The sequence below is a fragment of the Castor canadensis genome, chromosome 11, assembly GCF_047511655.1.
Source record: "Castor canadensis chromosome 11, mCasCan1.hap1v2, whole genome shotgun sequence".
Taxonomy (NCBI): Eukaryota; Metazoa; Chordata; class Mammalia; order Rodentia; family Castoridae; genus Castor; species Castor canadensis.
Window position 1 is genome coordinate 57,079,540 of NC_133396.1, and position 144,179 is coordinate 57,223,718.

General features: G+C 39.9%; 1 protein-coding gene and 1 pseudogene across 1 annotated transcript; one reads left to right on the forward strand and one right to left on the reverse strand.

Annotated features, from left to right (window-relative positions):
- Window positions 1-16,062: 16,062 nt before the first annotated feature.
- Hs3st3a1 (heparan sulfate-glucosamine 3-sulfotransferase 3A1) lies at window positions 16,063-116,592 on the reverse strand. Its single transcript, XM_020155304.2, has 2 exons — window positions 115,216-116,592; window positions 16,063-19,528 (listed from the first exon to the last, which is right to left on the reverse strand). The coding sequence occupies exons 1-2, from the start codon at window positions 115,815-115,817 to the stop codon at window positions 18,907-18,909; spliced, it is 1,224 nt and encodes a 407-aa protein (XP_020010893.1). The 5' UTR covers window positions 115,818-116,592; the 3' UTR covers window positions 16,063-18,906.
- Window positions 115,853-120,855, forward strand: LOC141413631 (uncharacterized; annotated as a pseudogene).
- Window positions 120,856-144,179: the final 23,324 nt, after the last annotated feature.

Here is a 144,179-nt window from a genome sequence, read left to right on the forward strand (position 1 = left end):
ACTACTCTCCTGTGTGCTCCTCTTGTGGGATGTCATTGCTGGAAGGCAACCAGCAGGCCCTCCCCAGAGGTCAGACAGATGAGGCTATTGATCTTGGACTTTCAAACTCTAAAACTGTGAGCTAAGCAAACCTCTTTTCTTTAGAAAGTATCCAGCCTTGGGTATTTTGTTAAAGCAACTGAAAAGAGACAAAGATAATCCTTCCATAGAGAACTAACACAACAAATTAATTCATTAATTTATGTATTTGAAGAAGTTTCTCTGTGGCAGCACAGCGATATCTTCTGCCCTCACATCACCAGTCATAATCAGAACCATTTATCCTGTGAAGCTACAATCCTGTACTACTACACTGGGGTCATCATTGTAAGGCTGGAGACTCAGAAATGGAACACTGTCGGAATTGCTGTCCTCAAATTTCAGTGTAACACTGAAGTAGCTCTGTATTGCTCTATTCCAGGTGTTAACGTGTTTTCTTCTCACCAATAAGCCAAGAGGTGGAATGGGAGGGAGGAGTGAGGTATAGAGAAGATGAAGAAGGAGAGAGAAGGATCCCAGCAGGCAGGCATTGCTATGGCAACTCAACTCAGGCATTAGGGAAACTAGAACCATGGAGGGAGAGGAGATCTATGAGTGGAGAGGCTACCCCTGTGCCTGGACAGTGACCAAATGGCAGCCCAGCAGGAAATTTGGGTGAGATTTAAGTTCTGAGTTCTTCTGTCTTAGGGCACATCATCCTTTAACTATAAAGGGGATAGTGCAGGAAGGGAAGCCTATGTCTACATTATTGGGACAGGATAAAAAAGGGGACACACCAACACGGGGATGGGAAATGGCAAAGAAAAGGATCAGACCCTTCAGTGCGTGCATGTATGCGTGTGTGCACACCCACACACACATATGCATGTGTTATTTTGTTGTTTTCATTTGATGGATCTAATTGTGACAGGGCTGAGAATGGCTGTAGGGTGAGCAGGCTGGAGAAGACAGAAGAAAGAGGAATAAAAGAAAAGGGGGTGAAGTAAGCAAGAGAGTCACATGGTGTGACAGAGATGGGTATGAAATAAAGCCTTCCAAACAAGAGTAAGGTAAAGTTTGGGTCTGATCAATGCAGCACAGCAGAAATAAAATAAAGTAAAAATGTAGGTAACCTCCTTTAGAAAATGGTAAATTAAAAAGTCATAGTTCTACAATTCATCTTTTCAGAAGCAAAGAATTGGGTGATAACTTTAAATCAGCAAAGAATGTATTCTTATTCTTTAACAGGGCACAGAAAACAATGTACTAAGAGAAACCAGATGTGGTGCATTAGAAATTCAAGTTATTCCATTCAGTTGAAGAAAAGCAAAGGCCTTATTTTATGGATGAATTAACAGTCACCTTGCTTTGGTTAAAGAAACTAGTCTGTAAACACTGACCAATCTTAGCAAAGGCATCTGATAATCTAGGGGTTTTATTGCTAAAAACATGAATAAAGCTACTAACGGTCTCTGTGCTTGCATGTCAGAAGAGGAGCATGATGAGGGGTTAACAGAAACTTCAGGAGGAGGGTTTCCTTGGACACATAAATGTCAGTGCTGAAGAGAGTGTAGACACTCTGATCTACCTGAGTTACACCAGTGCCTCCTCCAGTCTCTCATTCCTCAAGTGGAAAAAGGTGTGCGGCAGACTGTGGTGGAAGGCTCTCCCTGATCCCCACCTCCTGCTTACACGCCTCTGTGTGATCCTCTCCCTTTGAGTGTTGGCAAGACCTCTTTCTAGCCAGTGGAATATAGTGATCATATTAATTAATGACCATGAGTTCATTACACGATGTAAGACTCGGTCTTTCTGGCAGACTCACGCTAAAGACTGTGCTTGCTGACTTGAGCTTGAGGAACTGTAGGCATCCTTTAAGAATTGCAGGTAGCCTCTAGTTACTGAACTTCTCAAAGCTGAGATGGACTCCACCTAGCAATCATCAAGAACTGGGTCTTGAGGTGTAATACCTCAAGATGATGAATTCTTCCAAGAACGTGAATGGGAGTATAACCCAATGAGGCCCAGGTCCAAAGACCCAGCAGTTCCGGGACTCCTAAAATTGTGAGATAATAAATGTGAGGGAATTTGTTCTGCAGTAATAAAACAAACATGAAACTCACTATCAGTGGTCAATTCAGTGTAACTTAGTAAATATATATTTCAAGCCAACTGGTACTGCTGTGGATTGAATTGTATTCTCTATGAAGATATGTTGAAATCCAAATTCCAGGCACAAGTAAATGTGAGCTTATTTGGAAACAGGATCTTTGCAGATGAAAAGCAAGTAAAGATGAGGTCATATGCGATTAGGGTGGGCCATAAATCCAGTGACTGAGGTCTTTATAAGGAGAAGGAGACTTGGAGATAGAGAAGACATAGACACACAGACAGAAGACAGTCATCTAAAGACAGAGCAGAAACTGGAGTCATAGAGTTATAAGCCAAGTCATGCCGAGGATTCTGGCAACCAGCAGATGCTACCAGGAAGACATGAACAGAAGCTCCCTCAGAGCTTCCAGAAGGAGTTACTACCATTCCTACACCAGTTTCTGATTTCTGGTCACTATGATAGGATAGGTCTCTATGTTTAAATTCAACCTGTTTGTAGCAATTTGTTAGAAGAACTCTAAGAAATAATATAGATAATAATAATAATATACATGTCTTAGAAAGTAGGCTTAGTGACTCAGTCCTCAAGATTGTTAAATCTGTGTTCTTTACAGTAATAAAATTCCAACACAGAGTTAGAGATGTGCAGGGAGAAGTAAGAACAGTGGAAAAATAAAGGGTGTATGCATGTACACATGTTAATCCACTATGTCAGATCAGTCTTAATAATGAGCAGGTGTAAGAGGGTTTCCTACTAGATATTAAGAAACAGTTTAGTTTTTGTCATGAAACAGGAGCTAAGCATTGGGTCAATCTTACTTTTCTTGGAATTTCCCACATTAGTGAACAAGAGCAAAACTCATTACCCTTCAAAGACCCACTTCCATGAGTCACCAAAGGTGATATAATGGACTCAACTCAATTGATACAAAGTAAGGAAAAAATGGAGAAAGGAGGCAACAAAGAACAGATGGGTCCAATAGAAAACGAAAATCAAGATGAAAAATTGAATCCTAACTGTGTCAATAATCATATTAAATGTAAATGGTCTAAAAGCCTCAATTAAGATGCAGAGATTGCTGGAATGTGTTTAAAAACCCAAGACCTGCTAGGTGCCGGTAGCTCACACCTAAAATCCTAACTACTTGGGAAGCTGAGATCAAGAGAATCACAGTTCCTGGCCAGTCCAGGCAAAAAAAAAAAAAAAAATTTGTGAGACCCTATCTTAGTGGGAAAAAAGTGTGGTCATGTGCATCTGCCATTCCAGTGATGGTGGGAGGGGTAAAATAGGAGAATTATAGTGCAGGTAGGCCTGGGCTAAAAGCAAGACTAAAAATAACCAGAGTAAAAAGGGCTGAGATGTGGGTCAAGTGGTAGAGTGCCTGCCTAGCAAGCGAGAAGCCCTGAGTAAAAATGCCAGTACCCTTAAAAAAAGAAAAAGAAAAGACCCAATTATATGGTGCCTATAAGAAAAAATATTTTGATATAAAAACACAAGCTGGTTAAAAGTAAGCAGACAAATGAAATTATTTGCCCTGCTAACACTAATCAAGATAAGGCTTGGATGTATATATTTAATACCAGATAAAACAAGACTTTGAGCAAATATTATCTTTGGTAACAAAGATCATTTCATTACCTATCCTAACTGTACCCAATAGTGGAAATTTGAAATACAGTAAACAAAAGATGATAGAAATATAAGAAAAATAGGCATGCTTTTGATGTGTTGGAAATTGGCACTGTCTTGATTATGGTGACACTTCATGGGTATTTATTAAGCTAAAACCTTATCAAACCATAGGCTTTAAATACGAACTGTTTAGAATGTTTAATTGTATGTCAACAGAGCTGTTAAAAGTATATTGGGAATCTGAAACAGTAAAATAAGCAAACTATTTAATAAAGAATATTAATTTTTGCTTTATCAGAAAACAAAAAAGTTCTCCAGTTCTTACTTTTGGATTAGAAGTTAGTCATGGTTGATTTTCAAAAAAGAAAGGATGATATATGTTATAATTTACATAATTATATGTAACTGTGATAATATATAATGTGATATAATTATATGTTATAATATAGAACTAATATAAATATTAGTTTTGATAATTTTCATTTTAAAGAACACAAGGCTAACTTTAATATTGAAATAATGTGCACTTCATTTGGAATATTGAGCTCTTCAAGCATTATGTTCCATAAATAAGCATTAATGAATTATAATTACTATGCCATATTATATATGAAAAGGGTACTTTTAGTAAATAAAATATAAAACACAAGGACAATTAATTTTTGAATACAAGTAACACTGAAGGGAAAATGTGCAACAGAAATATTATGTGAAGACAAATATTTCATATTTTTATCACAGAAAATATACATATTTTATATTACATAGAAAGAGATAGAAAACTCAGCATAATGATCAATTTAATAAATTTACTTTAAAGGGGGTTTAAATTTTGAGCTTAAACTTTTAATTTGTTATTATTGTCTATAATTTTCCTGGTCATTTGATTATAGTAAATTTAAATTTGATACATTAGACAGTTCTAAGTTAGATTAATAGGGTAAAAAACCCCACAGAATTGAGAAAATTCTCAGGGAAATATTTTGACTGAAAGATCACTTGGTACTTGTAAGAATTATTCAAGAATTGTAGACATGAAACAGAAGAGGAAATCACACTTCTGCCGAGAAAGAAACTGAGGACTTTTCTCAATTGGGGAAAAATTTAGAGCTAAAAATATTTTAGAAACTTGAAACACATAAAAGTACTTTTTTGATGACTTAGGCATAGAAAAATATTTTAGAGGAACTCTAAAAGGCACTTTTTAAAATATTAATGATCACCAAATAGAGCCCCAACTTCAAATAGAGGGTCTCCTTAATATAGCATATATAAAAATATAGTGTCTACTTCAATAAGCATGAGAAAGCAAATTGCATCAAATTAACAACCATGACCACAAATGGTCTTTCATTTCCATTTCTGCTAGAGTGGGAAGAAAATATGCAAAAATGGATTAAATGCACCAAACCATCAAGGGAAGCTATTAATTTGCTTATTTATTATGAACCTTAATATATTTACAAAAAGCCTGAGGAAGCCAAGATTCACCTTTGAAAAACTGCCACTTTTAATTTTAAAAAGCAGGAAGCTTTTTTTTTCCATGTAACCAATTTGATTGATATATAAAATGCTAATAGTCCTGGCTTTATAAAGCCAGGAGCCTTGTAAAGTTTTATTAAACATTATATAAGTCCTATTTAATGGTCAATATCTTCATCTTGTTGTCCTGCTGTAAGACTGATTTCTTCATGCATTAATTCCACAATCTCAAAACATTCTAATAAACAGAGCATCCCACTTCACTTAACCTAGTATTTACAGCTGTTTATGGTTGAACAGCACTCATGCTAGTACATGAATTAGCTCTTCTAGGCTTTTATCCCTAATGATTATCAATTGAAAAATCAAGCTATTTTCAATTGCCATGTCACACTCACCTTCCTCCTCTAACAAAAATATAAAGTGTGAATTAAATTATTTCCACACTAGAAGATTGCAGACGTGAGATGTTGCACAATCTCTAAGCCCATAATAGTAATTGTTTAAAATGAGAGCTGGTTGTGGTGGTGCATCCTTTAATCCCAGCTATAGCAAAAGATGGGAGGGTCACAGACCAAGGCCCACCTGGGCAAAAGAGTGAGACACTATCTGAAAAGTAAAGGAAAGCAAAAATGGGTGGGGGCATGGCTCAAGTGGTAGAGTGCTTGCTTTAAAGCATGACACCCTGAGTTCAATCCCCAGCACCACCAAAAAAATTACATAATAATAACAAAAATAATAAAGAAAATATCCAGTAATGATGTTACAAAAGTATTATTGAGGGAATGTCATTGAAGTTAGGTACAATTAAGAGTGTTAGTGATAATAATGGAAGTAGCCACCTTTAGGAGCTGGTATGTACCATGGAAGACCTGTGTAAACCCTAAAGTGTTCTGCAATTGAAATGTGTCAGGATTCACCAGGTTATTGGCTGGATGAACTTTGTACTTGGGAGTTACAAGGGAAATCATTTCATCTAACCCCAATGAGCACACTGATAATCTGAAAAGCCCCAGGAATTTCTGTAACATCTCAAGGGAAGCCCAGGTCCTGAGGGTATCAGGAGCTGTTCTTTGTGAATTCTCCCAGCACTGCAAGGGGAGACCAGGCTTTTGGCTGAATAATGTGCAATGGGAAACCTCAGTGGTCTCCTTTTCATATCTTGTTTCTGCAAAATGTGGGAACATAAACCATGAAATGACAAAACCAGACACCATCAATGAATATTCAAAGCTGAGTATTTGTGTCCAGAATCCCAAACCCATATGTCAAGAGCTAGTCCCCAAGGTGACCAAATTTAGAGGAAGGCCTTTCTGAGGTGATGAGGTCATGAAGAGAAAGCCCTCATGAATGAGGTTAGTGCCTTGAAAAGAGAGCTCACAGAGCTTCCCTGCTTATTCTGCCATGTATAGACACAGCGAGAAGATGGCTCTCTATGAAAGCATCCCACTTCCTGTGGGACCTTGCCAGACAAGAAATCTGTCAGGGTCTTGACCTTGGATTTCCAGCCTCCAAAACAATGAGAAATACCCAGTCTATGGCTTTCTGCTATACAATCCAAATGAATTAAGACAATGGGTTTAAATTACTTCTTTCCCTTCCATTTTCTATTTAGCTGTTTGAGAGCTTTAGGATTTGGAAACTTCCTGAATATATTTGAGCAGTTTTCTAATTTCAAGGTAAAATATCTTAAATTCAAGCAATTACCCAAATTGCATAATCTCTGTGCAAAGAAGTCTGGAAGTGCATAAGAAAATAGAAATGTATGTGCACACAAACATTCATTTTCTAGAACCAAGAAACTGAGCTAATTTAAAGGTCTTAAGTAATAGTTAATATAAAAGCTAATATGCGTCCTGTGTACTATGTGCCAAGCATTGATATGAGCACTTCACACATAATTTAATCCCCCTAACAAACTTACATTGTGAGTGCAATTATCATCTGCTCTGTACAGGTTAGAAACTGAGGCACAGAGGGATTTAGGTATTATTCCCAACATCACACAAGAGATGGATAAATCCAGAATCCAAAGTGAAAGCCCACACTCTTAACCAATAATCTACACTGACCATCAGCAATTAAACTTTATGACAAATGTAGGGCTGGAATGGCCTCAGAAGGGTGTGGGGTGATTTGTGAGTTTTATTAATATATGTAGCTTCCCCGGTCACCAGGGGTCTAGGCCCGTGATGATCAGTTTTATCTGGTGACTCCAGCTAAGATTAAATGTATCATTACCATTCTTCTTCACTGGAGCAGACAGAGCGGTGTCCCACCGCAATGGCACATCACTCATTTCTTGCCCTGATCCATGTCTTCTGTCAGGTTACAGTGACCAGCCAGGTGGAAATGAAAAGAATGGGGCAGAGGAACTAGAGAACAGGATTGAGGAGTTAGGAGAAGTGGGTTTTGGAGTTACTTATCAAGAAGGAAGTGGAAAAGGGGAATCGCATCCTGCTGGTGTGGCAAATGTATCTTCTCCAAGACTCAAATGAGCAGATGTGCATGAAACTTCATGGAGCCTGGAGTTCACAAAGGGTTAGGACTTTCTTTAAGAAAAGAAGACAAGGGTTTGTGGAGTGGCTCAAGCAGTTGAGTGCCTACCTTGCAAGTGTGACACCCTGAGTTCAAATCCCATTGTCACCAAAAAAAAAAAAACAAGAAAAGAAGACAAGAGTTCAACTGTAGCATGGGAAAGGGCCTTAGAAGGAACCTGTGCAGGGAAGGCTGTGACACTGAGCTGTGTTCTCTCCATGGTGAGGGACGTGTACATGACACAGTCAGGAGACAGGAGGACCGGGCAGGACATTGAGCACTTCCACAGTGCTACTCAGAATGACATGCAGTTTATAACTTACAAATTGTTCATTTCCTCAGTGTTCCATTTAGTATTTTTAGGCTGTGGTCAACAGATAACGGAAACCTCAGAAACCAAAAGCTGTGAATAAGGAGGGCATGAGAGTGCCCTATGTAGACTGGAGACTTCAAGAGAACCCACCCGAAGGGGAGCAAGTGCACCCAGGGACTGCCATTTAGGTTGGAAAGGACCAAAGATGTGAACACTGTTGTTGAAATTCCTACAAGTGGTGTGTTTTCATTAGAAGAAGAAAGGCTGTCTTCATATGAAGGTACATGAAGGAAATATGGGCCATATGAATTGGATCAATTTCCTTATAACTAAGCTGTCCTTGCCTTTAGAATAGACCAGAGAGGAGCTCGCTAAGACAATAAAACCAGCAGAGAGGGCCTCAGGGACAGTTCAGGGGCTTGGATGAATAGAAATAGAAGATGACTGTCCAATTTGCTGACCTGCCTTGATAGATAAGAGCAAGGGGGGTGGGGGTCTGGCAGAAGATGTCAGGGATGTGATGGAAGAGATGGGCTTAGTCAAGCCTCTGATCCTGGAGTAATGGGGAGAAGAGGGTGGAAAGGCCAAACTCGACTGCACAGACATAATTGCAAGATTGGGAGCTTGGTTACAGAAAAATAAAAGGTGATAATTACACTGTTTTCTTCTCCTTGTCTGTGTGTGGTGTTTTCTTCCTGAGGTTGTAGTGAGCTATTAACCACAGCCCAAAACATTACATGGAAAATCCTGAGTAGAGTCATGATATCTCCCACTTTCCCACTCTGTTCTGCCAAGGATGGTCCTCTCTTTGTCCAGCATATCCACGCTGTGTATGTTACCTGTCCATTTAGTCTCTTAATAGCCATCTGTGTTATCAGATCTACTGTCACATTATCGAATAGTCCTTATTTTACTTAATGGTGGCCCAAAGCATACGAAGAGCAATACTGATAATTTGGGCATGCCAAAGAGAAGCTCTCAGGTGCTTCCTTGAAGTGAAAAGATGAAAGTAGAATAAGATATTCTGAGAGAGAAAATTCACATAACTTTTACTATTGTGTATTGCCGTAATTGTTCCAGTTTATGATTTTGATGTTCATGTCTTACAGCATCTAATTTATGTGTATGTATGTGTAGGAAAGATACAATATAAGTAGGGTTTGGTGCTATCCACGGTTTCAGGTATCCACGGGGGGTCTTGGAGTATATTCCCCATGGCTGGGGAAGATGACACTGCTTAAGAATTTATGTCAAATGTTAAGGCTGTTGGGACCTCAGTGGCAGTAGCTGCCCATTTAAAGTTTAGACCTCTTTGTCCTTATCAGGGCAGATGAGTTTCTGACTGTTGAGGTAGTCCTAAATTTGCTCCTGGTAGCATCTGTCTGACCTTTACAGCAGCAAGAATTCAGGGAGATCCTTTTGTTCATGGTGATACTTTATTTTATGAAGTGAAAACAATGACCCACAGCTGGATTTGTTTTTGTTCACAGTGATCTTTCTAAGGAGGCTTGAGTTCAATGCTGCTTATCTCTTCAGGGTAAGGAAGAATTAGGACATGGTAAAGAGACAGTGGGGTTTGTTTATACTTGTGGTAGGTTGGAGTTGGTTTGATGACATTCTATGTGAAAGGGGGATGTGGCTTGAAGGAAATGACATGTTTATGGAAGTTGGCTGCTAGGCAAAGACCTAGAACATACTTTCCAGGTTTGGGTAGGTCAGGGGTCACCTGAGCAAAGCATACTATCAAACTTATGAGCAGTGCCTCAAGTCGAGACAAGACTGAACATGGTCTCTCTGAGAGGTTGGGTGTGAGTGTGCATGGCGACTGGTGAGTGTGGGTGCCTGGGACAGACGCTCTCTGTGATGAAAACAGAAAACACACAACGCTGTTAGCTTCAGGAGCTCCTAATGCAAAGGCCAAATTGGGAAAATCCATTTCCATCCAGGTGAGGATGCTATGAAGCTTTCAGAGCAGGTGAAAGTTTGAAAGAAGGCTGGGGAAGCAGCCAAAGGAGGGAGAGGAGTAACAGGCTTCTTGTTGTCAAAAGGAAAGGAGTGACTGACCTCATCTGAGGAACAGAGAGGGTGAGGGAGAACAGGAAAGGGTGAGAAGAGTGAGAAGCAAGCTCTTTATTGTTTTCTTTTTTTTTTTTTTTAGGAAGCCCAAAGATAGTAACTTGAAGAAAGGGAGAAGCAGGAATGACAACTTCAAGTTAAAAGCTACCTCTCACAACCCATTAGACTAACTGTTAGAAAAACAAAACAAGAAACAAAAATCAGAAAATAAGATCTGTTGGCAGTGATATAAAGAAATTGGACTCCTTGTATGTTGTGAGAGGAATGTCAAATGGCAAGGTCACTGGAAAATGTGTCCACTGCTTAAAGAGAGAGGCACAGAATTACCATATATTACAGCAAACTCCACTCCTAGGTGTAGGCCCAGAAGAACTGAAAGCAGAGACTGGGGAGGTAACTGTCTACACATGTTCATAGCAATATTATTCTCCATAGCAGAAAAGCAGTAACAACCTAAGTGTGCACTGAATGTTAAATGAATGGCTAAACAAAATGTGGTCTACATATATAATGGAATATTATTCAGCCATAAAAAGTAGGGAAATTTTAGTATATACTACAACGTGGACAAATCTTAGGAACATTATGCTCTGTTAAATGAAACAGTTACTACAGGACAAAAACCTATTATTCCACTTATATGAGGTTCCTACAAGAGTCGAATTCATAGAGACTTAAATTAGGATGGTGGCTACCAGGGGCTGGGGGAAGGAGAGAATGGGAAGTTAGTGTTTAATGAGTCTAATTTCTGTTTGAGATGATAAATTCATACTGGAAATGGATAGAGGTGATTATTCTAGAGCATTTTCAACACACTAGATTCACAGAATTATACACTCAACAGCTAAAATGGTAAATTTGATGGTTATATTAAAATAATAAAGGATTTTTTTAAAAGAGGGTTCAGGAGACACTCCTAAATCCAAGTAAATGACCACAAATCAAAGTCAACTGGGTTTAATGTAAGAACCACAGAGACTAGGTCACAAAGCAGCAGATACTGCCTTTTCTAGTCACTCAAAATAGTCATCAGACAACCCAAGCTCACAGACATTTGTGTGGTTCATCAAGAGGCAGGAAGCACTGTCCCCATTTCTTAATGATCGTAAGTAGTGAGATCCCCATAGATAGCATGCAAAAGATAAGGTTCTAACTCTTCTTTTCAATAGCAGGGAATGGTGCAGGAGGCAGAAAAGTCAATGCATATAAATTCACAGAAAATAGCATAAGTCAAAGGGAAACAGAGTCCATCTGGACCAGATCAAAGTGACGAGAGATGTGATGGGTAACAGGAGTGAATGAATTCCTTTAATGCGACGTTTTACGATTCAATGTGGGAGATAGTCTGTAAATTAAAGACCATAAATGCATGGATTAAAATAACTCCAAAATAGAAACTATTATTAGGGACTTTAAAGAAATACCAACACAGAACTATTTCAGAAGCCAGAAAAGAGAGAATTCGGTGACATCAGGACTTCAGGGAAAGAAGGAAAAGACCACACATAGACAAATGTGATCACATTGTAGAGGAAAGAAATGTTTGGTGGCTAGCTAGTGCTGATAATCTTTTGGTTTTGTTTCTGGATTTGAGGGGGAGTGGTCTTATTTTGAGTCAGGGTCTCACTGTGCAGTCCTGGCTGGCCTCGAAGTCCCTATCCTCCTGCCTTAGCGTTCTGATTGCTGAAATTATAGGTGTATACCACCACACCCACTATTCACCACTGATATTTGCTAAAAGCAAACTTTGGTCAGTTTCCAATAACTTATGGGAGATAAAGTGACTTAATGATAACCATTTTTAAGAGACAGAAAGAAAATGATTATAACTGACAGCCACATTCATAAATGTTTCCAGATTTGTCACAGTTGATTGGAAAGAGCCTGACAGTGCAGTTGATTCTCTTCATTGTTTTCATTTTTAATAAATGAGAAAATTGAGCCTCAATGGTATTGAACAATTCATGCAAGACTTTACCTTTTGTGGCTGCATCAAAGCTACCCATAAGATTATCCACGAGGCATAGGGTCTCATCATTAGGGCACAAAAAAAGCTGACAAATCTAAAACACATTATTAAGAAAAGAAGAGGTCCATGGTGATGAGATAACCCTTGCTTTCCTCTTTCAAGGTAGATAAGAACGTGAAATGTTGTGGAAGTCTGATAAATACTATAGCCATGTTATCCAGTGCTATGACTATGTCCCTGGGCTCAAACAGCAAGTGGAGAAAAATGGAGGACTGCTATGAAGGTAACAGAATGATGGGAACAGACAGACTCAGCAAAGTTTTGGATACCTAGGATTAACATCATAGAGGAAGCAGTGTAAATAAGGAACACATCATAAAAATGATGAGGATCGGGTTGGCGAAACTGGAACCAGCATCAAGTCATAAGAACATCCCAGGAATGGCTGGATAAAACAAGCCAAGACCAGACTGGTGGGATACAGAGGGGCAAACACTGAAGGAATGATGCTGGGAACAGACAATGGGCACTGTGACGATGTGGGAGATTTGGAACCTAAGTTAAAAGACAGGATGAAGCTGGTCAAAACAGATCTGTTTTCAATTTTTCTGTGTTTTTCTTATATATGGTTTGAGCTAGTAGAATTTATCATCCCATGGAAACTGAACATTTTATGAATGGCCTCATCAAATAGCAGGGGCCAAAGAGTCTGAAAAAGAGATCATTCTTTATGTGGAGGTGGAAGAAGAGCCAGATTCACTCAGTGTGGCATCTGGACAGCCGGAAGCCAATGCTGTTTGAGATTTTTGCATTTCAGTGTGGTAGGGGGGATCAGAAAGCTGTGTCCACAGGAAAGTTTCAAATACTGTATGGTTGAAGGTCAAGGGGGAGGGGATTTTCTCTAAAATGTATTTTGCCTGACATGCTGATATCAGGCACGTGCTAAGAAAGGTGAAGAAGATCAAATAGGGTATGGTTTTGGAGTGAAATTGTTTTACAAAAAAGAAAAAAATCATAACTAAGGATCTTGTTGAAAATAAAGGAGGAAAACAAAAAGCCAAACATGGCAGATAACTTTTGATACAAAGATTTTGATAGAAGGAAATATCCAAGAAGAAAAAGAATAGGTGGAAAGAAAGACGCCCCCAAAAAACTTTTGTAAGTAATTTAGCTGGAGGACATTTAGGGCTTATTGGAAATAGGAATGAGCTATAATATGAATTTATTTTTGGAAATAAAAGAATAAGAAAAAATATTTAAGTCTAAAGTAGGATGTAAACATGCTTTGAATCATCCCATGGAAAGGTCAGGTTTTACTCTCATAGAGTTTTTAGTTGGACTTTTTTTTACTTTGTTATAAAAAAAAAGTCCAACTGATCTGGGATTTAGGGGTAAGATCAAGTAGTCTGAAGTAAGAATTAGGTTTGACTATAAAGGTCATTGATGGTACCCAATCAAGAACCCTTGTTCCTTGTAAAAAGCCACAATGAAATGATGACAGTTTCCTTGCTTCCTACCGTTCTCTGGTTGACCAGCTGTTATAAGCTTGAAATAAAGAAATCTGAGCTTAGATAATGTTTTCTGGCAAAACAGGTGGAAGACAGATTAGACTGCCATCCCAGAAGCAGACAACCTTGCAGAAGTAGAATGCCAAGTTGCCTCCCTGTTACCTCCGGTGAAAGTAGGGCACTGGAGGACAGTAAGTGTTCTCCCAGCAGAATCCCCACATCCTATCTGGAGCATACCTCATACTTTCATATTCTGTTCATCCATCTTCCATTGGGACTTTTGTCCCTAATGAAAAAGGTTACATCTATTGGGGAAATTTATATTTTCCCAAGTGTCGACACCAGATTTTCCAACTGCTTGTCCTAGAGTTGATACTGAGACTTGCCCAAGGCACGCTTCAAGGATTGCCTCCAGGAGTTGGAATGGGAAGTGAGCACCAATGAGTATGGTGCATTTGAAGAGAGGGAAGAACTTCAGGTAGTAGAGTCTGGCACACCAAGAATCACTCTATACCAGCAGCAAGTGGTGGGAAAAGCACCAGAAGGCAAGGGAAGGGTGGAGATAGGAGGTAGGAGGCCAAAGGATGAGTCACTCCATTTGCAATGAAGGCCAGATCACAGGGGTGGCAAACACTCTAGGTTTACTACAAAGAGACTTTGAGAGAGACCAAGCACATGAGCCAAAGTTTACCAATGTGTGGACTGCAGGAAAATCAAAGTTAGCTCTAAGCTAGAAATCTGGTCTAGTCATGTACATCCCAGCAGAACTAATGAGGGACCCCATCTCATCCTATCTGATCCTACAAATATACCCAAAATATCATACCCAGGCAGTGGGGATGGAGGACTCACAATAGATTTTGTGCTCCCTATTTAGTATCATCTTTTATTTTGACAGTAAAACTAGAGGAGAGTAAGCTGTCGGGAATAGAACTATTAAAAGAATACCACCAGTTGGAAATTGAACTAAAAAAAATCAGGTTATAGCCTGAAACATTCTAACATTTCCTAATATCCCACAATGGATCCATATATTAGAAGCAATTTCTGTTTCCCATTTTATTTCCTCCTGGCATAACTAAACTCCATTATTTTATTAGTTTGTGTGTAATGTTTCATTGCCTTACAATTTCCCCAAATTCATCCTTTTTTCAAGCTTAAAGAAAAGACCCATAATTCCATCATTCCATTTTGTCACAAACAGGTTTATAACTTCCCTACTCATGTTCTTCTTCCATATAATTGAGACTGAATTCAAATCCATTTGCATGTTGATGAAGATATTTCAAGGGCTACAAATTCTATGATAACACTAATGCTTTTCCAACTGGCCTGAGGTTTGGGATTTTAAAGTCCCACTCTTCTGCAATGGCTACAGGACTCAATTTTATTGTCACATAGAGGTTTGCATTGAGCTGAAGTTCGCCAACACTCTCCCCATGTTTGGGAACCATAACCTCCTCTCTTCCCTGATTCCGTAAAAATTATGCACAAAGTTCTGTGTTCCTAGGATATGAGACAATTGGAATTTGCTTTCCTTTGCTGTTACTTAGCAACCTAAGGCCATTGATAATCCTGGCATACCCATCTAAATTTAGTCACTTAACAGAAACGGAGATATTTACTTCTGTCTCAGCACTCTGGTTTTATCAGGTGACAAGAAATATTGTCATGGTTCTGTGGTGGAAGCAAATTGAAACTGCAAGACTTGAACTTGAAAGAACCTTCAGGAATGTTTGATCGGAATGTTATTTTTTACCTGAAGCTGACTGATCCCACTTCACAGAAATGCAATTGTAGGTTTGTTACAAGCTACTCCTGTATCACCATTGTCAAATTTTAGTTCAGTTGCCTTAATATTCCACATGGCAAAGTGCAACATTAAATGTTGATCTCCTTACTATAATTTCTGAGAGAAAAACTAGCATGGCAGCTGAAAGAATACCAGGCAAGCAGTGATTAGAATCTGGCTTTCCCACACCAGCTATGTGACTGATTTACTTCATTTTAAGCCAGGGAACTGCAGTAAGGCTGACATTTTGATTGAGGTAATGCTTGGTTTTGGGGGTTCATGTGTGCATTATAGGATGTTTAGCATTTTTCCTGACCTCTCCCTGTAAGATGCTAGTAGCACCCTACATTCAGTCCTTGAGGCAAAAGAATGTCTCCCTGTATTGTCCTGAGGCAAAACTACCTTTCGTTAAGAACCAATCTTCAACCATGGTTTCCTCCTCTATAAAAGGATGCTAGTGAGAGCGGACTGCCACTGTTTGTTTAAGGTGAAATGATGCTTTTGGAAGAATTATCCACTATGTGAATATAAAGTTACATTATTTTGTAGACACATTTATTCACACATTGCATTTAGATATCTTCATAGGACTTGGTAGATCTCAGCTGGCATAACACCGTGTGGATATTTAGGAGAAATTTATTCTGCATTCCAACCACAAATTCAGGAGTTAAGAACTTAGAGACACATCTATATTTTTAAACACTGAACTTAAGTGTTGAATGCAAATTTGATCCAAAGTACCGTTGAGGTTTACTGGAGCTTTGAAGATCCTGTGAAAATAAGGATAGTAGATTGTGATCAATCCTTCTAGAATAATAAATATCAATTCTCTAGAAGCTTATTAACTTACCCAATTATTAGAATAAAATCAATTTGCCTCAAAAGTGTTTCAGTTGTCTGGAGAAAGTATACTCTACAGATGTGGTCAGAAGTGACACTCAGCATGAAGCTGTAGGTCCTTTCTGGATATTCCCCTGAAAGACAATGTCTGCCTCTAAGAAAAGGGAAGGTGCTTGGTAAGATGGTTTTGGAGAAGACAGTTTAGAGGAAAGATGGCTAGGGTGTTCTGTTCAATATGGAAACCTATTATTTGGGACAGCCAAGTGGACAAAGTAAATGTGAGGCCAACTCAATGCACAGCAGGAGTAAGTAAGAACCACACTGAAGACAGAAATGCAATATTCCTGTCCCGGGTAAAACTTAAATACTGAAAGTAGGTCCTTACACATTTTGCTGAGACGCATAACTTCAAACATTGTCAGTGAATCTTATAAGTTTGAGGGTTTTCCTGGAGGGTTCTGTAGTCACTCATTTTCAAAACAATACAAGCAAAAATATCTACTGGTAAGAGACCCTTTGCAGTCACTTTTGTTCTTTTATTATTTCTTCCACACAAAAAGAGGAAGGTTACTGAATGCGACTGTTAGATGCAATCGTTTCTTTGTGCCAGCCACTTTTGCACAATGCCAAGCAAACAGACACATACAAAATATTCAAAAGCACAAACAAAATGAGTGACAAGAGGCAAAGAGTTAACGAGTATCATGGTGCTGCTGGTGACGATTCATATAGGGCAAACAGACTACGGCTTTAGAAAATCGAGGGCACAGAAGCAAAGGACAATTGGAAAAGGTGACTTGGCTTTGGGGTTTACTTAACTCCCATAAGCAGGGTGCTAATAAGAAACCCAAAGATTTGGGGCAATGACAAAATATCTAGAAACTTAAAAGATTTTTTTCCTGCATTTCAATCCTGTGTTAGTCTTCCCAAGAAATACTTACATCCTCTATGTAGCATGTATGATAAATGTACAGTTGTACTGAATATTTTAAAATAACATTAGTTTCCTTTGATTGCTAGCATTGGAGAAGAAGCAGAATATTATTTTAGTATACTAAAGTGTCTGGTCCTTTAAATTTTGGCAGGTAACGTAAACCTCCATGGAATACGAAACATTTTCCTCTTGGGTTTAAACCAGTAATAAAATGTTGCTGACAGACTAATTATAAATGTTTTATATATTTTGTGCATATGTGCTTCTCTCTAAACCAATTTAATTCCCATTAATGCTAATCTTGTTAATACCCACTGCAAGAGCAAAGGAATACTCTTAATAAACTATTGATTTATTTCAACCATTTAAGTGGGGGATGGGCAGGAACAGGCAGAAAAAGAGAAACGCCACCATTTTATCCACAACTGTATTTCTTCGAGTATTCTCCAAATATTAATGAGTACTGGCAATTGGTATGAATAGGAAGTGGAAGGGGGGGAATAAAGTGACAAAGTGACAGTCCTCCACCCCTGCAAACTAAGGGCATTTTACATGGGTTGTTAATTGATAATTTTTTAGTACTAGCTCCAAGGTTAGAAGTGAGCTAGTACAAAGAAGGTAGATTTTCTTTCCTCAAAAAGAGATAAAGAAAAATGAGACTCATGCTTATAAGCTCTAGTTGAAATGGGTTTGGGCTCTTTAAGAGACAACACAGTCAAATCAACAGATAGGTGAGTGACACTCCTGCTACACTCCTACTATGACTGTCCGTCTTGTTTTTAATAGAATTAACCAATAATCTCTCTATCGATCTGCCAGATTTCCCTCTCTCAGGGGACTTTAATCAGCTAATAGCCAAGATAGGCTCTTAAGAGAGGTCATGTCCAAGTCTTAGCGGTTTCCTTGAACACAACTATGTAATGAAACTAGCAGGGAACTTAGAAAAGCAACAACGAATCCTTTCTGTCTTTCTCAAATCATCTCAAAAGTAGCTTCCACAGGTCCAGATGTCTTATTCCCCATTCTTCCTTGGAAAAAAGTGGCATGAAATAGGCAAAAAAGGAAAATGGGATTTTTTTTTCCCTTGATTCCACCATCTGGCCTTAAGATGAGTCACTTCACCTCCCTGAGACTCAGTTTTCCTTATCTGTAAAATGGTGATTGAAAATCCACATGTACTATATCCCCCTTACAGTACATAGTAGTATAAGGATCAAAATACACCTGAAAGCACTATGAAGGCTGTGGTGTGCCAAAGTATAGTATTACTAACTAGAAAATGGTTTCTGGCAAAGTGACACAGGAAGATGGAGAAAAACGTAAGGGTAGACATCAATTTTGTCAAGGTCGTATATTGTAAAAGATAGAGGAAGGTCTACCTTCAGTTTCTCTTTACAAAGTTAGTGGCAACTGCTGCTTATACTTTAGGATGGGATACACAGAACATCCAATAAAAACTGCAAATTTAAAGTGATTAAATGAGTGAAGTTTTCCTTTTCTGTTTATCCAGATGGTTGGGGTTGATTATGCATGAAGATGGGGGCGGAGGCACAAACAATCATTCATTGAAAAAAAAATACTGAAACAAGTATTTTCAGCACAAATATTAAACTGCTTTTTTTTTGATACCGATTGGTAAAAAAATATATTATATTTTGATATTTTTTTTCTTTTTTAAATTATATTTGCTATCCATCCCAGCCAAAGTCGTGGCCGGTCATCTGGTAGAACTTGAGGTTGAAAGGCCGGTAGAAGTCGCGCAGCCTCTGCAGCACCTCGCGGTCGATCTCGGGGTGCACCCTGCCTTTGGTTTTGCCCAGGCAGTGCGGCTTGCTGCTGCCCTCGGCCTTCTTGAGGCAGGGGAAGCCCTTGGTCTTGTTGAAGTAGAAGTGCTTGTCGGTGATGATGCGCTTGAGGCCCAGAAAGTCCTGCACGCGGCCCAGCTCGCCGGCCGGGTCGCGGATGAGGCGCTCGCCGCTCACGAAGAGCATCTGGCCGAGCGGGAAGTGGCGCAGCCAATGCTCCAGGTGCTTGGCGTAGATGCCGATCTGGATGGCGCTCCACGACGTGTCGATGAGGCCCGTGCTCCTGTTCTTGAACGTCAGGCTCTCGAAGGTGGGGATGTCGGGCCGCTTGGACAGCGTCTGCGTGTAGTCCGAGATGGCCCTGGTCACCGGGTCGCGCACCACCACGATGAGCTTGGTGTCTTTGGACATGGCCGAGATGCGCGCGGGCGCCTCCCGCGTCACGAAGTAGCTGGGCGTCTTCTCCATGGTGATCTGCCCGTCCAGGGTCCTCGGCATCAGGTCCCTGGGAAAAGCAGAGAGACATGTGAGGGACTGAAGAGTGAGCGAGTTGCCCTGATTCATACAGAGAGCTGTGCACTGCCCAATCTGGAGCCAGGCCTCCTGGTGGCAATTCCAGCTCTCCTGACTTACTAGATGTCTGCCTTAGAGCAGTCACGAGACTGTGCATTTCAGGTTCCTCCTGCACGGATGGAGAACAAAGATACTGCCTTTCTCATTTGGTTGCCAGTTAGTTAATACACCTCAACAGTTCAGAAACGTGCCTGGTGCCCAATAAATGCTATGTAAGCTTTAATTTTTAAAAATTATTCTTATCAGTCTACAATGCTGTGAGAAAATAACCTTGGTCGAATTCTTTAGGTGAATCAGAACAGTCATAAACACCACATTGCTGTGAGATGGTGTTAAAAGAGATGGAGCACTTCCTGGCTACATCTTATCCTATTCCTAGTGTGACTATCCATCTTGTGCTCAAAGAAGAATCGAATAATTTCTCTCAAAGAGGGTTGTCTTATAAACAAAGTAATTATGGTCAACATAACATCCTAATGTACAGTAGTCCTCCTTTATCCATATACTTTGGCTTTCCCTGGTTTCAGTTACCTGACTTCAACCATTCTTCAAAAATATTCAATGGAACATTTCAGAAATAAACAATTTGTAGGTTTTAAGTTGTGCGGCCACACTGAGAAGCATGAGAAAATCTCACGCCGTCCCACCCTGTCTTGCCCAGGTTGTGAATGATTCCTTTGGCCATGCTGTATGCAGCACCTACCTGTTAGTCACACAGTGACCCACCCTCCTAATTCCTGAGGGATTTGTGTGTAAGTGCCTGTGTGTGTGTGTGACAAACAAGACATTAAGTAATCCATCTTTTAATCTAATGGTTTGAAATGCCCTCATTTTCAAATATTTAAAGATTTTAGTTCCTTTCTACATTGGCTCAACTGTCGTGTTACAGTATTTTTATGTATGCTAAAGTAAATTCTGAGTCGTTATTGCGCCACATGTTCTTGATGGTTTTCTTCTGTTTATTCTTTCTGATGAATGGTAGAATCACCTTGTCACGTGCCCTGATGGAGCAGGCGCTGTTCTACCCAAGCACACTTTTGTACTGAGAACTGGGGCCTTGGGGCCAGTCAAAAGTGAGAATAGGGCGATAAAACTTACTTTCTCTTCCAGTTTCAATATATTTCCACGAATGCACTCACTACTTCCTTGAAATAGATGTACTAATATTAAAGCATTGTCTTTGTAATTCAAAGTTTTTTAAGCAATAGATGTTGTTTTACTTGGTATTAGGTTGAATAAATTTTTGGAATTTATTCCCACGACTAAATGTATTTTGTTCTTCGATCTATTGATAAGAAAAATCAGTCTTACAAATAACCTTATATTGGATTTACTTTTATTCCTGGAATGAACTCTAATTCATGATGATATATTGTTCTTTTAATACAGTTTTAGACTTGATTGATCATTAATGCTAATATATAAGAAGGATAATAGGCTCTTTAAATATTTTTTTCACTTTCTTATGTGGGTCTTTTAGAATATTTTGTAATACTTTGTCTTGTCTTTTGTTGATATTTGGCAATTGTTATTTTTCCATAAACCATTCATTGAGTAATTACAGTTACATTCTTATTTTCAAACACAAGTTTTTGCTTTCTTCCTTTTTGGATATATTGTCTCTTCTCATTCACTGACTTGCATTGTAGCTTTTTAATGCCTGTATTTTTTTGTTATGCTTTGTTGCTCCCCTTAAAATTTGTTTAAATGTATGTTGCCTTCATTTATATCCAATCTCTCGTCTCAACTATAAAAGCATTTTGTGGTGATTACTTTCCTTCTAAGTGCAGACTTGGTCAAATTCCGTAAGTACTGACATATTCTCATCATTACTGTAACCTTGGCAATATTTAGTAGCTACATTTTATAGTTCTGATTTCCCTTATGGTCCAGGCACTATGACTAGCTTTATTTTTAATTCTAATGATTTATTTAAATATTCTTATAGTTAGTTTTTGTTTTGCATTTGTAATGAAATGCAAATTGTTTTGCATTTGTACTTCATCTGTGTGAGGTTACCTTTGTTGGTGCCTAAAAAGTTTGTCCCATCTACACTGTTTGTTTCTGTACATTGTAGAAAACATCAAACATAATAGAAAAGAAAAATTGTAAAATGAATCCCATGTATCTTATATCACCTTCAAAAATTTATAACTGACAACCAATTTCATTTATAAATTATCTCATGCCTGCACTCCCACCATGTCAACTGGATAAGGTTAATGTTAATGGCAAACATCAACTAGCTTGTAAGTACGCCACCTCCCATCTGGATTACATCTGGCACAAATTCCACAACCTTTGTGGCACTCTGCTAGTACTGATGTGTCCTTAGTTTTAATGATGGAGATCTTTGTCCTATTTTTGTTTTCTTTGGTAGTTTCAATCAGGTTACTTTTACTTTTCTGGTGGGGGGGGGTGGGAAGAATGATAATTATACATTTGATTTCTGTTGGTGAACTGTTTTAATTTGAAAAGAAATTTGTCATTTCTTTTATAAAATAACTTTTACTATACCTCATGTACTACCCCTTGACTATACCTCAAGTTCTGGGTATGAGCAAGCAAAGACAAGAGGGCTCGATGTGACACAATGAAGACACATGGTATGACTCTCTTCCTAGAACAGAGATATCAGCCAAACCAACCTCCTTTGGAAGCTTAGGCTATCCTTTTATGAGATAAGCACAGAGATCTATCCAGGGATGGTTCGAATTTCTCAGTGAAAGAAATTTGATCAAATGTGTGGAAAAGTTTTGGGCTGTAAGAGCAAACATCAAATGCATTGTGATGATAAGAAGGAGCAATTTGATTTTAAAACAAAAAGCCAGCATTCCTGTTTCCTTTCCTACTGTCTTTGACTTTTAAGTACTTCAAATTTTGCCCAAAATCTAAAATACAGATAGCATACTTCATTTAGGAACTCCTGGTTGGCTTGTCATTAGGGGAAGGAAAACCCCCAAGATTCTTTGTTAGATCAAGAGTATAGATTGTGCCTGGCCAGAGGAAATGCTAGGAAGACCTCTGAAACAGAAACCTTATCTTAGTAGACTGGGGGAAAAAAACTATCTTAAATTAGGAGTTTGAAAAGAAAAAAACTCAAATAAGATTTCAAAAGAAAAACACATTAATTATGTACTGTCATCAGCAGGATGAGGAAAATTGACTGCTTAGCATGGGGTAGGGAAGGGACTTGGGCTTAACTGTAAGCTGCCTGCAAGCTAGATTTTGCAAAAAAGGAAGAAGTGATAGACAAAATAAACCTTAAATGAAGCTTAGATTATAAAGAATAGTTTCTTTATGTGTGTGTATATATATATATATATATATATATACACACAAATAATATACATGTATATATACATACTCCTTATAGTAAGGAGTTCATTATATTTGCACACATGTGCACAATGTACCAAGATCAAATTCACCCCTCTGTACCTTCCTCGCACCCATTCTTCCCCTCTTCTTAATTTTATGAGATTTAATATTCTACTTTCGCACATGAATGTAAAACACTTTGACCCTATTCACCCCTCCCTTCACTACCCACCTCCAAATAGAACCTGTTTTACATTCTTAAGAAAGATTGTTTTGTAAAAAGACTCACAGCAGGACTCTAACTTACAATATCCTTTTACATTTTTTAATTAATTTTGCTATTGCAGTTTCACTTTAATGTTCAAAAATGTGCCCATTTCTCATGTAAAACAAAATACACATATGAAGTGAAATACTGCATTTCCCTTGAAAAGTTCAGGAGGACTTGGAAATTGTCCTTCCTTACCTGAGTAACACATATGCTGTGACTATTCTGTGTAACCTCATAGGCCTGGATGGGCAGCGAACAATATTAACCTTTCTAGTGTCATGAAAGATTTGAAGAAATAGCAGACAGGCTTTGAGAGCAGGAGTGGGAGTGAGGCATTCAGTTGCATGGTAGAAGGAGGAGGTCCTAGGCAGATATCATTTCCAGGCTAAGTACTATAAACTATTCCAATTTCACCTCTAAATTGTGAATGAGATTTGGAAACTTTTATAGTCAGTATGGGGATGGAGAATGGGGTAGAGGCCAAAACTATAAGGAGAAATTAGAGAGACTTAGTTAATTGTCTTAAAGAATAAGAAAGCATTTCCCATGCAAATTCAGGATTATTACAAAGTATGTTATGCACATTTTGTTTTTCCTGTCCAAAGAACTCATTGGGAATTCACAATAGTCAAAAGGTGGAAGCAAACCAAATGTTTACCAGTGAATGAGTATCTATCCATACAATGAAATATTATTCAACCATGAAAGGGAAGGAAATTCTGTCAACATGCTACAACATGAATGAACCTTGCGGACGTTATGCTAAGTGAAATAAGTCAGTCACAAAAAGCAAATGCTACCTGATTCCACTTATGTGAGGTATCTAGAGCAGTCAAATCATGGAGACAGAAGTAGACTGGGTGCCAGTGCCTAGGGGGAAGATGAATGGGGAGCTGCTGTATGATACGTGTAGAGTTTTAGTTTTCTGAGATTTAGATCCAGCAATGTCATACATACTTAACACTCCTGAACCTATTGAGAGTTAAAGAGGTAAATTTTACGTTGTGTCTACTTTACTAAAATTTCATTTAAAAAGAAGAACTCAGGAGAGAACATGGCTTTGATGGCATGGTTAGAATTTAGTTAAACAAAGGAGCAAGATATTGAAAGAGCTGTGGTTTTGCTTTCCTCTTGCTAGACCAAAGGGGAATAAAATAATTTATGACATTTTGTGGAGCTGATCTGCAATCACAAAGTGAGATTTGTGGCCTTCCTCTTCCCACTGCTGGCTGGTTAACCATGAGCTTGCAATTTAATGTCTCAAAGATCAGTGTATTCACCTCACCAGAAAAATCAAGCCCAACAGTCAGGAAATCTGGACCACAATGCAGTGTCAACATAACTTGCTACAGAGACCACACCAAGCATTGTTCTTGTTTATTTGTTTGTTTTCTGGCAGTACTGGGGTTGCAATTCAGGACTTGCACTTGGTGGGCAGGTAATCTACCACTTGAGCCACACCTCTAGCCCTTTATGCCTTAGCTATTTTTTAGATAAGGTCTCACACTTCGAATGGATTAAGAAAATGTGGTATCTATACACAATGGAATTTTATGCAGCCATGAAGAAGAACGAAATGTTATCATTCGCTGGTAAATGGATGGAATTGGAGAACATCATTCTGAGTGAGGTTAGCCTGGCCCAAAAGACCAAAAATCATATGTTCTTTCTCCCTCATATGAGGACATTAGATCAAAGGCAAACACAACAAGGGGATTGGACTATGAGCACATGATAAAAGCGAGAGCACACAAGGAAGGGGTGAGGATAGGTAAGACACCTAAAAAACTAGCTAGCATTTGTTGCCCTTAACGCAGAGAAACTAAAGCAGATACCTTAAAAGCAACTGAGGCCAATAGGAAAAGGGGACCAGGAACTAGAGAAAAGGTTAGATCAAAAAGAATTAACCTAGAAGGTAACACCCACGCACAGGAAATCAATGTGAGTCAACTCCCTGTATAGCTATCCTTATCTCAACCAGCAAAAACCCTTGTTCCTTCCTATTATTGCTTATACTCTCTCTACAACAAAATTAGAAATAAGGACAAAATAGTTTCTGCTGGGTATTGAGGGGGGGAGAGGGAGGGGGCGGAGTGGGTGGTAAGGGAGGGGGTGGGGGCAGGGGGGAGAAATGAACCAAGCCTTGTATGCACATATGAATAATAAAAGAAAAAGGAAAATAAAATAAAATAATAATAAAAAAAATTTAAAAAAAAAAAAGGTCTCACTTTTTTTTCTGGGCTAGCCTCTGACCATGGGTTCTCCTAATTATACCTCCAGGATAGCTGGAATTACAGATGTGCACCACTACATCTCACCACCAAGCATTGTTCTTAAGGAAGTGAAGCGCAGTGTTGTGATTTTCCAACTGCCAGGAGAACCCTGTTGAGTCCAGATAGGAGAAATCTAGAGGAGACCAGCAATATACCTCTCCATGATCCTAGGACATCAAAACATCTATCTGTTTGGTGTTGAGACAATGAAAATGCCTGGCTTAAAAACTATGAGCCAGCCACTGTCTCTGGAAGGACAGAGACTGGCATGTCATGGTGTAAGAGGTGTTATTAGTGAATAAGTGATTCTATCTCCTTCCATAGCATTTGGGGCAGTCAGGCCAAGAAGGAATTGCTAGGCAACTTTTCCATCAAATTCAGATATTGGGCCACCCTGCAGTGCTGGAGATGTCAATTTTGATCTGATCAGTAACACTGGGTAATCTCTACTGACCTAGAGTTGTCTCAGCAGCTGTCCTCTATGGTGGGAAATGTTATAGACAAGCAGGAACCATGACAGACTTGCTAAATAGACTGTTGTTTTCTACTCAAGTCCAAGACCAAGTGAGCAGTTTATGGCGGGGATGCTAAAATGACCCAGAGGGTTCCCCTCTGTCACAGCGCTGATGAGACTGACCTGCCTCACTGACAGTCCAAGAAGTAGGGCCTCCCTTTTGATAAAATGGTCGGTGCTCTAGCACTGGTTCCACCATGACCACATTTGTTATCAGAGTACTACCCAGAAAAGCCTTCAATGGCACTTAAAAATGCACATTCACTGGGCATCTAATATGCAAAAAGTAAAAAAGGAAACCACTTGTGTGCTTTACCTTTCTTGTCCATTTGGGCCATTTCTACTGAATTCCCATTGCTCTATATCCTCTTGTCTTCTTGTCTTCCCTTCAGAGTTGCTATTGGCTCTCTCTGGAAGTAGCTCCTTTTAAATAAATATGTAAATGCACCTCCCCACTATTTGTAGTTTTAACAAATAGTGTTTGGTCAATTGGTTATTCATAAGGAAAAATAAGCCCTGACCCTTGTTTTTTACTATAAGTAAAACAAGTTCCAGGTTGTTTACAAAAAAAAACTAAAAGAGCCTTCTAATGATTTTGAAAGATGCAAAGTTTTTTAAATCTTTTAAATGAATAATGATAACAAACAATGAATTTGATTCTATTAAGAAATAAGGACTTTTTCTCATCAAATGATACCATGGTGAGTAAAAAGGCAAAAGTTCAAGTGAAAGGAAAATATTTAAAATATATCTGATACAAAGAGTCTTATCTGTCCTATGTAAAAGCTCCTATAATTCAATAAGCTAAAGAAAAACTTAACAGCATAAAAGAAAACTGAGCAACACACTTGTAATCACTTTATACAAAAGATCACATTTAAATGTTCAATAAATTCATAAAAAGCATCAGAATTCATTAGTCATCAGGGAAGCACAAATTAAAACCTATTATCAATACACATTCAGTTGTGTTTCCCTGATGACTAGTGAATGCTCATGACTTTTCATGAGTTTATAGAACAGCTAGAATAAAGATGACTGAGAATTCTGAGTGTGGGCAAGGCAGTGGAGTAACTGGCACTGTGATGGCTGGACAGTAAACTGGCACAATGGCTCCTGGCTCCTGTCTACCAAAGCTGAGCATGTGTACACATTAGGCCCCAGCCATTTCTCTCTCAGGACTATCTCAGGAGATATCGTACATCTGTTCACCAAAAGGTATGTTCACCAGTGTTCACAGGCAACCAAACTAGTCCCAAATTCAAGGCTCCCAAATGCCTATCAAATGCACAGACACACACACGGAAATAGCACACAACAATCAGAATGAATGATTTCAAACTGTTGTTCTCACCTATTAGTGTAGGTGAGCCTCACAATCAATGTTAACAAGCATAATCATTCACAGAAACATATACACTATCTGATTTCCTTTATAAAAGGTTCAAAGACAGGTAAAACTTACCTAACCCACTCAATGTCAAAACATTGACGTTAGGGGAAGTGAGTGCCTGGGAAGGGGCACAAGGGTTCTTAGAGTGATGAAAACATTCCAGTTTGGGAGGCTTGTTATACAAGTGTATCCACTTTGTGAAAATTCAATGAGCTGTGTCCTGGGGTATGTGCCTTTTTGTATTTAAGTTATACTTGAATAAATATTTTATGATGTTTATAAAAATAAATGGCCAATTTTCCATAAGGCTCCAAGAAAAACATGTATTTTGTAAAACCAGAACAAAGTTAAGAAATATAAAAAAGGCATTTGTTAAACCAATTATATCTCTAATTTATAGAAATGTTAATCAGAAAGGAAAAGGAGTGTTGTTCCCATACCAGAAATCATGACCACTGTCCTCTCTCCCCAGGCAAATTATAAGAACAGGAGCCACTTAATCTCTGTCCCACACTTGGGCTACTCATGGTTCTGCACAGTGTAAGCATCACATCATGGAGGCCCAAGTAGGGAGGTGATCTGGAAAATAAGCTGTTTGCAGAACAACAATTTTAGCAATGACTTTCTCATTTAATCTTTATACCACTGTAGGAGAAATAAGGTAGGTACAGGTATTATGATCCCCCAAGTTTTCTGATGAGGAAGCTAACATTCAGAAAAGCTAAACAGCATGCTGAAGTTCTCAGAACTTGGGAGGTTAGGCACCCTTCTTCAAATGCCCAGTGCAAGGTTACTTCCATTGCATCAGATAAGACGTCAGCAGTCAAAAGGGCTTAGAAAAAGATTATGCAGACACCAGCTTGGATGCAGAAATTCAACAGAGAGCCTGCAAGAGTTATCCAGAAGGTACCTGGGAAGATCCTGCAAGACCTGGACTCTGAATTGAACACAGATGAGATGAAGGAATTGGTCTGCTTAAATTGGGGATTCCTGGGGAATTAGATTAAAGAGATGATGGTGTGATTAATGTCAAGGATATATGAAATCTGATCCAGTGTGCAGGGTAGAACAAAGTAGGAACAGCATACAGGTAGTCAAACACTTTGGAAGTCCCTTCTAACACAATCCAAATTTGAGGAGCAAAGCCCTGGATTGGGTACCAATAATAGGGAAGACAAGGGTGGGTGAGAATAAGAAATGTATTTAAGGGAGAACTGAGGTTGCCAGAGAGCTGTTTCATGAGGGAACAGCACAGATGCTTTCAAAGATCTCAAAATTGTAAAGGTGAAAAATGGTAGAGATTTTACTTGAAGAAGAAAGGAGCCCTTTCTTTACCCCAACATAAAAATAGTGTCTAATTTTCTTTTTTAGTAGAGTTGAAACTACTTTTAAAAAGTATTTCTGCCTAAGGATTGATGGAGATAAGGCATTATTTGTTTTATTCTAAAATATGGGTCAGATGATCACATAGCCCCATGAAGATAGTGTGGCTTTATAGAAAGCTCAGAACAAGGAAAAGGAGTATGGATTTCAGTTTTTTTCTGCTATTAGTAAGTTGTATGCTTAAAGAGAAATCACTTTAGTTTTCTGAGCCTCAGTTTCTTCATAAGCAAAACAAGGCTGTCTTCAGTGTCTCTAGGACCTTTCACATCTACAATTCCATGTATGGCTTGGGACTTCAACTCATTATTAATTTGTCAAATGTAAGGCTTTGCCCAGCTTCATACTACTTGGTTCTGAAGTATGGCTCCACCAATCAAATCAAAAGATTTGTATAAATAATTAGGTAGGGTAATTCTGCATCAACAGAATTGATTTCAAAATCAATGAAGTTTAAATGAATATAGTTCAAGTAATTGATGCCCAGAGAAAGTGCTGAGGTTAGTCTACATGAAGACTAGCTTGGCATTTCCCTGGTGCTTGGGGGCAGCAGAAAGACCGGGAACTCCAGAAGCCAAGTGGTTTCATTGCATTTGATAAGGCAAGTTTGTGACAAAGGAGACCTGTATCTGTTCCTTGCTTTCTCAGTGCCTAAACATCAAAATAAAATGTCTCAGCTAAAAGATGAAATTCATGGATTAGATTAAAATAATATCCAGGACAGCCAGGATTTCCAGTTCTGGTGGCTTAGCAAGAACATAATAAAAACAGAAGCAAATGATCACTTATAAGAATTTACCATTGACCAAGGTCTAGTACGTTATTCCTTGAGTCTCACAACAACAAGGAAAATCTATAATTATTATCCTAATCTCATGGATGAGGACATAGGCTTCAAGAGATCCCATGGTTCGTCCAAAGAGAGACAGTTATGAATAAAGAGACAGAATGAAATTCCATGTCTATCCAGTTTGAAAGTTCGCGTTCTTTTTTCCCTCCCAACACCCAGGCAACACCAGTGTGTCTCCTTCCTCTTTGACCTTATTATAAAATGTTTGAGTATAAAATGCATTCCTTCCCTATTTACCTCAGAGTGCAACTCAAACCTTATCTAAAGGGAGTTTCGATACACTGAATCTTGCAAATAAGTAATACGTATAACATGTTTTTCAAAAGGTGCCTTCTTTAAGGGAAGAATATGCCTCAAGGGGAAATCTTGAGTTGTAATGCAAAGGCCATTTGCCTTGAGGAATAAATAAATCTGGCCCACAGACATATGCATCTTTTTTTAGTCTGCACAATCAAACAGAACCTTGTGTCTGTTTTTGGAAGCCCCCCAGCAGCAGAAACGCTAGAGACAGCATGCTCTTTTCATGGCCACAGCCTGAGGATAGTTCCTTTAGGTCCCCGATGGCGTGTGCCGGGGAGCAGAGAAAACTGCTGTAAACTCAGGGCTGTCAGCGTGTGATCCCTTGGGCCAAGCTCCACTCCCATTAATATTTCTTTTCCTGCTGTTAGGATGTGAGACCCCACTCAAAACATGACTCGTAAGGCTGGAAAGGAAACTCCCTTTAGATAATGTTTGAGTTAGCTTCTGGGGGAGAGGAAGACTTATGTTTCTGCACTGCCTCCCCCCACTAACCAAATCTGGATGTGCAATTCTAAGAATCAAACTATCACAAGACAAGTTCAACATCAGGCTTAGAGACTGGGATACTGTACTTTTTCGTACTGTGGAGAGTAGAATCCTTCCAAAACTGAACAAAAACATTCTGAGTCTCACCAGGATTTATGATACAATATGCACCAAAACATTTCAGGAAAGTGATACAATGGTACTAGGACTCCTGGGGAGGACAGAGAAGTCAAGAATTTTTTGATTGTTAATTTGAGAAAACTTCCCTGAAATGACAGAGAGTACATTCGAGGTCAGGTCAGATGAAAGAGCCACCCTGAAAGGGAAGATGCAAATTATGTTGGATCACAAATGCAAGTTATGACTGTATTGGTCCTTCAAATTTTCCCAAGCAATGCCACTCATGAGATACACTAAAAATAAACCAGGATCTTCCAAGGCTTATTGCTTCCCCTCCCAATCCTGTCTAAGTTTAACATACTGGGAAAGTCATGTATTCATACAATTTAAAATAGCATTTTAATCTCGTATACATCGTCCCAAACTCTGTTCCAGAGTGATATGTGACTCATGGGCACGGATGTATTTCTCTCAGTGTGTAAGACAATCGGAGTCTAGGAACAACGTGGAAGGGTGGGAACAGGTCCCCATGTCTCTGCACAGCAGAGCTCTCTTTCTGAAGTACAAAGTAATAATGATTCTTCTTCCTACTTGACCACTCTGGGACAAAGTAACTTCTTACATTTTTATCCTAGGTAAGGTGCTACCCTTGCCCCACTCTAGTTCCACCTCGAGCAGGGATCCACACTGAAAAATACTAACAAATATTTTAGAGTTTGACAATAACGAATTTCACAGGCATTCATACCGAAAGGAAAACAAAGACTACACAGCCAGGTTATTGACAATTGAAGGTGGAGGGGGTGTAGCCTTAGGCCTCAGCACAAGTGTCCACAGGTAACAAATGTTTAAACGATAAAGGACCTTTATACTTAGCAAAGTTTTATTTTATTTGAAATGATATTTTCTGATATGCAATGATCAAAAAACTTAACACCTGTGTAAACTTTGGAAATAAAAAACAAACTTGTGCATTCATTTTAGTTGAGCAACAGGAAAAGCAAAGCAAAAGCTCCAGAATGAAGAAGTCTGTGTATTAAAAAAAAGTGGCATCTCAAATCAGTTAGGACAGAAATAAGTCAGGCTCTGAATCTAAATCTAAAGCCTGAAAGTCACAAGCCCTTAGAAGTGGTGTGTGTGTGTGTGTGTGTGTGCGCGCGTGTGTGAGAGAGAAAAATGAGGGGGTGGCAGAGACAGAGGCGGATAGGCAGAGAGACGGAGAGGAATTGAGAGATTACAGGTAGACAGAGAAGAGATGGAGAAAGCCCGATTAAGAAAGGAAGAGTCAGCCAGAGACAGGAAAAGTGCTCTGCTGAATGTTAGAACTGGAAGGAATCTTAGCAATCCTGTAAGCCAGTGGGTGCCTTCATCGCACAGATGTGGAAAGGTTCGAGAGGTCACTGCTCCTAGCTTCTGCCGCTAAGGGGACATGAAGCTGGTCTTAGATTCTGTGTCTCCTTACCCTTGGCCCACTATTCTTTCTACATCATATCCTTCTGCCTTAATCCTAGATATATGAAGTGTCTAGGGCCTGACCACCTTGAAGTTTCAAGTCTGTGAAAAATAAAATTCACCTGTGGGGCTTCTGAGTGCATAAAATTCTATTAAACATGAGTTCTCATTAATTAAAGGGAGAATTGAGTTTTTTCAGCCTATCTGGTACTTTCAACCATCCTAGAGTCACCAACTTTGAAGAGGAAGATGGAATATGGATAGATGTGCAGAGACCACAGACCAAGGGGAGGTGCTGGCTGGGTCCTTGGCAGCTCCCACAGCGACCCCCTCACCACCCCCATCCAGGCTCATCTTGGCTCCTGACAGGAGTTTTATAAATGATGAGTTCAAGAGCTGCGCTATCGGCTTTTGTGCTCCTGCGGACAGCTGCTTCCGAACGAGCGGTCTCATCAGCCTGGAATTATCAAGCCTTTGCATATGTGCGGTGGGAGGGAGATAAGAGAAACGTGCTTTCCTTGCTTGGAAATCAACCATCTGAGGACAAGGACGGCAGGGAAGCTAGGAGACGAGCATGATGAGGACTTAAGGAGGATAAATCAGAAATTCCAGAAAGGCTCTTTGTTGCACATTGGCAGTGGCGGGCTTTGGTTTGCTTATGTCCCCTCCCTATTACCCCCCCCCCGCCCATTTTTATTCTGTGTGTCTTATTCTATTAGGCTCTGGACACAGAGTATGTACTAAATAAATAGGTGTTTTAAGTTTGAAACTGTGATTTTGACAGTAATCTGTGGCTGCTTTGGTGTTCTTTGTAAAATTTGCCATTGACAACCTGGGTGACTATTTTGCTTCCTTGGATTTGAATAATGGAAAATGATACACATTTTGTTTCACTATATTAAAATTGAAACAGAACTCCCAGGATAACCTAACTCTTATGAAATAAAGGACACTCCAAAAAATGCCATCCTGATGAAATGAGGCCTGCAGACAAAACACATTTCGGGAAGGCAATCGATGAAGTTCCAGTTTACATTGTGCATCAGCCTGGCTGCACCACATGTCACCATGAAGAAGCAACATCACCTGGTCAAAGGACACAAATGAGAAGTGCTCTGGGTTTGAACAATGCTCAAATGCTCACACAAGCACATTGAGTACAGAAATGGCCACACAGGCATTAGCACAGTGTAACTTGTAGCCCACAGTGCAACAGCTACTCTTCTGACTGGCATCACCCTGGGCAATGCTTCCCCAAACTCTTGCCCTGTGTCTGCAAAAAAACATTCTGCTTGCTGAGAACATGCAGAAATTTTGTGGCGGCCGTCACTGAAGAAGGCTTGAATCAGGGAAGAGCTTAGCTGAGAGAAGAAACAAATTAACTTAGTAAGCACTTGTATCAGATAGCATGGAAATGTTTCTTGATATGACAGTATCATTGGTGGTACCAGAGAGTACAAGTCTTTGTGGCTCTTCCTATTCAGCTCATCTTGAGGAACTCACATATTGCCGTGGTCCTCACATTTGCACAGGGAGGCAGAAGTTCAGACATTTTGTATAATGAATCAAATGCTGCTACTCTGAGACTTGTAACCAGGTAGGCCTAGGTGAGAGCAGGATATTGATTCTTTCTATGGACAACTAAACGGCTGTTGGAAGCTGGAATTGAGAACAGTCTCATTCCACTAAAATGCTGATGATTTAATTGTAATTTTTTAAATTAATAAAACATCAATTTAAAGTAAATTTTCAAAGTTTTATATAGATTAATGATAATTTGTAGTTTGTCTTTGGATTTTGACTACTTTAGAAGAAAAATAAATTTTATAGCTGAATGTGGTACACATGCCTATAATCCCAGCAAAGGCCAAGGCAGGAAAATTGTGAGTTCAAGGCCAACCTGAGTTACACAGTGAGTTGAAGGCCAGCACACAAAACAAACAAAAAGAATTAAGATAACTTTTAAGGAATATGAAAATAACTTTAATTTCTTAAATATAGCATTTACTTTAATTTATATTTTTGGTCAGAATATATTCCAATTTATACATCTGTATTTCAAAAGTCTTTTCTATCTGGGGTCACCAAGCTATGATCTACCAGCCAAATTTAGGTATTGTTCTTTTCTTGTATGATTCCTTTTATATGAAACATTCAGAATGAGCAAACCCACAGTGACAGGAAGCAAGTTAGCTGCAGCCAGGGCTAAGGAGAAGAGGGAAGGGAGAGTAACTGCTTAATAGGTGTGGGGCTTCCTGTTGAGGTGATGAAAATGTTCTAGAATTAGGTGGTGCTGATGATCCTTTCATTGTTTTTATAAGTAAAGTTTTATTGAAACAAAGCCATCCCCATTTGCTTACTTAGAGGTTATACATCTTTTGAACAGCACTGGCAGGACTGAGTAGTTGTGACAGAGAACATACAGCCTTCAGAGTCTAAAACATTTATTGTCTGATCTTTTACAGAGCACATTTCTCAACCCCTGATGTAGACCAGAACTGCCAATAGATTAAAATTAATATAAAAATCTTGCTTGTAACATACTTAGTATTTTGTTGAAAGAAGGAATGAAAAATAAATTGTACTATGTAAGTCTATCTTAAATAGTGATTTGTGTATGTCTTTATTTTACTACTCATCCAAACATTGCTGGTCCATCAGAGGAATACCCAAATGAGCAATAATAATTACATTGAGTCATCTTTGGTATTTTGCCAACTTTCAGACATATAAAAACAATAGGTTTAAACCCATTTTTCAGTTTCATTATTACGAAAGAGTGTTTGTCAAAATAGGAGAATAGGACACACTTCATTTAATAGTTTATGAGCTTGATTTATAACTTTTTAAATGTTTGAACATATGGTGCATGAGCCTTCTTTTGTGCTCCTGTCCAGGGACTTGGAAATGTTGAGGGTAGGCCTGAAGAAAAGGCACCAGGACTCAGAGGCATCATTATAAAGAAAAGCAAGGAAGACAGTCAGGACCCTTGAAGCCAAAAAACCCTGAGGGCCATGAGGAAATATACTTTCCAGGGAAGCAGTTCCCATGAGCTACATGGTTCTCCTACCATGGAGACGTCACAGACACCTCACATCTGTGTGCTGTGTGGTTAAACAGGGCTCTCCCTCCATTCAGGACAGGAAAACCAAATACTGTAGGTTTTTGGGGTGAGACTATGGAACACAGAGCTGCTTTCCAATTGGGAATTTTTTTAAATTAAAAAATTGCAGAAGTAAAAAAGTCCATTACAGAAACTTAGAGAATTCAGAGAAGTGCTGAGTGCAGTGGCTCATGCCTGTAATCCTAGCTACTTGCGAGGCTGAGATCAGGCGGATTAAAGTTTGAGGTCTGTCTGAACAAAAAATTCTTGAGACCTCATCTCAACCGAAAAAAAAAGGTGGGTGTGGTGGTGAATTTCTGTCATCTCAGTTACGGCAGGAAGTGCAAAATAGGAGGATCGTAGTCTCCAGCTGGCCTGGGCAAAAAGCAAGAGCCGATCTCCAAAATAAACAGAGCAAAATGGGTTGGAGGCGTGGCTCAGGTGGAGGAGCACTTGCCTAGCAAGCGCAAGGCTGTAAATCAAACCCCAGCACTGCCCAAAATATCAACAAATAAATATTCTACCTCAGTACATTAAAATTAATGTTTTCTCTTGCATTCATTAATTCAGTCTGCTATGACATTGTACAATGGCTATCAACAAACATGGGGAAACAATCTTCAGTATTTTAATACTTATGCTTTTAACTAGTGAGCTTTTTCTTTGGCATTGATTAAGAATATAATTTTTAAAAAGATACTTCCTGGTTACATATTTTTGCCTATTATTTTTTACTGGGATGGTGTTTTTCCTGGATTTTAAATATTTTATGTTAGTGATATTTTTCCTTGTCTTTTCACAAATATCATTTCTCATTTTTTTTGTTTATGGTGTTTTTATCTTAATGTTTTTGTTATGATGTTTTCTCTGTAAGATTTTACTTATCTTAACAGTAAATAAGTAAATATCTATATTTGATTCAATTTTATTCATTTGGAATTCACTTTCCAGAGTGGCTTTTTTCACTCAGCATAACACCTTCAAGGTCCACTCAAGTGTGTATCAATAGTCATCCTTTTCATGGCTGAGTAGCACTCTATTGTATAGATGCACGGCCACTGATCTATTCTTTCACCTTTGGGCTGTGTCTACAGTTTTGAGTACAACGATTATAGATAAGAAAATTTTGGTAGCAGTTTTATGTGAATACAAATTGTTCTCTAGGCTAAATAGTGAGGAGGACGATTTCTGAATCATTTGATAACAATATGCTTAACTTTATAAGAGATTGCCAAGTTGTTTTCAGAGAGGTTGTACCGTCTTTCACTCCCCAAGGCAATGAACAAGGATTGCATTTGCCTCCCCTCTTCCTTGTCAGCACTTAGTAATGCCAGGGACTTCTTTTTTTTTTTTTTTTATCAGGGGAGAGCGCGAACGCAGTTGCCAGGGACTTCTTATTTCAAAATTTTAACTATTGTAATAGTTATATAATAGTCTCACATAGTGGTTCTAATTTAGATTTTTCTTAATGACTACTGAAGTTGAACTTTTTTGTGTGTGTTTAATTGTCTCTGTTGAAATGTTATTAAAATCTTTTGTCCATTTTTATATTCAGTTGTTGAGGGGTTGGGGCTACAACTCAGTGGTAGAGTGTGTGCCTAGCATGTGCAAGATCCTGGATTTGATCTCCAGCACAATAAATATATAAATAAATAAACAAACAAATGAAAAAAATAAAATTAGGATGTTCATTTTCTTATTGTTGAATTTTAAATGTTTATATATATGAGTGTGTTTGTGTATACATACGCATACATCTGTCCTTAAACAGAAGAATTTCACTAGATGTTGGATTGTGAAATGTTTTTGTTTCCACTTTGTTACAGTTACAATTATAGTTAAGTAATGGCAAATGAGACAGGAGATACCTTTGTGGTAGGCATTTCCATTTATTTTATTATCAGTAGCAAGAGAATAACATGATTCTCAAAAATATTTTAGGGTTAGGTAAGAGATTTAAAGTGTAATTGAAGATACAGATATGACACAATTTATGTTCTGGACACTTGCACACCTGTCACAAGGTAAGAATGAGAGACTATAATGGGTGTGTCATGACAGATGATCTAACTTCAAGATCTCCCAAATCAGTCTTTAGGATAGTTTGTCTAATTTTGGGTCATTCTCTTATCAAGTTAAGGTAAAAATTCTTAATTTGAGTTCGAGAATGAGTATCAGGAAGCAGTGAACTTATAATAAGTGTAAAAAATGTGAAAATAAGCATATATGCATTTTGCTGAGGAAAAGACTAAAATTTCATCCAAAAATCCAAAAAAGAACACCCCATCTCAGGGAGGCACATTTATGCTGTCTCTACCCCTCTTTTCAAATACAAATGATCTTTGACTTATAACAGGATTATATCCTAATAAGCCCATCATAAGTTGAAAATATCACAAGTTGAAAATGCATGTACTACACTTATCCTGCCAACCATCATAGCCTAGCAACACAGCACACTGTAGAGTATTGGTTGTGTACCATCTTGATCCTGTGACCATGTGACCTACTGCCCATGCCCAATATCACTGGACAGTATTGTACTGTATATCCCCAGACTGGGAAAAAAGATCAAAACTGAAAATCTGAAGTACAGTTTCTACAAAATTAGTACTGCTTTCACACCATTGGAAAGTTGACAACTCAAAAGCAGAACCATTGTAAGTTGGGGATTAACTGTACTTGTAATTCACTGCACATATCCAATAAGTATTTTAAATGAATGAGTAAATAGATGCTTATTGAATTATTATAATTACTATTATAGCTAAGTTTGTGCTTGAGTTCAAGATTTTGATTTAGCAAACATTTGTCAAGTTTCTACTTCGGCCAAGCATCTTAGAAAATGGAGCTATCTGGATAAAAAGACAATGTCCCTACCTCCAAAGAGCTTAGCCATCTAGTGGGAAAACAGAAATAATGACAAATGTATTTTGTGGGACCATTACTGTTATGAGAGTGTGTATTATATTCATACAAGTAACAGTGCATTGGCCTAAAGGATTTAGAGAAGGCTTCCCAAATAAAGCAGTGTTTGGAGCAGCACTAGAGTCAAAATGAGAGGAGTGTTTAGATTCCCTTCTTCTGGTGGGAGACAATGCAGTCTGAGTCTGTGAACTGGAGACAGTGCAGAGGGAGTCAGGCGTGGAGGATGGGAGCCAGTCACCAATTATGTTATATACAATTCTTTTTATCATGAGTTTTCCTTATAATTTGTCAGGGTCAACTAGGAGAAGGAGGATTTTAGAAAAAACAGTGTTTGAAAACATGGAACCGGAAGAGGTTGTAGCATTTTCAGGGAAGTGGCCCACTCTTGATGGAGGATGAATAATATACAGAAATACAAGTATCAATAATAAAAATTCATGCAAAAGGCTGCCCATTTTAGTACTACTAATAAACTGCCTGACACAGGAGGCATCTTAATCATTATTAACATACTCTATTATTAGGGCATTGTTTTTTAAAAGACACTTCTGGTATATGCATTTTATAGTGTTAAAAAGATTGAGCTACATCTGTTTGCAATGACTTTGGAAGATCTGCAAAATAATATTAGGTGACAAAATGAACCATACAATGATGGGATACTACTTCACATTTGCAAAAAGAACCAATGAACCATCAATGTGGGTTAGACATGTTTCAGTGAGTGTTAGGCTTAGTGTGTTAATAGCCCCAATTCTTCATCTTTCCCTTTATCCTAGCCCTTTGCCATGGATTTGACAGCTTTTCAACAGGAGGACTTTTTCAATGTTCTATTTCTTGATACCTAGTTCATCTGTGTGACTCGCTTCGGCCAATGAAACATTGGCTATGTGATATAAGAAGAGACTTAGAAAACCCCTTGTATAGTCGTTCTCAGGCCTTGCCATCACTGTGGGGACATTTCTGAACTAGCACTTAGGAGGGTGAAAGACAAGTAAAGCTTCCAGGAAAAACCTCCTTCGATATGCCTTCAGCAGCAGATTCCCCAGACATTCAGGCAGGCCCAGCCAAGATCACCACAGCCATCTGGTTGACCCACAGATAACCACATGAGAAAGACCAGCAGAGTTCCCAAGACAGCCTTTATACTTATAAAGGACTGTTGCATGTCTCTGAGGTTTTATAATAATGTTACAAAGCATTATTTTAGCCATAAATAACTGATATGCTGTTTGCATACAACGCAAGCTTACCAAAATATGGACAGTTGCATATCATATAGTTGCATATCATACTATTAACAATGGTTGCTTCTAGAGAATGGAATTGTCGGCCCAACATTGTTCTTCAAGGCAAAGAAAGTATTGATGTAATCTAAGAAACAGAACTAAATCTTGTTTGATACATTTTCTTTCTTTAACTTATTCTTAAAATGCCAAAAATATATTAGCTAAAACAAGAAAATAGGTCTGAATGCTGGTAGCTGCCTAAGGCCTGAAGATTGTTTGAATGGATATGGCACTAACATTATCAAATGTTTTAGAATAATCAGCTTTGGTTGTTGTCTTCAACACTGATAGACTGAGTATTAGTGAATGAGCCCAATAATCTACATGTGAACCCATTTTTCCTTTGTAAAGATGTAAGTGGCTCCTGTCGGGAGTTGTGTCACTGAGTTCATGATTGTGTCTAGTATGATTAGGAAAAGTCAGAGTAAGAAACTGTAAAAAGTATGTGAAATGCTGTGCAAATGTATCATAAACTGAAAGTGCTTAGGACAGTGATGGCAATGGTGATGGCAATGGTGGTGGTGATGGGGGCGATGGTGATGGCAATGACGACGAAGGTGATGAAATCCACAGTCACAACAGATTGCCACAGGATCTGTTATACTCTTTCCTGTTGATCTAGTTTGGCCTTTCAGATGATTAAGATAGCTAAGTTATCTTACCAATAACTGGATACCAGTGTGTATAGTTATTTTATTCATTCACGCCAACTATCTGGGGGAAGATATGTTTATTGTTTAAACTTTACCAAGCCTAGGAAAAAAAGGAATTACAAAGTATTATTGATTTGATTGGGCTGTTCACTCTATATTAAATTTCAACAAATACTTTAAACTGCCTGAAAGGCATTTAAAATAATGGTAGACATCTAAAATATCAGAGGATCAACTCCTGGTGGGAAGCACAGAAGCCATTAGTGAGAGAAGGATGGGGAAACGGCATGAAAATAGGTCAGGATGAAATAGGAGGTGGGCAGGGAGTTAGGAATCCTGATGACTGAGAACCCTGACTTGGATGTTGATAAGGAATCACATCTTAAACTATTAACGTTAACAAAACGACTTATGATATACATCAGTTTCTTGCTGATCCATAGCCCCTGAAGCCCACACACACAAAAAATAACAGCCTCAACCTGACCATCCAAGGCCAAAACCTCTCTACACCCAAAATGTGGGAGGAGTGGATGGCCCATAGCCCAGTTTTCCGAAGCTAATGACACATTCCCCAGTTTTCCAGGTCTGACCACCCCATGTCTGCAGATCCTAATAAAAGCTTGAAGGTTTGGAACCTCTAATGCAGCACCCTCTCGCGAGGGTGCCCATTCTCCCATTTGGAGGGTGTACTCTTGCTTTGCTTTCACTAATAAACCTGTTCCTGATCGTGTCTCCTCTGTGTCTGCCCTTAAAATTCTTCCTCTAGCAAAGATCAAAGTATTTCTGGCCACAGGCAACAGTGATCCAAATCTGGTGACATATGTTGGCAAGTCAAACCAGGAAACACAAAGAGAGTCCTCAATTTGAGCAGGTGTTTTTATTTTTCTTGATTCTGTTACGCCTGACTGATTCCCTATCAATATGGAGAGACCACACCTTTTAAGTTTTGCTCTCTCATTCCAGACTACTATCTTCAAAACATGCACAAAAGTAGAGATTTACTCCTTCTCTCCCCTGTGTCTAAAACAGCCAAATAATTACCCTCAATATGAGTTAGAGTTTATCCTAAACTCTAATGATAGGGTTAACATGTGAAGATTTTTTTGTTTCCTTGTGTATTTATTTTCTCTCCCTCTGTCTTCTTCTGGCTTGTACTAAAATGGTTTTGCTGTCAACCTCATTTGGAAGGTTTTTTTTTTTTAATCTTAGCCAGTCCTAGAATATAACATTCTATAACTCTTAGACTTATGTAAGAGCAAAGGGAAAAATGTTTGAAAGAACCTTTTAAAAAATTCAAGCAGTAGTAAAGTTTACATAATATCTGTAGCTATGTGTGGAGTGGTGACGAGGTTAAAAGGAAGCAATACGTAGATGAGAAGATGTAAGAAGGTTATAAAGAAGGAGAGAATTGTTTGGATAAGAAATGATTTTGAATGTAAATAAGTTTTGTCCTAAAAGCAAAGGATTGTTCCAAAATGGAAACAGGCAGATAAGGGAAAAACCAGAAGGTTAAAAGGATGCCACAGGTTTGTGGTAGGATTCATAATGAGATGTAATTGATGGAATATGGTAGACCATGAAGAGATGTTAAAAAAAAGTTGTAAGTAAGAAGACACTCTCTGAGTAAAAAGGTTTTACACAGTAAAATAAGGTTTTGTATAAAAGCAAAGGATTGTCCCAAAATAGAAACAGGCACATAAGGGTAAAACAAGAAGGCTAAAGGCAGGTCACAGAAGGATTGTGGTAGGGTTTCTATTGAGATATAATTGATAAAGGACCTAATGCTGTCTTGATAAATTTATGAAAAACTCTCTAGAAACTTCCCCTAAGTCCCAATAGGGCTGGGGTGGAAAGAAGTGGCCATTAATCTCCTCTCTGACAAGACCTGCTGTCCTCTACACAAAATGCATGCTTACTATTCTTAAAACGCTGCTGTTCCTTTCATTACATTTCACCTCCAGCTTGACGTCTTCTCCATAGAAATGCAAGGATGGAGGACCCCAATAGAAACTCCTGGTAACAAGGTTTGAGGACAAGGAATATTTGGTTTCATCTCTTAATAACTGTATGACCCATAGGGTTTAATTTCTCTGTGTGTCACTCTCAGCTGTTTAATAGAAAGAGTGAAGATACCTTTGCTATAAAAATCAAATTCAGTCACTTACCACTTCCTGCCTACTCTGCCCATAAATTAGTAAATAGTCTGCAAAGGAGCAAAGGACATTTGGTACGTGATTGTTACTGACATTTCAAAAGTTTTGTCTCGCAGTGAACTTCCTTTTCCCCAGGACTCTTATTTCCTAATGTCTGCTGGAGTGATGATATGGAACAAGATCTGACACACTTCATTTTGGACAATTCCATTGTCAGCAAATCCTCTTAAATCTGTAATATGTTTGAGGGGAAACAAATCTTTAGCAATTATATCAGTCCTACCAACACATATTTATATATCAGAAAACCCTGGTCAGGAGACAGAAGATAACTTGCTCACTATTATATCAACCAAATATGAACAAAAATCTAGGACTCTACTCTCCAGACCAGAGTAAAATTTTTCCAATCACTATACATCTGTAGTACCAAGCCATGGTGATTTTAGCTGTCAATGCAGGGGAATATGCACATATTTCCCTTTAAAATTTAAAAAATAAAGCATTACTGGAACAGCAGCACCCCCTCACCCCCACCATCAGTCAGGTTTGATTAGCACTTGCTGTGATCACCTCAAACCTTCCAACCAAAAGCAACTACACCTGCATTGTTTCTAATTCTTCATCCTTTGTGAGAGTTCAATTGGACTTTCCCAGCCCCCCTGTCACCCCTTCTTTCCACATGGCAGCAGATGTCTGAGGTGGCCTGTCTCCCAAACTCCTGCTTCTCTGTTGTAGTCACAACTTGCCTCTTGGCCAGCCTGGCCTGAAAGGCCACATTAGAAGTCCTTCCACTGTGTTCTGCTTTCAGATTCTCTGCTAACAGCCAATTTCCTTTGAGGGGCACAAAAACTGCCTGAGCTTCCCCACCCCAGTAAGCAGGATGTTCTCTGCTTTCAGATGTCACAGCCCTTCCCAATATAGTCTTGATCTTGGGAAAAGGAGTAATTAGACTGATGGGGAATAAATGGCCATTTCAGCAATTTTCTCACCACTGGGTTTTGAAACAGTGGAGGCCCAGGAGGTCAGAAAGAAGTTGAGTGCTCTCAAGTCTCAATGCCCCACTAAACTCAAATACCAACTACTGGCACTTAAAGCTCATTAGCTCGAACCCAGCACAGCTAATCACCCGGAGTGATGAATCCGCTTTCAGGGACACTTGGAGAGGCAGTCAGTGATGTTTTAACCTGCAAGTGCCCTGCATGGCCTGGAAGACCTACATCTCACAAGTTGACATAAACTTAAAGAAAGAGTACATGAAGCACTGTAGTAAGAAAGAATGTGTTTACTTGATGAGGGCCTCATAGAGACAAAACTTGTCCTTATTTTTCCTCATGGAAGAACCTTGACATATCATTATAGGCAATGTCCTCCTCTTCTCGGTAACTCTAGCACTGAGGAAAGTGTTTTGAGATCTATGCACACCACCATTTAGATCTAGGTTTCTCATCTTCAATACTATTAGCATTATAAGATGGCTAACTCTCTGTTGTGGGCCTGCCTATGCATTGTAGAATTTCAGCATCCCTGGATTTACCCCATAGATGCCAGTAGTGCCTCCCATCCCCTAATTTCCCCTCCAGGTTGGAACAAAAACCACCAGAAATGTCTTCAGACATGATTAAATGTATCTTGAGGGGCAAAATTGCCCCTTGCTTGAAAAGCACTGCTTTGGAAAGTTGCAGCCAGCATTTAAAAAAATAGAATTAAATAGGATAAGATAGAAATTATCAGACAAGATAGTATATGATTAAAAAACTATTGTCTTATAAACATGTATTTCATATTTGTTTATTTATATATACTTTCATGTAAACAGTGCAGATCATAGTAGAGAAAAGGTCAAAATACTAATAAAAGTATCTTGAATCTCAAGCCAATCATTTATCTGTGTTATTTCTAAGAGATGGATTTTTATCTCCCACTTAGAATTTCTCTTTGCCCTCAGTAATGTATGCTATATTTATTTGTAGGTTGTTTTTAATTTAACATAGTTTTCTTTTAAAGTCTCCACCAAATTGAAACTTTGCTTTTTGTCTTAAGATAAGTTTTGAATTTAATTCTACCTAATTAGATAATAAAAAACTATCAAAACAGGACATCATGGGTCATTCATAAGATTAGTGAGGGAAAGATCAAAAATGCATTTAGTCACCAACCCTACGTTCTCAGACCTCAGTGTCTGTTTCAGGAGACAATCTGTTACACAAGTCTCACTTTATGGATAGCTGCTACAGGTTCATTGATAAATATCAAGTCTAATCACATGAGAAATCATATCTGTTGTCAGTTGGGAATATGTGACAGGAATACACAAAAACTCAAATATGTAACTGCAAAAAAGTGTGTGAGTCAGGTTTTTGTAACCGTGACAAAATACCTGAGATAATCAACTTATAAGGAAGAAAGATTTATCTGGCTCACAGTTTCAGAGGTTTCTATACACAGTCCCAGGTCCCATTGTTTTTGGGCCTGTGGAATGGCAGAACATCAAGGTGGGAACATTGTGAAACAAAGCCATTCACCTCACGGTGGTCAAGCAGTAAAAGAGAAAGAGAGGAAAGCCCTGGGGCCCAAATATCCCCTTCAAGTGCACGCCCCCCTCCACCCTGTGACCTAACTTCCTCCTACCAAGCCTCACTACCACTTCCAAATAACACCACAGGCTAGTGATCCAACCTTTAATATACTGGTTTGGAAGGGATGCTCATCCAAGTCATAGCATAATGCTTAAAAATAGCAAAGCTAGTTCTGATCAAGCTTCATAAACAAACAAATAAAAAGAAGCAAGTAAAGAAGAAGATGCATCTCTGAATTTGGGTCATCAGTTTGCTGCATTGTTTGTGGTAACCACCACAGAAAGGTAGTTTTATAGGCAGTGATGGAGCAGGTACTAAAGCTAAAGTAGTGATAATGAGTTAGAAATGCTGACTACTTGGAAATAAAACAGAAATGGATCAAGATAAGAATCAGAAGCAGGAGGTATAGTAAAAGTGAGAAGTCATATAACCTAGAATACTCACAAAAGAGAGAGAAGAAACGAGCTTAAGAGTCCAGCATCTTACAATTCAAGAATCCATCAAAAGAGTAAATGAAGTTGTGTTCATTTTTTTTACCTATTTCCTTTCTAGAATTAAAGTGATTTGAGGTTTTCACCATGTTGTTGTGAGGACATGGGTATAAAATAATAAAGAAGACAGAATATGGTGAGCCTAGTTCATTACTTGAGAAGGAAGTTTGTCAGTTAACTTGATGTGAAAGACAGAACAATGGGTGGGACAAAGGCTTCATCTTTGGGGGCCCACATTTGGGGTAAACTTAGGAAGAAAGGGCAGTGAAGAAAGAGAAGGTATCATATGGACAACAAACCATAGGGGATACAGAAGTCATTTTAAGAGGAAGCAGTGGCTCGCACCAGAAATCCCAGATATGCAGAAGGTGGAGATCAGGGGAGAATCACAGTTTGAGGCCATCTAGGGGAAAAAAGGAAGATCCCCATCTCAATCAATATTACCGGGTGTGATAGCACAACTGTGATCCTGGCTGGTCGGGAAGCCACAGGTAGGAAGATCACAGTCTGAGGCTGTCCCTGGGCAAAAATACAAGACACTACCTGAAAAATAACTAAAGCCAAAAGGGATGAGGGTGTGTATGAAGTGGTCAAGCATGCCCGAGTTCAGACCCAGTACCACCAAAAAAAAGTATCAGTGATCAACAGTGTCAAATATCAAACACTGCAAAGACATGAGTAAAGATGCTGATTCAGGATGGCAGATTCAGTAACACCGTGGTTGACTGCTGCCCTCAAAATGAAGTTTCCCTGGAACTTGGGGCCCTACAATTTAAGATGGGTTTCCCTTTTTATTGTGATGTCTTAACTTCTTTTAACTTAACTATTTCAGATTATTAGGATGATTAAGAAATGTTTAAGGCACAAACATTTTTTCTTAAAACCGTAATTATAGGCTAAGTCTTTTGGGGAGACATCTAATGCTAACTTCATATTTCTTCTTTTGAGGTAACCCCTCTTTTTGACATCTAGCTGATTATAGTGTTTTCCTTGTTTGTGTTTTCCCCCGTATCCTTTGAATAAAATTTTCCCTTTAGCATCAGGATACTTTTGGGCCATTTTCATTATTTTTGGATGATAGTCAGTTAACCCTTCAAAATTTCAGACTGAAATCTTGGAAAAACAAATTAAATATTTTCTCCCATTTTATGCGGAAACTCTGTGTCACCCTGTATCTCTGCTTTCTTCAGTCGGTTCTGATCTTTTAAATGATAGAAACTTATGAAGGATCATGTTTCTCCCTGCCAATCTTCTTGAGCATCAGAGGTGACTCTCTATTTGCCCATATTTATGGCTGAAATAGTTTGGTTTTTCTGAGTTCCAATGGAAATTGGTCAGGGCTAGTAGAAGGGAGAAAGGAAATGCTACCTTTTTTTCTGTGATTTCCTTCGTTGAACTAAAAGTCAAATAAATATCCCATGAGGAGGAAGTAAGGTGTAAGCATACGGACAATCATGATGAGGGAGAAATGAGAGAGGACTGTGCTGGTCCCAGCTGTCCCTAAAATAACCTCCTGGCAGTACCGGAGGTCAGTGCTGTGGACCCTACCTTGCCATCTGCAAGCTGGAACAAGGCTCACTCACCCTGTCTCACCCTCAAATCTACCCAAGGCAGGCAGGGAGTGGGAGGAGGTGCATGTCTCAGGCCCTGGTGTCTGAACTCCTGGCTCTGGGCTTGATTGCCCATTCCTCAATCCAGACCTGTCTGCATCCTTAGTGAGATGTATGAATTCTTTGGCATGTGGATGGTGACTGCTCATTTTCCATTAATTAGAGTACTTTTGCATTGTTGCTACTATTCCTTTGCCCATTACACTGGGATTTGGGAGAAAGAGAGACATATATGCAAAAGTCCATATTACCATATTGAACTAGGATGCATATTTAATTTCCCTACTTCTCATAGCTTCAGGATGGCCCATGCTATGGTTTAGATGAGGTTTGCCTGCAGAGGTGCATGTGCTAGACAGAGCCTTGGTCCTTCCTCTGGGTGGTAGAATCTTTAAGACATGGGGCCTAGTGACTGGAGGTAGTTAGGTCAAGGGGCTCCACCTTCATGAATGGATTGTTGCGTGGAGTAGGTTGGGTCTTTCAGGAATGAGTTAGTTCTCATAAGAGGAGTTGTCATAAAGCTACCCCCTCCCCTCATGCGATCATGTGCACACACGGGCACATGCTTGGCTCCTTCTGCATACGGCAGTTTCCCTTCCTGCTTCCCTACTATGTTGTGAAGTAGCCAGGGAGCCTTCACCAAGATGCCAGCCATGGTGTTTAGATTCCCAGGTCACCAGAATCATGAGCTACATAAACCTCCTTGCTTATACTAAGCCTTGGGGACTTTGTTACAGCAACACGAAACAGCCTAAGACAGCCCATGGCTGATTTTCTTTTCCTTGAGGAAGAAAAGAAAACTAGATTCTCCCCACTTGAGGGTACAAGACAGATCAGTGAAGCTGAGACTTGCAGTGGTCAGCAGCCTGACATAGGGACCCTATGCCAGAGATCTTCTGCCTAACTGCAGGCGCCAGCCCCAAATAACCTCTCTGCTTCCTCTCCTGCAGTCCAAGGAGCCAAGGCTGTCTGTATGTCGGAAACAGCAAGTCCCAGGACAGAAACCAGACAGGCTGGGTCTGCGATTACCTTCCACTCCTCACGTTCATCCTTTTAAATTGATTTTTTTTTCCCTCTCCCGCCTGGGCTTTAAAGACACAGAACAGAGGCCTGCTGTATCCACAAAATGATACTTCAGGGAAAGGGGAGGGAGGGCATGGAGCATGAAGAAGAAAAAGAGATAGAAGGCTCAAGGGACACAGAGTTGATTTTGTCTAATTATACTTTTTAAATTCCCTTAATTGCTCTGTTTAATTATTGATGTGGAAAGTGTTTCTTTTTAGGGAGGGAGCTGAGTAATCAAGAGCCCTCAGGACCAAGCAGACAGACATCACCTGCTTTGGGTTTGGTAATTAAGGCAGTAGCAGTCAGCACTGGAGTGGTGCAGACCCCTGGGGAAGAGCTGAGGTCCCCCAGTCACCAACACAAACAGAGATGGCTCACCACACAGCACCCAGAGTCGGTGACAGCAGGGTCTTAGGAAATGTGTCTAAGATGACCTCGTGGCCAAGCAGCTTCAATGAAGAACAATTGACCGACAGTAAAAGAAACAAACTCTGTTGTGATTTACTCTGTCTGTTCTCTGACTTTCTTCCTTTTACAAAGAATTTGTTCATAGATGCCCTGCTCTTGCTGAGGCTGATCTAGCTTTGTGGGTTTCAGCTTACTGTCATTATCTATAATTGTTTGGGGATTTCAAGTCACAAAAGCCTAATATTTAGTGTCAATAAATACTGTTTTTTAATGTATAATTGAACTACAATGACCTAGTGCAGATATAACTAATAATTTTCTCATTTTCTTACCTGACACTTTAGTGCTCATTCCTGTTGGTCCCCCAGAAAAGGCAGTGCCTCTGGAGGGGCCAGATAAGTAGATGCTGTTTCATGCCATTGGAATAAGAGAGTAGAGATGGGAATGGTTGGAATGAGCTGCTAGATTCTGATTTGGGATTCAGTTTAGTATGGATTATATAATCAAGCATGCAAGCATGACAATAAATGCCTGTTTCATTTTCTGAAAAACCTACTCAGAGGCAGAACTACATAATATCCAAAAGTCTTCTACATCAAACATTCTGGGTCCACAGGTTAAGAAGTAAAAACTCATAGACAACAAGAAGATGGGAAATGCACAGACATGAAGACATGCTAACTACTCAGATCTCCCTTTAAGAAAGGAAGGACTTGCCATCTCACTGTGGGAAAGGGGTCAGCTGACAGGTTCCAGCTGTTAGAGCCATCAGGTCCACCTCAGCACATTTTTTGCTCCAGCAGGATCTTGATCGATGACAGAACAACATGCTGGTACCAAGGCTTAGTGAAGAAGTGGGACTGTGGATGAGTCATCTTTACTACAGAGTCCCACTGGGCTGGTAGAGACTGTCAGGTCTGCAAAGAGTCTGCCTTATCAAGTTTCCTTTCCTTCTCTTTTATAGATATCCCTTCCCAAGTCACCATCTTAGGACTTGCTTCCTAGAGAACTGAAATGGTGACAGATAATGAGTTGCAAGCAAAGGGACATACAATCCAGATGACCATGCGATGACTCCAACTACTGAGGAAACTGGGAAATGCAAAGTCATGAAAGAAGTGGCATTTGAATTTACCTTTGAAGACAGAGTAGGAGTTTAATGAATAGAAAAGAAGGAAACACATTTTAGGCAGATGGGCAAACATAAAGGAACAATGATGTAGAGATGCAGGATGCGGGGCCATAGGCAGAGGGTGGACACAGAGTGTGGACATATGCAGTGGTAGGGGTGGCCTGGGGGGTACAGCTGGGAAGTATGGGATCCAAGGTAAACAGCTGTCATAAATGCCCAATACATACACTCCTATTGGCTTGTAGACTCTGATAAAGGAAAATAGTAATCCTGGGAGACTAATGAGCAACTCAGAGCAGTAAAACACAGAGATTTCCATAACACAGCACTTTTGACAGCCTTAAGAAAGATATTTTACTTCTATGTAGGTGGTTTCCTTGAACAAATAGCACCTGCTATTTGTTACAGAGAGAATGAATTGCTTGTCCCATGGTATGGAAAATCAATCATATCATAACATCAATCTATCATGCAGAATTCACTCTCTGGGCTAGCATTTTCAGGAAAGAAATTGGCAGACTACTTATTCAGGATGGAAAAGAATCAATCTGCTTATGGGGCCTGAAATAATTTCCTCAAAACCAAATCCTAACAATAAAGACTATGCATACTAAAGAAGGTTTCATTTTATAAATAATAATTTGCCTTAATTAAACAAACAAAAGCAACCTTTCCCAAACAGTGTGCCAGTGAGCACATAGACCTCTGAGGTTTTCATGCTAAATGCTATCCAGTCATTGTAGTACAGAAAACAATGTATATGACAAATCCCATTTCACTTCTCACAGTGAACACTAGGAACACAGTCCTTAAAAGTCTACTGCAAAAAATCCATTTGTATTCATTGGATTCATTTCCCATTCACATTTGATTACAAATTCTACTTTCCCAACTCCAGAAATGACACTAAAGGGAACACATTTTGAGGGCTGACTCTGAGGAATTCAAAGCATTTGACATCAAAACTTAGTAGAAAACAAAAGAATTGACTTCTAGTTTCATATAGCTTTACCTTTTATTCTTGAACTTGCTGTCCCCAGACTCAAGAACAAAGTTAAAGATGGGGTTTCATTCACAATGAGGTTTAGGAATGATTCTTCCAAAGTGGCATTCGGTGGAAATTCTTGTTCACAATGGGGCCTGAGGGTATTCAATCTGCTGTTTGTGAGGAGAACAAACAGCTGGGAACAGACTTTGGGATGTACAAATCAGAAGTTCAAGATCTCTGATTTGCTGGGTTGCCAAACAGCCATGTATGGAAAGAACTTCCTTTTTATTTATTTATTTTGTTTGTTTGTTTGTTTTTTATTAGGCTTAGGTCATTTCTCCCCCCTGCCCCCACCCCCAGGAAAGAACTTTCTATACTGAGAAATGAAGGAACGTTTGTGTAAAGTTGTCTTGCTTTTTGTGAGCATAATGCAATTTTCTTAAGTCCATTTTAAGTTTTAGTGATGAGATTTAAATTGTACATTGTTAAACCAATGATTCAAAGTCATTGAACATAGTTTGAGAAAAAGCAAGCCAATGACATCTGGATTCAAGCTAGGCTAGACATATGCCTAGAAGTTCCTTGGAAATGTTTGCAGGTAACCCAACAAGGTTGAGAGGGTGGCAGCATGGATTGTGTTATATAAAAATCAAATACCTAGGAGTAAATTTAACAAAAGATGTGAATGAACTCTATAAGGAGAATTACAAACTCCTGAAGAAAGAGATCGAGGAAGATTACAGACAATGGAAAGATCTCCCGTGCTCATGGATCAGTAGAATCAACATAGTAAAAATGGTTATACTACCAAAAGCAATCTACATGTTTAATGCAATTCCCATCAAAATCCCAATGACTTTCCTCAAAGAGACTGAAAAATCTACTCTAAAGTTCATTTGGGAACACAAGAGACCACGAATAGCCAAGGCAATACTCAGCAAAAAAAGCAATGCTGGAGGTATCACAATACCCAACTTCAAACTATATTACAAAGCAATAGCAATAAAAACAGCATGGTACTGGCATAAAACCAGACATGAAGACCAGTGGAACAGAACAGAAGATCCAGATATGAATCCACACAACTATACCCACCTCATTTTTGACAAAGGTGCCAAAAACATACAGTGGAGAAAAGACAGCCTCTTCAACAAATGTTGCTGGGAAAAGTGGTTATCCATCTCCAAGAAACTGAAACTAGATCCATGTCTATCACCCTGTACTAGTATCAACTCAAAATAGAACAAGGACCTAAATATCAGACCTGAAACTCTGAAGTTACTAAAGGAAAGAGCAGGAAACACTCTGGAACTAATAGGTATAGGCAAGGACTTCCTCAATAGCAACTAGGAGAAAGGATGGACAAATGGGACTTCATAAAATTAAAAAGCTTCTGCACAACAAAAGAAATGGTCTCTAAACTGAAGAGACCACCCACAGAATGGGAGAAAATATTTGCCACCTATACATCAGACAAGGGACTGATAACCAGAATACACAGGAGAGTTTAAGAAATTAAACTCTCCTAAAATCAATGAACCAATTAAAAAATGGGCAACTGAACTTAATAGAACTTTCTCAAAAGAAGAAATTCAAATGGCCAAAAAACACATGAAAAAATGCTCACCATCTCTAGCCATAAAGGAAATGCAAATCAAAATCTCACTAAGATTCCACCTCACCCCTGTTAGAATAGCCATCATCAAAAACACCACCAACAACATGTGTTGGTGAGGATGTGGGGGAAAAAGGAACCCTAATCCACTCCTGGTGAGAATGCAAGCTGGTACAACCACCTTGGAAAAAAATTTGGAGACTCCTTAAAAATCTAAACATAGACCTGCCATATGATCCAGCAATCCCCCTTCTGGGGATATACCCAAAGGAATACAACACAGATTACTCCAGAAGCACCTGCACACCCATGTTTATTGCGGCACTATTCACAATAGCCAAGTTATGGAAACAACCAAGATGCCCCACTACTGACAAATGGATTAAGAAAATGTGGTACTTGTACACAATGGAATTTCACTCAGCCATGAAGAAGAATGAAATCTTATCATTTGCAGGTAAATGGATAGAACTAGAGAACATCATTCTGAGTGAGGTTAGCCTGGCTCAGAAGACCAAAAATCATACATTCTCCCTCATATGCGGACATTAGATCTAGGGCAAATACAGCAATGTGGTTGGACTTGGATCACATGATAAGGGGAGAACACATTTCGGTGATATAGAAATAGGTAGAAAACCCAAAACATGAAAGTGTTGGATGTCCCCACTCCAGAGGAACTAATACAGAAACCTTAAAGCAACAGAGGTTATCATGAGAAAAGGATCAGTAACCAGGGTAAAGATCAATTAGAAATGAATCAGCATGGGTCATAACATGTGTACACGAAAGCAATACTAGAAATATTTCTGTGTAGCTACCCTCAACTCAACTAGCAAAAACACTTTGTCTTCCTTACTAGGCTTGTCTCTTTTCTTCAACAAAACTAGTGATAAAGGTAGAACATGACTTGCCTGGAACTGAGGAGGGGAGGGGAAGGGGAGAGAAATGACCCAAATAATGTATGCATATGTGGCTAAAATAATAATAATAATAATAATAATAATAAATGCTGAGAAATCTGAAAAAAAAAGAGTCAGCAACAGCTTTTTTTTTTTTTTTTTAAGAAAAATGAGTTCTGATAGTATAAACATTTGAAACCATAGTGGTAATCTACAATCTCTCTCTCTCTCTCATTTTCCCCTCTCCCCTTCCTTCCTCCCTCCCTTCTAATCGACTATCTCTCTATAAACACACACAGGTTCATGCACAGAGGGAGGTAAATTAGCCATCAGGGAAAAACAGTGGGACCAGGGGCTTGATCCCACAAGAGAAATGTCTTCCTTTCATTTTCTCTGAAGAGATGAGATGAAATGCAAAGATCCCAAAAGACTTCTTTCCAACTCCAACATGCACAATTCCATCTGAGATCTAGTTCTTAATTTTAGCTTTGAAATTGAGAGGAAATTTCAAGGCCTAATTTCCCCTGTAATTTTTTAATATAAAAGATATCTACAAATGATCGTTTTAAAAATGATTAGTCATGAGGTCATGGGTTGGATGACAAGGATCACAACAATAATGAGACAGCTCACATCAGCTGTGATCCTAGCAAAAGCCAAACAAGGCAGATATTGTATTATCTCCACTGCTCACATGACGAAAACTAAAGTAGCTTGCTCAAAGTTACCCGGACGATGAGAGGAGTGGTGGAACTTGAACCCGAGACAGACAGATTTCAAGGTCAGTACTGTTACAAAGGCAGAGGGTCATACCAACTTTAAAAAGTATACACAGACCATCTGTTGGGATGAGACAAAATAGACTATTCTCAATGCTTCTCAAGTATAGCTACTTTTGTGAGAGTCAGAGGAACCTGCCACCATTCAAAATTTAAATTAAATTATATTCCTCAATCATAGCCTTGCTCTGCTTAATCCTCCCCAGGGTCACAATCAGTACAATGCACGGTCAGTACAAGTGTAAACAATTCAATCTCTTCATTTGTGTATGTGGCTTTTCTTATTGTGAGTGTCGCAAGCAAGATTAAGGCAGGCACGTTCTCTTTTGCACACAGTGGTTTTATGGCATTGACTGACTCGACTCCCTCTGCTCTTCCCCTGAGACCTCTTTGGGGTAGACCAACCAGGGCTCTGATCACTCTACTCTGCTTAGAAATGAATCCAATGGCTTTTATATTCTGACAAGCAGAATCAAGCTGCTATTGAGTGTTTCTAGCTGGTCAAGTGAGGTAACTATTCCCAAGGTTACCTTGGTGTCATCAGGTTCAACAGAACCTATCTCTTGCATGTGGCTGATCTTCTTGATTAATTCAATCTAACTCTTAGAGAATAAAGCAAAAAAACAATGGCTATGAAACTTTATCACAACTCCTATCATAAGTGAATTCAAAGCAAAACATGAATTGAGTCTCTTCAAAGAGTGACCAATATTCAGCCATGTGCATCAATAAAGAAGTCCCTCTTCACCACCAAGAGCCCAGAGTGAAGTTCCATCCATGTTTCTACAGATACAACTCTCCAGTGTCCTGCCATCCTCACACATTACCTTCCCTCTCATTAGCACAGGAGCTGCAAATGCCAGCTATAAGTGTGGGGGCCAGTGGGAAGCTGATCCAAACCACATCCCAATATTTGAGAGGAAAACTAAATAGGTTTTGTTCCTTTTTAAAAGTGTTTCAGACAGGAAAGACCTCCAGGAATGTTATAAACTTGAATAGGAAAAAATGTCCATTCCCCCTCCCCACCCCCACTCTCTTCCCAAGCATCTTTGTTTGAACCCAGTCTCAAAAAAACATGTAAATCTTGGCCCAGACTAAGCAAATCACCTTAAAAAGGAAGGTTAGAGAACTGTTTATTATTTGAAATGTCTCTCTCCAGACCTTATTTTTGATAAATTGGCTTCAGCTTCATTACTTCATGATATATCTCCCTTGACATTTAATTATACTTACTCCAAACACATTAAGCGAATCAGTCTGAACAGCTTCTTATTAATATGCAAATTTCTCCTTTGAAAACCCATGAATCTGTGAAAAATCTCTTTAGGCTTCCATTAAACCCACTCAGGAAGTTGTATACCTCACACAGACACTTGCTCCATTCACTGACTCATGATTCAGCATTTACTAATTGTCCAAGTTAACTATTCTGGCCACATCAAGGGGAGGTGGTAGGAAAGAGAGGGAGGACAGGGAACCAAATGGGATTCAGAAGCTGAACACTTAAAAGATGAATGATCAGAAGAGCAGGCTTGAATTAGTGGCTGGTAATTAGAATTGAAAAATCAAGCCGCTTTGGAAACACAGTCAGCCAGATGAGTTGAGGTAACCCACTCTGAAGCGGAAAAGCCATGGATGCCACTCACCCAGTTACCTCTCTGGAAACTGCTGTTGCAGCCACGGTGGGGGCTGGATGTTAAACTCAGACTCAAGGTCCCTTGAACCCAGAGAGGTCTCCCCTGCTTTGGAGAGTACTGACTGCACACATGTTCATTTACAATTGCATTTGCAAATAATCTGATTGTTCTCCTGTAGTATGACATAGATAGATAGTGTCAGCCTAGTGAACAAAAAGAACACAGGGAAGACTAAGAGATGACCAGGAGGGAGCTCTGAGTTCACATCAAAGGGTGGTTCTAAGACTGATGAGGATGAGAAGCAAGTGCTAGCTAGAGAGGATGTGAAATTTCCAGAAATCAAAAATTGGGAGCAAGCTGAAGACTTGGCAACAAGGAGATCCAGGCAGTAGGGTGAGGAACTAAGCTTTCCAAGAGAATCTGAAGACTGAAGGGGCTCAGAAAAAGTGAAACAACATAGAGATCAACATAGAAAAGGAATGTGGACATTGGGAGTCTGTGACAGACTAAAACAGTCTTTTGGCACCAATTGAGATGAGGAAGATGACCACAGTCTCAACAGACACAAGTCTGAATCTGGGGACTTCTGGGCTACAGCACAGAGCATCATCTGAAAACAGCAAGCAGTACTCAGGACCTGGTGAGCGTTTTATCATCCCTGTTGAATATTTCCAAGAAATATTTGCAATTAGTAAGCAATATGGTGTTTTATACACCCACGCACATACATATAACATATATATTCTGTAATATAACATAGTCACTATGTCACTGAAAATGACCTGTTTAACATACCCTCCCCTCCCCCCTGGCAATCACAGGTATTAGTTTTGTGATAAAATGACAGCATATTTCTTTTATTTTCATCATGAGCCATGTTTTATATAAAGCATATATAAACACATATATGCTTTATCCTATACATGTATATATACATATATACATTCAAGGGACATGGTCTAGTGCACATGCCTGACTTCTTCATGAATTACCGAATAACCTCACCTTTTCTAGACTTCAGTCATATCATCTTCCCAAAAAAGGCCAATAGCATCTAATGCATATTTTCCATAAGGATTAGGCCGGATAAATTAGGGATTAGGGAAGGGGACTCTATAAAGTATGAGGATACCACAGTGTAGATTATTAAGGAAAGTAATGTCTTTAAGTTAGGCTTTCTCATTTTTAGTTCATAAATGGCCCCAAGTGCTAAACAGAAATTGAACTCTTTAATAAGGGAAATAGAAGAGAAACTAATATGTTACAAGTACTTGTCCAAATATTGCTTCAGGGGACTTTTAGGTTATCTCACTTTATCCTTACAGCAACCCAAAAGGAACAGGAAAAAATAATGCCATTGTCCTAAATCCTGTCTGGAAGAGAAAAAGCTGGAACACAGACTCTGTTTTAGAAGAATTCCCGGGCATTTAGAGGGAAGACAATAATAATAATAATAATAATAATAATAATATACAAAGAATTCTCACAATCTGAAAAGTTTTTTTAAGACAACTTTATATGTATCTGTCACTTAAGTTGCACCACATCTCTGGCAAAGAATCAGAATAATAAAAAAAAAAATAAGAGAAATCTGATTGGACTAGCTTAGAAAGATGCTACTTTCCTGGAAACAACTCCCTGAAGCTCTGGATAGGATCTAAAAGTTGATCAAACAGGATAACACTAACCAAAAAAGATAAACAAAACAAACAGTCATAAAAGCGATACTCACTGTTGCACAAGATCAAAGCCTCAAGTTTTTTTCTTGCTTGTTTAAAGTATCTGCCTTAAATTTAATGCAACAAAGCAGAAAAGAAAGGACTGTAGATTTCAGGACAGCTTGTCTGAGAGCATTTTTACAGATATCTTAAAACAAGCTAGAGAAAGAAATTAGAGTGAACTTCAGAAAATAAACCAGAAATATTTGAGTACCTTTTTTTTTTTTCTCAATTCAACATACCCTCCCCTCCCCCCTGGCAATCACAGATATTAGTTTTGTGATAAAATGACAGCATGTAAGTTTTCTTCTTCTTGACTAGGTAAATAGAAGAGCACAAGAGGATGAATGCATTCTGTAGAGAGCCAAGGAATCAAGTTCAAACCCTGACTGTGCCACTCGGTAGGTGTGTTAACATAAGTGTTTCTTTCTATAGGTGAGGTTAATGTCAAACTTATAGTATTGCTGAGAGAATTAGATAGCAGACACAACCTTTAAAGTGCTTGGAATACGTACTCAAAATAGCAACTACTGCTATTAAGCACACTTCTGGATGACAGGATAAATTCTATTCTATTTTGTATCCTTCAGGGCATTTGAACAGTGGAGATACTCAATTCAGTTCTTGCTATTCTAAGTAGTTATCTAAAGTCATTGGAAATATTTATTATTGAACATGGAACCATTGTTCCTAGGAGAAACAAAGGCTGGGCTCATGAGAGCTTCTGGGTTCAGCATTTCGGTCAATTGATCAGTCTGTAACCTCATTGATTCACAGCCAACAGCACTGTAACACACGCCTGCAGGATGCTTACTGAACACACGTATCTTCTCCATAAGGCATATCACAGCTTCCTAGTGCTGAGACACTAGCCAGCATTTCTACTATGCTAGGTGGCTAAGTTTTTTTTGTGGCAGTACTGGGGTTTGAACTCAGGGCTTCACACTTGCTAGGTAAGCACTCGAGCCACTCTGCTAGCCCTTTTCTGTGTTGGGTGTTTTTGAGATAGGGTCTCACAAACTATTTGTCCACACTGGCTTCGAGTCACAATCCTCCTGATTTTTGCCTCTTGAGTAGCTAGGATTATTGGTGGCCATTTTTAACAGTGAAATTACCAAGAATGAAAAGCAAGTAATTAAATAGGTCTCAAAAACAAACCAACAAAGAAACAAAGAAAGAAACAGTTTGCAGTATGAGATCTGAAACCAGAGGGCAGAGTCTCACTTTGTTTAACTTTCACTGCAAAGCTCTAATGACTCAAATTTTCCCCAGCTCTGTGAATGTCCACAGATGACTGTGAAAGAGCTGCAAGTATTGATTCTGGAGTTGCAAATGTAGTTAGCAGACAAATTCACAAATCTGTGAATAATGAGGATAAACTATTTTTTAAATGCGTGAATAAAAAGGGTGAGATTTAAAAATTGGCCAAATGCATCATGGTATGTCCGTCTTACCAGATCTGTTTTCCTCCTCTTACAAAAGAAAGCAAAATATCACTGAGATCAATGAAAAATGGCAGATTGATATCAAATTGTTTTCTTTATGCTAATAGATTGCTTCTGGAGTTTTCCTGACCCTCTGAGCCATGAAATAGGGGTAGAACAAATCCAAAGAATTACACTAAACTCTTTAAGACTAGACACATTGTGGGGGGGGTGATCAAAGCACATTATATACATGTATGGATATATCACAATGAAACCCTTGGTACAATTAATATACACTAAAAAAAAAAGATAAGAAGCTGAAATATTAACAATTTTTCTGGCAATTCCAGAACCTTCACTAAGTGATTTAGACAACCGGAGTTAAGCATTTTGCAGCCTCTGAGCAGAATGAAATTTTTCAGAACTCACAAGTCAAAACCACAGAGTTTAGTGATTTTTTTCCTATGGTTCAAACCCAAAAGTTATACTTCATCCCATTCACACCTGTTTACCCAAGAGTACAACTTCAGAGGTCAAACTTTCAAGAAGGCATTTAAGTTCCAAGGTCTCTTTTCAAACAGATAAACTTGTCAACCTTGCCTACAATGCCAATTCTAAAATAAATGAGCTCATGCAGCTTTTCTTTTTTAATTTCTATTTGGGGACAAAAAGAGGTGCAAATTGTTTTAGAAGAAAGGCAAGGATTGATTTTTAATGCACTGAAAGGACTTGATTTCCTTTTATAAGTAGGGAAACATACACTCTTTCTTTGTTAGAATCAACTTTCTTTTGCTCCATGAGATTACAGCAAACAGTTTTCTGCTCCCCACCTCCAGGGCGCAAAAGAAGACACTTGGGCCCTTCTGCACGGATGCCTGGTTCTAAAAACAGGAAAGGGAGAAATTCTTTGGAATTAAGACTCAAATTCTGTAATGAACAGAGGATCCAATGTACCAATAGCAGTAGTAACTGGTGTCTCCAGTACTTTACACTGAGTACACAAGAAGTCTCTTGTCATACAGTCAGTCATGGAGACAAGATGGGTTTTAAGGGCAGGTAATCCATGCAGTTAGGCTGAGCCCACAGGCTTAGAAGGGATCTGCCCTGGGCTTAAATCTTTCAATCATTTCTTAATAAGAAGCCCTATATTTTCATATTGTACTGCACCTCACAAATTACTGCCCTGATCTTGCATGGAGCTCATTAAGTAGTCTCTAAGAGAATGTTACACAGATTCCTGGTCCTGTGTTTTTCTCACATACACTAACTGATCTGACACCAGATCTGCCAGGACAGGACCTCCCCTGGAACTATGATAGCTCGCATACACAGACTTCTGTGTGGCATCAACACTGAGCTTCCGGATACATCCATCTGGCTAGGTGGGCAGAGAGCCAATCTCTCACACACTACCAAGAATCAAACACGTTGGAATCACAGTTTCAGCTCCACTATGCACAGGCTCAGTTTATCCTTATTTCAGGACTGAGGGAACAGACAGGCAGGTTAGGAATACAACCCTTTCCTGGATAAACAGAAGCTTCGTGTGGCATATTTTATGCATATGTATTTTCCTAAAGCAGCTAGAAAAATAAAGAGATCTTATATCATCTAAGAACAACAATCTGACTTTGTGTTTGGCAGGCTGCCCTGCAATCCTGTCTTCCACAGCTCCCCATCTTTCTTCCAGGCTCCCAAGGCAGTCTCCCTCCTGTCCCCATTACTTAGCACAAAGGTGAATAAATCAACACGAAGCTCTTATTATCTTATTTTCTCTCTTCTCCCTCCTACTCTGTCCTCCCAATCTTGAATGGTTTAAGAGAAATTAATGCCTGTGTCTTTGGCAAATGTATTGTACCTATAATTCAGTTTAAAAACAAGCATACTAGAAGTGGCCAAACCTTGTGTGGAAGGTTCATTTTTCACATGAGTAATTGAATCCTTCCATTCAATTTTCTTTCAGTTATTAAAGACAACTGATGTCTCACTGAGAGCTCTTATAAAATTTCTAGCAGGTACTTGTCAACAGAGGATAGAGCTACTTCTGGAACAGGGCAGGAGGCAAGGAAGAGTGGGATAGGACAATGGCAAAGCATTTTCCTATAGTTCACAGGTATTGCAAGTTCAGTAGTATTGCAAGGCCACTGTAAGTCATAAGAATTCTTTATTTCCTCATTCTCCATTCACTGCTGTCAGTAATTCTGTAAAGTTAAAATCTGGGTTTAAGTAACAACATCACTGAATTTAACTGAGTTTTCCACTAATACAATAAACAGTCTTTAGGAGATTTCATTACCCTGTCAAGGATTGAAAAGGTGTTTACTATCAAAAACTGTCTATTTAGTCTATCAGTACTAAATTGGTGTATTTAAAATGACACATCACTTTTATAGTGTTTTTCAGTCCAACAGAAGTGGATCTTACTACTCAATGGTCACAGTGAAATCCAGCAACTGTGTTTCAGAGAAAAGTTCACAGTGGTCCTGGGTGGATGATACTCTTTGTGTTTACATACAATGATTCAACACATTTTTTTCAGACAAATTTCTTTTACAGTTGACCAAAATGACTAGATTCCTGATTGATGCCAAGCCCTCCAAATTTGCCGCAGCTACAGATTGGCCATTTCATAAGACACTGAAGTTTCATCTTACTATTTTTTGTGGTAACATTTTCTTTTCCTAGAACTTCATGCCATTTTCCCTGCTTACCCCATAATCATCTCATTTCTCACTTTTTTTTTTTGAGATACTGGAGCTTGAACTCAGGGCCTTCACCTTGAGCCACTCCACCAGCCCAAGTTTTTGTGATAGGGTCTTTCAAGATAGGGTCTTGTATGAAGTATTTGCCTGGGCTGGCTTCGAACTGTGATCCTCTGACTCCTCAGTAGTTAGGATTATAGGCATGAGCCACCAGTGCCCACCTCATTTCTCACATCTGATCCATATCACTGTTGAATCCTTTAGAAAGTAATTATATGCCACCATAACTGTCCTTCCTTTATAAAGGGACTGCAAAACCAAACACCAATAAAATATTATGGAATTAGAAATTTATGAAACTACCATCTGCACTGTGACCACTCCTACCAAGCCAAGAACCACATTAAGGGACTCCAGGAGAGATCCTTCAGTCCCATCATCTATTCTGGCAGAAAAGAAGTCCATGTAGGGTCCATCACTAGGAAGTCCCAAGATTCTGTACAACATTAGGTGATTCCTCAAAGCAGAAGAGCCAACCTGGAGAAAGGAAAAGGGTCAGAAGAGTCTACAAAATGAAATCTATCCAAACTTTCCTGGCCTGCTGCTGTATGTACTCTTCTATAACCAAGCACCCCAAAGCTTAATGCTTAAAATAATCCAAAGCATTTATTTGCTGCTGGTTCTGAAAAGTAGGAAGGACATGGCTATGTGTTCTTATGCTTTCTGTGATGTCAGCTGAGTCATTCATTCAGCTTTATTTGGTTGGGGGCTCAGCTGGGGCTGGAATAACACAAAAGGCTTCACTTACAAGTCCAGGTTCTTAATAAGATGGTGGAAGAGCTGGGAACTGGATAGGCCTCACCAGTGGGGTTGTTGGACTCCTTATTTGGTGGTTCAGGACTCCAAGAGAGCCAAAGCTGAAGCTTTCAGGCTTCTGAAAAGGCTGAGTCTAGAACTGGCACAGTGTCACTTCTGCTACATTGACTATTGGCCAATGCAAGTCACAGTGTCAGCTCAGATTCAAGAGGAGAGGAAACAGTTAGGTCCCAGGTCTTGATGGGAGAAACTGATGGGAGGAATTGCTGATAGATCTTGGAAGACAATCACCCAAAGCAACACTCATTCATCTAAAATCAGATTCTAGCAAAGATGAGGGTAGCAAACGTCAGTTGGATACTGAAGATCATTTGGCAAAGTTAGGATCTCTCCATGATTTTACTTCACAAGTTAGAGGCATTGCCAAGGAGCACCTTTATCTTTAAACATTACTGCATATTTGTTATTATATCCTTATTTCAATTTTTTTTTGAGTCTTTGATTCATGCTATTACCCAAGTCAATTTGTAGATAAAACAGTAAAGTTGTATAGGAATCCAATCAGATATAATTCCTCAACAAAGTCAGCCAATCAAACTCAAAGAGAACAAACTCTCCTTTACTTATTATGCTGCCTTCCTGAATTCAAAAGAGACCATGGCTTCTAATCACAGGAAAAGGAACATGCCTGCCAAATTTCCATAAACAATGTATGTTCCTTGAGCTCCTAAGAGAGTGAAGGATTCTCAGGGGTCATTCTAATTTTGTACAAAGTTTACCTTCTACCCTGATTTTAAAAGCTTACCTCCAACTAAGTAAGATGAAATTCTCCTCTATATGTTCCAAAATTGTCAATGTAAAACAATAAAGAGAGGGTGCCCCTCTACTCCCCTGGTTAGGCTTAGTAAATTCTCTCCATAAAACATGTTTTAGACTTACAGATCCAGACTGACAATTTTATCTTTTCTGTTCCAACCAAAGTAGTTCCTTGGGATCCAACTTAGGGAATAACTGAGATATGTGTTGTACAAGAGAAAGTAAACTGCTTCCTTTTGATTTCTAATTGACCTCTGATTATCAGGCTTCTCTGACTGATCACAATATCCTCAAGCAACAATCTATAATGTTCTTGTGATATGTGTCCTCACTAACTAACTGCTTGACACTAAGAAAGGTAGCCTTCCTTTTTCTCTCTTCCCCATAAAGGGGGCTCAATGTTGAACATTAAGGCAAGTTAAGTCTCTAGTTGAAAGGAGTTGAACATCATCACTATCAACAGTTATCCTTGCAAAATGTCTTATAGGCTTAATGCACTTTTACGTATCTCCCTGATTTCAATTTCTAGGCTCCCTTCCATCTTTAACACCTTATGGCTTGATGGATTAAAAATGCATGCTCAGTTGGTAAAATACACCATTTTCCCCCAACAATTTGCTTAAAATAGCCACAGAGTTTTAAATGTTCTTGCTGTGTTGAAAATGTATGTCCTTTAATCTCTGCATTTATATTGAAAAACCACGTATCAGTGTCAAAATATTTTTTAAAACTTAAGGAGAGGTGTGACTTCCTACTTAACACATAGAATGTTGACACATTTCTACAGTTCACTGAAAGAAATTCACTGCAGAAGGACTCCGTATTCCTAGAGAAAAAGCACCCCGTCTATCTTAGAAGATCTTGGCAACTCAAAAGAGCAAAGGGACCCCCACATTCTTATCTAAACAGAGAACACCCCCACTTTTGAAATCACTTTTGTTCATTTTCATTTCAGTATAAAATTTCATTTGAACTAAGAGTTCCAAAGTCATCAAATGTTTGAAACTACTGCTTAAGGGAACACATGTGGATTTGTAAATCCTGCTAAATCTATTTATATATTGTGATATAATTCTCCCTAAAAGAATTTTTTAAAACTGAAAGCTATGATATAAGCTATTCAGACTGACCCCCTCTATCCCCAAAGGCCTCCTGTAAGGTTCTACCTTGTGCTTTGAATGGATTTTGAACAGGTGCCAAAGATTTCCTATCTCCTTGGCTAAAGAAGCTAAAAGCCAAGCCAGGGGGGAAAATCCCAGCCATAAAGTTTCAAAGAATTCTCAGATGTTAATTCTGGCCCCAGTGCCAGAGTGATTCACTGTGGGTAATGCTGAGTAATCTTGCTTTGGACTTCTTAATCCATGTTCTATTAATGGATTTTAGCCACAGCTCCAAAGGTTAGGAATGAAAGACCCCATTTCCACCTCTTTTTATTAAATTATTCTAACCTCATCCTGGGTAATTCATCACTGTCTCACTTGCTCTTGGTGTACATTGGGAATGGAAGGGCCAGTTTATATAATCACTGGCTCTACCTTCCAAACATATTCTAAGAAAACAAGCCCTGCATCCAGTTTCTCTGAGATTTGAAAGGGTAGTTTTTCCAGCTTTACATCCTGTACTGCAATACAGTCACTTCCAAGAGACCTGTGCCCGTAAGAACTCTTTCTTTAAAGGAATCATATCCCTTGCCTCCATCTTGACAACTTCCTATGTTGTTTGAGGTTGAGCCTTTGGACATCTTGGCCAGAAGACCATCTGCTGGCTGTTTACATAGCATTCACTCTGTGCACACAAATCCTGACTGGCCATTTGGAGAAAGGAAGCAGAGGTCAGAGAGAGCTCACACAGTCCCCCAAACCTCCTGCACCGGTGAATGGTGCTGATTTTCTCTGATTCTTGCATACTTAATAAAATATGCTGGCAAAATAGAGGCCCTGACTTCTTTGGAATCTGTCATGGACTTAGTATACCCTGAAAAATTGGTACATTTAAGCCCTAACTTCTTAACTCTTGATATGGGGCCTAAAAGGTGGTTAAGTATTTTAACGAAGTCACAAGAATCCAAAAGAACTGATGTCCTTATAAAAGAGGAAGAGCATCAGGAGCATTCCTGCACAAGGGAAAGGCCTCATAACCTCACGGTAGGAAGACAGCCTTCTATACACCAAGCAGAGAGGACTCAGGAGAGACCAATCTTACCAACACCTTGAAATTGAATTTCCTGCTTTCAGAATTGTACCAAAATAAATTTCTGTTGTTCAAGCCACCCAATCTATGGTACTTTGTTATAAAAAGATATATTTAGTTTTCCTGGATCACACATAGCACATTAAACACTTGAATCGCTTAGGTGATAACTTTTTTTTTGTAAGCTAATGAAACAACTGATGTTGGGGTATCCGGCTAGCCTCTAAATGGGGGCTGGTTGCCAGGGGAAATAATCATGTGATCCCAGGGTTGGAATTTCATTCCCCCAACCAGACTCCCTCACCAAGAAGGGGGAAGAAGGGTTGGAAGTTGACTTGATCATCAATGGCCAATGTTGCAATCAATAACACCTACATAATGAAGCCTCTATAAAAAACTAGAATGACTCGGTTCAGAGAACTTCTAGATCACATGGAAGTGCCTGGAGAGTGGCACAAACAGAGAGACCATGGAAGCTTCAAGTCCCTTCCCACACATTCTATGCATCAATTCCATCTGATTGTTTACTTATATCCTTTGTAACATCCACCATGATAAATAGATGAACGTAAGTAAAGTATTATTCTGAGCTCTGCGAACAAATTAACTGAATTCCAAAAAGTGGGTAGCAGGAAACCTCTGTTTATAGCCACTTGGTTGTAAGTATAGGTAGCAACCTACTACTGAAGACTGGCAATCAGAATGAGTGGTAAATTGAGGACTGAGTCCTTAGCCTTGCAATCTGAAGCTATCTCCCAGTGAAAAGAGTCAGCATTGAACTGAGTATGAACCCTCAGCTGTGGTCACTGGGGGACCTAGTGTCAGAAGTGTTCTTTTAAGCAGTGTGTGAGAATAGAGAGAAAAACCAGTTTCACCCTCTGCTGCAATGGGAGAAGACTAATGCAGTATTCCATAGCTTTATATGCTTGAAATTAGCCTGCAGAGAAGTTTCCCAGAGACATTATGGATGTCTTTAGATATCTGAAGATGGGGCCACAACATGGAGAATCAAATTTGTTCTCTGTGCACCTCAAAGGAAATCTAGAACTATCTAGGAATCGTAAATCATTTGGCTCAATTACAAGAATCTGTAACTGTTAAAGCTACTCAAATGAAGGAAGATAATGAATTATATGCCCAAGAGAAGTAAAAATGCCCCACATAAACAACCAACTGTCAAGACTGAGTTATCACACAGAATTTTGGGCTACTATGACTTTATGCAGATGTTAAGATACAAGATTAAGGAGACTACCCTTCAAGGGTTACCACTAACCAGCTCCTGATCTTGGGTAAATTACATGAAGTCTTTTAACCTCACTTTCCCAAATCTTCTTTAATCCTTTTTAATTTTTGTGAAAGAAAAGAACGTATTAGTGAAGGTGTAATGGTCAGGAAAATTAACACTATCGTTACTGTCATCATCATCCTCATTACACTCTATGTGGCATCAAATGAAACATTTCAAGGAGGAAATAATACATATTTCAAAAAGCCTGGTGCTTTTTATTCACATAATGGAACTATATGAATAATATTGCTTCTTATTTGTGTTTGCTTTAAAAAAAATCGATGTAAATGTGTATTCTGAAGGCAACCTTCAGAATCATTACAAATACACACTTTGGAAGTGTGCATTACCTCAGAAGAAGAACAACAAAAGCACTAAATAAAGTTGGAAAGAGCTTCTCTTTCCCAAAATAAGTGACATGGCATCAGGACAAACTGTGGGTATAGAAAAGCACAAAGTAGTCCTTCATTTGTAAGGATGCCCCTTCTAACGCAAGTGGGACTTCCTTCTCTGTGAGTCAGTATTTGAAGAAAGAGGGCTCTCTGCCTGGGAGCAGTTTTTGCAGCTTCTCATTTCTTTCATTCATGGCTTTCCAGGTCCTGTGCTGCCTGATATAGCCCAGACTCTGTGTGCTCAGTGTGGCTCACGTTGCTGTGAAGAAGTGATGATGTCAGGAGTGATGCTGTGACTCAGGTGAGCAATAAAGAGCAGATGGTGCCTCTACAAATGCACAGCCTCTCCTACACCCTGCTCCTGGAAACAAGAGTAATTATTATAAATGGAATGGATGATAGGATGAACAAAGATCCAAGTTTTCCAAAGGGATCTGCAAAACAGCATCCTCTAGAAAGACACACAGAGTCAGCCACAGACAACACAAAGGCACCTTGATTGGTTATTGTTTATGAACATGGTGCTCGCTTGATGGGTTATTGTCCTAATCTGATTAATGGAATGATGATGCTAACAGGGGTGTCCAGCCTGCTGCATCCCGTGGCTGACCCAAGTTGGGCAATTCCCTCCAGAGCATCAATTCTCTGTGCTCTTGTCAGATAATTGTTTATGAAGAGATGAATGTGTGTGGCAATCTCGGGTGAAGGAGGCTGATGTATGTGTTGTTAATGATTGAAGTAATCAGGTTGGTAATAACTGACAAGTGCGTTTGTCACAGGCAAGCTAGGCAGCATTAGCATTCCTCAGGCACTGTGCCTTCATCTCCAGACTGGTGTCTGATGACTACCAAATCACCCATGAATAAATACCGATCCTTACCCAGACATAATTAAACTGCCAACGCAGATACACCTAAATAAAATTGATATCTTAATGACACCAGATAATGTTCACATAGTGAAAGCCTTGGAGGAGGGCATGCAAAATGAGACATCAACAACTCTTGCTCCACAGGAAGTACTTCTCCAAACAACACATTCCAGAATTTTCTTATTTCTGACGTTTTTCTCTTCCATTGGGTTGCCCTTGCCATCTCAAAGCTTTTTCCTTCTCCCTAGCTATACTGGGAGCTAAGCATCTCTCTGTATGGAAGAGATTTTGTAACCCTTTTGTCACTCCATTGGGCCCTCTGACCACCTGTGAGTTTGTGGTCATGTGACCTCTGAAATAACCCACCTGAGTTTAGGAGATGAAAGACTGTAGGTCTTGTAGCTGAGATTGCATTACCTCTTCCAATGAGGGCCTGAAGAAACCTCTGTTGCTAATCCCTGCATCACCCAGAGCATCCAGGTTGATACTCAGCCTTAGGTGAATCTTCATCAACAGTCTCTCATTAGCTTTAGATGTGGGACAACTATGTGCATTTCTCTGCTTCATTTCCACCAGTTCTGTCTCTCCAACTTCCTAAAATTAACAAGAAGATCCTCTTCTCACTGTACAGTGTGGGCACATTCATCTTTTCTAGCCCTTTATCTTTACATGGCTCTCCCAGAAAAAAATGGAATTGCTTCCCAAATTCAGTCTAACCAGACCATGTCACTCTCCTTCACTTCCATTCTTCTGCAGTGTACTCCCCCACTGACTTCCCTGTGGAAACTGTACTTGTTTTCAGCCTTTCTCTTGGCTCTCCATCCTCTACCAAAACCTCATGGTTCATAAGCTTAATTTCTTCACCTAAAAAGGGAAGAAGTTGGACAAGGTGATTATTTCTCTAACTGTGCTCTCTAGAACATCAACCTTTCCTATCGCTGTGCCTAATAACTATTTGTTAAATGAATGAAATATATAGACCATGGAAAATGGGTTTCATAGACAAATAACTTTTGGGAGAGTTGAGATGAGTGTGTTTAGTCTTAACTCTAGGACTCTTCAGATCTTCTAATGTGCTAATAAGTAGTTTGAAACTCCAAGATTATATGGCATGCAACACTGAGCAGAAGTATTTAACCATGGAATTCATGTTTTGCAGGTTGCCTAGGATCTTCTCACAAAACACTCAGTGGACTTAATGAAGACCAAATTTCCTTGTGGTTATTAAGTACTATGACCATCTCTCTTACACAGAGACCCACCCCTCACTCCTATTCAACTCAGGAGAAGAAAAGGAATCTTCAATTTGATCCCTCCCACAGCATCTAACACTCTACGCCTTGCCTTTTAAAGTCCAGTGGTCACAAAAAAATAAATATTTGGTCTTTGTGCCCCTGTTCCTGGCATACAGCTCCTAGAGCCCTTGGAATCTCTGGAATAAGAAGAGTGTCTTTTATACATAAATGAGATGAGTAGGGGCTGGGGCCTCCTGGACAGCTTCAGAATAGGGCTGACTGCCAGAAAGACCAAAGAAAGATTGGAGAGTTGAAACTTTGGCCCCATCCTCCAACCTCTGGGGAGTGGGCAGGGCTGGAAATTGAGTAAATACCAATGGCCATTGACTTACTATGCCATGTCTATATAATGAAACCTCCATTAAAAAGACAAAACAAAACGAAAATCTAAGCCAAGGTTCACAGAGCTTGTGAGGTGATTCTGGCTGGGCAGGTGGTGGACCCCAAAAAGGCATGGAAGCTCACTTCTCCCCTGCCTTATCTTAAGCCTCTCTCCTCCATTTGGTTGTCCCCTAGTTGCATTCTGGAACATAAGCTGGAAATAGTAAGCAAAGTGCTTTCCCAAATCCTGTGTGTTGTTCTATCACACTCTTGAACCTGAGAAGGGAGTCACAAGCCCCCAGTTTAAGCCAATAGGTAAGAAATACAGAAGATGGGAACCTGTGACTGGCATCTGAAGTGGGAGCATTCTTGGGGAACTGAACCCTTAACTCCTGGGATCGCATACTAACCTTGGGTAGAAATAACCAGAATTGAATTAAATTGTAGGATACCTGTTGGTGTTAGAGAATTGGAGAACTGGTTGGCATGAAGAAATAACCCACACTCTGGTGTCAGATGTGATACTGGAATGCCCCATTTTTAAATTATATTAAATCCAAATCCTTACTCCCACCCTCTTATGCTTTCTGGTAACCACTTTCATTGTCTTTAGTAACTTTCTAACCATATCCTTTTGTATATAATAATAATCTTTTTCTATTATTATTGCCAGTTTGGGTTGCTATAACAAAATACAACAGATTGGGTGGATGTAAATGTTTTATTTCTAATAGTTCTGGAGTCTGGGAATTCCAAATCAAGGTATGGCCAAATCCACTGCTTCTTCCTGATTTTCAAACAGCCATCTCCTTGAGGTAGCCTAACATGGGAGAGACAGAGAAAGCTCTGGTCTCTTTCTTTCTTTTTTTTTTGTTGTACTGAGGATTGAACCAAGGGTCTAACGCATACTAGACAAGTGTCTTCCTCTCTGTTATTGTTTTTGGCAATACTAGGGTTGAATTCAGAGCCTCACAATAGGTAGGCAGCTGTTCTAATACTTGAGCCACTCTGCCAGCCCTTTTTGATTGGTTACTTTTGAGACAGTTTTTCTTTATTCAGGGCCTACCTGGACTTTCATCCTTCTATGTGTGCTTCCTCTCATAGCTGGAATGACAGTTGTGCACCATTGCACTCAGCCATTGGTTAAGATAGTCTGTCACTAACTTTTTTGCCTTACACAATCCTACTGAACTCAGTCTCCCAAGTAGCTAGGATTACAGGCATGTGCTACCATGCCCAATTTCTTCCAGCTTTTATAATGGCACTAATCTCATCATAGGAACTCTAACCTTATTCCTTCACCTTAATCTAATTATCTTCCAAAGGCCCCACCTGTGGATTCTATCATATTGGAGACTAGGATTTCAGCATCAGAACTGGGGTGGGACAGATATTTACTCCATAGTATTAACTACTCTGTTTCTTAATATCCTGGATAATACTCAGATGAACAAACCAACTATAATCTTGACCTTCCATCTACCCTATTCTTAGACTTCATCGAGAGTCTCCACTGTAACTTATGTAACTGAACTGTCAATGGTACTCACAAGACACTTCATTAATTTCTTATCGATGGTCTCAACACTTCCCCTTCCTCTAGACCCACCTTCTCCCCAAAGCCCACAAGATGTTGACAGGTGTTCTACGAAGATTATATGTCATATATATCTACATGCGTGTATATGTATATGGATTATAATGGAGATATATACATATATTTGAAAATTGCAAGGTTAAATTCACATAAGTGTATCTCATTTATTCTCGTAATCTTAAATTGTCAGTGTGAGTGTGGAGCATTTAAAACTTGATTTGACGACCGGATCTAAATTTTTTAAGGGCACATGAACTGAGCTGTGAATAACACGAGTTTAAATGTTGTCTTCAGGGCTTGTGTTCACCCAGCCTACTCCCTCTTCTTCCTGAGAACATGGCTACACCTCTTTCCCAGCACGGCTGACGCATGGCCTCTGTTGGCCATGAGAATAAAGATGATGTATGTGTCAGTTCCCAGCCTGGGCTCTGGAAACCTCCCCTCCACACACATCTCATGCTGGCTGCTGGAGTGGAGGGAAACCCCAGTGACCCTGGAGGCCTGTGTGCTGATGAAGCCTGAGCTACTGAACCACCACTTGGAATAGAGTCTTCTGACCTGCATTGTCTACTTTATTCGTGAAGTAGAAACTTTTGTTATCAGACACTCAAATTTAGGGACGCATTCAGGGCCAGGGCTAGGATAAGACCAGTGGGTACTTGCCTTGGATATAAGAATCAAAGGGCACAAAAAAACTTGCACATGATGATAAGATACAATATTTAAAATACTCTAATCAATGGAGAAAAATCCATTATGAATATTGATAGTTTTACAATTCTTTTTGGCATCACTGGGGTTGTGAACTCTAGGCCTTGTGCTTTCTAGAGTCACACTCTCATCCCTTTTTGCTTTAGGTTATTTTTCAGGTAGAGGCTCGTGGTTTTTGCCTGGGCCAACCTCAGACCATGATCCTCCTACTGATGCCTCCCAAGTAGCTGGGATGGCAGCATTTATCCCCATACCTAGCTTGTTTATCGAGATGGGTTCTCACTAACTTTTTTTGCCTGTGCTCATCTTGAACGACAGTCCTCCTTATCTCCACCTCTTAAGTAGCTGGGATTACTGGCTTCTGCACCAGGCTCTGTATTTAAAATATATACAAGCTCACCATTTGTTTGTTACAGCAGCCATGTCTGAACTGACAGAGATGTGCACCACACACAGCGATACACTAACCACTGTGATCAGTGCCTTCCTTGTTTCAAAGTACTGCTCGGTAACTCTCAACTGCTCTGACAGAGCCCTTCACTTCCAGGCTCTAAACCATTTTCCTGATAAAGTGAATTTCATTCCCTGAAAACAAAGTGGCATTGTTCTTATTGTTCTTTTGAATAAATTGTTCTCAGGTCTTTCTTCAAGTTTGTGCTTAAACTACTTCTCATGCCTGGGATTTCATTCTTTTTTTTATTTTTTATTTTTTTATTATTCATATGTGCATACAATGCTTGCATCATTTCTCCCCCCTGCCCCCGCCCCCTCCCTTAACACCCACTCTGCCCCCTCCCTCTCCCCTCCACCCCCTCAATACCCAGCAGAAACTATTTTGCCCTTATCTCTAATTTTGTTGAAGAGAGAGTATAAGCAATAATAGGAAGGAACAAGGGGTTTTGCTAGTTGAGATAAGGATAGCTATACAGGGATTTGACTCACATTAATTTCCTGTGCATGTGTGTTACCTTCTAGGTTAATTCTTTTTTATCTAACCTTTGCTCTAGTTCCTGGTCCCCTTCTCCTATTGGCCTCAGTTGCTTTTAAGGTATCTGCTTTAGTTTCTCTGCATGGGATTTCATTCTTTATCTTCTTCACCATAGCACACCACTATCAGCTAAGGTCTAAAGACCTCCTTCATGCAACTTTGCCATACTAATCTATTCTGCACTCATTTAGTGTTTCCTATGAAAGTTCCTTTTCTTCTTTTATAATTTAGTATATTATTTAACTCAAGAATTACTATGTTAAGGGTCAAGTGTGGTGGCACACATCTGTAATCCCAGCTACTCGGAAGGAGGAGATAGGAGGATGGGTGTTTGAGGATAGCCTGGACAAAAAGTTAGCAAGATCCTATTTTGAAAACAAGAAGCCAGGGTACCACATGCCAGTAATTCCACTTACTTGAGCAGAGACCTGCCCAAGTAAAAGTGTGAGACCCTATCTGAAAAATAAACTAAAGGAGAAAGGGCTGGGAGCATGGCTTAAGTGGTGAAGAGCTTGCCTGGTTCAAACCTCAGAACCATCCATTAAAAAAAAAATTTACTATATTAAAATTTCCAGTCTTGCCCTCTCTCTCCAACTAAGCCACATGTTCTGTCAAAGTACACACTCCATCTTAATCCACTTTTTATCCTGTGTAAAGGGAAGTCAATTGATGGCACTTAATGATTTGATTTAGATCCTTTTTTTTTTTTTTTTTTTTTTTTTTTGCTGTCTAAATGGCAATTGCTGTGTTTGGCTCTTCAACATTTTAAGTTTTTCTTGGCTGACCACAGCACTTACTAGGCATGTCAGGGCAAAATAAGATTACAGCATTGATCAGTTCAGCTTCCCATGAAGCCTTCTCAAGGGCAAAGTCAAAAGTGGCTCTAAGGGAGGCTCGTCTTGCCTCATCTTAGGTGGCTGCATTTGGCTCTGTTGCCTCATTTGTAAATTTCTCTCCCTCTCTGGAAGAGAAATTTATCTAGAGAAGGCTGGGGAACTTTTTCAAGTGTAAATTAAGACAAACTTCTCCCAATCCAGCAGCAGCCAGTACTTCCCTTGCACTTGAGAAGTGGGAGTGGCTGCAGTAGGTGGGGGTAAAGAGCTCCCAACTATCTACATTTTCTTTTGCACACCAATAATTTGAAATCTTTCACAAACCAAGTGGAGGAGACATTTCCTTCCAGGGAGCTGACTTGTAATTCTTCCAGGTCAGCAGTAAAGAGAATTGTAATCAATTGCCAGAAACCTGTGAGTGTCATTGGGACTTCCAGTCCCTTGGGTCCAAGGCTGTTTACTGGCCTTTCCGTGGTCACGCGAACTCAAGTACCCTTTTATTTTTATGGACTAGATAACCAAGGATTGCTTTGACCCTAAGACCCATGAAGTGAGTTCATTGTGTCTCTGAGGCTGAGCATGGGGCTCAGTTTCTCCTTTCACCATGGGCTGGGGTGAGGAAGCAGTGTCTGTGGGGAGTTCACAGCCTGACACTGCTGTCGTTACAGGTGCAGCACTGGGCCTGGCCAAGAACACCACCTTGACAGACTCCATGTAGGAGGACCAGCTTACAGAAAAGAGATCAGCTGCCCCCAGTGCATGCCACCAGAGGCCTGAAGGTTTGCATAGGCACCTTCAAGAGAACTTCCAGGAGGGTGCCACTGGCATTGTGCTTTTTCTCTTAGTTGAAAAAAAAAAAACTAAAAACTTAGGGCTGGGCATGGTAGTGCATACCTATAATCCCAGATACTTGGAAGGCAGAGGTAGAAGGATCATGGTAACAGGCTGGCCAGGGACAAAGCTCACAACTCTAAAAGACAAACTGAAGCAGAAAGGGCTGGATATATGACTCAAGTAGTAGAGTTCAATCCACACCACCACAAAAAAAAAACAAAAAAACTAGGATCTTCCCTACCCTTGGTTCCTTTGGGGTCCTCAACACCTGTAGAGATCAGCTTATACTCTAAATTTAAAAATCCACATCCTAAAATTCTAAGTGGCACTTTGACCTCCCCCATCACCTCAATTCTTTAATGGGATTCCTCACCAATCAAATGCCTGTACACAGTACTCTCTGCTTTAAAGGCTTTTCTTCTGAGAAAAGCCAGCTAATTGACTTCTTTCTGGCTATTCTTAGATTTTTTTCCTAGACACTTGAAATAATACTAATTTCTCAAAATATCTATTTTTAAGTTCTTCATGCTTAACCCCTTCCCTCACACAGTTCTCTCAAATACTTTATTTTAAAACTGTAAGAAGCCTCTCAACTACGTACATTTTTATCAAACTTTCCTAAAATGTCCATAAGGAATTTTGTTCCTTTGATACTCCTTACAGATAGGAGCTTTAAGGATCTGATCTAATAATATTCCCATAAAATTGTAGGGAAGAATTTGCAAGGAAAATCAGACATCAAGATAAGGGAAAAGAGCCAGTGGAGGGTCAAACAAAAGTCAGATTCAAAAGGTGAAAGAACATCCCGAGGACTTCCTGTCTCACAGACAAGACACCATGACTATTTGGTTGCAGGATTCTTTTTTTTTTTTTCCTGGTAGTTTCTACTGAATTGCCAGCACAAGCTCCAGAAAGAACAGAGGCTCAGCAATTTTTATCACCTCTGCCATCAAGCCCAAGGCCAAAGTCAGGTTGCTTTAAGTAGCTCTGAGCTTTCTGTGGATTCCAGAAAAGTAGCAGGAAAAGTCACAGCAATCAGGAGGTAATTGCTGGTTATTGTTCTACTGGTTCCAATTTTAGTAGCAAATGAGCAATGTATAATGTATCAAGTTTATTAAAAAAATAATAATAAAATGAGAAATAAAAGTGCTCACAAGGGGGCTGGAAAATTCAAGAAGTTTTACAAGATGCGGTCATTCCCAGGGCTGACATCTGACAGCTGCCAGGTCCTGCATGGTGCTGTTATCTCTGATGTCGTCGTGGGATGGGAGCTCACAGAGACTTGGCAAGGAGCAGAGACCTGAGTGGCCTGGCTGATTACTGCCTTCCTCACTGAGGGGACCTGCATTGGGAACTGTCAAGTCCCAGAATCTTCAGGGCTATCTAGTTAGAAGCATGCTTGGGCTTCCTTAGTAAAGAGATAAGGCAAAGGTTTTGTTTTTCAAGCGGGGAAAGGAGCTGCTTGGTGGATTTCCAAACCCTGCTGGGATGAGATATGGCATCCATACGATCCTAACAGAAGTCACTCCCGCCACCATCCTTCCACTCCCTCTCCTCTCTGCTCCTTGTTATCTTGGAACTAAACTGCACCAATGTCCCCATAAATTATCTCCCCCTCCCATTCTATCCTGCACCCCCCCCATTTCCACCATGTGCCAAATCCAGAGCCTTGCCACTTAAAACTATTCAGTGGCACTTGGCTGATCTGCAAATAATACACAACCTCTTCATCTGGAATTCCCAGTTGTCCTGTTGGTCCCACATTACCAACCTCTCTAGTGCTATCACCTGTGTCTCCCCAGTTTCCGACCTCAGTCCTGCTGACCGGAAACAACTATGGCTCCCAGAGCACAGACTGAACCTCCAGGACTTCTCACTGGGTCCTTGGTCCACCTGGATTCGCTCATCCTCCATTCCTCTCCAGGAAGCTTTCCCCAAATGCCTGCTTCCCACAGTGTGGGAATGAGAGGGGCAGAGGGAACAGGGATATCTACCTTTATAACCCCATTTCACTTACATATTCTGCTTTTAGCTGAGAGAGCACAACAGAAATAGTGCAAGCTTCTTGCCTGGTGTTCAGCTGGGAGTGTGCTCCCTAGAACCCAGGAACTGGCACTGGGACCTGCTTAGCTCCTCCCTGGGCCCTGCAACCCACAGAGCCCCTCATGGGGAAGCTCCTGCCTTAAAGCACTCTAGACCTGATTGGAGAGGTGCCCAGGTTGATGTTTGATTTTAAAAAGTACCGGCCTCCATGTGGACTGCTACAGCTTGAATGTGTCCCCAAAAGTTCCTGTATTGGAAACTGACATCCTCCACAATGTTATGATGCCACATGAGGCCTTCACCAGATGCTCATGCCACACTGTTGGACGTTGTGGTTCCCAGAACCATAATAAGCTTTCCTTCCGTCCTTCTGTCCTTCCTTCCTTCCTTCCTTCCTTCCTTCCTTCCTTCCTTCCTTCTTTCCTTCCCTTTCTTTCTTTCTCTCTTTCTTCTCCTTCTCCTTCTTTTCCTTCTCTCTCTCAACAGGACTGGGAATTGAATTCAAGCCCTCACACTTGCTAAGCAAACACTCTACCACTTGAGCCATGCACCCAGACCTTTCTGCTTTAGTTTATTTTTCAGATAGGATCTCATCGTTTTTGCCTAGGGCCAACCTCAGACCATCATTGCCCTACCTTTGCCTCCTGCCTTGCTGGTATTACAGGCATGAACCACAATGATCAGCTTGTTTTGGTTTTGGTTTTTTGAGATTGTGCCTTTCTGACTTTTGCCTCAGATGACTTCGAACTGTAATCCTTCCATCTGGGTCTCTTGTTTAGCTGGGATTACAAGCATGCTCCACCATGCCCAGCCACACATCTATTCTTTAACATCCTAGCCTCAAGCATTTTGTTATAGCAACAGAAAATGGACTAACTCATGGAGTTTAGGACCTAACAGTCAAACAAGATGTGATTCCCTATGAAATACATGTGGTTCATTTTCAGGAAAGAATGAAAACTGGAATGATATTTACATTTGACAGAAGACACTGGGACACTTATTTAACTCTTTGAGATAAGAAATTAACTTCCATCAGTGCATCAAATCACATGCAAAAATCAATTCCAAATGTGTTAAGGCACAGCTCAGAACTTGAAAACAGAGACAAGTATGCAGTCATTCCAAGGAGATGTTTTCTAGGCATAAAAGCCAAGTCTCCCATTACGAAGTGAAAGATACCTTTGGCTTCATTAGCTCTTTCTCACAGCCTTTCTGCCATCTCATGCAGAATGACCAAAGGAGAACAAACCCCTGGGAAGTGTCCTTCAGGGCTGAACAGGAGTGACTGGCAGCATTCACACTCAACCACCATCTGCTCAGGTGGAAGCTGGCTCCGGAATGGTTTCTGCAGCTGTGGTCCCTGGGTACCTTTACTGAAATAGTGTGGTGTGATGAACAGGAGGCATCACCCCAGAAGAACTCAATTCTTCCTCGATTTGGGGAGGGTTAGAAAGTTAGGAGACATCACATAACAAACCAGTGAAAAACACTAAGAAACTCAATGGTAGCAATGCTTGAACTGTCCCTTCAGGACAGTAACGATTCTCCATGAAAGAGCAAGTGTCGACAGTCAGATTTGTCACCTGGGACACCCAGAGAGAGGACAAGGCCCACCCAAATGAAAACAAGCAAATGCACCAGCAGACAGGCAACAGTGAGCGGGCCTGGCTGCCCAGGGCGCTTCCCTGATGGCTCTGGTCTCTTACCCAGCCCAGCAGTTGCTGAATCATTTAATTAGAATGGATTTTTCATTAGCCAGACCTCTGTTTATCTGAAATGAATCATGCACTCTACTTTTTTGAGCAAATTAAAAGCCAGAATAAAACCTCGAACCTTCCAGCATGAGTCAACAGATAACAACCCACATCAGTTCCAGAAAGAGAAGCCACAAAGTTAAAGAAAAGGAACAAGCCCTGAATAGGAAGAGATGATAAAGGAAAAAACAACAGCAACAACAAACAAAGCCCCAGGTGCGTTTTCAGTAATACTTCAAGACTCTCACAAAACCAAAATATGCAGGTAGTTTAAGTTACTAAGAGTAAGAAACGGTAGAGAAGCAGCTCCTTGAAAGGCAAGCAGAAATAAAAAGGGGACAGAGAAGTCAGGAAAAGAAACCAGGAATACCAAAGTGGAAAGGTTCATTATCATGGTGGAGGCCAAACTTGAAGTCATTGTCTCTCAGGCTGCAGATATAAGCTCTCAAGAGACCAAGGCAAGAAGGAAGAGGAGCAGAAAAATCAGAGAAGGCAGCTTCGCCATGCACACACCCCAGTGTCCTGGAAAAAGACCTCAAGATAGAAAACATCCGCCATCCAAGAAGTTACTGATCAGGAGACAGTATGTTATGAAAAAGATAGAATTCTAAAATGTACCTAAAAGCAGCACACAAGAAACTATGCCTTACTTCACATTGTGAAATACCCTAAGACCAAGATGGCCGGGTCCTGCAGAGGATTGAGGGGACTGTCTATGTCTCAGGAGACCTATCTTTTACCAAGGTTTGTTTCTGAGGAAAGATTTTTTTTAAAAAAATCAATTGGATGTGCAAAGAATCTTAATTAAATACTGATAATATTTTTACTCAAAGGACAAGGAATTCATAGATAATTCAAAATTCAAAATTCAAATATTTTAAATAAGAAGTTAATTAAAAAAGTGAAGGCATGCAAGGAAATAATTCAAACTATCAGCAGATAAGGTTGGTGGTTCCCACAGGAGAGGGGGAGGGGAAGAATCTAAGAGGGGCACCTGTAATTGCACAAGTTTATTTCTTTAGGAAGTATTGGTAACCATCTGCAGCTGTCTGAAGCCAATAAGGCAAAACGTGACCTATCGGACAGGAGAGGCTACCTGTATCTTGCATGCTGGATACATTATTTGGGTTTTTTATTTTTTAACAAAGAACTGAATAATGGGGAGATCAGAGGATAAAAGGTTTGATCATCAAAAGGCTAAACACAAAAGTCTAAATAACTGCCATAAAAATGTTTAGAAAATGTCAGTGTCAAAAACTGCCCTTAAAAAACCCAAGTATTATTGAAAAGTAATAGGTTGTAAAATACAATGGTTTAAGGTCTCTGCCCAGATATAATACTGGTGTGTGTTCAGATTCTGACTTTACCACTACATGGCTGTGTATCTTTAGGCAAATTACAATACTTCTCTGAATCACAGTTACTCCCTTTGTACAAGGGCTCATAATGATACTTAACTCATAGAATAATTGCAGCAATTATGTAAAATGATGACTATAAATCAGCCTGGACTGTGGCATATAGGAACAGTCAATTAATATTAGCTTGTAGTATTATTATTGCAACAAAAATGAGACTTGGTGGAACAAGTTTCAGAGGGGGTAAAAACTACAAAAGTACTTCAGTTCACAAATTCCAGCTACTAGAGAAGCATAGATAAGAGGATCACTGTTCAGGCAAAAAGTTAGCAAGACCTGCTTTCAAAAGCAAACTGGGCATGACAGCACAGGACTGTAATTTCAGCTACTCCAGAGTTGAAGGTAGGAGGATCACTGCCTGAGGCCAGCCTATGAAAAAGCACCAGACCCTATCTGAAAAATAAACTAAAGCAAAAAGGGCTGGAGGCATGGCCCAAGTGGCAGAGTTCCTACCTAGCAAGAGTACAGCCATTAAGTTCAACTTCAAGTACTGCCAAAAGAAAAGAGAAGTAAAAGTAAAGTTAGCAAAATTAAGAATATAATGAACACAATTCAAATTACTTCTAAAGAATTAATAAAAAATCACAGTCCCCATAGAAAGTAAAAAAGAAAAAAGTTAAAAGGAACAACAAGAACCAAATTATAAACTATGACAGGATAAACACATCACCTGTTGGGACATGGATGGAGGACACTGAGGAAATGGACCCGACTGGCATGTGTACCTTTAAAAACTCCAGCAATATGTTGCCACACAGTGTCCTTTAAAAAGTAAAATGAAGCACAAGGAGGTTGAACAAGCAAAAAATTAATAAACAGAGCAGAATAATATAATAACAGCCAGACCTTCTCCTTGCCCCTGAAACCCGAGAGTTCAAGGTCAAAGGCACTAAATGAGAGTCAAAACCTCTTGCCAAAATCAGAGAGAACCTGATCCTTGAGCCACATGCCCCATCCAGGCTTCTTGGTATTGCTCCATCCCTAAGCCAGCCTTGGCTGGGCAGGGCCTCCTGGGACAAATCCAGGCAGGACACTTGACACTAAAAATTCTGCATCTCTATTTCATCTAGGAATTCAAACATGTCCAAAGCAAAGTTCTAGATTATACTTACAGCTCAAAGTGAGATTTTAAAAATCATTTGTACAACTTTATTATATATTTAATTGTATATATATTTATATTATATATAAAAGCTATTGTAGAAAACTTGCTTAATTGCATGTATTATACATTTTTCATACATTCTATGTAATTTAAAATTTTTATGACCTACCTTTAAAATGTTTATGGTATAATTTATTTGCTGTTAAGGTCTTGAGCAGAGGATATCTTTAAGACATCCTTCCCCTTATAAAATTCTAGAAATGAGCACATTGTTAATACAGCTTCAGTCAACAGCTGACAGCAGCTAGCATTCTCCTCCCCACATTCCAGGTACAGAGTGAAAGCACAAACGTTTCTGAAAGTAGCTAAAGAGAATGAAAAGTAATATGCAGATACACATTTTTTCCTTTTCCTTTCTTTTTGAGCTATGTTGTACCATTAACAATATTCATTTTTTAATAAAAACAAATTTTAGTTTAGGGTGTTTTATTTTTGCTTGGTTTTTGCAGCTGGGCCACTAACATTTTTCATAATAATTCTTTGAGTTCCCCATTTTTATTTTTGAGATTTTTCAGTTGGGAAAGTCACAGTAGTAAGAATAGAGTGGGGTATCATGGTATCTCACCCCAAACAGTTTCATGTGTATTTCCTGAGAATGAAAACACTCTCCTAAGTAATCATAATACTGTTGACATACTCAGGGTATTTAAAATTGGGGCAAAAGACATTTTTTTTGTGTGTGTGGTCCTAGGGTTTAAACTTAAGGCTTCACAGATGCAAGCACTCGACACTTGAGCCACACCTTCAGCCCTTTTTGCTCTGGTTATTTTGGAGATAGCATCTTGACATTTGCCCAGATCAGTCAGGACTACAATCTTCCAGTTTGATGCTTCCTGCCATCGCTGAGATGACTGGCTTGCACTACTACTTATTTGAGATGGGGTCACTCAAACATTTTTGCCTAGAGTTTGTCTGGAACAACAGTCCTCTGTATGTCAGCCTCCCGCATAACTTGGGATAACAGACTTGAGCCATTGCACTCAGCTATTGGTTGAAATGGGGGTCTCCAACTTTTGGTCCTGACTGTCCTCAAACCACAATTCTTCTGATCTCAGCCTACAAAGTAGTTAGGATTACAGTGTGGGCCACCAGTTCCTGGTGAAAACCAATCTTTTTTATTACAACATGTGTCTAGATTCTTGGTTTATAATCTAGAACTTCCCTTAGCCTGAAGACCCTTGCTTGTTATGCCCACAAAATAAAGCAAGTCAGCTTCTTTCCAGGCAAAGCCAAAGAGCCCCAGTAATAAGTGTCACCAAATAATCAACTGTTAATCATTCTATTTTACTCAAAGTGTTATGGGAGATTTTGTGTAGGACCAAGAGCCTCCACTCAAACTTGCTGGCTTAGGCGTTTAGCCGCTGGGAGGGTGGTGTTCAGATTCTTGTCTCATGAAACAGAAGAATGAACTTTTGTGGACAAGGAAGGGTGAGCATAGAGGTAGGGAAGTTTATTAAGGGAAAGAATGAAAGCTCTTCTGGGAAGGGAGGGGTCCCCAGTGGGTTGCCAGAGAAGTGGCTTGGTCTGAAGTTTTTGTAATCCATTCTCTCCAGGGCTTGCTCAATCACTATGCTAATTAGGTGTTCAGAAAGCAGCATTCTGATTGGCTGTGACTACAACATTCTGATTGATCTTCTCCTAATCTTTACACTGTCCTTATTTTGGTTAATTCTGCTTTTCTTCTTTCTACCCTTTAAGGTCATAGGGAGGTAATAATAGAAGTTTCCAGGTACAGCTGCTATACAGGTGCCTCATACAGAATTTAGTTTTCAACTAAATGTCCTTCAGGAAAACCTTTTAAAATACATTCTTCTTTGAAAAGATACAGAAACCAAAATGTGAGAAATTAAAGTGACATTCCTCAAGTTTACACACTGGCGAAAGCTTGGTAAAATTCAAACTTCAGTTCAAGCCTTCCAATCTGGCAAACAGCAAAACCTGAAAATGCTAAGTCCCTGGGGGAGATGAGTACAAATGACACTGAGAGACCAGGAACAAAATAGCTTCCCTCTACTTCGCTCTGCTTATAACACACTATGAGCAGAGATCTCTGTTCCTCCAGGCACTACCTGGGGAGCTTTTAAGTGATGTTGCCTGGGAGTCCACCCTACACCCGTTAAACACAAGCCTCTCCGGAAGGAACCAGGATGCTGGTATTTACGAGTTCCCTAGGTGACTGTAACAAGCAGCCAGCAGTGGGACCCGCTGCAAGGGCCGCTCAAACCTTGGGTGCATTTTTGTCCCCACCACCAAGTGGTCTTTTGCCTTGAGAAGTAACACCAGGCTGCATTTTTCTCTCCCTTTGAAGTTAATTTTCTTAGAAGCATCCACCCTGTGAAATCCCCAGAACCATTCATAAATGCATTGGCTACATTGTTATCAGCCTCTCTCCCTCCACCCCCAGGATGGGAGATTCCAACAGGAGATAGAAATAGCCCCCCAATGGCAGGCAATTTATTCACACAAGCATCAAAAAGAGCAATACATTTTGCCAGTGCCCAAGTCCCAGCTGTGGGGTGCAGAGAGGATGCACCCAGGGCAGGAGGATGTGGTTACCCTGGTCTGGGCGGGGCTGACGGCAGCTTCCTCAGAAGTGCTCAAGGGCAGAGGGCTCAGCTTGGGCCAGGAAGCTCAGCTACAGAAGAAACCCATTGCTGACAAGGTCACATAGCAAAGGTCTCTTATAGACAGTGAATCCCCAAGCAAAGAGCAGTATCCTGCTCTCTGAAATATCTAAATACTCCAGCAAATCATAGGTTTGTTTCTACCCTTTCTTTCCCTTCTCCCCATCACTGTTAACCACTCTATCTTTTGGGAAATGTGAGAGTCGTAACTTTAGCTGTCTCTAGTCAAAAGGCGCTTGGGCAGCCTGCAAAAGTTTATTAAGGGCCTACTGCATGCCAGGAGATGAGTCAGACACAGCCTTGGCTGGGACAAGCCAAGAGAGGCAGGGACAAACGTGTCTGCCACGAACAGACACTCCAGTCCATACCGCAACCATTTCACATCCTGTCACTGATGTGGCTGCTGGGGCACAGCAGAGGGACAGTAACCCTATCCAATTCCTGACATTGCAGCCCTCTCCCTCCCAGCTCTGATCTCCATTACATCCTGGGATTGAATGGCCCTATAAAAATGTCCAGGGTGAAAGACAGATTCAAAAACTGAAGAAACATTATCCTGATGGAAGTCCTTTAGCATCCTCCACCCTCTGTCTTCTGGCCCTTCCCCCAGACCCTGACATCCCCACCCACCCCCACCCCTGGCCAGGCGGAGAATTTATGGGCTGTAAGTCCTGTTTTTCTACACTGATGGAAACCACTGGCAAACATTTCCACTGGGCCAAGCTCCATCCAAAGAGTCAAATATCCAGGCACCCAGCTGAGCTCCAGCCGTCTGCATTTATGAAGGCAATCGATGTGCCCTGTGACCATAAACCATCCTATATTTACTATGACAGCACAGTATTTGAGTTCATAAAAAGATGATTTTTGCCTAACTTCCCTTGCCTGAAAGGCCCTAGCTTCTTTTTACAAGGGGATTGTGTATCAGGTGCAGAAGCAGAGCTTGAAAGCTAAGTCAACCAGCTGTTGTTCGCTCACTTTCTTGGGGTAAAGAAATCAAGTCAGACCTAAAGGGACCATAAACAAGATTCCCTGGGTTCTCAGGGGTGCACTATAAGCAAGAAAAATAGATACCTATTGTCGTATGTGCTACAGATGGAAGAAGGAGGAAAGGCTTCCTCCTGGGATATGTGGATCCCCTTTGGAAAGGAGAAAGGTGATGGGCCACCCAAAGGTCCCTCAGAACCCTGGGGAAGGGTAGAATCACATCTTTTCAGGTTGGCCATGACACTGAAGGAGACTGAAGTTGGAGTGCAAAGGGAATGGGAGGGATTTGGAAGGGAACTATTCAGTGTGGAAGGAGAAGGACCATGTCTCTGCTCTTTCAAGTACCTAAAGGATTCCTGGGTGGTTGACACAAAGTTTGGTTTCACTCAAATCATCATGTACATGGACCTTACGTCAGCTGGGACCAGGAGATATGGAGAGAGGTTTTTGTAGTTAATCAAAGAGTTGGAATACAGGCAAACTAAAATAATGTCATTGATGCCCAGTTACTGTGTGATGCTGACCCCTGACTGTGTGTCTAGATGGAGGAGAAGTATTTAGTTGTTCTCGTCTCTCTCTGTGATTTGATGGGATGGATAATTCAACAGGTTCTTCAGTTCTGACACTCTCTATCTCTAGACCTCACTAAGTGCATGGAGTCCAGAGCACAGAGAAGTTCTGCAAAGCGTCAACTCCTGCCCACAGGATACGGGTCCTCATGCCCAGCTGAAGGCTGCTCGTCTCTTCCTTTCTGGCCATGGAAAATTGTCCCCAGAGGAGAACATGGTATAGCTCTTTCCTTTCCTGAATATGTTCCTGCACTTGTGTGTGTGTGTGATAATATCCACTATGTTGTCCAGGTTGGTTCTAACTTCTGGGTTTAAGCAATCCTTCTGCCTCAGCTTTTCCAGTACCTGGGACTACAAGTCAGAGCCCAGCACTCTGCAATTGTTCAATGCTATTAACTAGTTTATGAGTGAGAGCTCAAAAGTCACAATACTGCATCTGTGAGCACTGGTGCCATGCATGTAAGTTTTTCCTTACTTATTTTTGGACATATGGGCCAATCTGCTATTACACAATGAAACAGCTGAGTTAGTCCATGGAACAAAAGCTGAATTACCATTGTTGTTTTGGAAGCTAAAGAACTTAGGTTACTTTTAGGGAGCTTTTACTCTTAATCCAAGTAAGCAATTTTGCTTCCATCAGCAGCACCTCATGACATGGATTAATGGTATTTTTTGTATGCAGTGAACTTTCTTCTGCATGGTCGTAGCAACATGCATGTTTACCCCTAATGTAAAAGAAAACACAACTTAAGTGTCTTGAAGAAGTTTTGAAGGCAGGTCCTCAAAATTTTCAGGTTCTCTTGGGAAGATATTTACTTTTTCAGAGGAAATTATCCATTCTGAGAACACTTTAATAATTTATTTTAATCCATATGCATTTTTTTGGTTACTTATAACTTTGAACATGTTTTCTATCATCTCATTTAATACTTTATATTTGTTTCTTTGCTTCTGCTGGAGTGATTTTTTCATTTTGATCATCTCCCTCCCGTTTAGAAGTTTTCTTATTCCTTTAGTGCTCACATTTAAATGTTTTTGCCCAGTAATTAACTTAAGCAAATCAAATGTTAATGTTGCAATCCTTCCATTAATGCAAAGGTTTAAATGTTTCAACCCTGCCCCCTACTTCACCTTTAGCTAATGTGTTACTTTTAGTAATTTTATAACCATTTGCTCACAGAGCTGTGTGAACATGCTTACCAGTTTCTTGGCTCAACATTTCTTTACCACATCACGTTTCTCTTCTGGATCCAGTCTTTCTTACTCCAGCATTTCATTTTGTAGTTATTTCTGCAAAGGTCCAGACATAGTTTATTTTTTCTTTGTTTAGCTGAAAGATCTTCACATTCTGTCCTCTGGAAGTCTTGTTAAAGGCACCTTGGGCCTCTTCAGTCTATTCTGTGTCTCCCAAACACCTGCTATGGTTCCCATCTCTTTATCTCTTTGTAAGTTTCTTGTCTCTATCTTATTTTTCAGCTGTTTTGTTATGCTGTTTGATATGTTGATCACTTTCCTTTTAGTTCTCACTAGGATTTGCTGATAGTTTAATCTGCAGTTTATTTTATCCATTGAATGTTTAATTTCAGCATTCAGTTGGTTCTTTTTCAAATTGCTTTTATGCTGCCCTGCTTTTTCATTATGTGTTGTGTATTTTATTTCTTTAGCAATTTGTAAAAAGCATGTGCGTGTCTTTCAAAGTATTCTGTTTCTGAGGTCTGTCTTGGGTTTGCTGGGTCTCCAGACTCTCCCCCTTGGCTGGCTTCTTTGCTAATGTGACTGGAATTGCTAATTGGGTGCTCATCTGAATTGCAGTGCATCATTCTGGGGAAGTCTCCTGAGAACCAAGTTGTGAAAACTCATACAAAGCAGTTTCAATTTTCCCCTGCCAGAGACACCATAGTTTCAGTGGTCCTGAGGCAGGTTTTCTGGTTGAATTCTCAGCCTGTGGTTCTCACACTTCACAGGAAGCATGAATGCAGCCCACACTCAGATCTATGGTTTCAGTTCCTTGCGGGTGATTTTTTGTTTTGTTTTGTCCGAAAGTCTGCACAGAAGGCAGGCTTCCTCGCAACTTTTTCTGAAGCCTTGAAAGTGAAGTTTTCTAATCTAAGTGAACAAGAAACATGGGGCTTTTGGCTTTATGTGGGGGCATAATTTTATCTTTCTGGGAAAATGCAGACTGTTGCCAATTCCTGGCACCCCAGCCTTCAGCCCTGCAGGTCCTTCCTGCTACTTACCCTCTGGGCTCCTGCAGCCTGGACTTCCACCTACTGTCCTCACAGACCTCCTGTCTTTAACCTTGCCGGGGTGCGGGGTATGTCCCTTTGTGTTCCTTGTGGGCGTTGCTGTCTTTTACCCAGCAGTCCACTTGTTTATTGTCAGTGGGTGAAGGGAGAGGAGCACATCACATCTTGGCTCTGTTTAGTCCATCTCCTTGCTGGAACTGTTTCTGAGATAATTAAAGATTTTAATTATGAGGCTACATTGGTGCCACATCACGTGGGAAGGGAAGGAAGCATCTGACATCCACATGCATTACTATAAGACGTGATGGATACCCTCCACAGTGTGAGTGGGCTGTGGAATGCTATCTAGTCCCCAAAATCTGAATGAGTCAGATGATCCACCTGCTGCTGTACTCAAGCTGTGCCTTGTCACCTCTCCCCAATTCTATCTCTTCATACAACCAGAAATGGTTTTTAAGGTGTTTGCTATCATAATGATAAACTTCTGAAACTTTTAATGCAGGAGACCTACCTTGCAAGTAAAATTCTGATATAAATTCAATCCATTGAGAAAAGTAAGGAGTGGGGCTTAGTAAAATAGAATTAAATACCACAGCCAAAGACTCTCAAAGCGCTATCCTTTTTGGAGCTGGCTTATCAGTACTGGCTATGACCTCTGTTTTCACATTCTCTGCTCATCTCCAACTTAAAATGGGGCTTTAGCCATTCCACACTCTGCCCACCTTCCTGCTCACAGAAGCTGTACCCTAGATGTGTAGGCTGAAAATTCTATTCTGGGAGTTACCATTAATCCTGCTTGGAGAGTGTCACCAAAGATAGGCATTAACAGATTAACTAACAGTTATTCTACACACCGTCCTCCCAAATGCTCTCTTGTAGCTCAAAAAGTGATATGATCTTCAAGAATTATTGACATTCAAATATTCTCACTGCATTTGAGAAACTCCTGCTGCTAACCAGGGATGCAAAGTAAATGAACGATCTCATGATCTCAGGATATGGAAGGCATACATCAGCAACCAGTGCCACTGTTAGACACAATGTCTCCTCTCTATAATATTTCAATTTCTCTCCCAAATGGCTGGCTGTTGCTGGCTCTAACCAACTCCTACAGAACTCATTTCTTGCTTTTTGTCCTAAAATGATAAGAACATCAGGCATTTGGCTCTGGCACATTTTTTTCATGATAAATATAATATCCCAGTATAAGCAACTTTGGAAATGAGAAAGAAATCATCACTCATCTCTAATTGTAGTTTGCTACATTTTGGTGTACTTATTTCAGTTTCTTTGTTTTTCCTTATGACTTTAAATAAGTTAAAATTATGAAGTGCATGTATTGCTCATGTATCTTTAGGGGTTTTGGATTCCTAAGCATCTCAATTTTTTTTTTAATCACAACAACGGTACTTAGAATAAGGTAAAACATCTGGCCATATTTTACAGAAGAGGAAGCTGAGTTACAGGCATTTAACAGCGAGATACTCAGTACCACAGAGACAGGAGCTGGCTATTATTCACACTCCCTTCTTAGAGCCCTGTGATCCAGGGACTCCACATTTACTACTTCAGCCCACACCAACTCAGGGCTGGTGAAAACTAGAGCCACAGATGGAGCCAAAGGCAGAAAGGTGTGTGTGGGGGAGAGGGGCTGAGAAGCAGTGATTATGATGCCCTATCTGAAAGCAATAAAGCCAGTTTTCTCATAAGACATAGTGCTGAAGAGGATTCTGAAGAAAAATACTACCAAAACTTTGTGATGGTGATAGAGGGGTGAGTATATAAAACCCCTGCTGGAGACTGCTTTGATGAACATCACTTATTTGAACTTACAAGTTCTGGGGATTGGATGTTTACTTAAACAGTAACTCAATCATCCTATTTTAGCATTTCATGTTGTTCAGTTGTTGTGTTCTTTTAGCAAATACTCTACTCTCAAAAGTGTAAGAAGAAGACCTTGCTCAGAGGGCATCCAAGATGGAGTTGTGGGTGGCCAGTTTTCTATCCAGTTTGTGTTGATGGCTAACTGACTTTCAACTTTCCTTAACTTTCTCATAGGCCTGTGATGTCTGACAACTGTGGTGTCTGAGGAGGGCTGACAAAAGAGAAAGGGAATCTACAACAGAAAGAAAATAACTAATTGGAAAGGTACATGGTAAAATAACTAGAGTAAAATGTTATGAGTAGAATCCAGGCAGTGGTAGAAAAGTGCTTATATAAAATTCTTCTAGCTTTGCTTTATATCGTGATTTTTCATACTAGAATCATGTTTTTTGAAAATGAGAGGGAAGAAGAGAGAAAACAGGATACTTGCCTAAGTACAAAATGCTGCTAGATTCCACTACCCCCACCCTCTTCATCTCACCCCTTACAGCATTTTTGCCTCTATGAATTGCTTAGGAACATTTCTCTAAAGACATCCAAGTATGGTCAGAAAACATTAGGTCAAACCAATTTTTGAGAGTACAAAACTGTGTACTGAGACAGGAGCTGACTTGCCTCATATCAAGTCATCATATTGGAGGTCCAGGAGGAGAAGTTCTGCCTCTTGTCTCCCAGATCACAAAGTTCCAAATGCTTTCCTCCATAGGGCATAAGCACATGAATCCCTCTCTTGTGGGATCTCACCTGGAAAGCCTGGAAACCTAATGCCTTTGGAAATTTGAAATGGAACTTTTAAAAAAGTTTTAGTACTAATGATTATCATGAAGAAGACCTAGCAGAGGAGCTATGTGAGATACTACAGGGTTAGAACCTGAGATTGATACATAGCTGGTCATTGGATTGGCTGTTATTTAACATTCTGGCTTTTGTGCACAGAAGCTGGGTTCCCTAGAGAAAGAGTCTTGGCTGTGTTTTAATTTGCTAAGGTCATTCGGCCTTCCCTATCTTCAGACCTAAGGTCTTATTTTACAGGATTAAGGAGATTGGGTAGTTCAACAGCTATTTTCTGAGTTTCTGCCATGTGCAAGGCTCTGGGCCAGAAACCACAGGAAAAGAAAGAAAAAAACACAGACTCTAGGACCTAAGCATCCTGTTAGGGATATGGTACACATGAAAAGAATGTATTGAATTTGAGAAAATAGGTGACCCTTTTTCACCATATGATCCAGCTTACTCAACAGCCCGATCCCAATGGGCAGAAAAGGATTTTTTTTTTCCATATAGTCCTGGCATTCAGGAGATCCTGGAAAAATGTTACTACCAATTCCACTAAAGTTTTTTTGGATACTTATATCTTGTCTTCAGTCAAAATACTGAACACCCATCAAATCACTCACTGACCTGATTGCCAAGTTCATTCTATTTTTGGTGTTCTTGGTTCTCACTGGCATCTTTCCTGTCCACATTTAAAATGATCACTGCTCCCCCCTACATGGCAGTACAGTAGCTCCACGTCTCACTCAATTTCTCTAAATACATTTTACAATATATTTCCACAGCCTGATGTCACCACTATCATTTCTTCCAAGGGCGTGATCCCTCTTTCTCTTAAAACTCAGACCACCTGTGGTTTCTCTTTTTTTCAAAGCTTTTCACTGCATATCTTCATCTGTAGTCTTGTGCCTCTGCTGGAAGTTTCCACCCAGAACTCACTATCACCCACCCATCCCTTTATCCATCCAGAACTACCATTTCTTGCTGTACTCCCTCACTTCTACCTCCCTCACTACAATGCTGAAAACTTTTCATCCTCCCAAATCAACCAGACACAAAAATCTGGTGCTTCTGTGTCTCCAGACTTTTCCTGGGCCAGGTCTTTGTTACCTCTAGTCCAAATTATGGGACTCATCCACCTTCAGTACCCTCTACTCTCACATCCAGCACCTACCCAATCACTATAGATTAGTTAAGTGTTTGCATTCCCTAAAGTTCATAAGGGAAAACCCTAATCTCTAATGTAATGGTGTTAGAAAGTCGGGCGTTTGGAGAGTGACTAGATTTAGATGAGGTCATGGGATTGGAAACATCATGCCTCTTAAGGGACACAAGAGAGCTCTTTTCATTCTCTCGTCTTTTCCCACCATGTAAGAATATATCATGAATACAGCGATCTGTAAACAAGAGTGCCCTTATTAGATACCAAATCTTTTGGTGCCTTGATCTGGGATTTCCCAGCCTCTGCAACTGTGCAACTGTAGGAAATAAGTGTCTGTTGTCTAAGTCATCCAGTCTGTGGTATTTTTGTCATAGCAGCCTAAATGGACTAAGACAGCCTCCTTGGTGGAGCTTCTACTTCCAGTATTCCTCAACCTTTTATGCAAAACCTTCCCAATTAATTCACCTATGCCCACTACTATCTCAACCCTCCTAAATATTTAACAGCATGTGAAAGACTACTCAAAAAAAAAAATCCTTATCCCATAGAAAAAATTCTAGACTGACTTCCACATGAGGTTATTTTTCCTTCACATTTTATCTTAAAATACTCCCTGTGGACAAAATATTCACTCTAATCAAATTCAACTTCTTCCCATCCATCCCTTTTAGCAGTTGCCCTTACCTGGGAAATTCCCACTAGGAATCTCATACCAATGTCTCACTGTTTATCTAATTCTTGCTTTTTCTTTTTTCATAATTCCATGTCCTTCACGAGGCTGCCCCCAAATGCTATAGCCATTACCCACTCTCTGTTCTGAAATTCCCTGATACTTATGATCTGCTCCCTTTGCCTGGCATTACACAAGCTACCCCCCAAGCCAAGAGTCTTTTCTGATTCCTCCCTAAATTACAAAAGCTACTAAACTATGTAAAAAAAGAAAATATACCCTCAAGAGACTCAAAGAAAGATGGATAGTGATACTTGAGGTTAAAAAAAGGAAGAAATTCCCAGTTTCTAGTTTGATTTTATACTTTTCCAAATTTATAAGACCCTGTAAATGAAATTGCATTGGTTAGGTAATGCACTCTTGGAAAAAAGAGCCACAGTGACTCTGGACTCATGAGTCTGTATCCATTTGAGTCGTCCTTTCAACTAAGGAGTTTTCACTCGTTCCATCTCTTCCAATTGTGGTGACTTGTGTTAGAGAAAAAAAAATGGAAAAACCATTTCAGCTTACACTACGGCTCATTCAGGAATTGTAGCTCCTTTGGTATTTAGCTAACAATTCCCAGACACCATGATACCATGCTGAAGGTTAGCAAGGAGTTCACCAGTAGATGCTAAGATGGCAGGGAAATTGCACTGGAAAAGAATGAGCTGAAAATGATCTAGTTCCTGGAATGATGACCAAGAACCTCACAATATCCACTGTCAGCCTTGTATTTCATTCCCTTCAATGGTGGGGAGCAAACAGAGGTTCCACGTGGATTGGGAAAGCTAGGAAGCTTTTCCTGGAATGCTCATGGAAAAGGTCTACCCTGTAGTGAGTAACATACTCATAGCAAGGCTTTCTAGGAAGTGGGAAAAGACCTTACCACTCACAGGATGGGCCCCAACTAACTAGCAACATCAGCATCACCTGGAGTTAGTTAGAGATGCAAATGCTCAGACCTCCCGCTAAGCCACTGAATCAGCATCTCTGGACCTGAGGCTCAGGAACCTCTGTTCTAATGAGCTCACATGATTCTCAGGTGCACACTCTGCTTTAGCCAATGGTGGTGGTATCATTCTAACAACTACTGCATAGCAAGGGATTCCAGACTTTAGTAATTTAAAATAACAGGCACTCATCATCTCACGCCACTGTAGAGGGTCAGGAATCCTGGAGAAGCTTATGTGGGTAGCCCTGCCTCAGTGTATCTTTTGAGATCAAGTTTTCAGTGGGGGCTTTAGTCTCATGGAACCTCAGCAAGACTGGAAGATCCATGTCTAGCTCACACACGTCTGTCGGGAAGAGGTTTCAGTACCATGTTATGTGGGCCTCTCCATAGGGCTGCTCACAAAACATGGCAGCTACTTTCTCCATTTCAATCATTAAGACAGACATATACCCAAGTCCCAAAGTGTAGTCCTTTATAGCCAATGCTGTGTGAGAGCTAGTGCTATCACTTCTGCTGCATTCTGTTGTGTGTCACTGGGTAGGTCTGGCCCAAACTTAAAAGGAAGATTAGTTTCACCTCCTGAACGATATGTATATAACTTTTCCAGCAGTGCTGGAGATGCACAAAAACCTTTGATAGCACATAGTCTAAGGCATTCCACCTTAACTAATGTTTCCTGTCCATGAAGATTAAGAGCCTTCCCAAAAATTAGTTCATTGCTCCTAGAGCAAGCAACTACTCTAGAGGACATTTTTTTGCCAGTAAATTGACTGGTGCAATTAATTATAATTTTCATATCTAGGACAGATGGAGGATTAGGTATTTGTTTGCTAGGATGGCCTCTGCAGCATGCTATTCAATCATGGAACTGAAGTTTCCATAAATGCTCTGCCTGGCCTGGAATGGGTGAGCTCTTGCAGGTCTCCAGTCCTTTCAGAAGTTCATGGAGCCACTTCCTAGCTACCTCATTGGAGACGGCCTGCCTCTCTCACTGCTTCTGCTCTGCAGAGCCTTCATGTCTGGAGAGGAAGCCAGCAGAGCTAACTGCCCCTCCTAGGAAAGAAGAAGAATGAGAGACTGAGGATACTTATAACCACAGTGATGCCCATAAGCTGTCCTGAGTCCAGCCCAGCATTCATACAGAACAGCACAATTTCACGCTTGGAGGGAACCAACAGAAATCACCAGATTTGACATTCTTATTTGGAAGATGAAATACCTCACTCACAGAGAGACCGAGAGCCTTGTGTGATCTCACTAATTTATGACAAAATCCAGGCCTAGATCCTTACTAGAAGGTACTTTATTGCCATCGTCAATATGACTGCTATTCCCATCACGCTCAGGCATGACCCAACTTTTATGAGGACGGGATGGTCCTGATGAGGCCAAGACACCGTGACAAGAGCTTTGCTGTAGATCTACAACAAAGAGCGCATGTATGTATCTATACAAAATCATGTATACAGAGGCTCCTTCACTTACGAGTGACAGACCCATCAGAACTTGTTAATACCATAATTCAAAAGAGCATTTAATACACCTAACTTACCATACATTTCAGCTGACACTAGTTTACCTTAAACACTCAAGACGTTCAATTTAGCCTCAGTTGAGCTAAATTGTCTAACACCATTCTGTAATAAAGTGTTGAATATCTCATGTACATACATGGGCACTTTGTTGGCTTGACACAAAACAAAATATCCAAAAGCCACTGTAGAGTCTCAGGTTTTTCCCCATATGTTCACCCACGTGACTTGGAGCTCACTATCAGTGCTCAGCCTCACAAGAAAGGATCATCCTGTTAGCCTGGGAAAAGATCCACATTCACACTTCAAGGTATGGTTTCTCCTGAATGCTTTTGCACTATTGCTGGGCATTATAAATTGCAGCCTATCTGTGCACATAAGACATTCTGAGAAATCATTCAAGACACACACACACACACACACACACACACACACATGATGAAAGATTTCTCAGAAAGGATATAAACCTAGTATCAAATCAAACTCACTCTCTCACAACACCAGTCAGAATTTGATTCAACTTTTCTGAAGGGTAATTTTGTAATATCTGCAAAAAAGTATCTTTAGAAGTATGTATAAACTTACTGGGTTGGTCATCTTGAGTGAGCATTATTGACTTAGTTGCAAGGAATCCACTGCAGTTTTATTTGTCATAATGAAATATTGGGATCAAATTAAACATTGAACCATGAGGATTGCTCAGGTGACTTACTGCACATCCAGACAATGGAACTCAGCAATCTTTTTTAAAAAAATTTTTTTAAATCTATTTAAGAACCAGGACTTCCAAAGTGGTATTTTAAGACTTATTTAACCCAGTTTGGAGCCTGGGCCCTTTGGTCTCTCTTGTATACATATCACAGTGCTTGACACAGGAAAGGGACTGGTCATAGTTAATGAGTGAGTAAACGAACAAATGACAGTCAGATTCTCAGTGTGATACCAGATGTACCCTAATAACAAAGTCTTGCTTGGGTAAAGAGGATTATAAAGACCATGTCAATGTAAATGATTATTGCAAGTATGGCAATTACTTGAATTTGAATTACTTCAAGTATTAAAAAATAGACATTTATTTCCTATGATTGATGCACAAACAACCTGTAACTATCTGATATCTATATATTAAGAAAAACATTTTAATATGAGATAAGCTGAGAATGTCCGACTCTATATACTCTTAAGTTGCCAGATGCCTAGTGCTGCATATCTTTTAAAAAAAGAAATCAAAGTATTTGTATAATTGCTCACATTGTTCCATCCAAATGAAAAGTTCCATATCTGTTATTTGCACAGCATAAAGACACAAACTCCATCACATTTCTGCCTGTACTATATTGTTGGGGATGTGAACTTGCATAACCATTTGGATATCAGTTTAGCAGTCTGTATCAAATGTTCTTAGCTTTTGACATCATGATTCTATTTCTGGGAATACAATCTAAACAACACTTACTCAATATTAGAAATAGCATGCCAAAGATTTCCATCAAAAGTACTATTTAAATAGCTTCAAATTACAAAGGACCCTAAAGGAAAAACAAATAAATTATGATCCATTCTTAAAAGAGGACTTAGAAATTATTACAAAATTTATAAAAGACCTAGCACTATGGTTAGAAAATGTTTATGCTAAACTCTTAAGTGATGAAATGATTATAAGAAATACCTACAGCATGGTCATACTTAAGCTAAAACAACACACAAGCAAAATGTGATACATAGTTAAGTGGGAGGCAAAACATGGAACTGGTTGCCAGGATTGTTGGGTTTGCCTTTGCTATGTGCATTTTCTGTATCGGGTGAGCAAAAGCAGTCAGTTGTAAGATAAAGCCAGCACATGCATTCCTGAATGATTTCAGGAACCATGTGCCATACAAAATTGCACGAATTTGAAAAGAAAAGAACCTAATAACAGTGAGTAGCAGAGTTTTACCCACTCTCAGTGGTTAATAAGTCTGTAAACACTACAAAACGCATGACACTTTGACTTTTCAAAAGGTCCTAAGGATTTCTTGTGGAAGTGTACATAAGTGAAAGTGATGGGAAAAAAGCATCTAAAATTAGACTTAAAGCCAGACACCAGATGTGGATGGATGTGACCTGTCACACACACAGTGAACTGAGGTAGGTGGCTAAGGCAGGTAGGTGTGTGTTTGTCTGCTCCTGCATGGCTGGGTGCAGCTTTCTGCATTCATCTGGTCTTTTCTTGGGGACAAACATGTGCAAAAGAAAACGCAAAACTCACATTTTGCTCCAATGGTTTCCTAATATGTTAATCTCATTGGAATAAATTCACAATTTCAAAACAAGCATTTTAGGAGAACTGGCTTACTGATTTCCTAATTAAGAAATAAACTTTAATATGAGCAAATAAAATAATTCCAAAGGTGTCCACACACACTATATTGTATCTGAACAGCTAGTCACCCACATAAAGAATCTGCTTGGCAAGAAGCAGGCAAAACAAGCAATGGAGAGCTAATTATTTTACTATCCAAATAAGTTACTTTATATCAGTATTTAAACAACTTATCTTAAAAACATTATTTGATGACTGGAATAACTTGAGAACTGTTTCAATCAGCTTTGGTCTATCAGGTAAGTATTAGACTAAATGACCCCCAGGTCATTTCTAATGCAAATAATGAGATTTCATGAAAGTGTGCTTTTATTTTCTTAATAACAAGGCATTTTATTTTTAGGTAAGAATAAATAAGCTCAGTTCTCAGAGGGTCAAGATTTGGTAAAACTCTGATTTTCAAGTAGGAATTCAATATGATGACAATAAATTCCATCACTCTATTCTGGGACTTTCTAATTTAAAAGGAAAAAAGTTTAAAGTACACTTTAAAGTTTGTTGTAGTTGTCTCTAAAAAATCTTCAAGTATGTGAAACATCCCTCATTTCTACCATTTTTTATGAGCACATGTTGAGAAATCATTTAGGTTACTTTCTTCTGATTTCGGAAGACACCTTATATTCATGTGCAAATAAAACAGAATCCACCAGTGTGTACCTTTCTGTGGTCTGGATGTTACCTGAGAACAGTGTGAAGTTTTCCTCTCGTTTTAAAGTTACCTTGACTTAAATAAACAAATACTAAAAGAGCCTTTCCTGGGAAACAGTTTGTCCAACTAAACACTTCCTTTTTTTCCTGATGGATGTTATAAAAGGAGAAACAACTCATTTGGTAAAGTATAGTACCTCATCGTTCAAATCTGAGTTCAATAGTTCAAATTTTTAGAGGCCTTGGGGAGGAAGAAAAAGAACTTTCTGTTTTCAAGGAAAATGATTTTGCCTGAGCTTTCAAAACTGAGCCAGCTTGCTCTATAAAATTTTCATAATAGGCATATATATAAGTCTCATGTCTGAATCAATATATTGAAGTTGCTTAAATATCCAATTGTTATATTTTTAACAACTTCCTGCTTTGAAAAGGTAATGATTTTGTCCAAACCTTTAAAACTCTGTTAGCATATTACAGTAATAAGTATATTTTATATAAGATGTTTAAATTAATATAGCCATAAAGTTATCTAAGTGAGCTATTATTTACTTGCTTTTTTCTAAATGAAGAGAAAACATGCTTGTAAGAATAAAGCCAAAACACAGTCCAGCCTCTGACATAGTTTGCTAAACAACTGAAGAGTTAAACATGGAAAAAACCATTTCATACCCTATTATTCCATAATAATAACCTTTTACATTTGCATAGCACTGTTTGCTCATTCGTTATAAAGTGTGATTAGTAACTTTCATGCTTCCCTCTCCTTAACAAATCAACTTATTAGAGACCATATTTGAAGTAAGGTAGTGCCTTTTCAAATTCCTTATTTTTCAGCTCACCCTGTCATACAGAGCAAGCCTCAGGGTGCACAGATTCCTGTTTGCACTTTGGTGATGTGGAAGGAGTCCTCACAGCTCATGAGACTCAGCCAGTGCAGTTTTGGAGAAGTAGATCATTTGAGTATCTGGGAAGAAAGTACTGGTGTTCATGCTCCATACATAGGGGAAATGCTTCCTTGTGAAAGAAGGCCAAGTGAGCAAAACTCTGGTGGAAATCCAAGAGGCCATCAATTGAAGGTATGAAGAAACTCACTAAAAGCCACTGCCACAGAAAGGCCTAAGCAGGGGAGCAGGGGAGGAGCAGATACACACTTTCCAACATCTGTGAATTTCAGAACTCATCAAAGTCTCTGGAGATGTCCCCAGGAAACATCCACTTTGACCACTAAGAAAACCTGAAACAGCTTTTAAGTCATTTTCCCCTTCATGTTGGCCTCTGTACCCTTCTATTGGATGACCTCTAAAGCATTTGGTCAGTGGCACCTTCTCTTCTCCTCTTCCAGTCTTCCATGTTCTCCTCTGCTGCAATTATGTGGAGTTTCTGGTCATACCATGAAGTGCTGAAATGCTGTCACAGGTATGCAGAGGGTCACACAGAAGCTGGCTTTATTTTATCAGGCTATTAGAAAAGTAAACACTTGGTGCATATACTTGTTTAAATTTAAACCACCAGCTTTTTACTTCTTCAGTCCTCAGGGTCCTCCATACTCTTCTCATCCCCTCCAAATAAACCTCCTGAATGTGTCACCAGGTTGGTATAGATTTTTGAGTAGACCAGAAGGACACCCATGATGAAATAAATTATTTATCTGCAATATTCCAATACTAAGCCTCCAGCCACAGAAATAATTGCTAAAATTTACATCCAGGAACTCCATTTGCTTTAAATAATGCTCAGCTTGAAATATCCTCCAAGTTTATTCTCTATGAGCCTTCATAAGTTGGAGAGAAAAGATCACTATCAATTAAATGAGAAATTAAACACTACAACAGTTTACTTTTGAGGCATAAGCAGCAAATTTGTAGTCAGATTAGATAGAGGAATAAATTGGTTTGGTTTTCTCACTCTCAGGGTTTTTTTGTTTTTTGGGTTTTTTTGCAGTACTAGGGTGTGAACTCAGGTTCTACACCTTGAGCCACTCCACCAGCCCTTTTTTGTAATGAGCTTTTTTCAAGATAGGGTCTCATTGACTATTTGCTGGGCTGGCTTTGAACCTTGGTCCTCCTGATCTCTGCCTCCTGAGTACCTAGGATTACAGGTGTGAGCCACTGGTGCCTGGCTGTTTTGTTTTGTTTTTAACGTTTTCATCACCAACATTTTCAGAGATAAGAAAAGGATGTATCAGGAGCAGGGTAGAGAATGTATGAATTTTATTTGATATTTGGTATTCATACTAAAGAAATAAAAATCCATTAATGATAGAGGAAGGTAGCCAATGGCAGAAGCATTAAAAAAATTCAATGTTGATGGGAGAAAACAATTTCTCATTGAACTATCAATCAAGTGTGCAAAAGATGAAGATTCTTAAAGCAAGTTTGTTTTTCTTTTCCCACTTGCAGTGGAGTTTAGAACAGGCTGGCACATTGCTGCTCTGAAAAAGAACCACTACCCTTTTACCAAAATGCTCAAGAAGATTGGACAGCTGTGCATGTTCACTAATTCTGGTAACAATAGCATCCTTCCAAAGAGCGCAACACATAATATAAAAACCTCTGATAAAGGCAATGTTGACTAAAACACCATGCATAAGTAACTGCATCAGTGTGGAAACCAGGACAAAAACACATTTTGTTTATTTTTTAAAGAACAACACAAAATTTTATTACATTTAATTTCATTAAAATGTGCTACATTTTGGTTTGGAAAAGATGATTGGGCTCCAATGTATATCATAAGGAGCACATGAAAGCAAGTACTGGAACCCTGTGTTTGGGCTCAGTTAACATGGTCACAAGCCCAAACAGTGGGGAAAGGGGAGCCTTGGTAAGAATCTGGTAAGAATTTTCTAAGTAGCTCAGAATGGACAAGAAGGATGAACACATTTTAACCCCTCCTTCATCTTGGGATGTTTTACGTACGTGGCCACAGTGGTCACAAAGCAAATATGAGGACCCCAATGGTGAAATGAAGTCCAGGAAAGAAAGCGGAGCTGTCACACATTAGACACAAACATGAGTGAAGTTCATCCCTCTTCTCTTCTGACACATTCCCACTTACCCATCAACTCATTGTTACCTGGCTTCTGCCGCACCACAAAAGCCCGCCATGTCTCCAGTGCCTTCCTGACTGACAAGACAATTAAACCGCTATTCAGCCTTCTGTCACAGTGATACCACTGAACTCAAAACTATCCGTCCCCCCACATCAACGTTTTTGAAATTTTTAAATATAGAAAAAACTTGTGAGAATTGTACAATAAACACCCATCAGCTCACCAACTCAATTCTAAACATACACCTTCCACTTTTGTTAAAGCATATCTATTCATCCCTCTATGAAAAATTTTAAGAAATCCATCCATCCATTAATCTATTTTTCTTAAATACTTTTCAAATAAATTATAGAGGTCAGCACAGTTTTTTGTGTTAGGTATTTTTGAGATAGGGTCTCGCAAACTATTTGCCTGGGCTGGTTTCTAACCATGATCCTCCTGATCTCTGCCTCCTGAGTAGCCAGGATTGCAGGCGTGAGCCACTGGCTCCCAGCAAATATGGGCTTTTTTTGTTTGTTTGTTTTGGCAGTACTGGGGTTTGAACCTAGGGCCACAACACTTGCTTGGCGGGTGCTCTGCCACTTGAACCACTCCACCGGCCCCTAGGCAATTAAAATTTTTTTTTTCTTTTGACAGTGCTGGGGATTGAATCCAGGGCCTTACACATGCTAGGCAAATGCTCTGCCACTGAGCTGCATCTCCAGCTACACAGTTCCTTTTAAATACCTGTGCATGCATGTCATAAACTATTTCCCTTTGAGGCTAGAATGCGAACTCTTTCCACTCTCTCCCTGTGTCTGCTACTCAACTTTGCATCTCAGCTAGGCTGGCAACTAACACAACTTTCACGTCCTGCTCTATAGATGGACCTGGAGCACTTTCCATTTCGCAAGTCTAAGTAAAGGCAGTTGTTCTTTTTGATACCTGTATTCCCCCTTCTGTGTTCACCATCACAGTTATGGGGACTAATAAATATGCCCAAGCTAAAAATCTTCAATTACTCCCCAGTTTCCCTCCTTGTTCTCACTGCTAGCAAATCTTTTCCCATTCCTCTAATGCATATCTCCATCACTAGTTCTCTAGATTCCTAAACAGCTACCTACCTGATTCTGTATCCATACGCCACGTTTTCCAAAGCAGAACCAAAGGTGGTCCTCCATGGAAAACCTTCAATTCCCTCTCCCCCAACTCCACCTCTAGAGATGCATGTAGCCAAGATGGCAGCCACTGGTCTCATGAAGCTATTGGGGTCTTGTAATGTAGCTAATAAGAACTAAAGTGTGCTCCAAGGGTAAAATGCATGCATCAATGCATCAATATCTATCAATGTGTTTCCTTTCGACTACATATTGAATTATATTTTAGACATACTGGCTGAAATGATAATATTGTTAGATTCTCTTTTTATCTCTTTGCTTAAAGGTGACTACTACAATACTTAAACTTACACAATTTCCATTGCATTTCTTTTTTAAAACTTACTTTTATCGACAAAATAATTGCACATATTTATGGAGTAATATGTGATAATTTGATACATTATACAATGCTTACTGACCAATTCAGTATAATTAGCATTTCATCTCCTTAAACATTTATCATTTCTTTGAATTAAAAACTTTGAATCACATTTCTACATTCAGATAGTGCGGAACTAAAATAAAGTCCCAACTCCTTCAGAGTTCCACTAAATCATCCTCAAAAATCTTTCCCCAGCTTTCATCCAGACTTGACATCTTTTAACCTGCACAGGAAGAATTTTGAATTAAACTACACTGTGGGATTGTTTCTCAGTACAGAGGTCAGGTGGCAATGAGTATGACCTCATTGTGTCCCCAGTTGCTCCTTCCAGATGCTTAACACGATGACCAGATATCCAAGAGGGAAAAGGGAGAGAGTAGTGGAAGAGCTGTAAAGTAAACACACTCAAGTACAAAGTCAAGGAAGCATCAAATGCATTACTGAGCTTCCAAAAAGAAATGAGTGACAACTACTTTGGTGTTTATTGGTCCTTTCCAAACTAGAATGTAGCTGGGACAATAATCACATTTTGAGCAAACAGCATCCTCCTAAACAACTTTGAATATTTCAAAAAGTTCCCCTGGACACTGTCTTGCCTTTCCAGGACAGAGAACCTCAGTTCAACTCTCACACAGCCACAGGGAGTTCTGTTCTTTCTGAACCTACATTATACATTCATCACACCTCCTGAGAATCTCTTGTCCACCTGAGAATAAGGAGAGAGGCAAAGGAAAGGAAGAGCATGTGAGACCCATGAAGACTTCACCTTAGAGCAGAAGTCTGCAAACTACAGATGATGGCTGTGCATTTTGGATAGCTAAAGCCTTACTGGAACGCAGCCGTACTCATTCATTTATATAGACAGCTGCTGTTGTCCTGCAAAAGCAGAGTTGAATAGTTACAGCAGAGATTAGACTGCATGGCCCACAAAGCCCAAAGTGTTGACTATCTGGCCCTTACCAGAAAAAAATTATTAAAAAAATAGTAAGTCTATTATGTGACAGACGAGAATAGTTTTAGGCTGTGGTCATATGCTATTGAGAAGAACCTAACACACATAGCACACAATTCTTACCCTTAGCTTCTCAAGGGACCTTGAAGCACCTCGGTCTCTTCAAACAGGAGTTTTGTTTTCACTAACCAGGTTCTTCAAATCTTTTAAAAAATTTTGATCCACTAAAACAAGTAGGTTTTTACATCCAACTCTTTCGGCACACATTATCTATGTATGCAAATAACAAACAGCTAAGTTTGTCAAAATGATACTTGCCTTGGGATCTACTTTCTTATTTCATCCTATTTATATTATAGTCCATTTTATCTACACAATAGTTCCATTTAAAAAAGATTGGTTTTATTTTAAAGGAATGTCTTAGGAGTCACAGTTTGCCAAACTCATCGTACATGGCAGTTTTGTATTGCCTTACTCTGTAAACCAGCAGCCACTGAGTTTTAGTTGAGATGGATCCCTCCACCCATGCACAATTTTGTTTTGTTTTAGTTTGGGCCTTGGTATTTACTATGTGTCTTATTTTCCAACATATTAAAATTCAGTAGTCTGATATTCTTTTGAAAACTCATAGGACATGGGAATAATGAGTTCATTTTTCTAAACAGTAACGACAGGAGCTGAGAAGTATTTTCTCCAACACTTGCTCTCTGACTTGCCACCCTTTGCCACAGGGCAAGCGCACCTGAAAATCCCAAGAATTTTCAACACAAGCTTTAGCTGCCCGTGGCCTCCCCCCATGCAAATATAAAACAGATCCAATTTGTTTTCTTTCCATCATTAAACCCCCTCGCAGGCAGGGCAAGCTAGTAGACCCACTGGCTTCAGGGACAGCCTTTTTTTTTTTAAAACAGATACTGTTGTAATCTCAAGGTTTCCTACACCAAGAAGAAAGAGCAAGGCCCATCAGAAAGAAAAACAAAGACCTTTATTTCTGAAAAAAAAAAAAAATCAAACCCACAACATTTGATGAAAGAAACTACAAGAATAACTTAGAGTCCACCAAGAAATTAAAAAAAAAAACAAAACAAAAAAACAGATGCACGTTTTTATTTACTTAAAAGCTTTGTTTGTGACATAAAATCACTGCATCACAGCCGATTTCCCTCCTTCCCACCAGAACTTTTCCAAACATGAAGTTAGTGCAAACATGGCTTTGGTTAAGAAAGGTGATGAGAGGCATGGTGGGCTCTGGGAATGTAACTTTAGTTGCAATTTAAATCCAGTTCCTTTTGTTAAATACCTGAACTTAATGAGAATCTGCCAGGATTTATGACCGTAACAAACACATCATTTTTGACTTTGTCATTCAACCCACCCTGGCAACTTTGATATTTCCTAGTGAAAGGAGAGATCTAATTCAAGTAAGAACGCTGGAAAAGGGAGAAGGAATTTTATTCCCATAACTTGATTGATTACTTCCTACCCTGAACTCAAGAGAGAAAAAGCAAACGTTTTCCTGTCCGTACTCAGATTTCTCCCACTAATCTTTTACAAGTAGGCAACAACCATAAAACACAAATTACTTACAAGGATCCTAAGGCCAAACTTATACACATCAAACTATTGAGCAAAACATCTGAGATGAAAAACAGAAACGTAAAGATGAATAGACCCCTAATTCGATTCAATTCAATGCTTTAATTCATCAGTTCTGGGCAGAGAAAAGATAATGCCATAACTGGTTCTATTCAGAAGTATTTTTGTCATGGTTGCAAACCCTCCAACACTATGAGTATTTAACTTAGGGCACACAAATGTTTCCCAATTACATTCTCTGGAGTTGGTCTTTTTTTTTGAGTGTGTGTGTGGTACTAGAGTTTGAACTCAGGGTCTACACTTCAAGCCATTTCACCAGCCCTTGTTTGTGAAGGGTTTTTGGAGACAGGGTCTCTGAACTATTTTGCCCAGGATGGCTTCGGAATGCAAACCTCCTGATCTCTGCCTCCTGAGTAGCTAGGATTACAGACGTAAACCACTGGTGCTTGGCAAGAAATTGGCCTTTTAACTGTGGGCAAGGCACCTCTGTGTCTTCATATATGTAAAAGTTAATCTTTGTCTTTAAGAAATGCTTCCAGCATCCTATCTGTTTATGCTTCTATCTCACTGGAACTAAAGGAAGTTCGGATCAACAGCCATGTCTGGCCAAGGCGCTACAGTAAAGGCTTGATGCTAATAATGACCAGCTGACAGGAAGTCACATAGATGAGCGTTACTAACAACAATATGAAGATAGAGGTCCCAGGGTAACAGTTGGCCTGTGCTCTGATTGGTGGTATTAACATTTCTAAAGAATTAAAAATAAAAATACCAATTTGAAGGTAAAAATACAGAAAAGAATGAGAAAGAATTTGGGAGGGACTCATGCTTGGGAAATTCCTACAGTGCAAAAGGGGAGCATGAGATCAGTTGGTGGTCCCAGCCACTGAAATTAGGCCACAAACTCAACTTGTCCCAACTGTAGGAGCAGCGAGAATCCTTCTAATATTTCTAACAATATTTCAGCTTTCTCATGCAGCCGTTTAGAAGTTGTTGACTTGGTCCAATTAAGGATTTTTTAGTGGTTGTTGCTAATTTTTAGTTAATAGGAAAAAATCAGTTGAATTACCCAAAAGTTTTGATGTGCCCAATAAGATAAGTTCTGGGATAATATTAGTTGGGGAGAAAGTGAGAGAGAGTGACAAAAAGAGAGGTAGCTTTAGTTTTCCAATAATAGGCCAACAAACTAACAAAAGACAAACAAGGGGCCAGACATGGTGGTATACACCTGCAATCCCAGCTACTCAGGAGTTGGAGGGAGGAGAATCAAGATTTGAGGCTAACTGGACAAAGTTAGTGTGAGACACCATCTGAAAAACTAAAAGCAAAAGGACTGGTGTGTGGCTTAAGAGCATTTGCCTATCAATCCCCAGTAACATACACACATACAAGACACATGGATACTTAAATACATTTTTAAAAATTCACTTCTTAAACTTGATTTTGATGTGTTGCTTAGTTTTCCCACTAATAGTCCAATACTAGAATCAAACAAATCTAAATCACCCCACTGCGTGGGCAGCTTTAAGTAGCCACCACTTCTAGGACACAGATGGTAGGAACTATCTATGGGCAATTCTGTCGGAGAACATCACAGAGACCCTCAGGGAGGAGCACTCTTGTGCTAGACCTGGTGACTTGGGCACCACTTTACTATTTACTTAGTTCTATGATTTTGGGCAAGTTATTTCACCTTTCTGAGCCAACAGAAAATAACAGGACCTAATTAAAATATGATTCCTATTAATAACATCATTTAGACTATGTGCATTGGATCATTCAGCCATCACACACTGAAGGTTTAACACATTTAATTCTTGTCACTTTACATCTAAAATGATGGATTTTTATCAAATGGACATTACAGTGTTCAACTACTTTCCTATTTTTAAAATGATTGAAAATGCACAAAGAAAGTTATATATCCACTAAAGTGGAAAATATGCCAATAAGAAGTGGGGAATGGTATTAAATCACAGAAATTTTTATCTTCACAAGCATTCACAGCTTATGCCTTGCATAAGAGTTTAGAAAACAGATTCAATAAAGTAAGTGAATCAACAAACAAAAGGAAGTATCGTTAGCTTCGTAGAGGCTCTGGGTGGAGAGGATGTTGTTTTGTTTTGCTTAAGCAAAAACTGTAATGTAGATAAAACTATTTTTACAGTTGTTATCAATATCTAAGAGGAAATGTTTTCAGGGAGATTTTCATTGCTCTATTAAATCAGAAGCACAGACACACAGCTGTGTGTTTAAAAACAGAAGCGGAAAATGCCAGCATGCTACCTGGATAGGAATCCCAGGACTGATGATGCTGGCAGCCAGGTACTTGACACATCCAGCACATAACAGTCACAGTTGTTGGATGCTCCAATCCTGACCCTCTCAGGCTCTGGAAGTTGGACTTTCTCATTCTTCCTCCTTTTCCCTTGAACACAGTAATTGTTCCAGGTATGTTCCATTCCTGCAGCTGCTCCCATTAGTCAGTGTCTAAACCATGGTTAAACACCAATCCAGTAAGCAGACAGAATACTGAAGCTGCTCTGCTATCTTAGCTATAAGGAGTGTCCCAGTCATGGCCCATCTCCATACCTCCACAACCAGCTTCCCAAACTGATACCAGCTCTTCCTGCGTTTGCGGTTAAAAAACCCACAAAGGCCATAAGCCCAAGTCTCGTTTTGCTCTGACCCAGAGCTTTTGCTTTTTCTGTCGTCAAATCCTGTCACTTGTTACAAAGCATTTGCTATCTGTCACCACAGAGTTTCAGTCAAGGGTGGGGACCTTTCACAGCTTCTTCACTTTACATTTGCCAGCCATTGAAAAGAGAAAGAGGAATAAAGACATTCTCTCTGTGCCTGTTTTGGGGACAAGAGAGGAGGAGGAGGAGGAGGAGGAGGAGGAGGAGGAGCCAATTGTACTATGGGAGGGAGGGATAGTCATGTCTGGAAGCAACAGGTGTTGCAGGAGGGGAAACTAAACTGGCAGACCCATTCCAGGGGCCTCCCAAAGGAATAAAAAAATGTGGGATAAATGGGAACTGGTGCTGATGGAGTGTTTCAGTAGGAACCCTCCTTCTCTGATACCCATTAGGCTCTCTCTGTTTTTATTTTTGGGTTTAGAATAATTTCACATATTAATATTACAAAACATAACACAGACATTCCCATAGACCCTTAACCTAGACTCCCCTGAGGTCACTATCTTACATAACCTTAGTTCAATACAATGACCACAGTCTACGGCCATACTACCCTGAACGCACCTGATCTCATCAATACAAGGACCACAACCAATAAATTGACCTTGGTAAGGTAGCTCCCTGCCTTATCCACCAAGGATATGTTCCAAGGCTCCTTTTCCCCAGGGAATGCCTGAAATTACAAAGAGTACTGAACTCTAAATGTGTTTCCTGCACATACATACACAAGTTTAATGTCTTTTCCACTTTAACAAAGCACTTACCATGCACTGCGTCTATAACTTTCCAAATTTGAGTTGCAACAGCAAAACTGGCACAACTTTCTCATTCTTACCATAGATCTTAGCAGCCTCAGCACATGATCTTTTTTCTTTCTTTATTAGATTGATAACTTTGACCTTTTTGCTTAAAAAAAGCATTTCATGCCTTTTCTTCAACAGATCTAAATTGCCAGCCTCACGACTTCTGTGCTTTGGGGCCATTGCTAAATTAAATAAGGGTGACTTGAACATAAGCACTGTGACACTGTGACCACAGAACTGAGAGGAAAGCAGGACTACCACAGAAGTGAGAGGACTACTACATGACAAATGGTCACTACCCCATGGGTGGGTAATGTATACAGTGTGGACACCCTGGACAAAGTGATGATTCGAGGCCTGCATGGAACAGCATGAGGTTTCATCATGTCACTCAGAAAGGCATGCAATTGAAAACTTATGAATTGTTTATTGCTGGAATTTCTCATTTAATATTTTCAGACTGTGGTTGACCACAGGTAACAGAAACCTCTGAAAATGAAACCTCAGCTAAGAGGAGACTACTGTGTAAGGCTATTAACCAAACTACACACATTATTCACATCCCCAGTTTCCCCACAAACACCTTTTTTTTCTGTTTCAGACTCTAGTCAAGGGTACACCTATATTTATTTACTCATTAGTAATGAGTGACTGTCGTCTCTTCCCATCTGGTAAGCTTGATCAGTCTTCCTTTGTTTTGCACGGTCTTGACACTTTTGAAGAGTATTCTCATGTATGCTGTAGAATACAGAGAGAACACTGGAAATCCCAGAGAGATTAGACTGGGGTCACGGACATAGAGGAAGAGTACCCCACAGATGAAGTGTCATTTTCACTGCCATATATCTGGGAAACAAGCTCTCGGATTAACAAGGAGATGTTAACCTTGGTCACTTGGAAGGTGGTTTCTGAGAGGTCTCCTCCAGTCACGGTTCTATTTGTCCCTTTCTCCTCTGTTTTAACCTAACTACAACTCTTCTCTCCAGCCCATCATCCCCAAGCCCTGGGCTATAGGAAGAAGCTGTCCTGTACACGATGGGCAGGCCAGTCCACAGAGTAGCTCAGGAGCCTGAAGGGTTAAGCAGGCTTCTGTGTGCTGCCTGTTAAGAATCACAGGACCCTCCTCCAGAGCCCATACCACACAAGGGAAGGAATAAGGCTGCATTACTGATGTTGAAATAAAATCATCTGGAAGTATTTTCATCTGAAGCCGGCTTTCAGAAACAGAGGCAAAACACACTAACAAAAGTAATCTGGGGCATATGGCATTCCTTTCTAATATAAATCCTCTAACCATTTATATCTTGCTTTTCAGGTTTATTATCAAAGTCTCTTTTATTTCTCTCCAAAGAATAAACTCCCTGCCTAGAAGAAGTGCACTATCCTTATCTAAAAGAGGCAAACTGCAGCTCAGCTGTGGTGAGGCAGGTTGTACTCCCTATAAGTGCTGCATAAATACAGTTTGTTGTTGTTGCTTCTTTTTTCTTTTCTTTTTTGAATAATAGTGCAAATCCAGTCTGATCACAGAGGTTTTCAAAGTTCCCCTCTCCAGGTCTTTTCTGCTCCTCCTACCACTAGGTGGCACTACATATCACATCCAAAGTACGCTACTGTCAACAGTCAGTGAACAGGAATTTTCCTCATAAGCTTTGTAAGGAATCTCTCGCATTCATTATTCTTTACAAACATTTCCACTTTCTTTTGTTACAGTCACCGCCGTCAGACAACCTCTGAAACAGGCCAAATCTAAACTCTGGAATGCGGTATTCGATTGACCTTAGGAAACCTGTAAATGTTCAGGTGCGTGCAGTCTTGAGCAGTGCAAAAATTCAAGGACTGCATTGTTGGAGACAAGAATTGGGAGAGACTCTTTGATTTACTGATCTCACCATTGCATTAGTTACTAAATTTTGCTTCATATAGGTTTATTTGGAACTACATGAATATTCCCCACAGAGATTTTTTAACGGCATCAAACTAGCAAAGATTTTTAAGTGTATATAAGTATATTTAAGAAATTCTTATCAAGGCAAAGACTGGGGATGAAAATATTACTTTGATGCAAATTTCTGTGATTGCATATGAAAGGCACATATTTAAGAAGAAGCTTTATTCTCACAATTGCAACTCATCATTTGGCAGAAACAATTTTTCTAAAAACGTGGAGTCTAATATCTTTGGGGAAACATAGACCAAGAAATGACACTCTTTATCAATTATCACTCTAACTTGGAATAGGAGATCTCGTCCTAAGAAAAAAAGCTAAGTACATCAGCTCCCAACTGGAGCAGGCAATTTGAGTGCTGGTAATTGCAATGTGCAATTTTTCAAATTTGTCCCAAAGAGATGTGAGGCCCTTTGGTTGTTTGTTTCTATCAAGGACATTCGTTTGCAACCAACGCTCTTCTCTGCATGATGTGAGCATCTGGTCTATGTAAGGTTAGCCTTTGTTGTCATTAATTGCACAGGCTTATTTTATTCCCATGACCCCTCCAAAATACAGAGTTGGCACTTTTGCTTTCCCGGCCAATCAACAGATTTATTTACACGAGACAAATATTTTGGCCAGAGTTTTCTTCTTAAGGGGAGGGCAGGAGATCACAATGCTGTGTGGATTTCCACCCATAAATGTCTACATTTTCACATAAAGCATATTAGCACCTTATAAAGGAGTATACAATAACATAAGGTATTCCAATCCCAGCATTCACCAAAAGTGGTGTTGTTTAATGTCAGTTCCATACCCAGCATGTCCAAGATGGCTCAGCTGTTCCCCAACCACTTAATAACTTTTCTCTTACAAATTCCATCACTTTTCCACCTACGTACTGGCATCTGTTCTTCCACACCCATCTGTGTCTATGAGGCCATACACACATGCACACACAGGACCTAGGTTGACTGACTTGCATAGCTGGTGCTGATTACTGGGGATGGTCCCACGGTTCAGACCTTAAGCAAACAAAATGACAGCATTTGGGCTCCTCGACTTCTACTAAGTGGGAAGTGTCCAATCACGCAGAATGACAATCAGGAGAGCAATTGTTCCTTCTTCTTCCATAGACATGGGACTCTAGACTCAGGGTCCATGGAGTCCCTGCCGCTCATCCCTTCCCAACATTCTTCACAAGCTGGGAGGACAGAGCCTCGAGACTTCAGTCCATGTGACCTTGCATGGGTGGCCAGGCTCTACAGTTCCCTTGGCTCAAATTTCATTTGCAACCCTCCATGTAGAAGGGGCTTGCGGTACAGGAGTCTGGGAAACCGCTTTTGGAGGTTCTCTGCAGCTGCTCCCAGCTGCTACAAGGGCCGAGGTCTACTTTGAAGGACTGTAGGGGCTCTCTGCAGTTTGTCTGTCCAGTGGCCTCAAGAAACAGGCCATGATCATTACAGGCCATAAAAATTCAAATTTTGATGAAGTCAGGAGAACACTAACTCCAAAAATTCAAACTGCATAATCTTTGATCATCCTGTATGCTACAAAGTGATTCTAGTGATAGTCTTCTCTGTTGAAATTGTGCTGACCCTACTAAAGCAAAGGAATGAAAACACAGGAAGCAGACATGCTAGTATAAAAGACTGGATAGTGCATACTTCCTATCTTGTGCCAAACCATGAGACAGAAACCAAAGGTAAATGCTACAGAAACCATTTATAGACATGTAGATATGTGGCTAGACAGACAGACAGATACTTAGAGCAACAGACACATAGTAGACCCTCTGTGACCATAGGTTTTGCATCCATGGATTCAACCAACTGGGAGTCAAAAATATTCTGAAAAAATTGCATCTGCACTAAACATGTACAGACATTTTTGCAATTATTTCCTAAATAACACAGTATAACAATTATTTACATAGCATTTGCATTGTATTGGATATTTTAAGTAGCCTGGAGATAATTTAAAATCCAAGGAGGATGTGTATATGTTATATCTCATATGAGCAACTGGAACATCTAAGGAGAGAAGCCCCAGGGGTCCTGGAACCAATTCCTCACAGACAACAAGGAAGACTATATGTATATACACGTTTTCCTCCTAAGGCAAAAGACACTTGTTTGCAATGTCTTTAAAGATATTAAATACTGCCAGGCACCAGTGGCTTACTCCTGTAATCTTAGCTACTCAGGAGGCAGAGATCAGTGCGATCAGGGTTTGAAGCCAGCCTGGGCAAACAGTTCTGAGAGACCCTATCTCAAAAAATCCTTCACAAAAATAGGGCTAGTGGAGTGGCTCGAGGCGAGGGCCCTGAGTTCAAGGCCCAGTACAGAAAAAAAGAAAAAAAGATATTAAGTACTATAAAAATAGGTGTCATTTGTCTTAGGAGGAAAGAAAAATGACCTCCCTATTATTTAGTGCAGGTATAACACACAGGGAAGGGGGAGTCTTCTCATTGAGTCTAAGCTCCCTGCTCTTGAACTACAGTGGAGGCAATTGGTCTTGACTTCCAGTAAAGATCTCAACATTTTGAAGCTAGTGAAACAATTTTCCACTTTTCCTTTCCGAAGCCAGCACACACACAATGGAAATAGAGACCATTCATTGGGAAGAATTGTTCTCCCGTGACATGCAACCCGCAGACATTTGTTGTACTGATATCATGTCTGCTAAATTAAGTAATGAGGAATGCTTGCCAAACCCCGTCAGGGTGGAGTTTCATGCCCAGGAAACTCCACTGAAGTGTCCTGAATTATTATTAACAAACCTCCACATGCAGAGAGAAATCTGTCAGGAGACTTGTTAAGGGTATTAACACATTTTAAATCAAGAAGAATAATGTCCTCTTTTAGAGATTTTTTAATAAAAAAAATCATTGTCTTTGTCTTTAATACAGATGTGTTCAAAGGAAGTGTTTATTATTCTGCTCTTGAGACATAGTTTCTCAGCCATTTGACTTTCTTCTCAGTGAGGGAAATGCACAGAAACATCTTAGCAACAGGCGTTTCTCTGACTCACTCTAAGAAATTTTCTTCAACCTTGTAACAGCAGCAGATTTTTCCCTTTGTGAAAACGGTAGGGGGCACTGCCACAGCAAACTATTATGGCAAACAGATTCCTCTGAGCAAAACCAAGGCTAGACATCTTAGATTCTCCCATGTCAATAAATATGTAAAAATATTATATAGATTTTTCTCTTCCACAATTCACATCAGGGTGCACATATTGGAATTTTTATCTCTGTGTATGCGTTATATGTGTGTATGTGTATGCCATCTTAAGTGGGTGGTAGAAAGTATATATTGTAAATTTTGGACAACTCAGGTATAAATAAAATCCTGTATTCTGGAATATTAACTACATATAAGTTGCTAAAGTGTACTTAATAACTAAGAGGAATTCTGTGTGCATATATATTTATACACATACATATGTATGTGTATGTGTATATATATCTTCAATCTTTCTCATAGACATTAAACTCCAAGTTCAAAACCAAAATAAAACAGAACTGTGAAAAAATTTCATTAAGTAATCACGTAATTCAGACTGCAAGGTTGGAGTTTTTTTTAATAAGAGTTTTCTATATAATTGAATTAAGCTTAAATTTATGCATTCAATTAAAAAAAAAAAAACCATTGCAAATGGTAAAACAAAGACATTGCTCCAACACTTGGAAAATTAAATTCACCAAACCATGAAGTCTACTGTGCAGTTATTTTTGTAAACACCATAAATTGCTTTGTAGAACTCCTCTGCCGAAGTAAACAATCCCAGCAGAGACTTGCTCTACAATACATCCAGTTTCCAAAGGTCCACGCGGCCTCAGAGTTTATGGCTATTTTTCTTTCCTTTTTTTTTTGCTTTCTTTTAAAAAAAAAAAAAACCTTGTGTTTCTAGTTACCTTGAAACCTTCCTGTTCTTAAATGAGCTCAGAAAGTTCTACAGAAAATAAGTTCCAGGTCCTGTTGATATACTGTGCCCCTGTCCTCAAATATTAACTGTTGGAGTAAAAAGAAACAATCCTACCTTGTGGAAATAAAGTTTATATAGCAAAACGAAAATAAAGAGTTTTAGGACTAAATATTTCATCATATTAAACAGCACCTCAGAGCCCAGTGTTGGCTTAGATGGTCAGACAGTGTGCTGCAAATGTGTTCACTTGTAGAACTGTATGAGGTCGAGTTCAATGCGAGCTCCTATAGATAAGAGTTTTAGGGGTCTTTAATCACTTCTTTCTTGTGTCCTTGATGAAAAACACAGAGCTGCCTTTGTGCTAAAAAGAAGGACCTGTTGTTTCCATATCCAACAGGTCATTTTTATAAGAACTTCCCAGAGGATATAACATAAATGACAGAAACACAAGGGGATATTTTAAGTGGCTGATAATTTTAAATGATATATATTCTATATTAAGGGAAGGTTGTTTGTTTTTCTTCCCGAACAAACGGAAAGTTACTGTTTTAGAAGTGTTTAATGTTTGAATTTGATTTTTAGGGCCAACCCTTTTTTCGTGAGTTGAGTTACTATAAAATCTGCTCCTGAAATCAATCTGAGGCTGTACTTGACCCTTGGAGTAAATAAACTTGTCAAATCATGTCCATTTCTGTTTTGGAGATGAACAGCTAATTTAGTGAGCTCTTGCGCTATATCTAAATTATGAAGTAATATTTCTAATATCGTTTCAGTTAAAACAAGGAGAATGACTATTTTATGAACAAGCTAAACTTTATTAAATGAAAAATTCTAGCTATACGATTTTTCCTTGAACTTGGAGGAAAGAAAAAGAAACTCAATATTTTATGGCAAACAAATTCTGAGCAGCACTAGAATTCATTAGAGTTGGGTCAATTAGGTTATTGAAAGTGGTCTGAATTTGAGAAGAGTGGTAAATTTGAGATTAAGATCTAAATGAAGCTTATTCCCCAAACTGCATTCACAGGGTTTTTCACCATATATTCTTTTTACTTTTCTTCCTTTTTAAAAATTAGCTTCTTTATGGGCAAAGACGATTATTTGAAGGTCATTAGAAAACTTTCTGTCCATCTAGAACCAAGTCACTTTTACCTATAAATACAGAAAGCACTTTACCAAATTCATTCCTCACCCCAAACAAAAGTTAGCACCAAGGAAGCTTTCTTTAAAACACAGTGACGGTGTTGCTGACACTTGCTGGGGCATACATTATCCAAACTACCTAGGCTCTCTGGCACTTGACACTTTTACTAAGTCTCTATATTACTTACCACCTCTGACAACTATCTGGCAAAAGGTCAAGGTAAATAAATACGTGATGCAAAGCCTGTGTTAACCTCTGGGAATTGCCCAAAAGATAAAGAAGTAACAGGCTTCTTTGGGAGAGGTCACCTAGTAATGATGAACAGGTTTCTAACTTAGGAAGTACTTTTTTTTTTTTTTTCCTAAAGCTAAATCCATGGAAACTTTCACAGGACAGGAGAAAAGGATGGGACTGGCTGTTTGGCGGAAAGAGAATCCCAAGAACATTAAGACAAAAATTTCTTTCCCCCCTCCCTCCCTCCAACATCCACCGCCCTTCCCCAGAGAAGAAGGCACAGTGGGGGATCGTAACCGTCCAATTTAGGGACAGTTATTGATGACCCTTGGCCTTTGCACGAAGTTGGGAGAAAGGCGTACTCACTTCCCCCCTCGCCCCGCACCCCTGTGCTCTGGCTGCCCCGCGTCTCGGGCTGCGCGCGCTCACCGGTACCAGGCGAGGCCCTTGTCATAGCTGCGGTCGAAGAAATGGGGCTCCGCGCCCACGGCGCGCACGTCGGGGTGCACGCGCAGGAACTCCAGCAGCGCCCGCGTGCCGCCCTTCTTCACGCCGATGATGATGGCCTGCGGCAGCTGCTTGCTGCCTTCGTCCAGGAGTAGGGCCAGGGTCCCCGGTGGGGCCTCGGCCACGCTGCTGCCGGCCCCGGAGCCGCCGGGACCCACCGCCAGGCCTGGGGTGTCCTCTTCCCAGGCCGCGTCGTCGCTGTCGTCGCCGCGCAGCGCGGGCGGCCGGCGCCTCCGCCGCTGCTGCAGTTGCAGGAGGCGCTTTCTCTGCGCCACCGCGGGCCACACCGCCAGCTCCCTCGGGCCTCCGGCCAGGACGCCGCGATCCCGGGTCCCCGCCTCCTCGCCGCCGCCCGACAGCCCCACGACGGGGCCCGACAGGGTCTGGCAGCGCTCGGCCAGGCAGTAGAAGACGTAAAGGGACGTGAGCAGGGAGCAGAGCATCAGCAAGAACTTCCGGAAGATGCTGCGGGACAGCGGCTCGGCCGAGTTGGGGTGGGCGCCGGCCGGGCCCGGAGGGGCCATCCTAGCCGGAGGCGACGTCGGGCTGCGCGCGGGCCATGCTAGGCCGGGACTCCACCAGGTGCTATACCATCCCCCAGGCGGGCCTGCGCGCTGGACGGAGGCCACATCACCCGTGCGTCCCCGCGGCGGTGCGAGCGGCCCCAGGAGGCGGCGGCCCGGGCACCTCCAGGGAACCGAGCCCCTGAAGCCCCTTGCGGGATCCCTGCCTCCAGCCAAGGGCGCGGGAAGGGGGACACGGGGCCGTGCTTAAGAAACCATCGTCTTAGGTCTTAGACGCGTCCAAGTCCTGAGCCTAGGGCCAGCGTTGGGCACTCCAGTCTCCCGGGATTCGCTTCAGTGGGGGGTCCTGGCGGCCGTGGCGAAGGCGTGCAGTTCAGCCTAGCCCTGAGTGGCCTTTCGGTGCGATCTCCGCTCAGCGATCGCGCATCCCTGGCTCAGTCCCCGTTGAAGGGACACGAGTGAGCTGCGTGCTTTCCGGACAGCGGCGAGCCACAGTGCCCCCCTGCCCTCGTGCCCCTGTCCTCTGGTCTCCTTGCCCTCTGGGGCGCGCCCTCTTGGTCCGCGCTTAGGTCCTCTCCTCCCGAGGTAAGCACTCACTCTGTCCGAGTGGGACCCAGAAGGCCCGCGCCCCGAGCCGTCCGTCCCCCTTCGTGTGCCCAGGGAGGCTCCAAACTGCCCTCGGGCCCCACCTGTGAGCGGCGTGGCGGAGCCCAGCTGCGCGGGACCTGTCAGCGGCCGCTGCCACTATGCTCGCACTCCCTCCCCCGCAGCCTCCCGGGCCGCCGCTGCCACACGTGGGGCACAGAGGGCAGCAAAGTTAGCGGTGACGTCAGCGGCCTGGGCCCGACCAGACCCCGGACGAGCGCGGCGGGGCGCGGACCAGCGGCGCAGGGGCCGGGCCAGCGGGATGGAGAAAAGGTGGCGCGAGAGCCTGCAGCGGCAGCCCAATGGCACTGGAAAGGGTGGAGGCGGCAGGGGCGACGCCCCTTCCCCATGTTCCCCTCCCTCCTGGTGGCCTCGCCCCTTGCGAGCCCCGCTAGGGGTGGCAACGGCTTCTGGGTTGTCCGACTGACAGCTAGGACCGGCTGGATCCCCAGGGCTTGACTTCCATCCAAAGAGCCACTCGTTCAAGTAAAGGTTCCCAAACCTCCTCAACTCAGCTCAGCCGTTCGCAGCCCTGACCCCTTCCAGGTCCCCCGCGTTCTGCTTTCTGCTCCCCTCCAGCGTCTGTTTCAACATTCGCCTCTCCCTCTCCCCCGCCCCCCTCCCGCGTCCTTCATCCCCTTGAACCTCCATCGGGTCCCGAACCTTTGGAGGTTTTGTTTGCAGCAGTTCTCAGGCCCGCGCTGCTCGCCACGCCCCCATTTGTTAGGGGCAAATTGAATCCTTTCCGGCAGCTTTGGCTTCTACCCCTTCAACTGTCCACTGCCGCCCCTGCCCGAAGCCCTTTCTTCCGCCGCAGTATTGGTTTTTCTTTTTTCTTCCGTGTCTGGCTTTCCTTTGGATTTATTTTTAATGATCAAGGGGCCCCCAGGACCTAGAAAACTTCTTAGGAAATGAACCAATAAATAAATCACAGGCAGGAATTAATATTTGAAAAAAAATTCAGCTCCAATTCCAAATCTACATGCCCAGTTTGATGAAGTGCATTCTATTTAATGTTGTTTGTACTAATGCGTGGTGGGTGTGCGCCCTGTGTGTGTGCGTGCGCGCTCCATCCAAGGGGTTAAATGTCCTTTCATAAACAGCAGTTTCCTCTTTCTCTTGCTTGCCCTGACCCTATATCCCCTTCTTGTGCTCCCCTGAGAGCAGGTCAGGAAGGGATACAAACTGCCTCACTGGTTAATGGAGGGAGGTGGCCTGTGGAACTTGCATGAGGTGGTTTTCTGTTCCAGTCCTATTTGTTCCTTATTTCTAGGCTTCCTTGTCTCCACAGGACTCCTGGCACTGTGGGTGGTGGCTTACAAGCTTCATCCCAACTCCTGTAAGTAGTGGAGGCAGTTTTCTGGGCCCACAATGGATGCTAACAAGGGCTCCCAGCAGGCACAATGCCCAGGTAGCAGAAAACACCTTAGGGATTTGTGCTGCTGGTGGGTGTTGGGACTCTGCAGCTTTTTTTCTCATCTGTCTTCACCTTGTGCCCTCTTTGACCTTTGAAGTGTGGGTCTGGATCTGGGAAATCCTTTTTCAGCTTCCAAAGGGGACCTGGTGTGCTCCTGTGCTCCAATGAAACTGGTGTATTTGTGCCCTGTGTGTGTGCGTGTGTGCTCCATCCAAGGGGTTAAATAGAGAAGTACTCACTGCTGGGATATGGTTTTTGTTTGTTTGTTTGTTTGTTTGTTTATAAACTACCAATCCTGGCAGATCCTACAAGCATCGAAGAGCTGATTAGATTCTGATGCTGTAAAGCCTGGACTTTTACAAGGATGAACAGCAAGTACTGCTAAGCTTCAATGTCCCTTGGTCCTAAAATTAGATACTGACAAATCAGTTGAAGTTTAATACTGACTTAAGAGTTTCAAAACTTTTCTCTAGGTATTTCAGTCTGATTTCCAGACAGAAAAACAAGGACAATTTTAAAGTTGTTCTGAAAGCAATGTAATTCCATAAATACTTACAAATATGTCTGGGTTTCCTCCTCTGGAAAATGATGGACTCCAAGTTAGCTTGTAGCTCCAACGTAATGCATGTTGTGCCTATGTGCTTCTGTATGGCAGGCAGTGTTTCCTGTACTTGGGCATTAAAGGCTCACACTAGGTATGAAACTTGACTCTTACAATCACTCATAAAATCTATGGCAGATCTTAGAATTAAAATGTGAGTCAAATGCAGGCCACACGGTAATTTAAAGTATCTATTAAATTTTAATACCTTAAAAGCAGGTAAGAAGAGGTCAGGTAAGGTAGTACATACCTATAATCCCAACTATATGGGAGGCAGAGATGGGAGGGTTGCAGTTAGAGGCTACCCTGGGCAAAATTTTTGTGAAACCTTATCTCATGGTGGCACACACCTGTAATCCCAGCTACACGTGAGGCAGATGTAGGAGGATTATGGTCCAAGGCTGGCTCTGGGTAAATAGCACAAGACCCTGTTTGAAGAATAAAAGTAAGTAAAAGAGCCTGGAGGGCAGTGAGGAAGGGTGATTCAAGTGATAGAGCACCTGCCTTGCAAGTGCAAGGCCTTGAGTTCAAACCCCAGTACCACCAAACAAAAAAAAAAAAAGAAAAGATAAAAGGGAACAGGTAAAATGATATATTTTTCATAATATGTCTAATATACCTAAAAGTGTGACTTTAAACATGTAGTCAGCATAAAAATTCTTGAGATTGTTTATGTTCTGCTATGGATTGAGTGTCCCCTGTAAACCTCACCTTAAAATTTAATTACTTTTGTGACAGTAGTAAGAGTTGGGACCTCTAAAAGGCGACCAGGTCATGGGAGCTCTGCTCTCATGAGGAAGTCAAGGCTGTCTCTGGAGTGCACTATTTGTAAAAGGAGATGTCTGGGCCTCTCTCCTCTGCCTGAGCACTCGCTGGCCCTTCTGCCTTCCATGATGGAATGGTGTAGCCTGAAACTCCTCTCCAGGTGCTAGGCCCAGGCTCTTGGGTTTCTTAGCACCAGAGCCATCAGCCAAATGAAATTCTATTATTCATAATTTACCTACTCTTTGGCATTCTGTTCAAGCAGCAGAAAATAGACTGAGACATCTTTCTTTTCATTCCAACTCTTTGGACTCCAGTGTGTATTTTCCACTTCCAGTACATCTTGACTGGGACTCGCTGCGTTTCAGATACTGTTTCCACATGTGAGTAGTGGCCGCCATAGTGGACCACTTAGATGAGAATGTTGTTTTGGTGGGAGGAGTGTGTCTGTTGGGGGTCTGATCAGAAGTCAGCACATTCAAATTACAATAATTTGTGGAAAGTTTATTTATTAAAAATTGCTTTACAAAGGAGAAACAAATAGAAAAACTGAATATTGTGCAATAGTATTGGGCTAATGGTGGTGGAGAAAGGGAGGGAGGGAGAGAGAAAAAGAGAAGTGTTTACATTTAAAGGTGGAAGGCAAGGAGAAGATAGCAAAGCTACAGGAAGCAGTGACATAGGACAGGCCTTGGAGAGACATCACACACTTTAGTGGTGAGACACAAATCAACGTCCCAGGGAAGGCGCCTGGGAGAGAAATGTCCTCGGCCAGACGATAGGGCCAGGTATGTGGGGCTACTGCTAATCATGACAAAAATAAAGTGTGATCAAAGTTATCCTCGTTATAGCATTAGGCACTGACTTACTCATAATCCTGAAGAAAAATATGTGCTTTCATGCATTTGATGCATTTATTAGAATGGAAACAAACTGGAGCTTGAAAAGGAAAATTGCCTACCCAAGTACCAGGAAATGTAAGAAGTTTTGTTTGGGCAGTTTCTTCCAATTTCTCTTTCCCTTTGTCATCCTATGTGAAAGTGTATGTCACTTCTGGAAAGGCACAAGGCTCTGCCTTGGAAAGGCCCTAGGTTTGAACTGCTGTCACAGAGATTGTCTTATACTCCATGGTGAAATAGGTGAGTCTTATGTTCAGTGGCTTTCAGATTCCCTCTCTGTATCCTTCTCTCCCCAATGTCATGTCCCTCTTGAGATACCACTCTGTGTCCTTCAAGACACCAGAACATCAATTCCTTCCCAGCCCTCAGTCATATAAACCCATGACACTATTGTGCAAACCATTGCTTATCTTCTGTCATATCCCACCACATGGGCTTTATGTTGTAAAATAAGAAATACACTTTTTTTGGTGGTAGTGGGGCTTGACCTCAGGGCCACGCACTTGCTAGGCAAGGAGTATTTCCTGAAATGACTTCCTCTCACTTGCTCAAGTATCAATAATTTGCACACATTAAAACAGCAACTTAATATACAATAATACATAAGAATGAAACAAATCACACCCCAAATTTTATTGCCTAGAAATAGCTATGATTAATGTATGGGTTAGTTTCCTTTAATTGTGTGTGTGTGTGTGTGTGTGTGTGTAAGAGAGAGAGAGAAAGAAAAGAGAATTAGAATGAATTAAGAGACAGAGAAGTATATATAGATATGTAAGACATATAAAAGATAGATGATAGATAGGCAGATAGATAGAAAATAGATAGATAGTTGATAGATAGATAGATAGTTGTGTCTAAAGAACTTAGAATGCTTCATAGGAAACTTTTAAGCCTCCTTCCCCTGGAGACCAGCACAACTGAGAAATAATTACAATAGCCTTTTATTGCCCCATTCCGCTTCTATCTGTCCCTCAGTCTTATCCCTGCCTCCATCTCAGGCCAGGTACCATACTGGCCAAGCAAACATGAAGCTCAGAGAGCCCAGGAGCCCATTGAGCTTGTAGATGCAGGGTAGCCTCCTGTAGTAGGCGCAGGGGACAAAATGGACCTGAAAGTGCAAACAGTATACCCAGCTGTGTGGAAGCATAGGTTTCAGGAGCTTATAATGTCACAAAACAAGCTCAAATTTCTTAGAATGCAAACTTGTATTCAACGAATAACCAGATTTTCTGCTCTACATTCAGTTCAGGTCGTCTTCTTTGCTGTGTGAAGGCATATGGTGTTTCTCCTTAGAAAGCACCCGTCTCCATCCAGTCCAACAGAAATCAGCTCAAAACACATCCTCAGGGACCTTCTTCCTGTCCATCTCCTACCCCAGTTTGATGATAACCCCTAGTACAGATTCTCAGAGGGGTTTCAAAATTATATAGATATGTGGTTATGTCTAGGCCTTCTTAGTAAGCTACAATACATCTATACCATAGCTCTTGGTACACATGGAAGATCTAATATACTCTTGGATGGAAGGGGATACTCTGTAAAGATGTGCTGAATGAACCACTGAATTAAGAGAATAGCTGGGAGGGGGCAGTTCGGTAGCAAAGAGGATCACACAGAAAGGCTAGGAGATAGGAAAGGCCATGGTGTGTTGTAAACCACTTGTGTTTCAGCAGGAATGAAGTGTGTGATTGGTCTGGGGAAGGTACTGAATGGACCTACAGAGAGCAGGAAATGAGAATAGAAGAGAAGGAAGGAACCAGATCTTGTCGACCTTGTACAGTTTTCTTGAAAGTCTAAACCTTTGTTGAACATCTGTGGAGATCAACATAGCTACCTTTGCTTTTTTTTTTTCCTTTATTGTTGTGCAGGGTGGGGTACATTGTGACATTTGCAAGGGTTCTTACAATGTATCAAATATATCATACTTGAATTTACCTCCTCCAGTGCTCTCCTTCATCCCACCTCCTCTAATTCCTCAAATAGTTTCAACAGGCATCATTTTTGCATTTACATGCATGTGTACAGATTTTTTGCACTGTATTCATCCCTGTACCCCCTTTTTCCACCTCCCCACTCCCGTTGGTGCCAGGACTTGCTCTGCCCTTCTGTTTGGTTTCTCTACAGAAGAGTAGGACTCCAACTGAATGACCCTTCCTGCTAAAAGAGAGCAAAGATGACAGCCAGATATTTGCTGGAAATTAAGAAAGATTTGGTGGAGATGGTGGATTTCAAGATGGATCTTAAGGAATTTTGGGGAGTGGATAGTATATTTGGAATCATAAGCAATGTGACACTCCAGGAACTATAACCAAATCTTTATATTTTTCTTATTTTGGCTTTAAGAACATGTTTCTATTATCTATTAACTTAAGAACAATTACCAAAAAAAGCAGGAGTTTGATTTTGGCAGTCTTCTGCATTACACTGTTGTCTGTTTCCCATTCTACTCATTCCTTCTACTTTCTCTGATTTACACTCTGTTCCTGAGAATGAAGTTCCCAGATAAGAACTCTAAGATATTTTCTTGACATTCTTACACATCATTTCTGCTTCCATTAGTTCTCTCTCTCAAGACTTGCATTGGGATTTTACTGCCAGAAACCATCTTGAAGACCAAAAAGAAATGACTGAGGAGCCTGGCAAAAACTGGCCAATTCACCTGAAATGTGGAAAGGAAAATCAAACTTAGGGGCATGGTTAGATTGTGCAGGTTGTGCCCACCTTCATTAACTCCAAGGAGCATCGTTTGCATGGCAGTTGTGTTAGTCCATTTTCTGCTGCTGTAACTGAATATCTGAGCCTGGGTAATTTATAAAGAAAAGAAATTAATTTCTTATAGTTCTGGAAGCTGGGTTATCCAAGGGGGGTAACCCACCTCACCATCTGGTGAGGGCTTTCTTGCTGGTAAAGAATCTCTGCAGAGTGGTGAGGCTGGGCAGGACAGGGTATCATAAGATGAAGGACAAACTGGCCTTCTTAACAGAGCCACTCTTGTGATAAACAACCTACTCACTCTGTAATCTATTAGTCCATGAATGGGTTGAGCCACTCATTCAAGCAGAGTCATCATGACCTAATCACCTCCCAAAGGTCCCCCTTGAAATATTATTAGCTTGTGACATTGGGGATTATGTTTCCAGCACATGAAGTCCCAGAGTAGGGAGGAGGGGACTTTCAAACTATAGCATTGCAGGTTTGTGGCTTATGATTACAGTTTTTGTCAGAAGGGAGTCAAATGTTTCAAAAAGCATCACCTTGATCTAATTTGCACAGTGGTGTCAAGTGGAGTTGTGTGAGTTCTACCTTCTCCTGGATGAGGTTTGCCTCTGACACTGGTGTGGTCTGGGGAAGAGGTTTCTGCACTGTATTGAGAAGCAAATTAGAGGTAGTGAGCTTCCACAGTGGAAATCTCTAATTTTTGTCTTCTTTTGTTCTAATACCAGAACCTAGATTTTCTTCTACACAATTTTCTCCCTATTCTCATGCCACATATCCCCCAATTCTCATTAAAGCTAGCCTTACATCTTGACTTTAGATGTCAAAGCAGTCCACTTTTCCATCAGAGAGTTTGGTTTAGAAAAAGCAAACACATCAATCCAGAGTTCAATTCCAGGAATTTTTTGCAATTATTAACTAAAAAGATATGCCCTTTTCCCTAGAGTTTCCAGATCAGCAGGAGATAAGCCTGGGGTGTTGGAAGCCAAATTTTCCTCTGTGATAGTGTACAAGTGAGAAGTGGCGGGGCGGAGAGAGATCCTAGGAAACTTGGTCTGAGACCCTGGATTCATCTCTACCTCTATGGTTGTTATTGGTAACATTCATTGGGATGTCAGAGTATCATGTCTCTCAATTGTATCGAACTTGTTTTCTATCCACCATATAGACTTCCTTGTCTTCCTGGACAGATATTCCCACCAGAAACCTTATTAACAACCCTAGCCTATATTGCTTATGTACATCAACTGAGACCTACAGGAACTGCTTTCACCTGTCTGACCATACCTGTTCTCCTGCCCCCAGCACACCAGCCTGCTTCAAACCTAGCCTGACTGCAGAGAGTCTAGCATAGATTGAGATAGCTAATTCTGACACCTTAAGTCACTTTTAAATTTATCCTGTGAGGGGTTTAACACATGACTACATTACTTACTATAAAGTGGAGTCTTTGCTTTTGAAATCTAATTGATTATTCTTACATAACAAATGCCCTTGCTGCTTTGGATTATATGTACATTTTCCAATACAGTTTTTAAAGAAGTATTATTATTCATGAAACCCTTTGCTTTTCTGAATTTATTTCAATCCCAACAGTATTAGGAGATTAGAAGTCTGGTTCAGCCTTTCTTGAGACATAAAGCAACCTTGTCTCAAAGCCTTGTATTTTTATAGTTAAAACCAACAAAAATGAAGAGAGAAAAAATTAGGGTCCCAGATCTTCAGATCTCAAACTTAATTGCCCAATTTCTTATTCTCAGACCTCAAATAACAAAAGAGTATTTAAAAAAATTACTGTGGGAGCTGTGTGGTAGATACATTGAAAAACTTGGAAGCAGATCACTCAGTGTAGAACCTATAGTCAGATGCCACCCATGAGATCATATAATCCCAAGCAACAACATAAGCAGAAAGCAAAAATAGAGAAAAAGCTAGACAATTCTACAAAGGAAGACATGTAAAACTTTGTGATAAAGTAGTATAGCAGGTAAAAGAGAGCAAAAGTCAAAGCCACTCCCCATATTGCTGTTGAATTTGTCCTTTGATAGTTGGTCTGCTGTGTCTACCAGCTAGTTCTGGCACCTGTCTCTGCTGCCAAGCCTGCTGCTGCCCTGCTCTGACTTGACTTGGGAATGTGCCAATAGGACTGGACAGGTGGACAGAGTGGGCAGCAGACAAGGAGCCAAGTGAGGACAGAGTCCGTGCCAAGTCCTATCAGATTTGAGCCTACAGCCCTGGTTACAAGTTTCTTCTTGCCAAAGGACAAAGTAGAACTGAGATGAAGTCACAGTAACTGTAGTGACTATTTCAACCACTGTCTAAGTTTATATGCAATTCTTACTAATTTCATGTTCTGGCCAAAAGTATTGCCTTAATATAATCGCAGAGGAAACAATGACTAAAAATTTATTCATTGCTAAACTATGAGTTATAGAAAGTAAGCTCAAATAGCATAGGGAGATCACCAAGAGTTCCCATAGTAAGTGGAATGTAAGAAAGACCTTGTAGGAGGAAAATTTTTGCAGATGGAGGTGATCTATTGCTCTTCCAGACTGAAAAACAAAATAAGCACAAAATTTATTACAAAACAATTACCAGAAGTGTTCTTACCATTATTAGCGAGCAAAACTTTGTAGTTTGGACAGGAAGGGAAGGCAAGTACAAGAGACTAAGCAAGAGACTGATACTCATATAGGGCTGCACATTGTGTTGAGCACTGGGGGATGTTCCTATGGGGTATCTGTCTGGATAGATGCTCAGGTCCTCACCAATATTGGAAGAGGCCAGAATGTCTCCAAATGTAACCCTGATCCTGAGAAGTGTTCCATAAGAGTATTCTGTGATGAAATTGGTTTGGGAAACCATAAACTCTCTCGAAAATTCCTGATAAATTAGTAGATAAGAGTCTCTGAGGTGACTTTGCAGAATACAAACCAGTTAAAGTATGGAAATGGAAAAATAAGACCCATTAAAACTACTCCAGGAATGGGGGGAGAGGGGATAAAGGAAAATGATGAAAGGGGTAAATTCAACTATGATATTTTGTAAGAACTTTTGTAAATGTCATGATGTATCCCATACAACAATAATAAAAAAAGAAACAAACTACAACAACACATGGTAAAAAAAAATTAATACCAGTGTTTTCTGAGCCTTTAAACCACAGACCCCCTCTAACCTATCCCTTATCCTATAATAGTGATTGTTCTGAGAAACATGCAGTAAGAATCACATCCTAAGCTTTATGGGGATTGCTATTGTCAGGAGTCACGAAGGATGACTGTTTTCTGAACATATTGGAGCCTCAGCTGCAAACAGTGAGGGTTTGGTTTGGTTTGAGACCAGGTGGGGGCTATTTCACCAAGTATCTGGGATTTCCTTTGTTCTGTTATTTCTCCTGGGACCCACACCTCCCAAGGGATAGGGTTTTAACCAAGGTCTTGATAAATGGTAATTTTCATGAATTATTGATTTGACCAAAATAATTGGAGAGGTTGATAATTATATAGCGACCTCATGCTTCTTGCTTTTGTTCCAACTCAGTTCTTTTATCTTCTGTGACATACAAAGGAAATGGGTATAGGTTTTGAACGATACCATGTCAAGAAATGAATTAGCATGCAATGGGGTCTAGAGATATTTTTGAGCAGGCCATTTCATATTTCTGCAATTGACTGAAATAAAATTTAGGCATTAAAAAAAGAACTCTTGTTTGGAAAAATAGGCATATTTAAATAAGTCACATAGTACTAAAAGTTGATTCAAGAGGATAGTGTGGTTATTTTATGTGCTCTCAGTTTGTTTCTGAAAGTAGAGGTCACTAGTCTTTGTTTTACTATAATGTTGATACTTTTATTTTAAAGATCTCATAGACATTTCATAGTAGGTTAAAAAACTGAGTTAATCTTTTTAGGTGGATGTTAAAAGGATATGTGGCATAAATAACAGACCTGAAAAGCAACAGGATTTAGGTGAGTTTCATGAGTCCCCACGTCTGCAGGAGACATGAAAGCAATCCCTGTGCTGGGAGAGGAAGGTAGGTTGGAGGGAAAGGAGATGGAGATGTTGCTGGATCCTGAACAGGAACCTCTCCAAAGCCACAAGTCTAGCAGGAACTGGAGGAGAGGCATGGTCCCTAGAGAAAATCCAACAGCACAGAAGGACTGTGCCTCAACCTCCAAGGAGGATGCTGAAAAGGGAAGCCTCAAAGAGATCCCCCCAGCCCAGAACAGTCTGGAGCAGAAAAGGAGAAGGGTTATGGTGTGCCTGAGTAGGAATCACCTGCAGTAATTCTACAGAACCCCCTCAAGCTACAGAGGCACAAGGGAAGGGCCTAGAAATGATACAGAGGTACCAGGGTCTGGAGATGCCAGGGGATCTATAGCAGACAGATCGTGGAGGTATGGACTAGTGGCCAAGGACCAGGCAAAATGGTCCTTGTCACAAATGGGTGACAAGTAGCAATTCCCTGGAATGGAACAGTACTCTCTAAGGCCAGTCAGGAGATTTGGGGGCAGATATGAAGGAATTAATCAAGGAGATGGTGGGAAAGTAGAGCAGGGCATGGACCCCAAGATGACCCAGAATGAATGAGAAAACTCTTGCTATGGTTTGAATATAGTTTGCCCCCACAAAAGTCATGTTGAGGTTTAACTCCTGCATGTAATTCTTTAAGAGAGGTGATTTGGTCTTTAAAAAGTCTTCAAATGCTTTTCTTATAGGAGTGGGAACTGGATTAGTAATTGTGATTTTTCTTGGCTTTCTCTACGCTTATTTCATCATGAAATCTCTATCTCTCTCTCTGTCTCTCTGTCTCTCTCATGTGCATGTGCACATACATGTGCCAGCATTCAGTGCTCTGTGACACTTTGGACCTCTGCAAGCAAGAAGGTTATCACCCAATGTAATCCTTTAACCCTGGTCAATAACTATGAACCAAAAAACCCCTTTTTTTCTTTATAACTTACCAAGTCTGTGGGATTGTGATATTGGCAAGAGAAAATGGACTGACACAACCCTCAAAATGGAAATTGAGTTCAGCTTTCAAAAAGCAAAAGGAAGTTGTTTTTTGCATATCTGATTGTCTGGCCTGAGATTTTGTGTGTGCAACACTAAGTCAGTTACTAAATGTGCTACTAATGAGAACATATAAGGTGTGACTTAAAACTCATCAATACCACCTCTTTCAATAAACATTTTAAATTTTTTAGTTCTAATTATTATTTCTGTACAACAGTATAGATTTTTCAGTCATTAAGCACTTAAAGTAAAGGATTAATTGATGATTTTTATTCATATTGACTCAAAATTAAATGGAGATTTAAAGTTTGTACAGTTTAATCTACATTTAAATAGCTTTTATTTGATCAAATCATTAAATAGTCATGAGTCTTTTAAAAATTGAGATACTTTTTTTTTTAGAGCAACTTGTTAGTTTATTTGTTTTTACGCTACTGGGGTTTAACTCAGGGCTTCATGGTTACCAGGCAGGAGCACTACCTCTTTTTTTTATTCATTTATTCATATGTACATACATTGTTTGGGCCATTTCTCCCCCGTGCTCTCCACCCCTTCTCTCTCCCCCACCACCCAGCTTGCTTCCAGGCAAAACCTATTCTGCCCTTTTCTCCAATTTTGTTGAAGAGAAGACATAAACAATTATTGAGATACTTTCAAGACCAGAGATTCTTCTACTCCCTTTTCCAAAAATAACCTTTTTTATTGTTCTCTGGAATGCCTAGTGAAGGCAGGAACATTTCATAATAAGGACACAGACACATGTAAACAGTAAGCACAAATAGCTTCATACTTAAGCTAAAGATATAAATTGATTGTCTTCATAGGACCCATCTCATTTTCCTGTCTAGTGATTGAAGTTTTCTAATTAAAAAAAAAGAATGTGACTGAGCAGGAATATGAATTGGAATCATCTTTGCAGGTGTTCTTCCACTCAAGCAAACTTCACCTTGTATTAGTCAGCTTTTCATTACTGTGACAAAATACCTGAGATAAATCAACTTAATGGAGCAAAGGTTTATTTTGGCTCAGGGTTTCAGTCCATGGTCGCTTGGCCCTGTTGCTTTGGGCCTGTTGTGGCACAGTATATCATGGCAGGAATGAAGATGGAGGAGCCAAACTCACTTCATGGAAGTCAGGAAGCATAGAGACAGGAAGGGGTACATGTAGCATACCTTTGACAAGTTAGTACATAAAACACTTAAATAGAGACAGTGGAAATACTGTATTATCTGAAAAATCACACACACACACACACACACACACACACCCTTGGTGCACAGTTGGGTAACTGAAAAGGAAGCAGGCAGCAACAACCAACTTTAATTTTCCTCCTGCATGGGGGAGGAAAACACTCTCCTTCCACATTTTTAGCTCCCATGCATTTTTGCTCTCAGAGATGAAGGTCCAAATGATCCCAAATAACTAACACCATTTTCTCTCTTCCCTCATTGACCAGTTACTTGCAAGTTGTACTAGACTGTCCAGGACAAAACAGTTGCATCACATTGTTAGTTTAAAGAAAACAGCAATATGTAACACAACAGTGAAATAAACGCATATTTTTATCAATCATTATTTCCTATACAATAATGTAGCTTTTCTAGGCACATTATAAAGAAACTAAAAGTGTAAGGTTAAGTATTGCACATTGTATTCATTTCCTAGGGCTGCTGTAACAAATTACTGCAAACAGGATACTTAAAACAACAGAAATTAATTTTCTTGCAGTTCTGGAGGCTGAGTCCCAAAGCAAAGTGTTGACAGGGCCATTTTCCCCTGAAGGCTCAAGGGAAGTATGTTCCTTGCCTCTTCCAGGTTTCTAATGGCTGCTCACATCCCTTGATGTTCCTTGGCTTATAGGTGCATCACCCCAATTTCTGTCTCCATGTCCATATGGCCACTTTCCCCTGTGTGTCTCTGTGTCTGTGTCTTCTTATAAGGATACCAGGGATTGAATTTAGGGCTCACCCTAATCCAGTATGACTTCATTTTAACTTATGTCTGAATCTGCAAAGACACCATTTCCAAATAAGATTGCATTCACAGGTACTAAGGATTGGTACTTGGGACTTGAACATATCTTTTGAGAGGACATAATTCAATCCACAACACACTTGTATCAATGCAATTAGCTTACTAAAAATAGCTAATATTTTTAGTTTGTGCTATGTGCCAAGCACTAGGTTAAGTGCCTTGCAACTATTCTCTCACTTAGTTTTCACCTGCTCTCCTGAAAGTAGCTTTCATTATCCCATTTGACAGATGGAGAAATTGAGGCTCAGAGAAGATGTAATCATGCCCAAAGTTCCATAACAGTAAGTGGCAGGACCAGGCTCTCCTACATTTCTGACACCTAAGGCAATGACCTTATCGACTAGGCATCTCCCATCTCCCATCTCCCTATTTAAACAACTTCCTTTGAAAAGCTGTTCTTATTTTATTTGACTGCAGTAAAATACATTCTCCAACTTAATCTTCAGTTTCCTACTTGCTGTATCTTGCATTTCTAGGACAAATAGAAAATGTACACAGATACAGAAACTCCAACAATTGTTCTTTTGAAGATTGTCTCATTCTTATTTTGTTATTTCTTAGAAAAGACCTGTAATTGGTTTTCTTACAGACTTGAACTTGGAAGGGGAGAGAGAGAGAGAGAGAGAGAGAGAGAGAGAGAGAGAGAGAGAGGAGAGAAAGAGAGAGCAGTTACTTCTCTGAAGGTATTCTTTATGGCCAATAAAAAGGAGCATTTTGTCCATCAGATTGGCTCTGCTCTTTAGCATGCTGCTCCTTTACTGTTAGAATAATTTTAGCTGAGGCTGCAAAGATTATGCCTAACTTTACTAATTACACACTAAAAGCCCAAGTTCACCTTTAAACTTTGTACACCCTGACCTCTGGCACTGGTCTCACTCTTAAAGAATTCTTTTGAATTCTTTAAGAATTCAAATCCAAAACTGGAAGAATGTGGCTTTTTAAAACCCACTCATAGGAAAAAGAAAACAACATTTTTAGACAAAGCTATATATAACTTTAAAACAAAACTCCCTACTTTTCTTGTGTGTGATTAGATCTTTACTCATAGACAGAGAAACATAAGCTTTTGTAATAAATATCCTGAGAGGAAGACTAGGGTGAGTTACTGAAAAAGAAATTGTGAGTACAATTTCCTTTGTTCTGTTTTCTGCTGCTATCACAGAATGTCTGAGGCTCAGTAGGTTATGAAGGTTTCTTTTGGCTCAATGTTCTGAAGTCCAAACGTATAGTGCTGGTGTCACGCTTCTGATACCTGATGTTGCATTAACTGATGGCAGAAGCAGAAAGGCAAGAGGCACCCGCAAAGAAGAGCAGAGGACAGGGGAGGGCAGGTGCTTTGTAATAACCAGCTTTCACAATAGCTAACTCTTGTAGGAATTACATTAACACCCGCATGAAGAAAAGCTCCCATGACCCCAGCAATTACCTCTTAAAGCTCCCCTGCACTCTCAGTACCATTACACAGGTAATTAAATCCCAACATGGGTTCTGGTGGAGACAGACCTTATACAAACTGTAGCACTCACCTAATCAATTTCTCTATTTGTTATATGGTAACCACCCAACTCTCTCTTTTTCTGAATGAAGTAGAAGTTTTTCCTAATACCTGTTCCTTCCTTAATCACTTGAAATGTGATTAAGGATTTCTCTTTCTATTTAACAAGCCTGACTCTGTCTGAAGACATTGTACTTTGCTCCACTGATGTATCATTTTCATAAGAATCACATATTATTATCATAAATGTCACCTTATGACTCCAAACCCCAAACCACCGGCTACGAACTGAATGCATGTATCTCCCCAAAAGTCATACATCGACATTTTAATCCCCAATGTGTTGGTATTTTGAGGTGAGACCCTTGGGAGGTCTGGAGGGTGGGTCCCTCATAAATGGAATTAGTGTCCTTTCAGGAACAGACATGAGAGATGTGATCTCAGTCTGCCTGATGCGGGAATACAGCAAGAAGGTGACCATCTGCAAATAAGGAAGACAGCCTTCACCAGTACTCAAACATACTGGCACCTTGACCTTGGATTTCCAGACCCTAAAAGTATGAGAAATAAATATTCATGGTTGAAGCCCAAACTGACTAAGGCACCACCATGTTAAATGGACTTCACTATTCCCACACTTTTATTCTCCAAGAAAGTTTTGATATATGAGATAAATCACCCCAAAAATATGCTATTCATATTTTGTTGAAATTTCATTACATTGGCTGATGGATGGGGGAAGGCTTAACATATTTATAATATAATATGATTCCTTCCAAGGATGACTATACCTTTTATTTCTCCTTCAATTATGCTATTTCATCACACAGGAAATTTTTTTCTTTGTCTTCATAAGGTCCCTGCATCGTTCATCATAGTTATTCCTGGCTTAGATGGCTGGTTTATGAATGAATGAATCTCTTCCCTATGATTTTCCCCTGATGTGTAAGCAAGTTCTTAACTGAAACTTTCCATGTCTATATACAATTATTTTCCTCTTTACTGTGTACTTCTATTAATTTTAATAGAATCATTCATTTTTCTTGCTAGTTTGCATTGGTTAGAATAGCAAGAATAATGTAAAATGTATTAGTAGTGAAACAGCAGGCATTCTTCTGTTTACATTATGAAGATGCTTTCATAGTCTGATGTTTAAATATGACCTTTATTCTTTTGTCTGGGAGTCTATATCTTGTTAAGGAATTAGTTAACTTTATTTTTAATATTAAAAATACACACATATTATTAGGGGTTTTTGGATTTTCTTTAATACCTTCTACTTCCTTCTTGTTGTTTGCTTTCTGTGATCTTACTAACATTTCATGTTACATCAATTTGTTTTAATGTTGAAGTGCCCTCAAATCCCTACCTGGTAATGTGGTACTATTTTTGTTGTTGTCTTACTATGAGTTTCACTAAGGCTTTATTTGGGTGCTTATACATGTAGTCATTTAAAAGACCAGCCTTTTTGTATTACACTTTTGTCATGTTTGTTATTATGATTAAACCAGGGTTCTAAAATGACAGGGAAAATAGTTCAACTTTTTGCTATATTTTCATTGTTGTTTATATTTTTCTGTGCTCTGAAAGATTATAAGCCACTTAAAGATTGTACATTTCTTAAGAATAATATAAAATTATCCAAAAATAATTTAAATCTGGAGTTTTGTTGGGGAAGGTCACTCATTGGTGATGAAGATCTTTTTTCATGGTTGCTATATTCAAATTTTTCTAAAGTTTCTTGAGTCAGTAATTCTTCTTAAAACCAATCATAAAAAGTAAGAACAAGATGGTAAACCCACTCAAAAGGAACCCATTGACTTGTGTGGGGTGGAGGGAAAGAAAAATTAGGAACAAGTAGACTAGAAATGTTGCAGAATTTATGAAAGCAAGATGGAAGAATAGGTTAGGTATATGCAGCCAACATCTGCCTTGAATATGTAGAAAAAAAACATTGAATATGTAGAAAAAAAACACTTGAGTGTGGTCTCAAGTGGTTCCAATGCCATAGGCAACAGGTGGAACGTGTTGAAAAAGTGGAGGGGCACTTCCTCAGCGTGATGAAATGAAAAGTGATGCTTGACTCTCTGCTCTGCTCTTCCCACCTGCACTGCTTACTGTGTGGCACAGCTGTGGGTTCTCTCAGAGCTCTTGGACCACAGGGGCCAGCCTGATGACAGTGCCTGCCCCCACAACAGTGGCCAAACTCCAGGGAAAAGCAGAGGCAGGAAAACAAGGGCTCTCCTCTAATATTAGACAGAGCCATACTAAATTGCTGTTTTTGTCAGTTACAAAACAAACATCAGTCATGACATTTGGTTCTATCTAATTGGAACCACCAGGAAAAGGAAATACTTAAGTGGATTAAAAGAAGAAAGAACACTGGGAGATAAAATAACTAACAGAGGAAAAAACAGAAAAACACTTTTAATAAGTAAAATTAGTAGCAGTGAAGATCAAGAGAAAGTTGTATTCCTAAAAATGATTCACTAGATTTTTGCCATATGATTGCAATTTCTTCACAGAAAATATTTTCCCCAATATGATTAAATGAACTAAGATTAAGAAACAATTGACCTCACTCCCATTCCAAAAATCCATCGACTGAAAAAAATTAAGCAAAGGAAAAGAGAAATCTAATTCAACTAGAGCAGAGTAAAGCAATAAAGCTTGATTCTGCTCCATCACCTGCATTCAACCACCAAAAGCCATTCTGGGGAATTTCTAAGAAATTTTACTAATATCCTTGAATTTAGAGAGAAGAAACCAAAGGGACCATCTTTATCTTTTGACTCTTTGCCAAAGAATAACAGAAATCATCACTGGGGAGCAGTAAAATGTTTGAAATAAATTTCTAGGTAGATCCCAAAACTGCAGAGTAAGAAACTGCAGATTGGAGAGAGAAAATGTTTTCAAGCACAAGCAGAAAATATAAAGTCTAGAAGAGTTATGGGGAAAGTATTGTATTAGCTTTCAGGGAGACAATTACTACCTTCTATCAAAAAAGAAATGATAAATCCCTCCAGAAATTTATGCTATAGAAATACTCTTATTTATGTCTAAAAATGTATATACAGATTATGTTTGATTTCCAAGTTGCTTACAATAACAAAATTGGTAACTATCTAAATATCCATCAGTAGAGTAGTTAAGTAGTTAGAAAGGCAACCTTCCTGCAGAATCCTCTGAGGCTGTAAAATTGAGTTCCATCACTGTCATTACTAGGTTTATCATCAACTTACTTGTTTAAGTGAAAAAGCAAATTCCAAAGTAATAGGACAAAATGATGTTACATGTAAATTTCCCTACGTGACAGGGAAGACATAAATATGTGCCTGTGTATGTATATGCAAATGCATCCATGAGGAAGAATGAGTGCCCAAACTCTTTTTCTCTGCAATATTGTGAATCAAACATCATGCATGCTAGGCACACATTCTAGCATTGAGCTATCTCCAGTCCATGAACACTCAGTTCTTACAAGTACAAGGGAAGGAAGAGGGAAAAGAGAACATTCTTGTTTGGCTATAATAGTTTAAATTCCTTCTAAGATAATATGCTTAACATTTCATGTGTGTAATAAATACTTAATGAACATCAAAAAGATGCTAAAATCATTGTGTTCTTCAAGTAATGGTAGGGAATTCAATTATAATTTTAAAATATATTATCTGCCTGTATTATAATTCTAATTCTTATTTAGTATATTTGTTTTTAACCTTCTTTTTTTAAAGCTTGCCAGAGTTATACCTATTTATTTTGTTCAAAAAAAGCAACTGAGAAATACAACTACCATTTCCTATTTTACAATTCATTGATTTTTGCTTGTAACTTTATTACTTTCTTTCTTCTTTCTTCATATGCATTTTGTTGTGCAGTTCTAAAATCTTGAGCAAAACAGAGAACATATTTTATGTTTCTATTTTTTTCTTATTCAGTAATGGAAGTGCTTTGCATAATAAGTTTTTTATATATGAATAGGATTTTGTCCACCTCCAAAATTTTTCTATTTACTGTCTGTATCTAGCTAACACTAATGGATGGCTTGCTATGTACCATGCACTGTACTGTAAGCCGAATATTCAACATCCCATTTAATCACCATCACAGCCCTAAGGGGTGGAACTCTTTTGTTCCATTGTACAAATGAGGACCAGCATGCCTCCATGTCTATTTGATTTGGGAACCAGAGTCCAGCCTGACAAGAGGAGCAAGTGGACACAAGAGCCAGGAGTAGCCATTCTTTGGCCACAGTGATTAGTTCAAGATGAGGCAAATGACCCAAACCCAGTTAACTGGAGTCCCCCATGAGACTTTTTTTGGAGCATGCAGGAAAAAGAAAACACTCTTTCCCATGGAATCTTTAACTCTAAAAGGGAATGAAAGCAGAGCTCTTTACCTCATTGTGGATAGAAGATTGAAGAAAAACACAGGGCATCTATGGTGACTTATGGGGAAAATGAGACAAATTTCAAATGATGCCTTCTGAGCCCCCAGAACAGAAAGTACCTGGAAGTCAGAATCATTCCTCAGTGTTCCTGACTATGTAAGCCAATGCATTCTCTTTTTGACTTAGGCAAGTTGAGATGATTTCCTATCACTTAGAATCCAAATAAATCCTCCAGATCCCACTACTAGTTGGTGGATCCAAAATATGTCTGCAGGTAATCTACAACCGGAGATTATTTTCATGATCATTAAGATCTATTGCCTTTATTCACTGATTATTGATTTGTTCATTCATTCGTTGAACACATGTGCATTGGAGAAATACAGCATAGATCATTTAGAGTCTTTTATGGCAGGGAAAGGAGTCTAGACATCTTTTAGTTGTGGTGGGAAAACAATGAGGAAATTAGAACCAGAGTAGTGTGGTAGAATTTACTTACTTAAAAGGTTGCTCTCAGTTGCATGGTGACTAAACTCAATGGGTACAGCAGAAAGAGCAGGACTATCAGTGAAGAGGCAAATACAGTTTTCCAGGGCAGAAACCCTGCTCTTTTGAATGTGGATGTTACTGGTGAAGGTTCTGATAAGAGCGGACATGCAAAATGTATTTTATAAGTAGAACCAGTAGATCTGCTAATGGATCTGATGTGAGAAATAACAGAGTGAGTCCTAGGTTTTTGACCTAAGCAGCTCAGAAAATGATTGTGCCATTTACATAATATTCAGGGAAACAAATATGGCCCACAATGGCTAATGAATGAATGGCTTGGAGGAGAATAACTCAGGAGCAGGCATGAAAAGGAGAGTTTTGCTCATAAGTTTGAGATGCTTCTTAGACTTCATATGAAGATAGCAGACATGTAAGTCTAGAGATAAGAGGAGAAATTGGGATTAGAGATGCAAATGTAAGTCCACCAATTTATCAAATGCCTTTAAAACCATGGAAATAAATTTAATCTTGTCCTGAGGAGAAAGTGTTTTATAAGACAGTGTTTTAGAGAAGTGAAGAAAAGGCTCTGAGACATAGAGTACTTTTATAATAAGATTAGAAAAAGGAAGAAGAATGTCTTAGTCCATGTGTGTTGCTATAGCAAAATATTCGAGTCTGGGAAATTTATAAACAAAGTTATTTTCTCATAATTCAGGAGGCTGGGAAGTCCGAGGTCAAGGCACTGGCAGGTTTGTTGTCTGGTGAGGGTTCAGTCTGTGCTACCAAGATGCTGCTACCTTGCATGAAACAAATCAAATCAAATGCTGGATGAAGCCTCTTTCACAAGGGTCTTACTCTCATCCACAATGGAGGAACTCTTGTGGCCTAATCACCTCTTAAAGACCCCACCTCTTAATACTCATATATTTGCAACATCTGAAGTTTGTGGGACATTAAATCCACAGCAAGCAATTGAAAAACAAACAGAAGAAACAGAAGGCAGTGGGGTTGGAGGAAAATAAGATGAACATACTAAGATGGAGGAAGACCTTGTTTCCAGAAGAATCAGCATCAGATAGCACTGCTGACCAAGTAGAACCAGAAGTGTGAATCGGCCAGAGTTTGGTAAGAGGAAATTTATTCTTGAGCTTGGCAAGAATGGTGAGGTTGAGGGAGGGCTTCAATTTTCCTGATGGGCTATGAATCCATGTGGAGTACATTTTGTTCTGGATGGAAATGATCTAATAGGATGAAAATTGTAGGACCTTTTAGAGAGGTTTGGCAAATAAAGGAGAGCAGAAAAGTGGACTGGGAACTGGAGAGGAAGGTGGGGAAGATGTTTTGGAAGGGGAGCTATATTATATTTTATGTCAATGAGAATGACTTACTCCATGAGGAAGAGAGAGAATTACAGGAGCTAAATCCTTGGGTAAGTGAGAAGTGAGAGGATCTGGTCCCCAGGTGGAGAAAATGGACAAGCAGTGCATGTGAGTACCAGTAGAGAAATCTGGATTTGGTGGCATGGCAGCTTTTCAGGCATCTCTGACCATCCACTACTTTTTGTTGTTCAAGATTACTTTGGTAATCCCATTTTAACCTCCCATCATGGCCACCAAAGCACTTTTCATTTACATATTTTTCACTTCTTATTTCTGTTCTCAGGCAGAGGGAGGGATTTGGGGGAGGAGGCTTACAGTGGGGAGAGGTGTGAAATTACGTCCTGTAACAGTGGAAGGGTGAATTTATCAGGAAATACAGTGCAGATGGCCTGTTTGGCATTTGCGGTCACGAACTCAAAGTATAACAAATCAGCACAGGTGCATTTTCTTGAGCCCTCTTCAGATGCCTGAGTGTAGGCTGGAATTGATCAAGATGCAGGACCAACCAAGGAGGAATTTTTAAAACAAATACTATGAAGTGAAAAATGAAAAGGGAACTTAATTTAGTGAGGATGCAAAGGAGAAATTGTATGAAAGCCCATGGGATCCGAAATGACTGGGGAAAAAAGAGAAGGCACAATTGGGTATCAGTGAAAAATGGACAAACCAATGTACACAAGGTGCGTGACTAAAAATAAGTTGTCATGATTAGAGAAGTTTGGGAATGGTGCAGTGTGGGTAATAAGAAGATCTAAGACAGTAGTTTTAAAACTGGGGGTCCTTGACCTGTAGTTATAAGATATTGCAGCTATGCATTTCTATGCATGTTTCTATATATATGTAAATGGTAAATTTTCACAGACAAGGTTGATTTCATTGCTGAGATGCACTAAAACAATATCAGAACTCCTCTGGTCTTTTCCAGTTTATTCTATTTTATTAAAATGGTATTTTTAATAAGATATAGTAGGGCTGAAACTTACTATATTCACTTCAAGGTGTATTAATGGATGTGGCTCATAGTTTGTGTTAGGTGTGACTGTGGAAGTGGGTAGCAGAAATGGGGTGAAGGAAAACTTGAAAATGAAAAGATCCAACAGTAGGGAAGCCAGGTTTTGGAATGGGCCATTGATGTGGATGTTGAAGGCACCCTAACTGATGGTGAATCATCTTTTTACATTATTAATCTATGGTCACGTTCATATAACTAGATGGAAAATTTGAAAACACTGTACTGAGGTATACTGACATATAGTAAACTGCAAATATTTAAAGTATATATTTTATAGCTCTTGACACACAGATATATCCATAATCACAATCAGGATATTAAATCTCTGCTTTAGTCTTTTTTCTGGCTTTGTAGCTTATTTTACATTATCTAGAATTTTACATAAATATGATGATTCATTGCGTGACCTGTATATATAGTCTGACTTCCTTCAGCATAATCAGCTGGAGCTTCACCTTCACCTGTGTTGTTGTTGCATCAATAGTTTTTATTGCTGAGTAGTTATTCTATTGCATGGATACACTACAGTTCCTGGATCTGTTCACCTGCTATGGACATATGGGAGTTTTTTCCTAGTTTGGAGTTGTTGCAAATCAGTTGCTATGAATATTAGTATAGAAAAATGCTTGCATGTCTCTTAGTAAATACCTAAAAGTGCTTGCTATGGCTTTTGTTTGACTTATACATTTTCTATTTCAAATAGAAATTGACATACTTGCCTTCCAAAGAAGAATCAATACACAAATAAACTGATCTGCCTACACCGGCAGAGTTTGTAATTGAATCTGCAGCTATTTGCATACACAAATGAAGGTTTAATGTCCCACTTTTCAATCCCACAGATAAATATTTGCCCAAGATCTGCAACTTAAATCCATACAATTCCAACTTTAATATCTTTCTAGGAATTCTATTTAAAAAGCCTGATTGCTTCTAATGAAGGCAGTTACTACTTTTGTAATTAATACCTAAATGCTTTATTTCTTACTACAGGAAGATATTATCTCAGTGATTTGTACATGCTGGGTTCTTTGTCTAAACATGGAAACTGATCAGAGAGGAGAGTAAAAACAATTCAAGTTATTAATCGATAATTAGCAAAGATACATTTTAATTATATCTACCCACAGGAAAGGACAATATAGCAGAAGTTCTCAAATGTCCTCTGACTTAGGGCTGCATAAAATAAAGATTGCTGGTCCTGCCCACAGAATTAGACTAGACTAGGTAAGTCTAAGGTGAGGCAGAGAGTTTGCACTCCTAAGTTACATGCAGGGTTCCAGGCTGAAGGGTCACACCTGTGGGCTCACCCATGCTCAAATCACAGCCCAATTGTCCAGCACCTCTAAGTCCTTCAGCATGCTTCTCTAAACCTCTGCATCTCTAAAGTGGACATGATATTACTAATAGCTTAGAGGAGTTTGTGGCAAATTAAGATTATTTACATAAGGCATTTTAAGCAGAGTCTGTTAGCTACTATTATTATTACTACTATTATCATTATAAACTTCAAGAAACATAGTAACACATATCACTAAACTTAATTTAGCAAACATTGTCTTTTGAGACAGGGTCTCACTATGTAGCCCAGGCTGGACTCAAACTCAAAATCCATTTGCCTTAGTCAATTGAGTGCTTGAATTATAGGTACGTGCCACTACAGCCAGTCGAGCAAACATTTATTACATGTCTTACATTGGCAAGGTACTGAGAATTAAGAACAAGAGGAACAATTCTGATTTTCATCAAAGAAGTAATCGGTAGAAAGATGAAGTAAGACAGAAAGTAAGTAAGTTCAAATATTGAATGAGTGTGGAATTAAAAACTCAAAATAGACATGTAATATACAATGAATGGAAAAGAGGAAGCAATATGAGAGATTGGTCAAGGAATGACATTTTATTGAGTATTTACTGTATCACACATTTAGCTAATCATACTGCATATATTATTTCTATTTTTGTCCACCACAACCCCTCCTGGTATTAGTCCCAATATGCAATAGATAAAACTGAAGATTATATATTTAAAGTCCCTGACCCAAAGTCACCCAGCTAGAAAATGGCAGAGCTAGAACCACTAAGATGGTGTAAATACAAACCCTAGGTCTGGACGATTCCTGCTTTATGTTGCTGTTCACTGTTATTCATGCATACATTAATTTTAACCCACACTGCTCTTAATTACTGAAGTTGTAACAGGTATTAGCTAAATGGTGGATGCTTATTTATATGAACTCTAAGCCCAACAGAGCTCCTATCAGATCTTACAAATGCTGGACCAAGTTCAGAAAGTTGAACAGGTGTAAGTTGGGTGCATCTTGGATCTGTCTGGGTTCTTTCCAAGCTTCAGTACTAACAGTTGTCTAGGGCCAAAAGTGTGCTTAAGAAAAGTATTTAGAGCCAAGCATGGACATTCATTCCTGTAATCCCAAAACCCACAGGAGGTGGAGGCAGGAAGATCTTGAGTTCAAGACCAGCCTGGGCTACATAGTGAAATTCTTTCTCAAAACAAACAAACAAACAAACAAACAAACAAAAACAGCAAAGGCCTTTATCAACTTGCCTCACACACATGGGCAGCAAGCACCTGCCAGCAGTCCACAGCTTCTGCTGTATAACTAACCTTGCCAGTGTCCCATCAGACTGCTAGGAACTAGTAGCAATTATATGTGAAGTACAATGTCATTACTCACACAGTTTTGAGCTGCTGAAGTTTAACTCTACTAAATTTACATCACCAAACTGACATAATGAAGGATTACCAACAGAAGGAAAACAGGCATAAATTATACTTTCATGTACATTTGAATCATGATTGAGTCATAATCTAATACTTCATCGCTAAGTGTAGACACTCTTAATTTAATAAAGTTATTTAAAAACACTGGGAACACTTATACAGATGAAGTTCTGATCAGATGCTCCTTGTTGAAATAAACTTGGATGTTTAGATGCTCCTGAGTTTATGGGGATGTAACCCCCATCATAAATTGAGAATATTCCAAGTTGAAAATGCATACATGAACCTGACAGCCTGGACATTCCAGCACTGCAGCACAGCGACTTGGAGTGTCAGCTGTTTCTCTCATGGCTGTATGGCCGATCTGGACATATGGTGTGCTGCTGCTGGTCCAGTGTCTTACAGAGACTTTTGGACCACTTATTGCTAACCTGAAAAATGATTAAAATTCAAAGTACAGTTTCTACTGAATATTATGCTTGCACCATTGCAGAGTGAAAGAATTGCAAATAGAACCCTGATAAACACATGATCTAATTTAACACACAACCTTGTTTTATAGACAGTGAACTGAGGGGTTAAGAGAACCTAAGATTTATAGACTGTTATCATGGTTTCTTTACACACATCAACTTTCCTGACCTTCATTAACCACCCTATGACATAATTATGATCCCCATTTTAAAGATGGGGAAAAGGAAGCAAAGATTGAGTGCTGTGGGGGTGGAAGGGGTTTGAACTCCACAGTGAGGTTTGGATCTGAGCCCTACAGGATTCCACACTGCTGTGTGCAGGCCTGAGAAGTGGAAGCAGCCATTAACGTTGGAGTTTCTCAGCTTGTAAAATTTTCTCTCTTTCCTCTTCTTTTGCCAGTCACTCTCGACTTCTAGGAGGGAAAAGATTTTTTTTTTTCAGTACTAGGATTGAACTCAGGGCCTAATTCTTCCTAGACTGATACTCTTACCACTTGAGCCATGCCCTAGGACAAAAAGATACTTCTAAATCAATACACTGGACACTTTTGCAAAAAAAAAAAAAAAAAAAAAAAAAGGAAAAGTAGGAGCAGACTCTTATAATAAGAATAATATAAAGAGAAAATTATATCTGGCCGGCCTATAAAAGCCATGAAAGGGAAAAAAGGAGGGAAAGACATATTGATATGGCTGAATGAACAATTTCTTAAAATATATATTTAAAATATGTTTTTGAAATGTTAAATGCTCAGAAAGCAAAAAAATATACAGTATCAACCCTTTTCTGGAGATACATTCCAAGGTCCCCAGTGGATGTCTGAAACCATAGACACACTGTTGATTCTTGTATATTCATACTTACAAAGTTTAATTTATAAATTAGGCACAGTAAGAGATTTTTAAAAAGAAATCATAAAACATAGTAATTATACCAATATACCATAATACAAGTTATATGAATGTGACATTTCTCTCTCTCAAAATATCTCCTTCATTGAACTACTTTCACCCTTCTTTTGTAATGATATAAGATGAGCAATCAAGGCTTCCCTTTGGTATATTTGAACTTCCAGCATCACTACTGTTGTGCTCTGAGTCACTGTGAAGGGAAACAAGGGTCACCTGAACACAAACACTGCAGAACTATGATAGTTGCTCTGACAACCAACATGGCTACCACGTTACTAATGGGTGGGTAGCATACGTAGTGTGGATATACTGAACAAAGAGATGATTCATGCCCTGTGAGGGATGGACTTAGACAGTACAAGATTTATTCATGCTATCAGAAGGGCTCCTAACTTAAAAGTTCATGACTTGTGTATTTCTAGAATTTTCCATTTAATATTTTCAGATCATGGTTGACCATAGGTAACTGAAACCTTAGAAAGTGAAACCATAAATGTGGGGAACTACTGTGATCTTTTCTAAGTAAAATGATTTTGATAAGGAAAAATAAATTATACAGATTCCTAGGTTCAGACAGGGCAAGCAGTGAGAATATCTGGCCAACCAGCTTGCTAAAACAAAGGCAGAGATGGCTACCTGATATCTTCAAGGGAACCTGCATCTTTACTTAGCTTGGTTATCACCAGAAACTTCCTAGCATGTGACTAACTTTGACTGAGTCAGCACAATTCCTGCTCTTTCTAGGACCTTCCAGAAGCATAGGATTTAAAAGGAGGTGGGGAGTTATTTAAAGGGAATTACTGGCAGTTAGGGTGTTCAGACTCTTTTTAATATGAAAAATAAAAATGAAGGACTCCCTGGTTGTGTTTGCAACTGTGCAAAGAATGGGCTACAGGAAGAGCTAGGGGAGATACAGTCCCCAAGGACACACCCTCAGTGACCTCCTTCCTCCTCTAGGACCCACTTCCTACCTTTCACCACTTCCCAATAATGCCATCAAGTATTATGAATCCATGAAAGGATTAATCCATTTATTAGTTCAGAGCCTTCATGATCTGTCTATGGAAACACACCCAGAGGTGCGCCACTAAGCTCCCCAGCATTTCTTAGTCCAATCAAGTCAACAATCAAAATTAACCATCCCAACAAAGGAACACTTTAAAGAAAAACTGTTGTAGGTATTACATACCTAATAAAGCTCTTCTCCTCACAGAAAAACAATACAAAGATAATATAGTGTGAGAACCAGAACATATTATATGTTTTTATTTACAGAAAAAAATCTACTTGAACTATAGTGAAAATAAACAATTTGCTGACTGATAATATTGAAATTTCTTTAAAAACTGAACTTTTGTGAATGCCCATAATCCCAGCT

Coding starts and splice junctions, on each gene's coding strand:
- Hs3st3a1 (XM_020155304.2), bottom strand. CDS start 115,817: ATGGCCCCTCCGGGCCCGGCCGGCGCCCACCCCAACTCGGCCGAGCCG. Junction 19,529..115,215: donor AAGGGCCTCGCCTGGTACCG/GTGAGCGCGCGC, acceptor TGCTTTTCCCAG/GGACCTGATGCCGAGGACCC.